Genomic DNA, 144,179 nt, shown 5'->3' on the forward strand with positions numbered 1-144,179 from the left:
GGTTGTCCTTTCTTGGACCACTTGTGGTAGATGCTAACCACTGCATACTGGAAACACCCCACAAGACCCGCTGTTCTGGAGATGCTCTGACAGTGTCAGACAGATGCTCTGTCGTATAGCCATCATCATTTGGCCCTTGTCAAAGTCGCTCAGATCCTTACACTTGCCCATTTGTCCTGCTTCCAACACATCAACTTTGAAAACTGACTGTTCACTTGCTGCTTAATATATCCCATCCCTTGACACGTGCTACTGTAACGAGATTATGTTATTCAATTTACCTCTCAGTGGTTTTATTGTTATGTCTAATCAATGTATATCAATTTAGTATCGCCAGGCATGTTTTTGGAAGGTGGGAGGAAACCCGTGAACCTGGGGAATACCCATGTGAACATGAGGAAAACACGTGAACCTCCACACAGACAGGAACCCCAGCTCAGGAACAAACCGGGGACCTACAACTATGAGGAAGCAATGCCACCATACTGCCCTTCTTTATGTTGCAGGATTGATATCTTCCGGTTCATATTTCTATACAGTCACATTTGAAGATATCCACATATACAGTTTTAATCTTATGAATGCCAATAATTTGTATTAATGGGAAATATTTAAGTTAGCATTATTTCAGGTGCCTTTGTTCTGATTCATCATGTAGTTTGCAGCTTCATCCAGAGAACCAAAAACCTCTGTATCATCCATTAGGAAATGTTTCTCCAGGATGTTCTGTTATTTCTAAAAAACCCTCACAAACGTGGTAAAATGATTTTGCTTTTCAGTATGACACATTTTCCACAAATCAATAATGAAAATAAAACTTGCTCGTGTGCTGCTTTTCAAACAGTAAGAATATATATATATAGACAGACACTCAAAAGATTGGACACTCATCCATATGTATATGTTTGTTTAATAAAACCTAATTGTTTGGTGCATAAGCATAAGCATTACTGAGTTACTGATAAATCTCCTGCATTTACAATTAAATTCACCTCTGTGGTGATGTACAACTGTAGTAGTTTTTTCAGACTAAACATTTTGCATATAAGGAAACGGTAATAGTTGATCTCACATGCTTTTACTCTCATGTTAACCAGAAAGCGTACTAAACAACTCTAGTAACTCCATTATTAAAAATAATTTCAGAAACCCCAATCAGGAACATGAGAGGCTCGTACTAAAATATAGATCGTAAGCTTCAATATCATGTAAACTGTAAACATGACTCGGATATAGGTCAACTCAGAAATAGGCCTATTTGCATGTACTGAAGCTCTGTTACACTTATGCAAAGTTGCCTTGTTGTTTTTTCACTTTGGCACCAGCACTGCAACAAAATTAGCTGCCACTGCTACTGTACATTTTGCAGCTAAGTGAATTTCTGTCACTACTAGGGCCACCAAACAGCATCTTTTTCGTGCCTCAATCTTAGATAATGAAAATTCCCTTTTGTTGTCACCGTCAGTCGCTCAACACTGAATAGGACACACCAAGTCTGTGTATTAATGAACTAATTTACATGAAACATTTGAAGGTGACACACCAGGAAATGCAGGTCATTTAGATATGCACATTTTCCAATTAAGAGAAAATTGTAATAAAACAATACAATAAAAGAGAGGATGATAATGTGCTATGTTTTTGCTTATCATCAAACAAGAATATTTTTTAAATACTGATGCTTTGCCTCTTCATTTTTTGATTATCTAAACCAGTTAAATTGATGGTTTTATTTGATACTGCAAAGGAATGAATTTGGGATAACATGCAAATAAAACAACATAATATAATATTAATGTTAATATGTGTTAATATGTGAATTTAAGGTTTTCCATTACAGCGTAAATCAATTTTATCAATGTTCCAGTCTATTAAATTGTGTATTGGAAAAACAATTCTGTTTTCAGTATATTTTAAGTATTTTAGATTTCACTATTTGACAAGGCTTGGTAATTTTGCATATCTAGCATATTTAACCAGTCTGTGTTTTCCAAAAAAACATGTATTCTGTCAATTGTCCATGTGCATTCTGAAAGTATTTACATAATTAAAAATTTATAGAATTTAAGGTCTTGTCGCTCCAGGCAAGAGACTTTCTCTTGGCAAGTTCCATCCAAGTCGGCTGAGCTCTGTCTGATGGAGGCTGCTGATCAGGCTCTGTTTGGTTGTTACTTTTGGCTCCAAGTTTTGATTGTCCCTGCAATATAAAAGAGAAAAAATTAAATGTAAGCTAAAAATTGGTTATTTGCACCAAATCTGACAGGCAGACATGACAGACAGAGGTAGGCTGTTACATAACTTTGGACCAGCAATTACAAGTGTGCGGTCACCTCTCAGCTTTAATCTTGATCTGGGAAAGGACAGGGTATTCTGATCAGCAGATCGTAGACATCTGATAGGCTTATTTAAGCTTAACAGATCCGACAGACAGGGAGGCGCCAGGCCATTTAATTACTTAAATACAAACAATAATACCTTAAAATCAATTCTATAACACACTGGCAATCAATTTAAAGAATGTAAAATCGCAGTGATATGACCACGTTTACGCACCCCAGTTTAAAGTCTAGCGGCACCGTTTTGGACCATTTGAAGCCGTGAGATAGAAGACTGGGATATTCCGGTATATATAGAGAATTACAGTAATCCAAGCGAGACAAAATGAAAACATGGATAACTCTCTCAAGGTCTCTAAAAGAAAAGAAGTACTTAACTTTGGCCAGAAGTTTCAGATGAAAAAAACTTGACTTAACTACTGAACTAATATGTTGGTCAAACTTGAGGGAAGAATCAAAAACCAAATTTTTGTCAGCCGGTTTAATGTAAGATGTAAGATTGACAAGATTAAGGTTTGTATTTCCTTTAACCGCAGTGGGCCCAAACACAATAACTTCTGTCTTGCTCTAATCTCAGCCAGACATGCAAGCAGGGTTTCTAGGCCTTTCTTGTCATGTTGTTTCATTGGCAGATAAATTTGGGTGTCATCCGCATAAAAATGGAAAGCCACTCAATGCTTCCTTAAAATTGACCCTAGTGGGAGCATATAAAGGGAGAAAAGGGTGGGAGCAAGAATGGAGCCTTGAGGGACACCACAGGTAAGGGGAGCTACAGAAGAAATGGAAAGGTAGGATAGGATATGAAGCAACAAAGGGCACTGCCTCAGATGCTCACATAATAAGCAACATAAATATACATATATGTAAAAACCAAATAAAGTTAATTAAAAAAAAAATAGCTTTGCAAACGCTAAAGCATTCAGTGGTGTCTGGTAGAAAAATCAATTTTTTAAATATTATTTGGAAAGATTATAAATATAGTTTAGCGATAGATAGAAAGAATGACAAATACATCTAGAAAGCAGAACGATGATATGCGGTAATGGTTTCAAGTGAATTGGAGAAATTCAGATTAACTTTTTATGTTCCCTTTATACTTCTTAAAAACTCCTTATACTCCTTAACCTGATTGTCCATAAGTGTGGAAAATTGGAACAGAAATGAAATTGTTAATATAATATAGAAGACAGAGAATTGCTTACAGTGCACTAAACATTGTAATCGGAGTACAATTTTGATAATCTCTTATAAGTTTTAAGCTCTTGCCTTTTAGTTTGTTATGCATACGACTATGGGTACTATCAGGCAGCTGTGGCTCAGGTGGTAGAGTGGGTTGTCCGCTAATTGACTCCGCATGCCGAAGTGTCCTTGGGCAAGACATTGAACCCCATGTTGCTCCCGATGGCAACCTAGCACCTTGCATGGCAGCTCTGCTACCACTGGTGTGTGAGTGTGTGTGTGAATGAGAAACAGTGTAAAGCGCTTTGTAGAACCGCTAAGGTTAAAAAAAAGCTGTATGTAAGTGCAGACCATTTACTTACTGCATGAATATTTATTACAATGCATTTATTACAATACATTTATATACACCATAATAAATGCATTCACAACATACTATCTTTCGTGTAAGTGCTTTTCTATCTCACCTTAAAATCCAATAATTCATCTCTGTGTGTTGACTGGCTCACAGAACTCTGTTCTTCTCTCTGACTGGACATGGCCCTTCTTTCCATTGCCCTAGGAGCTATTTTAGGTGGAATTTGCTGTGTTGATTGGTTGACTGCTTGGGGTTTGCTGGTGGGTGGTAAGAGTGGTTTAGGCTGCAGGGATGGTTTTGAAATTGGTTGAGTGGAGCAGGATTGAGGTGTAGATAAAGATGTTGAATCTGGTGGTGGAGCTAGCTGAGGAGATGTTTTAGTGGAAAAGGACTGGTGGACTCTAGTCTTTTCTTGGGTGAGACTCCTCCATGTTGGTTCAGGTTTGCTGTCTGTTTCACTGCCTAATAAGCAAAAAAATGATCAAGTCATTCATTTTCCACAAAATAATGACGGCAAATTAAACAAATCCTTGATTGTCACAAATGAGTGCACAATAACTGCACACTGATGCTTATTATTCAAATCGAAATTAATCATAAAACAATATAAATAAATTCTACCATCAGTTTCCTTATTTACTAATTTCATCTTTGGTACACCTGTACAATCATGTACATTTCTGGTTGGAGCGCATGTAAATTTGTGTGTAATAACTTAATAATAATCTTTAACAACCTGAAAAATACTTGCAATAAACCAAATCATTATCAGTTTCATCAGTTGTTACAGCAAGTACAGTAAGTAGAGTAGTATAAGCAATAACAAAAAAAAGGGACAAAAAGAAGCAAATAGTGTTAATCATAACTGCACATGCGTTACATTGGACTAAATTATAGGTGATTTGGTTTACCGTCAACATGTAGGATCAGCTGTAAATGTGAATGTTGATCAGGTCATTTCTACCCAACTTTATGAATGAAGGCCATTTTCACAACTTATTCTGAATTTTTACACAGTGTGAGTTACTCTCAGAAGTAATGCCAGAATGTACCTTTGTCTAAAGTTGGATCTCGTTGTGAATCCAAGCTCTGTGGTGCAGGATTTGTCAGAACATTTGCTTTTCTTTCACTACCGACTGCTTCCACGTCACTGGAAACTGGTTCCTTTACTGCTTGAACACGATGGCCTTCCAGACTATGTCGCTTCATTTCGGCCTCTAATTTGGGTAGCTCAGAGCGATACTTTAGAGACAGAGATGTGCTTCGCAGCTTAACCCCAAAAAGACCTTTTCTGTCCTCGGATTCCTCAGCTTTGTCGCTTTGTACAATTTCTGTGTTCTGTGAGCATCCCTCAGACTTTTCAGGATTGTCACCAACTCCTGTCTTGGAGATATTTTGGCCTATTACTTCCCTCCACAAACTACTTCTTTTATCTGGAGCTGAGGGAGTATTTCTGCAAACCTCAGTGGATTTTGTGTTTTCCACTTTTTCCATTTGTACTGCCAGGTTTTGGTTGTAGGCTTGGCTCTTCTGTGTGTTACCAGAGTTTTCTTCATCCTGCTTAGCCACCGTCTCGTCACTTGTCTTGGAGCGATATTTTGCAGACGCAATGTTAAAACGAAACGAGGACGGTCTTAGTGGTTTATCGAATTCTCTTGGTGATTCAGCCAGGCCTGAAGATGATGCAATCTCCTTTTCAACCTCATGAGGTTTCCCACTTGATACTTTATCCAGAGGGCTGTTATTTAAGTTTGATAAGGTTGGTTTTTTGTTGCGTGGTGCAGGAACAGGATGGGGCCTAGTTATGCTTTCTGGTGGTTTAGAAACATTCACATCTATAGTTGTTTCCAATGACTCCATTTGATCTGTGCTACTTGCAGCCAAGCTATCATCAGTTCCTTCTTTTATTTTATAATAACCTGGTATATCCTCTGGACAAATGGACAGTGGTATCAAAGAAGTACTGACCTGATGCACTTCATTATCATTAATCTTATTTGTGTACTGGTTATCATTTGAAAGTTCTTTTGCCAGAGGTTCTCTGGTGCCGTTTGAGGCATGCGGGTCATCAGAGGACACAAATGACGTGGTGTTGGTTCTGTCCTCATGTTGGAACGGCTCTGTGGTTTCGTTATTGCTGTTTAATGGACTCCATGGGCGGCCATCCAATGATGTCAGTTTCTCTGGTTCTTTCTGTAAGTGTGGACTGGAGGGAAGTGAAACAGGTTCCTCAGCTTGGGTTGAATCTTCAGAGGCGTAGGAGTACTGGTGCATGATCTGCGCAGGTGTGACACTTTGCTGTGTCTGTTTGTTCTCTGAAAGCGTCTGATCCAGGCTGTTTGTGCTGCTGGACCGAGGATGGTACAGATTCTGGGAAAGAAGTTAAGATGAAGAAATGAACAACAGACAGGCAACTAAAGCAAAAGAATATGTAAAGGTGACTGATTTGTGAAAAAACTTGTGTCTTCAAAGCTGTTCTTAGACTAGTATTGCATATGATTATCCTTACAGGTGGTTTTTTCCCTTTGGTGCTAGCTCGTTGATTCCTGGGCTTGACATACATGCGATGACGAGCGGCTGAATTGTCTAACGTGGGAACATACTGGGCGGGGCTTGTGAAATCCACACCAACAGAGGGTGATTCTGCTGGCGACAGTTGAGGGACTGGAGAAAGTGGTCTTGATGAGGGTTGTGATAAACCACCCTGAGATGCAAGAGAAATGTATTAATGAAGGATGTCTACACAGCGACAATGAAACACTCCCAACTTCACCAGTGCTAAAAACAGAGTACTCTTCTATACATGTAGTATTTTAGTATTATGTTGTCATTACCTGCTCTTCCTCTTCACTGCCTGTTCCTGCTAAACTTAACCAGCTGTGGTTTTTAGCCTGAGGATACTGTGATGGACAAAAAAAAACCCAATGGTTTTACTCACAATGAAGGAATGCGACCAAACTTCATATTTACTTCTTATCAATTTGTGCCGTTTCATTTACCTTAGAGGCTCCTCTTCGCATGGCTACCTCTTGGAAGGACATTTCAGGTGGACTACAAGGTAAGCCATCATCCTCAGAAGTTGTTCCAGAGTCTTCCATTCGCTTTCCAGGAATCAACAATGGAGGAGCCAGTCGCATGTTCTGTTGCTGTAGCTTCAACTGTTCAGAGTTACAAACAACTGCTATCCTTTAGATACTGCTTTTAAATTAAACATCCACTCTAGAAACCTGCTTTGTAATTTTTCTCTAGTGAACAGACCCAAATGTTGATGTTTCTGTAATTGAAAAAATGTCTGTTCATTAGTAATAAGGCCTAATACTAACATTAATGATAAGAAGATACTATAAAGTCTTGCTGTGATGGACTATTAGCTGACCTGCAGAGCTTTAATATTGCTGTGAACATTCTCCTGCGAGAGAACCCGCGCTGGCTGTGAGGACTGGATCTGATCAGCCAGGAAGATGCTGTCATGAGACAATGCCCTGGAGCTTAATGTCGTCTCTGGATAGCTGCAACATCAGATTAAACAGACACGAGAAAGACTTGACCTCAGTTAGAGTACAGCAGCACGTGCTTTCACATAAGAACCATCGTTCAAAAAATAAACACAAAGCCTAATACTGGAGCACATTTTCAAAGCAAGCTTACACCAGCTGGACTGGTATTTGATTGAATGGTAAATCTTTTACTCACTGACAGTCGTCCTCTGAGTCATCCTCGCCTCTCCCTTCCTCCTGTGCAGTAACATCACCAGCAGACTGGCTCTGCTTCATCCGTCCTCCAGACTCCTTTTTCTTCAGACGCCCAAAAAGACGGACTTTGAGGAACTTGAATCTTGACTTCTTCCTCCCTGATAAGCATAGATAATAGAGACTATTTTTAAGTGATAATATTTAAGTTAATGGGGTTCCATGAACTCATGTTGACAAATTCCCTAATGTCTCAATTTCATAAATGAATCCATTCGTTTTGGGATAGGAAACTGATATAATGTGATACAATGTTTGTTTTTAAGTATGATTAAAAAAAATTGTGTAAATTGTAATTTCTCACAATATTTATATACCAGTACAGTTGAAAAAAAGAAAGAAAGAAAGAACTCTCTAACCTGTGACATCCTCTGTGTTTCCACTCACTTCTCCTGGGGTGGAATCCATCACTGTATCTTCTAACCTATATTATAAAACATAAGATATTATATGCTAAATTTACATTAATGTTTCAGTGGTGCCTTGCTTTTGCAATTGTGGCATGACCTACACAAGATATCACATTCATCTACAGCACCCTGCACCCTGGATTACCCTGGGTTCAAGGTTCATCATTATGAGCATCAAACTACATGCTTTGAATGACTCTGATGTAGTCTTAGCCTGTAGTATACTTAGGCAACACTGATGAAATTTTACCTGAAAGATTTTCAATATGCACTATCTTGAGAAAACAGAACTTTAAGTGAAATTACAGTTTCATTAGTTTAATAAACAACCTTGGTCAATGACCTCATACATTTATGTATTTTGTTTTCCCTGCAACTTAGTGTTTCAGTGCTATACACTGATCAGCCATAACATTAAAACCCCCTGCCTATTATTGTGTAGGTCCCTCTTGTGCCACCAAAACAACTCTGAGCCATTGAGCTATGGACTCCACAAGACCTCTGAAGGTGTGCTGTGGTATCTGGCACCAAGACATTAGCAGCAGATCCTTTAAGTCCTGTAAGTTTTGAGGTGGGGCCTCCATGGATCAGACTTGTTTGTCCACCAGATTTCACAGATGTTCAATCGGACTGAGATCTGGGGAATTTGGAGGCCAAGTCACCATGAACGCCTTGTCATGTTCCTCAAACCATTCCTGAACAATGTTTGCAGTGTGGCAGGATGCATTATCCTACTGAAAGAGGCCACTGCTATTAGGGAATACCGTTGCCATGAAGAGGTGTACGTGGTCTGCAACAATGTTTAGGTAGGTGGTATGTGTCAAAGTAACATCCACATGAATACCAGGAGCCAAGGTTTCCGAGCACAACATTGCCCAGAGCATAACACTGCCTCCGCTGGCTGGCTTTCTTCCCATAGTGCATCCTGGTGCCATCTCTTCTCCAGGTAAGCGTTGCACATGCACCCGGCCATCAACATGATGTAAAAGATGGGCACTCTGACTGGTCTGTGGCTATACTCCAATAACTACACAGCAGCCCCATACACAGCAGTCCAGACACCTTTCTATCATTAACTTTTTCAGCAATTTGTGCTACAGTAGCTCTTCTGTGCAACTGGACCAGATAAGCTAGCATTGTCTCCCCACATGCATCCATGAGCCTTGGGAGCCCTTGACTCGGTCACCAATTCACCGGTTGTCCATCCTTGGACCACTTTTAGGTAGGTACAAACCATTGCAGACCAGGAACAGCAGACAAGACCTGCTGTTTTGGAGATGCTCAGACCAAGTCTTCTAGCCATCACAATTTGGCCCTTGTCAAAGTCGCTCAGATCCTTACACTTGCCCATTTTTCCTGCTTCCAACACATCAACTTTGAGAACTGAGTGTTCAGTTGCTGCCTAATTCACCCACCTCTTGACAGTTGCCATTGTAACGAGATAATCAATGTTATTCACTTCAAATGTCAGTGGTTTTAATGTTATATCTGATCGGTGTATATCAAATTGTCAACAAGAGTGACATTTTTGATATCTTGGATAATGATCTAGCTAGAAAGTAGTCAGTTTGCTGGATGGCCTTCTCTAGCCATATTCCTTCCATTTTTTAATAATGGATTTAACAGTGCTCTAATGGATGTTCAATATTTGGGATATATATATATATATTTTTTTATAACCAAACCTTGACTGATACTTTTCCAGAACTTTGTCCTAGATTTGTTAGCTCTCTGGTCTTCAAATTCTTTCCCGTATCTTCTCTATCAAACTCTGAGGACTTCCAGAAACAGGTGTATTTATATATGAGATCACATTAAACTTTAATTGCACACAGGCGAACTCCATTCAATAAAGCATGTGACTTCTCATGGCAACTGCTTAGGCAGCAATACCCAAATTGTACCTTTTTAACTTGTAAAGAATTTTGCAAACTATATTGAATCTGTATAGATTCATGACATATAATCCCAAGCTCTGTTCAGTTCCAGGTTATAACACTACAAAATGTGGAAAGGTTCAATGGGTGAATACTTACGCAGGGCATTGTACACATTGTTTAGAAATACATTACATGGTTATAAAATATAAAAACAGTACGGAGTGCTTGATTTATGTGTTTTTCTTTTCAATTTGTATGACAGATCAGAAGCTTTCAAGAACACAATTAGGTTTCTGGGATGAAAGGTTGTTTAACTGAGACAGAACCACCTGATGCAGGTGTGGAGTTGACTTTGGCCTGGGCTGAGACACTAGTTGCCTAGCAATCTACACCGCATGGATGGCATGGTATTATATTAAATCTCGTGCTCAGAATTACAATCAGGGAAACACAGACTTTGCCTATACTCACTTACGCATTAGTCACAGATATACATAGCATGGAAAATGGAATTACATTTAGAAAAGGTTAAAGCTATTAACACAGAATGTCTACCTTTGTGACCTTTTTATTGGGACGATATGAAAGAGCAACAAATGGCTTTTTATCAGGAAACATTATCCCAAACGGGAGGTTGTCAAACAGCCACTTATTGTGTATGTTTTTTTCTTTCCCTATTTGTGCACTCTATTGAACGAAGCAATGAACTCCGCTGTATCAGGTCTCGGAAACAAGGTTCGCTATCCTGCCTGTAACAGGTCCCTTTGGGTTATTGTGTTCTTGTGTTCTGCACTATACGTTCTTTCTTTGTATCGCAATAGCATTCAGCTTGTGAATGGCAAAACAAAGTCAAATGGCAAGATGAGACACAGCTGACTGAATAACACACAGCTGAAAGGAAGATTGTATATTGATCCCACTTTCTTCTTCAGAAATCTCATAATAAGTATCATATGTATTTATACGCGGCTGTACATATCGCTTATTCGTATAAAGTAAACTTACCAGCAGGGTGACGTGAAGTCTCAGTGATCCCTACTTTCACTCTATACTGTGGTTTCCTTTTTGTCCCTTGTTTGCTTCCGTCTCTCTGGGACGAAGGCTGTGCCCACACATACACTAACAGCCACCATCCGTTGCCATTACATCACTGACATCTGCAAACGAAAGAGAGGCGGGACAAAAGGTGCATGTGAATTTGTTAGTGGAAACAACAGAGGGGGTAAGATCAAAATCAGAGTGAGTGCTTGCACTCCTTAGGTGCAGCAACGGAAAAATAAAACACTGTCACAATTACAATTATTACGTTTCCTTTTTTGTGCCTTCAACTGTAGAAAAACAAACTACAAACTCTAACTTTGTTCACAACAAACGCTCGCTTTAATTATAACAAACTCTCGCTTTTTTTTTTTAATTAAACTGAATGTACCTTAAGTTCCAGACCTTAACTCCTGCACAAAGTCACGAATCCTGAATATATATATATTTTTTTTTAAAGAACATCATTAATGCAATAATTTTGCAATCTGTCTTCTTGCGTGTTCTCTCCCCCACTTCATTTATACCCAGTCACCCTGCTGCATTTTAATGAGCCTGACTCGGCACAAGTCGTATGTAGCGTGACAGCTTCTAAGTAATTAGTTACTATTCTGCTCGGGTTAAAGCAATCTCTGATAAACACGGCTGAAGAGAATGCAGCAAGGGGTTACAATCCTCCCTATTCACTGAACCAGGTCAATCAAAAGAGCAATGCTTAAAAATTAAACTCCAAAGGGGGGTACATTTCTGCACAGCTCTGCCAATGAGAGGCGACTTTTCAGCATTCTGGTAGCGTACTGACTCTGAACAGAGGTAGACTACTGAGTATGAAGCCACTGAACTGATAATTAATATTCAATCATCTATCTTGCTGCCAAAACCTCCTGGATCCTCTTCTTCACATGATACATTTATTTTCATATCTAATCTATATTGTGGCATTAAGTCTCCTCATGAAGGCAAGATCTTTCCCTGTTTACTAAGGCATACTCTTTTCACTGACACATCAATAAAGGGCTGATTGTTTTAACTAGCAGGTCTTTCGCTCTTTTCCCGTTGCACATGTTTGCATGTTTTCAACTTCTGCCCGTCGGCTTCTCTATATTTAGTTCATTAATGGCTATGCAAATTCCTTGTACTGTGTAGTTGGAGGCTCCCCAAAGATAAGCAGGTGTGCTGCTGAGCTTTCCATGAGGAGATCTACCAGCTGGGGTTTGCTTTCTTTCTACACGATCCTTTCATTAAAACAAATGTATGACTCATGTATGGTGGCTCATACATGGGGAAATCAAAGCCACACTATTTATATGAACCATTCAACAAATGTTTAATTTTGTATTTTTTTTTAAACTCCATACATCTTAAAATCCACTGAAATATGAATTACCTATATTAATCTGAGTGAACATTTTGAAATCAATGTTACTATTTTACAGATATAACCTGATGTTACCTTGATTTGCTCACTTTTCTAGATGCAATCATGGGGCAGCGTGCTCAGCACCTCATTTAAATCCACAGTGCTATTATTCCACCTAGCAGTCAAAAACAGGATCTGCAACAGGCCATAATACAGGCCCACTGGGGCAGGAGTCATGTTGCCTCATGCTTGCTCCATGAACATTTTCAGTGGAGGAGGAGTAGTGAACAGGACAGTTAATTACAGGGTTGCCCAACTCATGGTTTTTACACCAAACTGGGCTAGTGTAAAGATTCTCTGTTTCTCCAACACTAACATAATGCTTTATGACCACTTACACAGTTCTATTTTTTTTCTTAGAGGTTTAATTTGACTATTTATAGTTTGTATAAATATGTATGTTGTTACAGTGACAACAGAGTTATATAATTTTTCTCCATTCTTTGACATGTCATACAGCACCTCATCATCCTCCTAAGAAAACGAGGAGTACACTGAGGTACAAAATCATGGTTTTCTAAAATAAATCAACCTGGAACATGTCACAAAACCACCTTCTGTAAACAAAAATCTGCGTCTTGACTCGGGTGTTATGCCAACTTCACAAAAAATGGACTTTATGACAGCCGACATGTCAGGCAAACTCCTACTGCCACAGAGGACTCCATTTCCTAGAACACACAGTGGTCTACAAATATGGCCGGCATGGACTACACTTCCCAACAACGGACTCTGTCACGTTCACATTCGTCTAGTAATTCGATTAGTAATCACCCGCAACCGAGATCAATCACACCTCAGAATATATAAGTGCCTCTGATACACATTCTCACAGCGAAGCAATGCTTGTGTTTGTAGCTGTTTTATTATTTATTGCTATTGTGGTTTTGATCATTGCTCTCTCCCTGGTTTTTGTGTTCTGGCTGTGCCCTGGCTGCATGGTTTGCACATCGCATGAACTTTGCCTGTTTTTGATTTACAGCCTTGCCTACCGATTTGGAAATGTTTGCCTGTGTTTCTTTAATAAACTTTCTCTCTCTCTGCATTGGCATCCGTATCCGCTGTACCTATTGTGACATAATGCTTATAGGAATATGCTCTTATAGGTGTTTCTGTAGATTTTTGTCAGTAGGCCTTATGGGTATTATGAAGCTTTGTTAATGCTGCCCTTATGTAAAGTGGTTTTTGTGGGAATTTTACATAAAAATAACCTAAAATAAAAGGCACACTAATTGTCATAGTTAAATAGCATTAGAACAGATATCTTCTGGTACGAGTGATAAATGGTTCAACTTGGAAGGAGCTTAAATACAGTTATTGCAGATGATACTATAATTTAGAACAGCTTCTTCACTAGTCTTGGCCAATCACGCGTTCTCACATTGTTCAGGTGTTTATTGTATAGGGAAACTCCTCTCTGACTCATCAAATAAACATTAACAGAACAGCTTAGATTTTTGCTGATTACACATCACATGACATTTGTGGTATTTACTTTATGGACTATGAGCAAAGCTCTTCAAATACTTCAAAAGAACTGCAACCTACCTGTTAAGAAGAAACTTTAATGTGGCTGTTATTGCGAAACTGCAATGCCGTTCGAAATGTTCTGTCTTGATTACGGGCCATTCTGTTCTTTTCAGACCCTTCCTCTCCACCCCTCTTCTGGCCCTAACTCTTCTGAATGCTCCAATTCATTGGTGCTGTGTTACACTCAGGTAATATTATCTGTATAGGGAGGAAACTTTAGTCCATTTATTCACTAAGAAAAGACCACGTAGGAAGAATTCACTCTTACACACGGTCATGTGATCCAACTGTGTATGACAATAATGCTGTATAAAAAAAATTATTCTAGGGTTGCTTTGTGTTATAATGTGGAATACACCACAACAGGGAGTGCTGTCGTAGGAAAATGCGATGTGGCCCGGTGCGAAGAGGAGTTAATTTTACCACCCCAAATTGAATTCTTTTCCAAATAACAGCACATCACACAGCACTCAGCAATGTGCACGTTCCAACAATGCTAAATAAACATATCTTCCAGAAAACATTAATTTTACATTGTTTACATTAGAGCGTCCACCATCCAATCAGCCAATCATGGGGCAGCAGTGCAATGCAATAAAATCATGCCAATACAGGTCACGAGCTTCAGTTAATGTTCAAATCAAACATCATAATGGAGAAAAAATGTGATCTCAGGCACTTTAGCCATGGCATGGTTGTTGGTGTCAATCAGAAACTGATGATCTCCTGGGATTTTTACACACAACTCTCTAGAGTTTACACAGAATGGTGTGAAAAACAATAAAAGAAAAAACATCCAGTGAGCGGTAGGTCTGTGGGCAGAAACGCCTTGTTGATGAGAGAGGTCAGAGGAGAATGGCCAGACTGGTCTGAGCTGACAGAAAGGACATGGTAACTCAAATAATCACTCTTTACAACTGTGGTGAGCAGAAATGCATCTTCGAACACACAATCCTTGAGGGAAAATAGGCTACAACAGCAGAAGACCATATCAGGTTTTACTCCTGTCAGTAAAGAAGAAGAATCTGAGGCTAAAGTTGTCCAAACTGGTCAGGAATGAACCTTAGAAATATTTAAATATAGATTGGTTTTCCCCACTAGTTCATATCTTATATTCTTCCCATGCAGAAGGATAGAGCAATAAAAATAATATTTTATGGATCTGGCAGTTAATTAATGTCCCCAAGTGTGGAGAACATCTCAGTGGCAACCACACTATATCTACTTTGTACAAACACACACCTAGTATAAGTTATGTAATTTATAGCAAACAGAATAGAACTGAACAGGTTAAGGTTCTCATGTGAGACTTACATGGAAGATAACTTAGTTATAGTCCAGTAGTGTAGTCCGTGTGGCTCTCTGTTTTAAAGTTCTTCTCCCAAAAACTTGTAAATAAAATATTCAATATTAATATTGTTCAACAAACTACGCAAATAAAGTTCTGTGCCACATGAGCTCAGACAGCTGCTTGATCATTAACGGTGTTATTACAGACACACACACTGTTCCTTAGCAATCCAGTAAAGTATTCCGTCTTGCTAACTGACCTTTGGATAGCTATTATCTGTGATCTATCTCAGTCTGCTCTCTCTCTCTCTCTCTCTCTCGCTCTCTCAGCTCACTTTCTTATTATGTAAGTGTAATAAGTTATCCTTTATTTGCTCACTTCAGCTTCTTCTTAAAAGAAACACTTTAGCTCAAAGGGTGGAGTGATCACTTAGCATGTGCGTTCTCCGGCTCAGGCTTTTAGGCCATGGTTAAGATTGTATCCTATTGCCTGGCAGGTACTGAGTTGAAATCCTGACTGCCTCTGTTGGGACCTTAAACTGTATTCTGCCTCCCTTGCTTAAGTTGCATTGGCTACAATGCAAATATACTTTTGTAGATGGAAAAAACATCTGAACAAATACACATTTGTAAGAAAGTGTACAATAACAGTATAAAGATCTCAAAGTATAAAAATCATTCACTGTATATCAAACATTTTACATTTACATTGCATCAAACACAACAAATGAGGAAATACAAGCAAACATCCCAAGGAATATCATTTAAATACCTCAATCCATCCATCTTCTATACCGCTTATCCTTCAGGGCCGCCTATCCCAGGGAGCATGGGGCACAAGGCGGGGTACACCGTGGACAAGGTGCCAATCCATCGCAGGGCACAATCACATACACACGCCCATTCATACACTACGGACACTTTGCATATACCAATCAGCCTACCATGCATGTCTCAGTTGCCCAAACAAACAGGTCTTAACATGCGATACTGACTTTGTACACTGCTCATTTAATGTTCATGATCTTGCTCCAGCCACCCTTACAATGTAAACATTTGTCTCTTAACTGTAGTAATGAGAAGTAAGGAACGCTTTAAGCCAACTAAAAAGCAATCTTTGATGAAGAATGGGTAAGGAGACAAAGGGGCTCTGATATATAATCTAAATAAATGAATGAATGAATGAATGAATGAATAAATAAATAATATTTATGAATAAACATACAAATATAGACAAAAATGTTCTTCATCTAAAAGTTATGGGTATCTACACATACATTATATTTGGTTCACATCAATACAGTAATTGAATATTTTCAGATACAAGACAAAATTCAAATGACTTGGTTATTGGAGTTAAAATCAGAATAGTTTATTAAACGTGATCCATATGTAATGGCTTAAATACTTTTCCTGTTCAACACATTAAGCATTGGGTGTTCAGAAATTGTCTCCTTACATTTATCTGTTTTGCAAATACTGTATTATTATCCAGGGCACAACACAAGCAGTTAAAGGTTAAAAGACTTTGCTCAAAGTCCCAACACTGGCGCACTGATCATCATGGGAGTTGATGACAAAGTGAGTTTTGGATGAGAGTTGCGTTTCGGAATGAACCATTACATGAGATCTTGATATTGAAATCAAAAGTGTGGGATCAATAAAAGCATTATGGTTATGGGGGGGATATAGGATATATTGAAATGTAATTGCAGTTGCAATGCAAAATGTGAAGTTGTAGTCTACAACTTCAATGATCTTCAGCCCAGGACCTCATCATAAGTCAAGCTCATATTCATGTTCAGTGTCTTCTGATTATTAATAACACTCTCCTGTATGCAAACACATGACTCCTTGTAAATAACCGAGACACTTAAAAACTCGGCCGATTCCTTATCTGCCTGTCTTGATTAGAGTTTTTACCATAACGTTCCACATTTCCTGATTTAGGGGCCGTTTACACGAAACGACAATGTTTTCAACTAAAAATGCAAAACTATTTTACGCGGTTTGGCTGTTCGTTTACATGACAGCGGTGTTTTGGGGCCTGAAAATGCAAATTTTTCAAAATGGGTTTCAAAGTTCAAGTTTTTGAAAATGATGCCGTTATCGTCTCCATGTAAACATACAAAAATGAGAATTTGTGAAAACGATGATGTCATGTGCGCCAACGAAGGGTATTCAAAATCTTATATTTTATCTTTATAATCGTCTGTTTTGGAGTACATCTGTGTCCTTTTGTTGCTAATAGAAAGCAGACTGACTGCCAGTGTTTCACTATTTGATCTGTATTTGCCGATTTTGTTTTTTTGTTTTTTAATAAAAATTTTCATTAGATTCCAGTTGACATTATTTATAATGTACAATAAGTTAAGCACTGGGTTACAAGGACTCCTGGGAGACACGATGTTGAGTAAAATGGAACTAAAAGACCTCATTCATGTCCACTGTTTGGAAAGCTAGGGGTGAGGGAGTCATAACCCATCAAACAGCCGAGATACACCTTCACATCAGTGCTCTCCACATGGTCATGGAATTGCCCCACTGTGCTCAGTTTACCTCTGCTCCACTGTCACAACATAAGAATCTCATGGACTGAGAGCAATTGCAACTTCATGAGTTGCAAACAAGAAGATGACACAGGAGTACAATATACACTATTTGGCCAAAGGTATGTGGACACATGACCATCACACCCATATGTAGTTCTTCCCCAAACTGTTGCCATAAAGTTGGAAGCACACAATTTGTATTGAATGTCTTTGTATACTGTATCTTTACGATTCCCCTTTACTGGAACTAAGAAGCCCAAACCTGTTACAGCATGACAATGCCCCTGTGCACAAAGCGACGTAGATGAAGACATGGTGTGTCAAGGCTGGAGTTGAAGAACACCTTTGGGATGAACTGGGACACTGACTGCACCCATGCCTGCTTGCCTGGCCTCACTAATGCTCTTGTTGCTGAATGAGCACAAATCCCCATGGCCACACTCTGAAATCTAGTGGAAAGCCTTCCCTGAAGAGTGGAGCTTATTATAACAGCAAAGGAGGGCCTTAACCTGGAATGGGATGTTCAGCAAGCACATATGGGTGTGATGGTCAGGTGTCCACAAACCTTTGGCCATTCAGTGTACTTGAACTACTGGCTCATATAATCAGAGCATAATCTGATTCTGCACTACATATCTGCTATCTTTGTCAGAAACAGTAAAGAGCACTTTCAAGCTAATTAAAATGTCATTTACATGTATTCAGTTGGCAAACACCTTTATTCAAAGTGACCTACTAATAAGACGGTATGTAGTCTGAGCATACAGCAGGATCTTATAAAGAAAACAGTGGTTCCCTGGCAGTGGCTCCTTGGCAGTCCTGCAATGTGAACCTCACAGCCCTGAGCACAGATCTGTGGAGCTCCTACTGTTACTACAAAAGGCCTTTCATTCAAAAGCTAAAGCAAAAAGATCAGCCAAGTTTAATGAACGTCTGGGTTTTGATATAAGATCACAGGTCTAAAAAAAAGGCCCATCGGTTTTTCTCACTCTTTTAAATACATAGCCTTTACTATTAGTCTCAGCTGTAGTTACTGAATAATATATCTGTGACTGATTAATATGCTTAAGATGTTTAATAAGCCAGATTACCTCTATAATGGGCAAGAACATGAAAACACTAAATTAAATAAATTCCTTACTGTTTTATAACGTACCACAATTTTTGCAATTTGTTTCAAAATATGACATTTATTTTCAACTATACAACAGTTTGTATCTCCAAGGATACATTGTTCTTTAGGGTATCTCTCTCTCTCTCTTTTTTATATATATATATATATATATATATATATATATATATATATATATATATATATATATAAACTTAATATTTTCTGCACTACTTTTTAAAGGTCTGGAGACTGTATTAAAACCTGAAAATGGAGAAAAATATTAATCTAAGGTGAAAGTCTAAGGTGATTGTGGACACCAAGACATCACACAGGTAAACCGTTTTTTGTTGCTGTTGTTGTTGTTTTAAATTCAAAGCATCACAGCGCCTGTTGGCCAGACATCTCTTGCATGCTAATGTGCCCTCCCCAATGCAATATTGAAAAAGCAAGAGGGTATGTGTCACAGGAAGCCTGATGTTGGTTTGCAGCACACTACAGAATATACATTTTTAAATTTATAACTATATCCCTAATGAGCAAGCCAGAGGCGACGGTGGCAAGGAAAATCTCCCTGAGACTATATGAGGAAGAAACCTTGACAGGAACCGGACTCACAAGGGAACCCGTCCTCATCTGGGTGACCATGCAAATCCATTCACATTAAAAGATTTGAAGCCGATCAGCCAAAGTTTACATTAGGTAGTAAATTTGTGTGTAAATTTACACACACACACACACACACACACACACACACACACACATATATAGGAGCACAAGTAAGATACAAACGATTTACGAAGAAATCCCTTCATATCCATAACCTATGTGGCACTGTATGTGTTGATGCCCGGGTGCTGATATCAAGTCATATGACTTGAGAACATGAGCCTGCCCACTCTTCAATGTTTCCCACTGAAATTAGGCCCACCCAGTCACTGCTCCTCCCCAGGGCCTGACAAATGTTCATATCTCCCAGGAAACATAACCCATTTAAGGGTTACCGTGTAGCACTCGTTTCATTTAACTCTGAAACCTTTCTACGTGCAACGAATATAATTACGTGGAGTGTACCAAGTCTAGTAATACAAGTACACTACTACAAACACACAGAAATGTAAACATGCAATAACCCGGGGTTGTACCGTACATACTGTACCTAAACATAATACTTAAAGCACAAATAGTGCTTAATTTTAGAAAAATTACTTCACAGTCTTTCAAACTTATTCAAAAATACCAGGGTGTGGTTAAAAAAAAAAAAAAAAAAAAAACCATTCACAATCTCTCTATTACAGATTAACTTTACATTCTACTAAGCTTGCAAAAGAGCTCTTCGTTATCTTCGCCAACAAACTAAAAGTGTTCTCTATTTCCGAGTCCCATATGATATTTTGGGACAAAGAGTTCTGGCTGCAACGCTGTACTAAAAACATTGAGGACAAAGTGATACGTTTTTGATAAACTTTGATAAACGCAAAGTACTCAGTCTTACCGAACAATCTCTCCCTCTCTTTACCTCCCTCTCCCGCTCTCCTTCTGTCGAGCCACACATGATTTTATGGAGATGCCAGTGATCCTGAGCCTTTCTGCACTCTGGACCTGCCTGATCCGTTCGAATGCCCTACCTCTGGATGGGACTCTCATCAATCGGACGCTACAGCCTGGAGATTGCTGAGGACGGTACCGCTTGAAGTACCATGGAAATGGTTTTGGACCTCAATTCCACATGGACATTCTCACTGTGGTTGCTGGGACGACGGTTGCTACTATGGCCTTGGGACTGCAATTACCACATGCAGATTTGCACTCGGGTCTCCTTTAGTGAACAGTGGATTAGTTCAACAAACAGACTTCATATAAAACCATAATGAACTTTCTTTTACTTTCACACTATCTGCTGTTACCCAGATGAGGACGGGTTCCCTTCTGAGTCTGGTTCCTCTCAAGGTTTCTTCCTCAGATCATCTTAGGGAGTTTTTCCCCTCTCGCCACCGTCTCGCTCAATAGGGATAAATTCACACACTTAAAATCTGTATCCTGTGTTTATATGTTTCTGTAAAGCTGCTTTGAGACAATGTCCATTGTAAAAAGCGCTATACAAATAAAATTGAATTGTATAAATTAAAATGAATCCTATACCATATCAGTGCAATACAACGCAAGATCAAGTATATATACTTTTATAGAGCTGCATCTTACATTGTCACCTGAATTAATTTTAAAAAAGGTCAACTTTCATACAATATTGGACCATTGTAAAAAAAACATAAATAAATAATGAATGTGATTTTTATCTTTTCAAATCTCTCTCCCTGGTCCTAAATTCTTTTTACTTTTTTGTATTCATACATTCTGAATGACAGGAAAAATTATTAGTTAAAGCCTCATGTCACATAAGATCACATAATCAGCACACACTACACCCGAAGACTAAGAAGGAAGAAATCTCAAAACGGGGGGAAATAAGGTACATTTTACTTCTTAGGAAATTTCTGCTTTTTCTCATCTTCACTCCTTCTGAATTTTTACTCCTCAAATTTTATTCTCATCTCAGTATCACCGAATGACACTGTGCCTTTACTCATTTACGCTCCAAATCTGAAAAACAACACCTTAAGGAATATTTCTTATTAATATCCTATTATTGTTCAATTTCAGATTTGATGTATATTTCCAAAGTGGTAATCTCTTGAGCCCAAACATAGCTAGCAAGAGTATATACACAATAAATAAAATATCTCTCACATGGAAATGACAGTAATAAACTGATTCAGAGCAAGTCACACTACAGTCATTTACAGCTAGCTTATGGATATATGTTAGGAAAAGGAAAACGTTTACTGTAGGAATGTATCTTTGTAAATCTTTTCTCCATGGTAACAATTTTGATTATTATTGATGTACTGAACATTTAAGAAAGTAATGCTTAAGAGAAAAGACCCAAGACCAAAAACATTGATCAGTTCTTGATAAACAGCAGAAACAATACCAGTTTCCTCACTGTACTTTTTAAACGCGTTCATTTCAGACTCATGTAAGAGGGTAGAAAGTTCATTTCAGTAAACATTTACTATATTCTTATTTATATTATTTGTAATCTTCTTCATATAGATTCACACTGACCAGGTGTATAGAAATCTTTTTTTTTTTTTTTTTAATTAACACCTTTAGCCTATAATAGCCGTCATTTCCTTTCTACATAACTTAAACATGTACTTTCGTGATTTGACAAGAAACATTTTTGAATTACAAGAACAAAATCTGAGTACAGTTTGTAGCAAGAAAGGATAAAGTATAACGACCATCTTACCTGAAGCGGCGCAGCGCGCGACCGACCATCACGCACCTGCAGGTGTTTAGAACGCTGTGAAATGCCTGTCACACGATGCTAAACCACGCCTCCTCCATCTGTCTCAAACAATCATTGGTCAAAATGTCTGCCCTACAACGCAACGTCACATGTCTCCGCCCAGAGAGCCTTGTACCCCTGTAAGGCTCTAAGAGTGGGCTATCAGTATAACCTCAAAAGTAGGAGTATTTATTTGACTGTTTATTTAGTGTAAAAAAGCAAACCACACCCCAAACAAATGTAAATTATTTAATTTACGTTGAAGTGAAGAGCATATAAAAGTTTGAAGCTGTTTTGTCAATTGGAAGTAACCATGACAATAAGTAACTATACGCAGAAACAAACATTTTGTTTGTTGGATAAACTGCATTTATAACATGCCTTCTCCTAAACTTCAGCAATAAAAAAAATATCAAAAACCCAACAGAAAATGTATTTTTCACTTCTTTGTGCACGTTTGTCCACCACACTTTTGTCCATCTTAAATTTAGCAAGAGTTTAAGCTCTGCTACTTTATGAGTCGTTATGACGTAAAGTATGTCAGTTTCCTCTATAAAACATGTAAACCACACTAGAGTGGAAATGCATTAAACCACATTGTATATTTACGATGAATTGTTTTAAAATGAGTTATTTCTATGTTCAGAACCAACAATCACTAATCTCTAATCTCCCCAATTAGACGGATATTACAAAGGAATTTCCCAGAATGTTGATAATAGTTGGATTTACATTCGATTTTATACTGAAATGTGACATTTTTCTTTATAACGGCCCATGGGTTGGTCTTGGTTAAACGATAAAGAAACGATTTTCCAACTAAGTTTTCAGATGGAGAGCGTCTTCACGGTGAAATAAACATTTTAACTCATCCAGAGTGCACATGTTTGGGTTTGTTAAGTATGCAAATTTTACACATATTTAATAATGAATAATTATAAATATATAAAAATACATCATCATTCATTTTATAGAATCAGCATTACTACAGCTTTAATGCAAGACAAGAGACAAAGATGCATTCCAAATTTTAATACATGAATCATAAAAATGTGTAAAAATGTAGCACCACTGAATCAAAACAATGTCATCATTCATATATCACTTACCATTAGATATTCAGTGCTATTATGGCTCCAAGAGTGATTCACATAAACCTGATTCAAATATAAAATGCTTTATTTAATAAAGAAGGCACGTAGTGGTGTCACAGTAAAACTGATGTGCTTCCAAAGCTGCCCAGTCCATGTCTGCTTAGTCATATAGCTCTCTGAAAGTCACACTCCTGTAAAATATTGATTTATTAACACTAAGCTAAGTCACACATGTATGATAAATAATAACCAGTGTTAAATGCAGTTATTGTTCATAAAAATTTTGGATCTATGAACAGCAGTCTGGAGTGCATCTATTATATTTGCATCTAAATTGAAGGAGAGCTCTCCACTGTGTGAAGGTGCACAGAGCACATGGGTGCATTTCCATTGAGTTTTAATGGCATTGTGAGCTACACAGACCTGTCAGTTGAGCGTCTCAGTGGCAGGTGGTCAGGAGTGGCGTGATGTGAACGCTCAGGTGAATAGGATGTGTGAGGGCTGAGGGATCGACGGACAGGGGAGGGAGGAGTGCGCAGTGTGGAGGACAAGATCGGAGAGCAAAGGGGTGAGGAGAGTCCGAGTCTGCGCAGCTCCTTCACTGCGTGTTCCCTGAGAGACAAAGTAAGAAAAGGGAAGACAAAGACACAAAGCAGAACAGAGAAGAGAAGATGAAAGAGATAAAGATGTCCATGAAGTCATCAGGTAATTTTGAATGTCTAATCAAATAGGCATGAGTTAATGAACTGCCTCAGAACACAGATTATCTTAATGTTTTAATGTTTAAGCATGGCAGCATTGCACTGTGGTGTTCATTCTTCTTGTACTTACGGTGCTATTGTTCTATTATACCTTGTAAATTTAATGCTTTATAAGTGAAAATAATGAAATAGACTGAAATGATCAAGAGGTTTGGTCACCTTAACCTCTTACTAATAAACCAGGGTGCATTAATGTCAACTCAAACCACAGCACAGTTAAATTCTTCAATTAGATATGGTGATGTTTTCTGTTACAAGATCTTTATTTAGCATTTATGGAGTCTCGAGTGTCAGCGCTTTGTAATCGTCAGTAATTTTCAGATACGTGAGAGTCTTTAGGACAGATGAATCTGCACAACTGCGATTTTTTGATACAGTAATATGACAGGCTACTTCAACTATTCAACAATTAACTTCAAGAGAGAGACAAAAGAGGGACTGGTAAAGGAAAGACTGTTTCTAGATGTTATAATGGGATAAGTGATAACATGAGCATGTCTCAGGGATGTTCCACAACATTATATGTAACTATAAACGGTTAAAATGTATGACATGTCATTCAATAATAAATAAACAATTGTAATTGTTGGCAAATCCCTGTGATGTAAGAGGAATAAAACATTTTGAGCCATTCTGTTACAGGAAGATAATTCACATCAGGGTGGTGCCAGTAACTCCACCATCATGGATTAATTTCCTATGACAGCATGTCCTGTTGTGTTTTATTCCATAATTAAATGACAGGTGCTGGACAGAGAATTAAAGTTAAAAATATGATCAAAACATTATTTATTTTAATGGAACCGTACCATTTTTAAGGCATAAAAAAAAAACCATTCCTCACATTCATCACAGTCATAATTTGCACCATGCAAAAAAGAGTCAACAGTGTGGCGCTTAAGGAAGCACTGTTACCTTTCATCACGCTCTGTGTTCAGCTGCCTCCTGGTGGCCTCGAGATCAGCCTCTAACAGTGCTGACCGAGTCCTTAGCTGAGCCATTTCTCTGCTTTGAGTGCTCCTGAGACAACAGCAAACAAAAGAGTACAACAGAAGAGAATATAAATGAATGGAACAGACTCCAGTTTATTATTAGTAACCTCAAACATTTAAGAGGTACTCGTAAAACAGGTGACTTTTGTCACTGGGTTGAATATACTGTAGATCCTTCAGAAGGGATGGTGGAGAGGAGAGTAATGTCTACTAATACAGTGGGCAGTGGTGGCTCAGCAGTTAAGACGTTGTGCTACTGATCACAAGGTCATGAGTTCAGATCCCAGTATCACCAAGCTCCCACTGTTGGGTCCTTGAGCAAGGCCCTTAACCCTCAATAGCTCAGCTGTATGAAAGAGATAAATCTAACTCACTGGATAAGGGTGTCTGGTGAATGTAATCTAAATGATTCTGATAAGCAATGTGGACAACATATAGATTTTTATGTTCCATATACCACAAGTTACATTACAAATACTCTGCAAACTCTGGAAACTACACAATACATCATGCATTTCGGTTTGTGATTAATAGCATTTTTGTAGCTAATCCTGATTAAAACATTTGTTCATTTGCCACTGTGCTAGTTTTGCAACGTTTAGAATTGCACAATTCAGTATAGTGCTATTTACTCTTGGAGTATGGTCAGAGCAGGTTCAATTCAATTTCAATTCCGTGTTTATTTGTATAGTGCTTTCACCAATAGACATAGTCAACAAGCCGCGTTATCGAAATCCAGATGTAGATTTAAATCCCTAAGGAGCAAACCTGAGGTGACAGTGGCAAGGAAAAAAACTCTGAGACATCATGAGGAAGAAACCTTGGGAGGAACCAGACTCAAAATTGAACCCACTGCCTTCTGGGTGATCCCCAATGGGTATTTTATGCTGGTGAATTTGTATTATTTGTAGCGTGTGTGTATGGTTGTGTGTGTATGAGCTTGTACTCACGCCTTGCTGTCAGCTACAGTGAGTTTGTCCCTGAGGAGCTGGATCTCGACAAGCCTCTCCTGAGAGCTGAGTTGTCTGTGTAATTCTTTCTCTCGCTCTACTGCTAGCTGCTTCCTCAGGAGCTCCAGCTCAGAGCGACACGACTCCAGCTCCTGCTGGACCTGACGATCACACACACACACACACACACATAAAGATTACCTTAATGCAGTGGTTTTCAAAGTGGGGGCCGCCAGGGAGTGCCCGGGGGGCCTCAACAATTTGGTGTGAAAAATAAATAAATACATGATTTTCTCTTTCTCACTCTCAGACAACCACACACACACAATCAATTCCTAATCTAATGCAATGTAAAGATGCAAGATGTAATTATTAATTTTAAAAAAAGGGGGATATATTCAGAAGTCTGTATCTTTAATGTTTTTTAAAGACATCTTGCAAAAGGGGGGCCTCGGTCAAATGTTAATGCCATTTGGGGGGCCTTGCCCTGGAAAAGTTTGGGAACTACTGCCTTAATGCACCAGGTAAATTATACAGTATTACTGTGACCAATATTGCCAAAATGTTGGATAGTATTTGTGGCAGTTACTTTTTCATTATTGACCTCCTTGGCTTTCTGTTTTAACTTCACACTGTAAATCAGTCCCTCCGAGATTTTGTGCAAAATCAAGCAAACTCCGCAACATTTGAGGAACTTTTCAGCAATTTTTCAAAATTACTGCAGATTTTCCACAGATTTGGGCCAAGGCGCGTCATGTGACGTCATCACGACACGCATTCAGCCGAAGCCCTCTTCGATTTACGTGTGTCGAACATGAGTGCAGCTAAAAGGTCCCATTTACCAACAAACAACACTGTCACAACAAACAATTTTGTGGAATTGCACTTTTGCCAATTCAAGTAGTTTTCTGAAAGAAAAAAAAAAGCACAGAAAACTCTGCACCACAAATTTTGCAAGCACTTTTGGCCTTAACAATCCTGTAAACTATAGAAATCCTGTACAGACTGGTAAATCATGTGAACTATACCTACATTATATATTCCTATATTAATATATTACTGTTACTGTATAATAGTTCACTTTATATTATTCAGAGCTCTATGTAAATGTATAAATACTAAAGAAACGAAGCGGCGCTATGGAAAACCATACAGACAGTGTTCTGGTGTGTTTTATAAGATTGACAGTGTTCTGACAGTGACACTATGCACCGTTTCTCTGCCAGCGTCCAGTTTGACGCAGAGATCGCGGGTCTTCTCCAAGTCGTGGTGTGTGTGTAAGTGCTTGCTCTGAACTTGCAGCAGCTCTTCCTCCTGTTTCTCTAGTGTGGACTTCAGCTGTTTGAGCACAGCACTGCAGCTCTGCTCAGCACTGAGAGCCTGCCAGAGAAAGAATAAGAGACCGCCGTATTGCAATTAAGTATATCCCTATTTTAATGATCTGTTCACTACCCAGCAAATGCTTATACCATTCACCCAGACCTATATACGACAGTGACATTTATTTTACAAACATACAATATGTCTTTATGTTCATCCTAATTATTAGCAAAGTAAATATTATCTATATAAAGATACACAAAACCCATTCACAATGTTGGGGATAACCAACACAAATAGTAGCACACAAAAATCTGTGTTCATAGTTTGTTACAAAGCACTGACGCTGGAGACTCCTTCCACAAATGTTAACATCTCCTAACAGAAACCCTCGCCACATACAATAAATGATTTGGTTTGTTACTTGACTTAGATTATGTGGAGCATGCCAGAGAATTAGCTGTTACTATAGGAATGAGAACATATCAGAACGAGCACATTAATACAAACCTGCGATTAGTCAAACTATCATTATACAAAATAATCCACCTTCTCACCAATCAGATTTGAGAATTCCTCTGTATTATGGTATAAACCATGTTAAAAACATTAGTCATTTATAATGGAATGAAAAATGTAATATAGACACATTTTGAGTGTATTTTTCTCCCACCTCTTTCAGACTGCTCTCCAGACTTTCTACTCTCTCTCTGAGCCTGCGCTTCTCTGAATCTGAGGTTCTCAGCGCCACTCGACACTCCTGCAGCGCCCTACAGTCTCGTTCCTGCTCAAAAACAATGTCACAGTCAAGACAAATCGCAGTGATATACTCTAGACCACAATCCCTATGAATACTTTTGGCTCACGATGGCTTTTCCCAAAGTGATGGGATGCACAAATATATTTTGGACATGAAATAATACAACTATAAAGCCTAAAATGGTCTTAACCCTTGTAACAAGATGTGTTTAATTAACCTTGGAGGACAATAGGTCTTCGATACTGGAGATGTCAGACGCATAGTTTTGCATTTTCCTTTCCAAGACCTCAATCTCACGAGCGGCCTCATCTACTTTGAACTGCAATGCCTGAAACAGAGCGAACGCCAATGGGGTTACATAATATCCTAAACCAAATGAGTTAATATTCATTCATTCATTCATCTTCAATAACTACTTTATTCTGGTCAGGGTCATGGTGGATCCAAACTCTATCTTGGAAACACTGGGTGTGAGGTGGGTATACACCCTGGATTTTTTTTTTGTATTAATTAAAGAACAATACATACATTTATCCATTTCTAAGAATGTCAGTGAAGTTAGTTCCAGTTATCACTTATGTTACAACAGCTATAAACCATCCTTCCCTCACCAGACTCTCTCTCTCTTATAGTTAGACTCATTTTCGATGAGGCCCTTGAGTGTTGGAAATGACACAGCTTTACCCCTGACAGTTACAAAGTGCTGACACTGGAGACTCCTTCCAAAAATGCTAAATAAACATTTCCTCACAGGAAGCTTCAAAAGTGATTCTCTGACCTTGTTGTCTAGACGCACTCGGTCCATCTCGTCTCTGAGCTGTGTGTTATCTCTCACTGTAGCATCTTTGAGCTTCAGTACAGCATTCAGCTCATCTCCTGAATCCAACAGCTTTCTCCTCATCACGTCCAGTTCTCGATCCCTGCTGCTTACTGTCTCTTTCGCAGCTCTGGAGATGTAATTCATGTAATATAGTATGAAGTCACTGTAATATTGCTTTGTGAAATTATAGCATTGACATGAACCGACAATACACACAGACACACATACGCCAATTCACCAGTATTATATTAACTCTACACTAAGCTTAAGACAATCTTTCTGTGTATATGAAAAACTCTTACTGTACTAATAAGAGATGTTTATGGAAGGAAGACAGACCTTCCTTTTAGGATATAATGAATCATGGTAATATTTACATATTTACGTCCTATATTTACATTATATATAAGATAGTAGGGTCCTTTAGGTTCCAGGTTGTGATTCAGGAACAAAATCAGAGCAGGTACAAAAAATACTGTGGTATAAGATTATGAAATCAAAATAAAAATCAAAGATCACTAGCTTTTTAAATGTTAAGAAATATGGAGTAGTTACTCACTCTAGAGTAGTTTCCAGATCTTCAATATGTAGGTTCATATTGTGGATGGAGTTTTCCTGAAAGCAGTGGAATAGTAGTGAATATATGTAAGAAAGGCAAACCCTGACCTGGTAAATGTATTTGACCAGTGTGTGTGTGTTTACATGTTCTCATCTGTTGTAGTGAAGCATGAGAGAGTGTTGTTGTTGGTCAAGTTGGCTGTGTAAAGTATGTGTGATTAGACCAAGAAAATAATCAATGACCGGGTGGTGTGACATGAAACAGAAGATGATTGGTCAATAACAGAACTTCCCAAAGTGTTTTTCTATTACCGCAATGATTTGCCAATACTAACAATTTTACTTATTTAAGAAGGACATGTTGTACACCTCTGGAGGCAGCATGTTTGCCTCGCACCTCTGGGGTTTGGGGTTCGAACCTCGCCCCATGTGCACAGAGCTTGCATGTTCTTCATGTGCTTCAGGGGTTTCTTCTGGGTACTCCGGTTTCCTCCGCAAGTCCAAAAACATGCATGATAGACTTATTGGCATTTCCAAATTGTCTGTAGTGTGTGACTGGGTGTGTGAATGTGTGTGTGATTGTGCCCTGCAATGGGCTGGCACCCATCCAGGGTGTCCCCTACATTGTGCCCCTAGTTTCCTGTGATAGGCTCCAGGCTCCCCCAAGACCCTGTGTAGGATAAGTGTTATGGAAAATGGATGGATGGATGGATGTTATACTCCCCCATCCTGAAGACTTTCATGTGGTGGAAAACCTAAAGTTACAGTTTTATCACTGACAGTTACAAAACACTAACCCTGCAGCCTCCTTAGAAAAACGCTAAATACAAGGATCCTTGTAGAAATCGTCACCATATCAACAATTAAACATGCTTTTAATCCGTTCATGTGATTAATTCACACAAGTCCTTCTGAATTATCTGTTACTATGGAAACGATAAGAACAAGAACATTAATATGAACCTGTGATATGAATTATAGCCGCTATTATTGTCAGAGCTGTCCACTTATAGGAAATTAATCAACACCTTCTGATCAATCAGTCCATTCAGGATTTTGAGGAATTTTTTCTGTAACTGTTGCGGCCAAAAATGCTTTTTTCAAAACTTGCGACGCAATTTGTGCACTTTTTTGTGCTGTTATGTGAAAAACAACTTGAATTGGCGAAATTGCAATCGCACGAAATAGTTTTGCAGTGATGTTTGCTGGAAAATGAGACCTTTTAGCTGTACTCATGTTTGACGCCCATGAATCGAAGGGCGTCTTTGGCTGAATGCTCGCTGTGAGCACGTCACATGATGTGTTGTGATGACGTCACACGCCATGTCTTGACCCAAATCTGCGGAAAATCTGCTATAATTTTGAAAAATTGCAAGCGCCTGCGAATATTGCAGAGTTTCTTTGATTTTGTGTTAATTTCTGCGATCGCAAAATCACAAAAATCCTGGAGGGACTGACCAATCAGGACTGAGAATTCAACAGTGCAGTATATAGTATACAGAATAATAACACTTCTGAATTAACGCTGGCATTTCTAAGAACATAACCTCATAGTTATTCTGTTATTGAATTCCATAAGTGTGTATATACATACATGCATATTACTACAACAGGTTCTGTTAAGTGTGTGTTTATGTGTGTGTGTATGTGTATGCAGTGATGTGTGGTTACCTTGTCATCCAGATTTTTGTTAGTGGAGTAGAGCAGGGCATTCTTTCTCTCCAGCTGTTCCTGTAGAGTATCTCTGTGCTGGTGCAGTTCGGAAACAGTGTTCTGCAGCACATTCAGTTCCTCTTTGAGAACCGTTACCTCCTTCAGCAAAGACTCTACACATATATACACACACTGTGAGTAACATACACACCACTGTGTGATAAAAAATAAAAAAGTTCAAATCATACCAGAATGCCACCCACCTTAATTCAAGGGTTTTTACATCTACACAGGAATCACTATCATGTTTTCTACATATTTGTGCAATTTCAGGGGACAGAAGAATTACAAATCAGTTAACAAAAGGCTGAGAGCTGAGTCTACAGGGTGTCCCAAAAGTCTCCATACATTATATATATATATATATATATATATATATATATATATATATATATATATATATATATATATATAATACATATTTTCAGATAGACTTTACGAATGCGATGGATGAGATGGACTTTAACAGGAAACATGGCGAGCCCAACACACAGGACACTGTTACCAAACTTATTAACAAATTCAAAAAGACTGGTAGTGTTGCGGACCGACCGAGACGAAGATCCAGCGACGAAGGTCCAACCGACGTGGTGCTGGCACACATAGTCCCCTACTGTATGGAGACTTTTGGGACACCCTGTAGCTCGGATGCATATATGCATCTGGACTTGCTATTATAGATAAACATGTGGACATACTGTAAGTTCATGAGAAACCACTGATGAGAAGCACTGGTGAACCAAGGAAGACCACAGTAATGGAAAACCCAAGAACTTTTTCTAAAATGTAAACCTAATATTTCCGGGTCTGCCATAATGAACTTGTTGGAATAATTTTGTTGTGATTAGACTTAAAATGTTGTATCAGGTGAATCAGAACATTGGGCAAGTGTCACCTCCTCATAATCGTCGTAACTAAAGCAAGTGTCAAATAAGTGTCGCACTAAAGCAGTTGTTCTACAATATTTTAACTTCAGAATGGGTTTGTATAGAAAGAGTGAATTGTTATAAATATTTAGGCAGATAGATTGATGAATAATTGGGTTTTAACGCACATATTGAGAATCTTTTTAAAATACTTAGACCAAAATTAGGCTTCCTTTTTCATTTAAAGAAATGTTTTTCTTTTGCAGCGAGAAAGAGAATTGTGCAAAGGTCTTTTCTTTCAGTGTTGGATTACGGTGATATGATTTATACGCATGCGACTTTATCCTCACTAAAAACTTGGATTGTGTATACCATGAGTATACCAGAGTATTATAATGCTGGAAATACACCCATCTTTCAATATTTAAAAAAATCTTTACAGACCAACCTGAAGGAAACATGTACTTGTTTTAAGTAATCTTTGACCTGTGGTCATGTGAGTGTTGGATATAATTCTATTTATGCGTTATTTGTTTTATGTGTTGCATTTTGCATTGCGTGTTGCATTGTTTACATTTTTTATGTGAATAAAAAGGAAGAAGAGATTTTATATCTCAATGGGACTATCCTGGTAAAATAAAGGATAAATAAATAAATAAATAAAATGCCATGCAATTATAAAACCCTTACCGTTCCTTTCATCCAGCTGTTCATTCTTTGTCTGCACTCGCTGCAGATCTCCAACCCTGTTAATCAGCCGCTTCTGAGTCTCACTAAGAGTATTCTCTGTTTGAGCGTTAGAAAGCCTGCCAAAGTTACAGGAACAGAGCGAGCTCATTCACTGCTGCAATAAATCAAATCAAATCACAAAATCTAGCCATGACAAAAACTACTTGGTAACTGATGTGGATGAATTCCTAGCCTGGGGGCCAAGCAGGTTCCATGTTCTGGATATTAGTTGTTTTTATTCATAGTTGCCCCTGTATAGGCTAATATACAAAATTTAAATGGCCAATTTAATGGAAACGTTAACAATGTAAAGGTACGTTCTATGTACTACGAAGTTTTATGTACAGTGTACTATAACGTTGCCAGTAAGTGTTCGTTGCCATTGTGGCCATCTATCTGCGGCAAAAGTGAAAGCGCCGGAGTGTCTGGGTCCACAAAACATTTTGCACTTGCAGACAGCATGGCAGATCACGGATCACATGCGCTCTACTGTCCTCACTCTCATTGGTAATCACTGCACCAAGCCACTCCAATTTGCATAAAGTTCTTTTATAAAGTTTTTTTCTCAACTTTGTCACGTTGCTGGGCACGACTAGATCTAGTAACCAACGGTCGATCAACTACAATTAATACTACTACAACTACTATTACTTCTACTACTAATACTACTATTACAACTATGGTTACTACTACTATTACTACTACTACTATTAAAACTACTACTACCACTATTGCTAGTACTATTACTATTACTACTACTATTACCACTTTTACTATTATTACTGCTACTATTACAACTACCATTACTACTACTTTTACTATTACTACTACTATTACAACTATTACAATTACTACTATTTTTACTATTACTACCACCTTTACTATGCTACCACTACAATTTCTATTACTATTACTACTACCACTATTACTAGTACTACTACTATTACTACTACTATTACAACTACTATTATTACTTCTACACAATCTGACACTTCTGAAACAATCAACCAATCACAACACTAGTGTCAGGTGCAACTACTTTTATAAATATTTTTAGAGTAAAGAAATAAATAGTGTAAATAGTGGTGTGGGCTAACCTGAGCGTGCTGCATTCATTCTTGAGGCAGCTGAGTTCAACATCAGTAGCAGCAAGCTTTCTGCCCAGCGTTTTCACCTCCTCCTCCAGACCCATCATAGACTCCTTCATCTGCACCTGTCTGCTCTTATGCTCAGCTCGTTCCTGCTCCAGCTGTGTACATACATCATGGTTTAACACAAGTAGAACTACCCAGGAATTTTCCAATAAACCAAAGTATGTCTGTAAATATGAGCTGTATCCTGACAACAGTACGGTAATTTTTTTTATGTGTTTGACTTTTCTTTAACCATTACATAAGTCTTAAGTTTAAGAGTTAAGACCTCTGCATGCTTGATGCACATATGATGTGTGCGCCTCCGCAAGCTTACAAGCTTGCATATAAACCATGATTTTGTATTGGCTGTCACACACAATTGCTTTCTAACAATTTTATTTACAGGTCCTAAGGACTGATCTCAAGTCAGTCATGAAACTTCTCTAGTTAAACTCATGCCCTGACCTGAACTCAGCTAAGAGTGTGTAAAGATTTCAGTGTTTAAACACTTCTTACTGCCAGTAAGGCATTCTGCAGGTCCTCCACCCTCTGCTCCAAGTGAGCTCTCTCACTAATTGCTGTCTCCTGAGAGATCTGAGAAAATACACAGGACATTGTTCCATGTTGGAAACACTACATAGGCACAAACACACAAACACACAGACTGGAAACAACCTACACATACACGTACACAACTACCAATTTTCCATTTATACATTCTCAACATGTGGGACACGGTGGCCTCCGGTGTTGGGGGTTTGAATCTCGCCTCCGAAACATGCAGAGTTTGCATGTTCTCCCTGTCCTAATTCCTCTGGGATCTCCGGTGACCTCACCCAGTCCAAAGACAGAGGGTCACAGGGGAGCCTTGGGCCCATCCTAGGGAACATGGGGCACAAGGTGGGGGACACCCTGTACGGTGTGCCAACCCATTGCACGGCACAATCACACACACATTCGCACAATTTGGACATGCCAATAACCCTACAACTCATGTCTACGGACTGGGGGAGGAATCTCCCAAAGCAACATGGCACACACAAGGCAGAGGAGGGATTCAAACCCCCAACCCCAGAGGTGTGAGACAAGCATGCTAACCACCATGCCCCCCCCACCACCACCACAAATAGCCAATGACTAAAATTTTAATGAAGACAAGACTGACTTGAACCACCTCTATGCTTCACACTTGACCAAAGCTGCCCAAATCTTGATGACTGTGTCTCAAGACTGTTCTCTCTTTGTCAAGTTGCTGTCCTTTCATTGGCCGTCTTGGAGTCTTACTTTCTATGCCCTTTACCCTTAGACTTTCTGGCTACTATTCTCTTTGCTCTTCTTTGAATCTCTTTCTTTTTCTTTCCCATTCTTCAGCTGTCTTCTACAAAATATGGTAAATGGTCTGCACTTATAGTTTGTTTCTCATTCACCCATTCACACACACACACACACACACACACACACACACACACACACACACACACACACAAACCAATGGCAGCAGAGCTACCAAGCAAGGTGCTAGCTTGCCATTGGGAGCAACTTAGGGTTCAGTGTCTTGCCCAAGGACACTTTGGCATGTGGGCCGGGAATTGAACCATCAACCCTGCGATTAGTAGACAAACCGCTCTACCACCTGAGCCACAGCCGCCCCCAAAATATACCACCTTGAGTCTCTCTCTCAGGCTGTCTCTCTCTGTGCTCATGCGGTGAAGGTCGGACATCGCCTCATCTCTCTCTCCCTCCAGGCGTTTCAGTATACTCTGAGCCGTCATGCTGTATTTGGATCTCCGGGACGCCTTTGATTTTAACACCTCACGACGGAGGTCTGCTATCTCTTCCTGAGCCTGCACATAGCAGGAAGAACAGAGAGTCCAAATGTCAGGACATTTCTGTTTTCACTTTAATCTGTTGAAATATGTATTAATTCATTCATTCATTCATCTTCAATAACCACTTTCTTCTCACAGGGTCAGAGCCTATCCCAGTTCCTTTATTTAATTTCATCAGCAAAGCAAGCAACAGGCTAACAATGCATCTCAAAATGTATCCAGGTTTCTATGAGGAAGCTTGAATGATCATGTCTACAATAAAACTAAACCAGTGCATGCTGGAGCTTGAGTTCAGTTCAGTGCGCCCTACCTGCTGATAGTGCATTCTGGTCTTGTCCCGCTCGGCCGTAAGTACCCGAACGTTGGCTTGGATCTCAGACAGGTGGCGCTCGTACTTAACCAGCATACACTGCATCTCGTCCCTCTCTCTCATCACTCTCATCAGCTCTGAGTCGTATGTGCCTCCCTTATAACGCACACAGAAAGCAAAACCATGGATAAAGCAAGGCTTTTACCCTAATATTGCTATCATTATTTATTTTCAAGAAATACAACACACTGCTGGATCCTGCTGCATTCGACATAACCCTGCAATTCAAAATCAACATAACACTTCACTAAATCGTCCTGCTTTATCGTTCGACTGCTGTATCAAGTCAGGTTACCTTCACAGGGGGCTGCCGAATCGGGCTAGTTGATCTTCGGGACTTCAGTGCGCTCTTCATTCTTTCAGCTTCCTCTAAACTGCGCACGGAACTGTTACGACAAGTGTTGTCCGTAAACTGACCTCTTTCTGAAGGGGAGTAGTAAGTGTACTATGTTTGCATACAGATGACAGATATACAGATAAACAGCACTAATTACAAAAATTTCTCTATTCCGGGAAGATGAGGTGAGCATAAGGTGGGAATGCACCCTTGATAGGATGCAAGTCCATTGAAGGATACCATTCTCACACACGCACACACACACACACACATTCCCACCTGGAAGCAATGTTCACCAATCCACCTAACAGCAAGAGGTAGAACAAAACCAGAGAACCCAGAGGAAACCAACGCAGGTACAAGCAGAACATGCAAAACTCCACACAGAAAGTAACTTGGTTTCAGTGGGGAACCTGGAGTGTAACCTCAAGCCCTGCTTCCACACTCTCAGTTCTCAGTAAAACATTTAGCTGTTTAACCTAACCTAAGTACAGGTTGTGATGCTTGTCTGCCAGATTTTTCACCAAGCTGCTTGTGCTGGCTTCTTTTTTTATTATTATTATTTTGCATTGGAAAGTTTAATAACTCCTTTTGCATTCTGGTCATGTTGTATGTTTGCTGCAAGATGGAGACATGAAAGTTGTTTTCATGATTACAGAAACCATGTAGATGCATCTGAGTCTCATGCCGAGTAAAATTAGCTCCCACAATCTGATTCATACATATATAGGCAGAATACAGTGTCAGATTATAGTCGGTCTATTGAAGCATCAAAAGTATTGAACAATATATAATTAAATAACACTGTCTGAGAAAAACACATCTCCACTGTTACTCAGTTGAACCAGTGAGTTACAAGCCAGGACCATATCCAAATAAATATTGAAAGAAAGAAAAAAACCACGGCCGAGCAAAGCAGCGAAGGGACGTACCTGTGAGACCCAGATGCTCCACCTGTGTTAGCAGATCCCTCTGTTCACTCTGCAGCTGCTTGAGCAGAGTCTGGAGATCCTGCTTCTGATCCACCTTAGAACTCAGCTGGTCATCCTCATCCAGCTGTGGAGACTCGGTTCTTACGTTCTCCTTAGTCTGAGTGTGAAGAAAAAGATTATAAAGAGCACAGTTTATCCATCCATACTCCATACTGCTTATCCTACATAGGGTCACGGGGGAGCCTGGAGCCTGTCCCAGGGAACTCGAGGCACAAGGCAAGGGACACCCTGGACTGCATGCCAAGCAATCACAGGGCACAATCATACACTACGTACAATTTGGAACTGCCAATCAGCCTACAGCACATTTCTTTGGAATGGAAATCATGGTACCTGGAGGAAACCCTCAAAGCACAGGGAGAACATGGGTGGAGGTGGGATTTGAACCCCCAACCCTGTAGGTGCAAGGCAAATGTGATACACACTAAGCCACCATACCTCCCTCAGGCAAATTGTAACTTAAAAAAAAAAAAAAGAAACGGAAAAAATGACCCAATTATAAACATGGCTGCTTTTAAAAATGTCCTGATGATGTGCTTACAGGAGACGGGATGATGACAGTATGGTTCTGTGACGTGATCTTCTGGTCTATATTCTCAGCAACACTCTGTAGAAGAGAAGAAGCAGGAGATTAAACGCGTTTTCACAACATATCTGAATGTGATGTTTTCACTGCAGGTGTTTTAAATTACATCATCAGCTCATCCATTCAATTAAAATTGGCCGATATTCAAATTTGGATAATAAATAAATATGTTCCTGTAAGTGTTAATTTAACTATGGATATTTGGACATAGGCCTAATACTAGAATCTAAACCTTAATCAGATGCATTTAAAAAAACAACAACAACAACAACAACAACATTAATACAGGAGTATATGTGTATACTGGTGAATTATGTCTCATAGGTCTACCATTAAGTAAGAATAAAGCATGACAGGGTGTGCAAAGTTGATTATTTTCCAATTACAGCATATCCAAAGCATTTTGTTCCTCTTATACCACAGCAATTTGCCACAGATTACAATGTTAAATGTATTAATCAATCACATCATCAGTTTTAAACATTTATAGTTACATTTGATTTGTGGAATGTCTACGAGACAAATTCATTCTTGTTTTCAGTTACACACACCATCCACTTTAATAGGAACACCTGTACACCTGCTCATTCATACAGTTAGCCAATGAGCCAATCATGTGGCAGAGGCACAGTGTGTGAAATCATGTAGATACAGGTCAAGAGCTTCAGTTAATGTACACATCAAACATCAGAATGGGGAAAAAATGTGATTTCTGTGACTTTAACCGTGGCATTGTTGTTGGTGCCAGATGGGCTGGTTTGAGTGTTTCAGAAACTGTTGATCTCCTGGGATTTTCACACACAACAGTCTGTAGAGTTTACATAGAAGGGTTGAAAAACAAATAAGAAATAGAGTGAGAGACAGTTCTGTGGGTGGAAACGCCTTGCTGATAAGAGAGGTCGGGGGGAAATGGCCAGATTGAAAGGATATAGTAACTCAAATAATCACTCTTTACAACCATGATGAGCAGAAAAGCATCTCAGCATGCACAAAACACCAAACCTTGAGGTGGATGAGCTAGAACAACAGAAGACCACATCAGGTCCCACTCCTTTCAGTCAAGAACAAGAATCTGAGGCAATCATGGGCACAGACTCAAAAACAAAACCCACCTGGCCTTTTCCCAGTCTTCAGCTGTCCAGTTTGGGTGAGTCTGTGCTCATGATAGCCTCAGATTGATATTCTTGGCTGACTCTTAGCTGACTCCTTTTGACATGATAATTATACATTGAAATGATAATAATGATAATGAGTCTTTATTGTTCACATATACATATGCACAGTGAAATTCTTTTCTTCGCATACCCCAGCATGTCAGGAAGTTGGGGTCTAATAAATTATTAGAACAAGCGCATTGATATAAACCATGGAGTCTGAACTTCTGTCAGCGCTGCTGATGTAGAAGGTTGCAGTGGTAGTGGTTAAGACATTGGACTTCTGACCAGAAGGTCATGAGTTCAAATCCCAGCACCACCAGGCTGCCACTGTCGGGCCCTTGAGCAAGGCCCTCAACCATCAACTGCTCAGTTGATGGTAAATGAGATATATGTAAGTCGCTCTGGATAAGGGTGTCAGCCAAATGCCATAAATGTAAATGTAAAGCTAATGAACACCTTCTGACCAATCAGGTTATAGAATTCAGCAATGCTGGTAACAATTAGTGATATCTATTGTAGAAGAGATTGTAGCACATCAATTCTTGCTTGTGTTTGTTTGCTTAAATGGCCAAGTTGAAAAAATTTGCATGTAGGTTAGTCAGTTCCCCAATCTGTAGACAACCTGCTCAGCCTTGTCGTGTTTCTCCAGTTGTGTTGGTTTGTAGTCTTTCAGCTCCCCCTGCTGACTTTCCTCTGCTCTCAACCCGTGCTTTAATGCTTCTTCATCAGCCTGCAAGAAAGCATGTAGCCATCAGATGCAGTAAACCAAAAGCTACAAGATACTACCTTTAGCTGGACTAGTGCCTATGTGAAAACTATTTCAGTCAAGTCAAAACTCTTTATTGTCATGTGCATAGATATTAACTAGCTTTATTTTATTGATCCAATTAAGTAAGTAAGTAAGTAAGTAAATAAAAAAAATAAATAAATAATGAATAAATGAATAAATGAATGAATGAACTGATCGAAGAAAGAAGCAACAAAACAAACAAACAAAATAAATAAATAAATGAGCATACATGGTAACTGCTGAAAACTTTACCTTAAAACAGCAATGTTGTGTTTTTTTTGTTAGTTAGATTTAAAGCGTAACGCAAGCACGGTTGTCATGGCAACATAAAATACATTTGCTGTTGCTTAGACACAATTTTAAAAACGTTTGAATGGATTAAATGATAATTACGTATATATCCATTACCGTTTTAAATAATTACATTTAATCACAAGCTAGTGTGTAAACTTATGCCTTAAATAAACATGGCATAAATCTGTGCCCTTATTCTCCTAGTTTTTTTTGTTTGTTTGTTTGTTTATAGCTATCTAACATACCAAAACAATATTTTGTAGATTTCTGTTGTAAATATAAATCGCATTACCTTTGTACTGCCGCTTGCACACCTAATAAACGCGTTAAGCGGTCACACATAATTCAGTCCGTGAGTATTAAACAGCTCTACTTTGTCAGATAAATCCTGACCAATCAGATGTAAGCATAAAACGACAGGAAATGGTGTCTTAAAGACCACGACCAATTAGAGAGCTCGTTCTTGTCAAAAGTGTATTTTTCGTTGCTTTGACGACGTAGCGTGCATCACTAGCAAAGTTTCATTTAGGTCCATGATTCAATTTTAAATGATACACACTCTTAAACATTACACCAATAATAAAGTCATAACTACTGCAAAATAATTCTTATCCACATAGAGAAAGAGCACACACCCGCTCCCATCACACTACACTTCTTCTTTTGTTTCTCTTTCTTTCTTTTTGTTTCTTTTTGACCAATTATTGTTTACACGAAAGTTAACTTTTACTTTAATATGCTTTAGTAGGCTTTATTAGGCCTAATGCTAATGTGTGTGTTTGTGTGTGTGTGTTGTTTTTTTTTTTTAAAAAAATAAACATAATATCCTTCCTACCTTTTCTTTGTCTTTGTTAGCCAATCCAGCCATAGAAACAGGCAAACTCACAATCTTTTTTGTTTGTTTTTGTTTCTGTGAACCTCACTTGATGTCTCTGCAAGGCGCAGGTACGTGATATGTCATCACATGAGTCGGCTCTTTGACTCGGTTCTTTTAGGTTAGTGCCGACTCGCATATACCTTATGAGCCTTTACTGTAGATATACACAATGCTGCTACTCTTGCAGTGCAATTTACTTTTTTAAAAAAATGGTGTATGTTTTGTACCTTTAGTATATAACTTTTATAGAACTTTTGCCTGTGGTGTACCTTTAATCAGCTTTAAGAGTAGTGGACTTAAAGGTCCAGTTAGATACCTTCATTTATTTCCCAGGCTTCTGAGTAGCATTAGAGTAAATAAACTAACCAGAAATTAACATTAAAGTGATAAATTAACCACAAACTAATATTAAAGTGATATATTTACAACAAACTAGCATTAAAGTAAACGGGAATACCACAAACTAACATTAAAGTGGTAAATTAACCACAAACTAGCACTTTTGTAAACAGATTATAGTTCAATTTACACATCTTTATGGTTCGACGACAAGAAGGTAAATCCAGCGACACCTGCAGATGGAGCACGCGAACCTAAATTACGACCAAAATGCCTCATATTTCCTCTAAAAGTCCACTACATAGGGTGTGAAACAATGTCCTGTGCTCCCTATGTGGGGCGCTGTGTGTTAAACAGGAAGCGATTCGGGATGGAACCCAGAACTTCCACAGCCGCAGGAGCAGGAGGGAGGAGGACGTGCAACACCGTGAACGCGCACTGGCAATCCGCTATATTATTAGTGCTCCAGTCCTGATGAACTGACTCTTCGGGCACATTTGCACTGGAATAAAAACCACAGCATCAGGGATGAACTAATTCACAGTGGATTTTATTTATTTATTTATGTATTTGTTTATTTATGAAATCTGTCCATGGATCCCTCTTTCACTTTGGAAGCTTTGGCGTGCTGTCGATAAGAGCGGATCAACACCAGCGTTTTCCTTTCCTTTCCTTTCCTTTCCCTTGGATTTACTTTAGATTGGGACTCTGTACAGATTTCTTTTCAAAACTGGTCGTGAACACCAGATGTGTGGTGTGTGACACCGCCAGGCTTCGTGCTTGAGCTTGTGTTTGTTTACACGGTCATGTTAATCAGCTCCGATGTAAATAAATGGGAGGGTGTTGATGTAGTTATCTGGCCAACTCAGACATTTTCTAGGAGTAAGTAATCTTTGTAAGAATGACTTAAAAGTGACCTCTAGTCAATCCACAATGCCCATGCGATAGTGTAACCCCACCTGAACAATAGCAAATGCACTAGTAGGTGCGTCTACGAGACCTTTTCCACGGACAAATATCAACTCTTCTATCGGTCAACTAAACACTTTGTTGCCACCATGGCTTTCTTCAATTTTCGGAAAATCTTCAAGCTTGGTCCGGAGAGGAAGAAAAAGCAGTACGAACACGTCCACAGAGACGTGAATCCGGAGGAAAGCTGGGAAATTGTCGGGGAATTAGGAGACGGAGCTTTTGGGAAGGTGTACAAGGTAAACAACATAATTGCGACACTTTTATTACACGGTTATACCTGTAAAAAAAAAAAAACCTGTAGAATAAGTGCGGTATCATGTCACATGCTGTGTAGAAACCTTTTTAATATATAGGCGCAGAGTTGTTTCTGTTTTTAGAGAGGATGTCACGTGATTTACTGTCTGGTAATGAAGGACCGCAAAGTGCGCATGCGTCACAACAAAACACTCAGGTGCTCAGGTGTTCACGTTCTCTCCAGTGTGGACTGGCACCCCATTACACTCCACTACTCTCAGTAAGGGTACATCTTTGTACATCAACCTGTTAAAGTGTATTTATTTTCTAATTAAAGGTACATCAGTGGTTTTTAAAGTCCCCATGAAATAAACTGACGTTGTGTGGCTTTTAGTATGAATAGCCTTAAGGTCATCTTTAAAATAAAGACACAATTCGCATTTAGAAGATATATGCGTTCAAAATGTACAGTCTCTCGCTGATGCAGTATGGATCAACAATTTTGATGACGTCTTTCTGCACGTCTCGTCAGATTTTCTGTCCAATCAAATGCTCTCTAGAATCTTTTAGTACTAAAAGTATTGAGACAGTCTTCAGGGACGGGTAAGTAGGAGGCGGGAACCGGCTGAACCTAAACATAAGTAAGGAATAATTGATGACGGGCTGTTGAGTTTATTAAAAAATAATGCACACCACGAGGTGGTAATGTTATCGGAGTCAATTATTCTGCTTCTACCACAGTTAAATCATTTCAGTAAATGTTTCAGTAAATTTCTGTCAGCCAATCAGAATCGAGCATTCAACAGAGCTGTGGTATAAAGTTTAATAATACACATAACTCAAACATAACAGAAAACACACAAATGAAACACAAAGCACACGTGTCTCTCTTTCCCTCTGGTGCTTCCAGCCACTCCTTTATCGCTCTCTCCCACTGATTAGACAACTCAATGCCAGGCATGTGTCCTCATAGCCTGGCCCCTTCCTCCTTGTCACACTCCTCCGCGGCCAGATTCAGGCCGCCTGCCTGACGTACACCCCCTCCCACCCTTTCGGGAGGGTGGTGCTGCCCTTCCAGCTACGACCTTTGGCCGGCTGGCCCCGCATCCTGTGAGCAAAAGGAAGGGGAGGAAGAGGGGAGAGAGATGAAGTGAGCAGGAGAGATCGCAAGAGGAAGAGAGAGGAGAGAGAGAAAAAACACTGGTTCTCCAGTGCCCAGACACGCTGTCATCTGGTCCTCAGACAGCTGGGAAGCAAACCCCATAACATCAGGCGATTGCACTGGACTTCCTGGCGGACAGGTATAGCTCCTCTCCTCCCCTTTTCAGGCGGATGGCAGCAACTCCTCCGTCTTCCCCAGCATCCGCTCCAGCACCACCGCCACACTCTCCGTAAAGGTTACATTGGTGCCGAAACCCAGGAAAGTGGAGGGACGCCCTGTTAGCGAGCCCTCGCCGCTGTGGGAGGATCACGGCGCAGAGCGCTTGCCAACAGTGCGTCCCTCCACTTTCCCGGGTTTCGGCACCAATGTAACAATCTTTACGGATGGGAAAGGAGGAGGCGGGAATGGCTGAACATAAATATAAAGTTTAATAATAAACACAACTCAAAGATAACAAAAAACACACAAATGAAACACAAAGCGCACATGCGTCTCTCTCTCCCTCTGGCGCTTCCAGCCGCTCCTTTATCCCTCTCTCTGATTAGACAACTCAGTGCCAGGTGTGGGTCCTCACAGCCTGGCCCCTCCCTCCTCCTCGTCAGAAGTATGTACTCTTTTTGTGAAGAAAAAGTACATACTTTTGAGTGTGTATTAAAAGAGTATGCAAGTACTGGGATATACTAACACATCGTTTAACGAAAGAGAAAGTTCTTGCCCGGAAGAGAACACTGTCACCGTAAACACACTCCTTGTTGCATTTCAGCTTTTCTTCATTCATTATTCCTTATATAATTTATACAATATCATTTAATTTATCACTCCCTTTAATTATTTTTCCATATTTCATTTACACCTCTCTAAAATGCATCCTTGAATCCCTAACTTTTGGATACTCATTTCAACGTACTACAATTTGGGACACACGAAATTCTCATCTCAGATACTACATGGTATTAACTGTCAAGTACTATTGTCAACGCTCTTGGCTATTTAAAAAGGGGGCAGAGCCACTCGATATGTCCCGCCCTGACTTCCTGTTTTGGTGGAAATTATGGCAACACATCAAACACGCGTTTTAGCGCACTTCACGGTGACTTTAAGGTCAAATTGTTTTTAAAGGTATACTACACTCACATTAAAAAGCAAAAGCTACACACAATGTATCAGTGATGAGGTTACAGCACCAGTAGTAGGAAAGGAAAGGTAGAGTTTAATACTTTTTCTCACCAAAAGACCACTTCTGATCAAATATCTTGGTGATGGACCATTCTCAGCACAAGCGTCTATACTCACTAGGTAGAGAAGTTGTAATATGTGTTTGGTGGGATTTTGGGAGTCTGTTAGACATATACAAGATGGAGTATACAGTTTTGCAAAGGGATTCAGTATGACTGTCTTTTGAGGCAGAATAGTTAGGTATTAAAAGAGAGAACACTGCTTAAAGAACCGTCATGTGCCAGCAGCAGGAATAGGTGGAAGACAGAGGAAATTCTTTTCTGCTGTGAGGAAATACTACAGGATTTCCGTACTACAGGAGGAGGATGGATTTTGCTTAAAGCAAAAGAGAGAAAGAGTTCCTGGTGTCCAGTTCAGTTTATTTTCAAAGCTGGTTTGCCTCAGCAGTGATGCCATTGTATGCAGACTCACCAGTACAGGGGGGAAACTGAACATCTGTCCTAAACCCTGGCATCATGCACACCAGACTTGCTTGTAAGTAATGAGTGCAACTTGTCCAGAGTTCCTAAAAAGGGAGCTCTACAGGGTGTCCCAAAAGTCTGCATACATTGCCAGCACCATGTTAGTTGTGCCTTCGTCAGTAGATGTTCGTGGGCGTCCATTCTCAGTTTGTCCACGACACTTCCAGTATTTTTTTAATTAGTTAATAATTTGGCAACAGTATTGTGCGTGATATGTTTGCCATGTTTCCTGTTAAAGTCCATCGCAACCTTGCGACAGCTTCCCAATCCAGCCATGAGAACGATTTCAATACGTTCTTTGTTTGTCAAAGGCATTCTTAAAGGCTGTCATCTCAAAAAATTGAATATCGTGGAAAAGTTCATTTTTTTTGTAATTTAATTCAAAAAGTGGAACCTTCATATACTGTAGATTCATTACACATAAAGTGAAATATTTCAAGCCTTTTTTTTGTTTTAATCTTGATGATTACAGCTCATGGAACTCAAAAATCCAGAATTTCAAAACATTAGTAACAGAAACGTCAATAATTCAGCATTTTTTATAATACAGCATTTTTTAGTTCTGAATAGAGAAACATAACATTGAAAGATAAATAGTTAAACACAAATTAATTAACACACTAATCAGTGTGAAAATTCAACCCAGTCTCTTGTTGCTTATTTCCAGCACATTGGATAAGATGAATATCAACATTCTGTCACAAACGTATACCTTGCGTGTCACCCGAATGCTCTGCTTCAGTGTAGTTTAACCAAGCCCACCTCTACCACTCGGTTATTTAAATAGAATCGATATGTCATGCCTAGGTTTGTGCTTTTCACGACATATGATTAGATTTACCAGACTCCTGTAATAAGCCTAAATTCTCCTCTTTTCTGTAAACACAGTTAGGCTCGCAAGTCATGTGGTGATGCAACACAGTAATGTTTTCAACATGTGGGAAGTCTCTGTATCCCAAAGAATTTCCAGCCTTAATATATTCTTTGTTTTGAAAATACCCACGTTACTGTGCCACCACAGCATTTGAAACATTGTTTGCTCTCTAATGCAATGCTTCATTAAGTCCAGATTCATTAAGAGTCAGGACTGAACATTAACATTTTGAGTAAGTAGCATTGGTGCTAGATCTTTTGCAGATATTCGACAATTTCTACAATTTTCAGTAAGAGCCGGCGATTTCCGGTGACATGAGCGACCATTGACGACTAGAAGTGGGCGTGTCCAGCGACGCGACAAAGTTGAGAAAAGTTGAACTTTTTGCAAATTTGGATTGACTTGGTGCAGCAACTACCAAAGGGAGTGAAGACAGTAGAGTGCATGCTGTGATCCGCCATGCTGTCTGCGAGTCCGAATTGTTTTGTGGACCCAGACAGTCCGGTGCTTTCGCCACATATATGATGCATTAGTGAATTTTATATACAAACACTCTCCCTCAGGAATGATTAGTTTTAGCGGCAAGAAAACTGGTTTGTTTTCAAAATTGGAATGCTAGTTGCGCCTCCCACTGATAAATGTTACTATGGCAACCAGTTGACTTCATAGTACAGCAACTGGTGACATGCAGCGATAAAATCACTGTATGTGTAAGCGCACCTTAAAGAGTTGTTAATGAGACTAATTAACTAAGTTAAATGCTTTTCCGTACATGTACACAGTTTTGTTCACCTGCTTCCTGCATGTTTTATTGATTTCAGTCCGAATAAACATAATAAGATGTAATAAACAAAATGAAAAAAACTTCCAAAAGAATAAAAAATAAACAAACAATAATTCCTTCTTACATTATATTGTACTTATCAAAGGTACATTGTGGACAATAAATACTTGACCGTGACATGTAAATATTGCAGTTTATTTCTTATCGACTTTGTCAATATTTGCCATGTTGTGTGCCAAGCTTAACAGTTTCGATGTAATCTTGCAAACACACCTTTATGCCTGCTTGTGATGTTTTACTTTTTTTGTATAAACCTCAAATAAAATGATTAATTTTCTCTCTCAGGCTCAGAACAAGCATTCGGGCATTTTGGCTGCGGCGAAGGTGATTGACACTAAGACGGAAGAAGAGCTGGAGGATTACATGGTGGAGATTGAGATACTGGCATCTTGTAATCATGACAACATTGTCAAGCTTTTGGATGCCTTCTATTATGAGAGCAAACTCTGGGTGAGCACATATAATGTAGTATTATAGTCATTTTAATGCTAATTTGGTCCCATTCCCATACAGAATATTTTATGCCAAACCTTTTATAGCCTCATATTCATTTATCTAAATTAAAGAACATTGCACATTATATCAATTACCAAAAAATAAAATAAAATAAAATAAAATTCCATTAGTATTCAATCTTTTGTGGTTTATACACTGCTCTTCAAACATTTTTGAACCTTATATTTTAACATTTTTGTTTAAATTGCTTCATTTTAAGTACATACCCTAATATATGCAAGGACTAGGTGTAAGTGAATTGTTTGTGTGAAGTTTTTATAAAATGTTTATCAAACTGAGAAATTTTAGAAATGATGTTTATTTGGAATAATCTAGATCTATTCTAAACCGAAATGGCCACTCTAATTAGGCACTTGTAGCACACCATATAATTATGTTTAATAGTTAATACAGTTTACATTTACATTGTTTAGGTCTCTCTTTTTTTGTTGCTTCATCTTGTCGTTTGAAAATATTTTCATAATAATATTGTTAATTATGCTAACATTCATAAATAAAAATAGAAAATTTTATATTATTTATATCATAACTAATCTCTAATTTAAGTAACTGAACTACAACTTGATATTTCATTACAAATCAACATAAGTAATATTACTATTAGAACTTAAATGCCTTTTTTAGTTAACAGTTAATTAGGTAAATTAACAGGTAACTAAGTAAAATTGGTGTTTTGGATTATATTATAATAATAATTATTATTATCTAACATAATTAGCCCCTTCTGGTGATTATATAACTACATGTTGCATTTAAATGACAAATTGGTGTTTTATTTCAAATATTTTCTATATAAACTTAGATATAAACGTTGTTTGTATAAAGTGAACTAACTTTAGATCAGGTAAACTGACAGGTAACTAAAATTAGTTTCAGTTCAATAACTTAGTTCAAATAACCAACTAAGATTATTTTATTAAAAACCTAATTATGTGAGTACAGCATGCTTATTTGATGAAACTCTAGTCAGGTGGACCTTTCAGGGCCTGAAGTATTAAACCTGGATTTTCAAGAATTTTAAGAGGTGAATTCACAATATATTACTTAAAATTTTAATTATGCATATAAAACTTGCATAAACATATTATATACTCACACAATTCAATTTTACATATAACGCATAAAGTTACGTAAACAATTGAACCTAAACTATGACACCAGTTTTAGTTAACAGTTAATTAACTTTATATTAACATTTGCTGCTAACTAAAAAGTGGTGTTTCATTTCATATTAGCCAGCATAACTTTATTTAAATCTATTACGTTTCTAACTTCATAGGTTGACATATAAAATGCTCCATTTCTCCTACTTCAGCCTACTAATTGTTATGATTGCCTACTAGCTGGATTTGTAAACCTGAATTTAGTAGCACAAATCACTGAAAAAAATTAATGCTGGCTATGATAGAACGGCATTAGAACACACAGTGCATCACAGCCTGCTGTGTACGGGGCTGCATTGAGAGTGCCCATGCTGACCCCTGTCCACTACCGAAACCACCTACAATGGGTTCAGTGGGTTCACAATGGCAAGCCTTCAGAGGCAGAGTGATGCTCTGGGTAATGTTCTGCTGGGAAATCTTTGTCCTGGCATTCATGTGGATGTTAATTTGACACGTACCACCTACCTAAACATTGCAGACCAAGTACACCCCTTCATAGCAACGGTATTCCCTAATGGCAGTGGCGTCTTTAAGCAGGATAATGCGCCCTGCCACACTGCAAACATTGTTCAGGAATGGGCTGAGGAATATAAAGAGTTCAAGGTGTTGACTTGTCCTCCAAATTCCCCAGATCTCAATCCAATTGAGCATCTGTGGGATGTGCTGGACAAACAAGTCTGATCCATGGAAGCCCCACCACACAACTTACAGGACTTAAAGGATCTGCTGTTGACGTCTTGGTGCCAGATACCACAGCACACCTTCAGAGGTCTTGTACAGTCCATGCCTCGATAGGTCAGAGTTGTTTTGGCGGCACAAGAGGACCTACACAGTATTAGGCAGGTGGTTTTAATGTTATGGCTGATCAGTGTCTATATCAGTTAGCCTGATTTAACTCCATACCAAGTGGCAGTGTATTCTGACTGAAAAATCTGCTCCCCATTAATCCTTCTTACACTTGTGCTGCAAGTGGCCAGTTGTATTATGTATAACGTATATACATCATTTAAGGCAAGAGGTGAGGTCAATGAATGTGTGTTAAAAAGCAAATTGGAGTGTGGAAGAGGCCTTTTACAGTAAATATGAAGACAATGGAAAGCTAAATTAGGGAGACAGCAAGCCGTGTTACATCACAGTGTTCCCAATTTATTTCCTTCCTGTGGAAGAGAAGTTTGAAAATAGGACAGGCTCCAAACTTGACTGGCTGCCTTTATCTTACTTACTGTATAAAATCAGGTCCTGGGTGGATATTATTTGCATTTATCGGGGAAACAGGTATTCAGTTGCTCTGTACTCAGGGAAATCCCGAGTAGGCAGTGTGCTATTGTATGTAGACTATTGTCCGAAGAGGCCATTCATAATTACTTGGTTGTTATATTACTGCCCTACCTGTCCCTCGCCAGCTCCCTTTCATTTCATTGTGCACTGACAGATGGGTGTGTCGTATCTATGGAAGCATGCAGATTTCGATCAGGCTCAGAGGTTCAGGAAATAGACTCTGCCAGCTTCCTTATGATGCTGTAAATGCAGGCCTGCGCTGTGAATGGAGGGGATTATATATTAGCAATTGTAGTAGGGTTCAAAAGTCTGAGTGCATTACCAATTGTTATTACTCAGAAGTGCACAATGTATGAGTTATCAGTGTGATCAGTCAATCATATACTTTTTAGAGTATACAGTATAGGAATGATGCAATATAATGCGTCAAATTTGGATCTAACTTCGTGTTTATTATGTGTGGTGATAGCTAAAGATAGCACAATTAACTTGCTCAGTGTTTAATTTAGATTTTAGAAGCAGTTAATCATTATCACATTTTAAATCAATAGAGCATTTTATGTTGTACTTATATAATATAACTGTGTCCACCTTAGTGTATCCTCCTACAAAGATATTTTAGACTTCTGATTATTTAGCTGGCTAGTTTGTTTTCATTTTACCAGTTAATGGACCTGGAGATTGGCAATTTAGTATTAAGGTTTATTTAAGAGATAAGAGAGAAGTAATTTATTGTTTTATTCAGTAACTATTGATGTTTGTGAATAATACCTGAAAATTATGTTAGCTACTGACTTTGGATAGTTAAATTGTTTGCTGCAATAATTATACAGTTTCTATGCTAATATTAGAGTTAGACTGGCTAGTCTGGTCCACTAGCAAGAGCTAGATTAGCTGAAAATGCAGCTAGGTAAGTTGGCTAAGTAGCTATGCTGCTAATTTAGCATCAACAGTTATTGGCTTCATCTGAATATCTTTACTACTCTACTATACAGTAGGTGAAAAGCAGTATGCCAAGGAGTAGCACGTCTGAATTCTCAGTATTCATAAAACAGTAGGTGAGAAATACCCGAATGACCTACTGCTTCCACTGTGATTCTGCAGTAGGGACCCAGTGGATATTGCGCTATCCCATAAGGCAACAGGACTGGCGTGAAAGAGCTGTCAGAATCAAAAATGGTGGAAGGCAACACATCAGCTCTTTTTAATTTGTAGGTCACATGACAATGCCAACATGGCGGATTGTATTCATAGTACACACATATACTTATCGGTACGTACTGTCTCAACGGCCAAGCAGTAGGTACTGAATCGAATGCAGGTACTGTCATAGTACGCAATTTCGGATGCAGAAATTAGCAAATAGTAGAATTAACGCTTTTACTAGAGTTGTCAAATTCTCTTAAAAGTTGTTACTTAATTAAACAACAGAAAACATTAGCTGCAGGTCTACACTGTGAATTTGTATTGCAAGAAAGTACCAAAATAGTGTCAATAATTAATTAAAGATTAAGGTTTCAGATTTATAATGTTTCCTTTTTGCACATCTTTTTCATCTTTATTTAAAAATCCACCATCCATCGTCGACACATATTTTTTGCAGGAATACATTACACAAGCTGTGTAAACTATCTTCCTGTTCACTACATGTGCTGACTGCATAGGATATACTGTAACTTCTTACCTTTTACCTTAACTTTTAAACTTTTTTAGTTGCACAAAGCTGTCTGAAATGCAAACCATTTTATTTGAATACACTGGTTCACACCATGCTGAGTCCCTGTTAATAGCAGGGTCGCCTCCTTTTGTGCTGTAAAATAAAGCTGAAACTGATTACATGACCTCATTACCATGATTTTTGTAAGTATGTGTGTATAGTTCATAACCCCAGGCAGTAGATTCAATTACACATTAACAGGATGTAATGTAATGGCCCAGTGGCTCCTCAGAGGCCTTTCCTCTAGATAGGAAACCTAAAGCCTATGCTATGACTGTGTGAGTGTGTGAATGGTCCGTGTGGGGTGCTGTATTATTGTGTGCAGCGTAAACAAAGCCTCACCCACTGTGAAATAACAGAAGGTGCTGCAGTGGATAGGATTGATCTGAAAATGTGTGAGCTGTTACCATCGAAATAAAAACATATTCAAGCAAGCGCATTAATATAAATCTGTGATTTGTTTAGTAATTAATGACTATCTATTCTTTAACTAGCAAAGAATAAATAGTAAAAAGAGATCTGCTTTACTGGCTTTGTAGAAGCTCCATTGTTATAAATTGTTGTTTAGTCACAGTTGAGGCTGCTATTGTTCACCAGTGACTGTTGGTGTGTGTGTGTGTGAAATCTCTAATCCCATTAAAGAAAAAAAGGCTAAGATTTGGCTTTGTGTCTCAGCATGAAATATTTCAATTTGCATTTATACAGACACATGCATGCATGCCCCCTACCAGCCCATCAGCTTGGTGTCCCATGATCCTCAGCCTGCCATGTCATCACAAAATCGTCAGTAAAGCACTTATCCTCATTCACTATTTCACTAATGACACTAATGTGACACTAGTGACACTAATGACACTAATATTTGCAATCACACTACTTTCCTTAAATAACCCTCTCCAGTATTGTGTCTGTGACGAGTTCAAGATATTGTTATCTGCCTGTTTTGGTTAGTATTCTGACCACGTTTCCTGATTTAGTCCTGTCTAGTTTATTCCTGTTTGCTGATCACCTGTCTGTTAGCTTGCCTCATGTTTCTGAGTATTGCCTAGCCGCTTTGTTTGTTCACCATATTGGTTTTAATAAAACCAGGAAACCTGAACTGATTTTTTACTCTTTTTTTTTTAATACACACTTTTGGTTTGGTTTCCAACTGCACATAATTAAAAGAGCAAATAGAAATCTCTAAGGGTGGTGTGGGGCTAAAAACTTTAAGCTTGTAAAACTATTTTATTCAATGGTCTGAAATACGAAATAAGAAAGAACACAAAGCAAATATCTAGTTGAAAACAGATTGCATATTGCATCCAGCATTTTTTTACTCTTTTTGTTAGTTGGTCCAAATATCCAGACCATATTTCATTTCTGCAGCACTATAGCTCTTCTCTTTGACTCAGATTGCGCCTTGTAGTTCACAGTTCCAAAAAAAATACTGCCCAGAAACCAAAATACACGCTGTGGTTGGTTCACTTCCTGCAGTTGGGTTGATCCAGAGTTGAATCTCTTTCTCACTACAAAACTGGGATTAAGGGTGCTTACTGATAGTTGTGTTCCAGATGATGTACTATGCACTTACTCTATGCACTATGTTCTCTACCATCTAGTATATGAATTTTAGAAGGGTAGTATCATCTCAGATGGAGCACTAACGCTTTTTTGCTAACCGGAAGTATACGCCGTTTATGGCAAATGATGTCACACGCACGTAATGCGACACCCCTAGCTTTAGCGGAATAACCAACGAAATGTCAATGAAAATGAATTTCTTAATTTTACAGTTTTTGTCAATGTGACTTTTTATACCCAACTGGACATTTTTTGATTCAAGCAAATTTTGAGCCAGAATCAGCACTTGGTAGCCCTTCCCCATTTTCCGCTACGTTAGCAAAGCTGTGACCATTGTGTGCATGAAGTGTCCAACATTCCACACAGTGCACTTGTTCTCATTGGAATGATCAGTGTTAACAAACTACTCACATTATTTATACTACAAAACGACACAGAATTGTGCATAAGTATGCGATTTGGGGCGCACCTGATAAGTTTGTCATGTGTGCTGTTTGGTTTGGTTTGGTTTCGCACTGCACATAATTAAACAAATCCAAAATAACCCAGAATACATGCTACGTTTTGTTCAACCCCTGCAGTTGAGTTGATTCAGAGTCGTGTCACTTTCTCTCTTAAATCGTACTGCTACTACAGAGTTCAGGTGTAATGAGACTGAGACTCAAATCATGCACAAGGTCTAGGTCCGGTTGTTTTGCTCCACAACTGTGTGATTGCATTTTTTTTTTTTCTTGTTACACAACAGGGTTCGATTCAAACGGACTAAGCACTGCATATTTGAGGGATCCTGAGAATCATACACATCTATTGTTATCATAATTTTATAATCTTGGACCTATACCAGACTAATGTTAGCTGGATGAAGCTCTCAGTATCTGTCTCAGTGTTCAGTATGTTAGTGTGATCAGTGTGTGTGATACTGTAACTCCTATACTGTAGGTGATGTGTTATGATCGTTTGTCTGCAGATTCTGATTGAGTTTTGTGCTGGAGGTGCTGTGGATGCAGTGATGCTTGGTGAGTAAAACACACACAAACAGTTCACAGAAGGAAAAAATATTGAGTAATTTCATATATTAATGTCAATAATGTAAAAAAGAAATACTAACAGTAATTGCACTGTGTTTTCCAATTGAGTACTAAGTATTCTTTAAACTTTTTCTTTTTTCTACCTCAGCTTTCAAATAAAGCTGAACCAGGCATGTAGTATTCTAGTTTAGTACAGGTGTACAGGTGCAGAAATGTAGACTGTTCAGAAGCTGTTGATGGAAATTTTAAAAACGTCAGAATGTAGTTTGTCTGTAAATGTTTCCGGACAATAGGCTATTGTACATGCTGCGAGTTCAGCCGGATTAGTACAACCGGTCACAGTGAGTCAGTCCACTTTGGTTTCAAAGCTTATTGTAAGGAGATGTGTTCACAGAGGATTTCAGTCTACGCCGATTTGGCATCATAGAAATGTACAAACGAAATGTGGCCACATACAACCCTGTAAATGTTCCGAGTGCATTCGGACCTGTATTTGGCGCTGTCCACTTTCGACCCTATTACCCAAGGCTGATTTTAACAAATGACCCGCCAACCATTTTTTCCCTGATTAAAACAGCAGATAAGCCAACATGAATCTGGAATAACTGACAGTTGCATAGTTGTTTTGTGCTCTCTGATATTAGCTGACCTCTTGGAAGCCCCGCCCCCTTCCCCTAATCTTGTCTGTTCACAATTTTCTCACTTGAAAGATATAGTACTCTTGTGTTCTGTGAAGGTGAATGGAGAATGTGTGAAATAAACTCTATCAATGTATGTTTAACTTATTTAACATTAGACAATTATACTATATATATATATATATATATATATATATATATATATATATATATACTGTTGTATATACAGTTAACTATAATTACTATGGATACCACCAAAAATGTTCATCTGGTAATAAAAACAAATTGCCGATAGAGAAGAAAAAAGATTAAAGAGACCTATAATAAAAATAATACTTTGGAAAATTCTTTTTAATGCTAATGATAATTAGAAAGTGAAACAAGTAAAAACAATGTTTGCTCTAGTTAAGAAAAGTTTATATGCACCCTTTATAATTAATTGCTGTACATTACATCTTTTTCCTAGACTAGGAAGAAAGAAAGTAAAGTCAACTGTCTACTTTTCTGCATGGAAACTTTAGTATTTACATCTTAATTAAAAACAGATAAGCGGCCTCCAAGCTCCTGGTGGTTACCGTAAACCATGTATATATGTGCTACTTTTTCTACCTTGGACAAGTGATTTTTGAAGAAAATGTTTTTTGTATTGTGTTTGTACCCACACCCTAGACCACAGAGTCTTTATGATTACATCAGTTCTTAGTTACAAGTCTATAGTATCCAGGTTCTTCTCACACCACCTACTTCTCCATCTACATCAAAAACTACAGCCAAATCCTTTTTTTTTTTTTTTACTTAGTGTGTTACACCTTTAACACTCCCATTGCTGTTCTGTTCTGTTTTGTTTTAATATCTCAAGTCTCCCAACAAATCTATATCGGGGCCCATAGTGGTGTGCTAGTTCCTTTTAAATATACTTAAAATCATGTTTGTTGTTGATTTTTTTTCTCACACAGCTGTTTTGTTGTTTGAAGAATGCGGATGGTTTTAGAGTTTAACACTTTTGTTGTGTGTATGTGTTTATGCATGTATGTATGTATGTATGTATGCGTGTGTAGAGTTGGAGAGGCCACTGACTGAGCCACAGATCAGGGTGGTGTGTAAGCAGACTCTCGATGCGCTGCTCTACCTGCATGAGAACAAAGTCATCCACCGAGACCTGAAGGCTGGAAACATCCTGCTCACACTTGATGGTCAAGTCAAACTTGGTGTGTATCTCAGTGAAATCATCGAGTTCATGTCGTCACTTCATTAATCGCTGACCTCTCTAGCTACTCTCTGGTCTGATGAGATACCTTCAGCTTAATAAATGCATATGTTTTAACAGAGGATCTGCTACAGAAGTAACAATAATTCATGTTTAGGAAACTATTGTTGTTGAAATACATTTTTGTTCATACATTGATCGACTCTGCGACAGTATTTTGAAAACTCCCAAACAGCACTCCTAATCTCTGTCTTTTTTTTATTGTTCTTTGTAAGTAGTTTATGTCGATGTTACTGGTGTTACAACTTTTTTATTGTTATTGGCCCCATATAAAAGTTGTACTGTGTAGAGGAAATAAGCTATTTCCATCTGTAGTGAATCATAATAGCAAGTATTCTCATTGTTTGTATTTCATACACAGACTTAACTTCTATCTATCTTTTAGGTACAAACACCTTTCAGCAGTATTACTGGCTAGACACACATACTCTGGAACTGTAGTGTTGTTTCAGGCAGCATGTAATGAGTGAGTTACTCTCAGCTGTGACGGCACGCACTAACAGCCAAAGAAAGAGAGACTATTTGCAAGTCAATGTTAGGACGCCACTAAGAGGTTTAAACAAATCAGAACAGATGCTTTTTGCTGCTACTGAGTCGTGGTGTTGGTTTTTGCAAGGCAGTAAAATAAGGTATAATTTGATGCATGAGTGACATTCAGTGATACTTTTGAAATACTATTGACATTGTATTAAAATGCAATGAAAATATGAAATCAAAATGGGTGTTATAGACACCAGTATGATAGTATACCTAGCAAATCTTTTCTAGACAGATTCTCTCATAGTCTTGTATTCATCCAAGGGTCAGTCCATCTCAAAAGGTCCAAAAATTGTAAAGTTGGTTGCTTCTAAGGAATAAGAATGTGCAATATATATATATATATGTGTGTGTGTGTGTGTGTGTGTGTATATATATATATATATATGTCCATGTACCTTGTAATGTGCTCTAGAGATCGGGTTTTGTTCCAAGTAACTAGGACCATCCTGAGCCAAGATACTGAAGTTTTCGTAAACCGCCGTATAACCATTGACAATTTAGTTGCAATGCCAATACATATAGGTAATCACTCATAAAAAAATTTGGAAAATTAAAATGGTCAAGCAACCTGTATTGGATCACTTGAGATGGAATGACCCCTAATTAAATGCTCTCTAGAACGTATAAGTCTTGCCCATGGGGGTGAGTGTTGCTCTATGTTAGCAGCTTGTTAAAAGGAAAAATGGTTTGTCTGTGTATTTTTGGCTGTGCGTCTTCCCACACACTAATCCAACTAACCCTTGGTTGAAAAAAAAATGATTGGAGTGTATTTGCTGGTGGAACTTTTTGGCTAGTTTGCTAAGATACTGTATGGTTTGCTTAGATTGGGCATAGGTGTGAAGTATCTTGAATGGCCGGACTCCGGGTTTCAGAAGGGAATCATATCATGGCTTTCAAGACATTTCATGGCGGTGTAAACATTGTGTCCAACAGCATTGTGATGCATTGTAATGTAGGACAGTTTATTATTTCTCCAAGACATTGACCTAAAATGTTTAGAACAGACACGTGGCAGACTAAATTTAGTCTGTCACTGGAACACAGACCTAAGGACATTTTTTTTTCTCTCCAGCGGATTTCGGGGTGTCTGCCAAAAACACAAAAACACTCCAGAGACGAGACTCCTTCATTGGAACCCCATACTGGTGAGCCAGTAAAAAAATTACAGGTTGTAAACATCAGTTTTCAGTCTGTACAGTATTATTAAAACGTTTCCGTTCCTTTCTTTGCCTTTCATTCTGGAACTTTCCCATACACCCAAACACATACTCAGGATGGCACCAGAGGTGGTGATGTGCGAGACTTCGAAGGACAGGCCATATGACTTCAAGGCAGATATCTGGTCCCTCGGCGTCACCCTGATTGAGATGGCCCAGATCGAGCCACCCAATCATGAGATGAACCCCATGAGGGTGCTCCTAAAAATTGCCAAGGCCGACCCGCCCACACTTATGCAGCCCTCCAAATGGTGAGACAAAATGAAAGACAGTGGGCATATCCAGTAAATACTGCAACAAATGGAAACATCCACAGCGGTGGAAATCACAACGCACCACTATGAAATTTACATGTATTATTGAGTTCTTCCAGTTTTTACCCGTCTTGACTGATCGCTTGAACTGAATAGGTTTAATTGATACCTTTATAACTGAAAAACAAGTAGACTTAATAATATCAACTTGGACCTCATGTGTTCTGTCAGTGGAAAGTCCAGGAATAACATGCAGATAATATCTAACTTTGTGCCTTTAGTATTATATATATTGAACTCTTCTTGGCTAAAATGAAGCCCCAGAGAGCTAAACATCTCTTAAGAGTTGGAAATTACGGATACAAACTTAACTAGAAGAATTTTAGAACTAAAGCCTAGTCATGTTTTTTAGAGCAGAGTATTAACATTGTTAATTTAGAGTAGAGGAGGTAAAACATTCATGACCAACTGTTGTTATTGTTTCAGCAGTAAGGATATGCAGTATTGTTCAATTTCATTTCCCAAATCTCTCTTCACTAATAAAGTGAAAATGAGTGTTTGTGTACAGGACACAGTAGGGAACATAAAGAACTTAGGATAGTGATCCATTGTTGCAGTAAACTAATGCCTTGTTTGATGGATTATTTTTTAGAAGCAGAAATGTTTTTTCCGTCTATACAGAGTTGCTGAAACACTTTTGCCTAAGTCTAATTTTTATTGAATATTGTTAAAAGGTATTTGTTTGGGAAGAGTTGGCTCTATGCAAATGATATATAAAGATATATACAGTCTTTATCAACAAATGTCTTTCCCAGGTCTCCAGAGTTCAGTGACTTTCTGAGACATGCTCTGGATAAGAATCTAGACAACAGATGGAGCGCAACACAGCTCCTTCGGGTGAGTTGCCCTGTTCTGCCGCTCTATAATGTGATATGCGGCGTGTCCCAAATGCCAGTTATTTCTAACTACACATTAATTAAGTAAATATTTTGGGATTTGCCCCTAGAGGTCAGCTGATAGTGGATTTTACCAATACCGATAACTAAGTTAAGCAGTACCTGCTGTTAACCGATTAATAAACCTATAGTTTTTAAAATTGATAGAAATGTATATAAAATCATATAAATATTACTGAACTTTATTACAAAAATACATAGTACTGACTGTACCATGAAAATGTACTTTTGTAAAAAATAAATGTATTAATATTAATATATTTTAACTATTAATATTGGTTATACAGGTAGATGTTGACCTGCTATGGCATTAATCAAATAAATAAAAGATATACATCCAAACTGGACCAAAAGTAACACTCCAAATAAGAAATAAAATGGAGACATCCAAAATGAATCAAAAAAACACTTCAAATAACACAACAAAATTTGTCAGTGATAGTTTTTATTTTGCCCCCAGAGGCTGCTCTGGTACTGTATAACGACAGCAGACCCTTCTCAGTCGCTTCCATTCCATTTACTATCAGTGTGGATTTTTGCCGATAACAGATAGCTCCAACAATCGGTTATTGGTGCTAATTAATCTGCAAAACTGATCAATCGGTTGATCTCTATTCAATTCAGTTCAATTCAGTTTTATTTGTATAGCGCTTTTAAAAATGGACATTGTCTCAAAGCAGCTTTACAGAAACATATAAATGACCTCTACATGCCACTAATCTGTAACAAACTGTTGTACTATTGTTAGAGCAATCAAAAACTGTTCTCAGATCAGTTTAAGGTGTCCATGTCCTTTTGTCGCTGGTATCAGCCACCTGAAGGACTATGGTTTTAAGGAGGCTAGTAGATGAACAAGTTCCCTCACACATGTGTAGACATAAACACAAACTACATGGCAGCTGTGTGATTGTATATTTTGAGCAGGATGAATGGAGCTGAAAATGCAGTGTTTTTATTACAATATCAAAGAAGTTCACTAGATGCTACTGGAACTTTGAGTGGAACCAGGTTCTGTGGTCTGGAACTTTTGTTTGTCAAAACAATGTAGCATTGGTGAAGAAGAAGGATGGTTATATACTGTAAACAAAAAACACCTAATCCACACTGTTCAGTGTGGTGGAGGTTCTGTGATGTTGTGGGGGTTTTTTTTCCTCCAACCTTGTTAGTATACATGGAATCATGAACTCCATGAAGTACCAGTAGATCTGACCACAGTGTTTGAAATGGCCATCCCAGTCCCCTGACATAAACTCCACTGGAAACCTGTAGAGTGAGTTTACAGTAACTGTATTCACTGATAGTAATGCATGTGTTGTCTTTTTGTGTGTTCAGCACCCATTTGTGAGCAGTGTTACTGATAATAAACCACTACGAGAGCTGATAGCAGAAGCCAAAGCTGAAGTCACAGAGGAGATAGAGGAGTCGAAGGAGGACGATGAGGAGGATGATCACGAGGGACAGCTGGTGAGAGAATTGCAAAAACGATAAATATTCTTTGCATATTATTTATTTTCTTAACTGATCTAGATGTCCATTTTAGTTATTTTAGTAGTTTAAATTCCAGAAACTGTTCACTCAGCATGTAGAACAAATGTCATGGTACAGTGGTTTTGGAAACTAGGCCCAATTGAGCTTTTTCAGATGTCAACCATATTGTTTGTGCTCAAAATATATTATGCTCAGGGCAGGAGGAGGGCAAGTGGTCAGCTAGCAATATGGAAAATGGCCCAAAATTTATATTCCTCACATAATGACTGACAGGGGCACCAACATTTATGGTTTAGCTGCAGTATTAACCGTAGCATTAGCCGTAGCCACCTGAAAGCTACAAAGCTACCTGAAAGTTTCTGTTTTCTCAGCTAAAGCAGTAGTGAGACCAAATGTGAATAAAATTCACTTGGCTGAAAGGCAGTTAATTCATTGATGGGGAAGGGATGCGTGATTATTTTTATTATTAGCTGACTTTATCTCAGTGAACTTTGACCTGTGAATTCACAAAAAGCCGTGGTTTTGTAAGCCAGTAGGAACCAAGTGGACAGGACTGTTGTCTCTTTGGACAGGAAAAAATGGTGTATCTAAGTATTATTAAAGTAGCGTTTACCCCAAACATATGCCTCTCTTTTGGCTTACTCTTGCTTGAGGCACATCTGGAAAAAATACAATCTTGCCCACTGACACTCAGTAGGGATTTTGTGGCTGCCTGCTCGGATTTTCTTGTTAGAAATGTTGCCACGTGTATCGAGAAACTTGGGTAAAACACACCAACAACACCTTAAAGGGGACACAGCAACTGGATTTAAATTTACACACAAAATCCTGAGTACATTACATTGGAAATCAGACTTTACTATTTCCCTTAAATTATACATGAGCAAATCAACTACACTTACATAACATACAGAGAACAAGCTACAGCCAAATGTATTTCTAAATACACTGTTTCATGGTTTAGAAATGCTGATTGTAGCTAATTTAATATTCACTGGACCAGATGAAAAGTGCATGAAGTGGATGACTTTGTAAGATTCATGTTCCACAAATTTGACAAGGCTAAAATGACTGTTGAAAGAGACAATGACTACGTTTAGTTTTGAGTCGTGTAAACGTTGGAATCTAATTGCCCAATCCAGATTAAGACAATATTCTGATTCCCCAAATTCTGATTCCCACAACTGGAATATGCCTGTTTTCACTGGAAATTTGTTGCATGTAAACACCTTCTTCAGAAAATCCACTGAAAGGAGATATATGTGCATGCTCATTCTGCCAGGAATTGTGGGTAGCAACGGCAGCATCTTGAATATCCTGGGAAATAACAGTGAGAAAGGAAAAGCACATGTGTAGATTTGCATACTTACAACAACCATGTATACAGGAATATTCCGATGCCTGTACGCATATAGCCATCGTATTCGGAATATGGCGGCAACCCGAATAGAAACCTTAAACAGAATTTGATGTGCATGTAAACGTAGTCAACGTTTAATTTTTGAATGTTGTGTTCATCAACATTGTGGATGGAAACTTCAGCTCATGTACAGTATCCTCCTCATAGTGTCCTCAGAGGTATTTTATCCATGTCTTAATGTTTTTGATTCTTTTCTGTTTCTGTTCGACCTCATCCCACCATGGCCAGCCTGTGAATATGGATAATTATGATGTTTGTGGCAATTTCATTATTGGTGGTCTTATGTTATATTGCTTCCCTTCATGTAGCTGATTCCTGGACACAAGCGTGCTTCATCTGACATCAGTATTGGAAGCTCTGAGGATGAGAAGCTTTCTCAGTCACCTTCTACCTTGGAAGCGGTTCCAGAAAAAAATGAGGAATTTGGTGTTCCTAAGAGCCCAGTTATGAATCTTAGTAATGACCAGACGGCTGAACCTGAAATTTCCAATTCCATCCCGAATGTACCAGAACCATCTACTGAAGAACCTGCAGAGGAATCAGTTTCCAACATGAAACCTCAGGATCAAGAAGATGAGAAGAACATTGTAGAAATCAAGCCAGATGTACCTTCTACTCCACTAAATATACTGGAGTCACCAGAGGAGATGAAAAATATGGGAGATATGGTGGGCCCAGCTGTTGATAATGTGACAGTAATCAAGAACATGGATGCAGCGGTGAAGGACGAGCTCACACCTGAGAATTCCATCAAGCAGGTTGATGGACTTGTTGCAGTGCCCGAAGAGAAACCTATGCCTCTGACTTCTCCTGTGAAAGAACAGGATAAAGGTGAAGCGCCTTCTCCAGAGAATGAAAGTCCTCCGAAGCCCAGATTTCAAAAGAAAGCCTCTGGAAGTGGGTCAGCAGCAGATAACAGCAGCATCGACCTAAACCTGTCCATCTCCAGCTTCATAAACAAATCCAAAGAGGCAGGATCGATTTCTGTACAGGTACGAATTTTAATTGAAGGAGTTTTGGTATATTATTAAGGATATTAAGGAAATATTGATTCAGTTGTAATGGTTGTTAAAATACGCACCTCAGCCAAGCCAGTTTCATGTTTCAATAGGAAAGGAAGCGTCAGAAGAAGACCCTGAAAAAAACCCGCAAGTTCATCGTGGATGGAGTGGAAGTTAGCGTAACGACGTCCAAGATTGTCACGGATAATGACACCAAAAACGAGGAGATGAGATTCCTAAGGTGAACTACTCTGAACTACTCCTCCTTCTGAACTACTCTGAAATTGTGGCACCTGGCAAATCTAGCTTCAAGATTGTTCATTAGTTTTAGACCCTAAATGATTTAAATCATACTAGGTGATTTTGCTAGTGATTTTAATGTTAGTTATGAGAGTAAACTGTCAAGTCGACAGTGTAGGTTTCCACCTAAAGCCTGTTAAAACTTTGCACAAACATGCATTAAAGCATGCTTGTGTATTAGTTTTGGGTTTATGGGTAAGCATAGAGCACAGAGGCGTATTCATGAGCTGATGGACACCTACAAAATCCTAACTGTGTGATTATATGTATCTATGATACTAACTGGTTGAGATGGGGAGATACAGTGCCCTCCATTAATATTGGCACCCTTGGTAAATATGAGCAAAGAAGGCTGTGAAAAATTGTCTTTATTGTTTAACCTTTTGATAGTTTGTTCAAAAAATTCACAAAAATACTCTGTTCTCATGGATATCAAACAATTGCAAACACAACACAGGTTTATCAAAAAAAAAAAACTCTTAATAAATCTTGTTAACTATAGGTGTGCGACAATTATTGGCACCCTTTTAGTCAATACTTTGTGCTACCTCCCTTTGCCAAGATAACAGCTATGAGTCTTCTCCTATAATGCCTGATGAGGTTGGAGAATACATGGCAAGGGATCTTAGAACATTCCTCCATACGGAATTTCTCCAGATCCTTCAAATTTCGAGGTGCACGCTGGTGGACTCCTCTTCAGTTCACCCCACAGGTTTTCTATGGGTTTCAAGTCAGGGGACTGGGATGGCCATGGCAGGACCTTGATTTTGTGGTCAGTAAACCAGTCAGGTTTTCATTTAATATCTGTTGATATTTGATAGAGTCCATGATGCCATGTATCCTAACAACATGTCCAGGTCCTCTGGCAGGAAAACAGCCCCAAAACATTAATGAGCCACCTCCATATTTAACCGTGGGCATGAGGTACTTTTTCATATGGCTACCTCTATGTGTTTACTACTGTTTATGGCAAGCTTTTTGAATATTTGATTACATCCTGTACATGAAATCAAAGTGAACTTTGAAATCTTAGGGCAGAGAAAGCATAAATAATTCATTTTGCAATTTGGGGGGAATTACAAAAGACACAGTGTTTTGAAGGATGCACATCAACAATGAAATGCTGATGTTTGAATGGCCTCAGGAAAGAAAAGGCAGGAAGAATGCTTCTGTCAGCTATCACTTCCTGTCTGTGTTGGTGCATATCCTGTTAGGCAGACTAGGATGTCCTTTTGGTGCTGATTCAAGGCAAATTTCACACATAATTGCACACAAAGTTGTGAAACTTCTTTTTTCTCCCCAGTTATTCTAGTACTGACACTGTGTGTATATGTGTTTGTGTGTGTATGTGTGTGTGGACAGACGTCAAGAGCTACGAGAGCTGAGGTTGTTGCAGAAAGAGGAGCAGAGAGCCCAACAGCAGCTCAGCAACAAACTACAGCAGCAGAGGGAGCAGATCTCCAGACGTTTCGAGCAGGAGACCGCTGTCAGTGTTTGTTCTGTAATATTGAAAAACAGCACAGACATTCTCAGCTCACATATCACTGTGACATTAATGGTGCACACGCTATTGTTTTGTTCACCTCCCACAGCTGGGTTGAGTCAGGGTTGAATTACATTCCAACTGCATTAGAGTTCACTTGGAAATGAAATGAGACCTTATGTAAGTTGTTATTAGAGAAACAATAATGTGTTAAAACGAGTGAATTAATATTAACCTTGCATTCGACCTACTGTTCTAGCCGTGCTGTTGGAGAAATTAATCAACAGCTTCTGACCAATCAGAATCAAGAACTGAACTGCGCTGTGGTATAATGTGAATAATCTGATTATTAAGCTTTTGGTGTTCTATTTTCTCATCTCTCAGATCAAGAAGCGTCAGTACGATACAGAGGTGGAGAACATGGAGCGGCAGCAGAAGCAGACTGTTGAGCGACTCGAGCAAGAGCACACCAACCACCTCCGCGATGAGGCCAAGAGGATCAAAGGCGAGCAGGACAAGGAGCTGTCAAAGTTTCAAAACATGCTAAAGAACCGCAAGAAAGAGGTATGAACCTGGCAGCCTGGGGGAAGGATAAGGGGAAATTAGAGAATGTGGTACAAGACAGATTTACATATTTGTGCCACATTTCATTCAAAATCGATTATTAAGTGGTTAAAATTATAATCATTCACTGTATGGCCAAAAGTATGAGAACACTGAACCATCACTCCCATACGAACTTGTTGACCATCCCATTCCAAAATCATGGGCATCAGTACAGAGTTGGTCCTTCTTTGCTGCTGTAACAGCCTCCACTCTTCTGGGAAGGCTTACCACCAGATTTTATAATATACCCATGTGATGTTGTGCCCATTCAGCCACAAGAGCATTAGTGAGGTCATATACTTGAGTTTTTCTACTCCATCCTTGGTATTTCGTTATGGAGCTCGCTTTGTGCACAGGGGCATTGTCATGCTGGAATAGGTTTGGGCTCAACCCATTAGTCCCACTGAAGGATCATCTTAATTTTATAGCATACAGTGACATTTTAGACACTTCTGGGCGTCCAACTTTGTGGCAACGGTTTTAGGAAAGTCGACATACTGTACGGGTGCGATGGTCCACATACATTTGGCCATATAGTGTATATCATACAGTCATGTGAAAAAATAAATACACCCCATGGAAATTGTTGGCTTTTTTGACATATTTGGACAAGTAAACATCTGATCATCTTTGAAACAGTGCCTATTAATAAAGTTGATATAATTGAATAAAACCACAAGAAAAGTTGCTTTTTCAGTCATTTGTTCAACAGAAATAGATGTGATATTTTTCTGTGGAAAAAGTATTTGGATTTCTTCTGTTTTTGTGTATATCTCATACTAAATAGTTTTAGATCTTCAAACGAAAAATATAACATAAAACAAAGGCAACCTGAGTAAAGACACAATACAGCTTTTATTTTTTATTTTTTTTATTGAAGCAAAAAAAGTTACCCAACACCTATCACCAATGTGAAAAATTAATTGCCCCCTTAAACATTAAATCTGGTTATGCCAACTTTAGCAGCAATAACTGCAACCAAATGCTTCTGATAACTGGAGATCAGTCTTTCACTTACTTCTAGGACTTACTCCTATGCTTTGAATCATTGTCTTGCTGCATAATCCAGTTGCGCTTGAATTTCAACTTACGGACTGAAGACCGGACATTCTCCTTTAGGATTTTCTGGTGAAGAGCAGAATTCGCGTTTCTCTCAATTATTGCAATTTGCCCGGTCTCTGAAGCAGCAAAGCATCCCCACACCATCACACTTCCACCACCATGCTTGACCGTATGCTGTGTTTATGTACCGTATGCATATGCTGTTCTTTTTGTGGAATTCTGTGTTTGGTTTACGCCAGATGTAACGGGACACCTGTCTTCCAAACAATTCCACTTTCGACTCAATCCACTGAAGATTCTCCCAAAAGGTTTGAGGATCATCAAGGTGTGTTTTGGCAAAATTCAGACAAGCCTTAATGTTCTTCTGGGTTAGCAGTGGTTTTCACCTCGCCACTCTTCCATGGATGCCATTTTTGTCCAGTGTCTTTCTGATAGTGGAGTCATGAACAGTGACCTTTATTGATGCAAGAGAGGCCTGTAGTTCCGTTGATGTTGTCCTTGGCTCTTTTGTGACTTGCTGGATGAGTAGTTGCTGTGCTCTGGGAGGAATTTTGGAAGGTCGGCCACTTCTGGGAAGGTTCACTACTGTGCCATGTTTTTCCATTTGGAGATAATGGATAATGGATTCCTGATCGTTTCTGGAATTTCTTTCAATTTTGGCATGGTGTGTTACTGGGTAAGACCTTTTAACCAACTTCATGCTGTTGAAAAAGTTCTATTTAAGTGCTCAATTGATTGAACAGGGTTTGCAGTAATCAGGCCTGGTTGTGTCTAGTCCAGCTGAACCCCATTATGAATGCAGTTTTATAGATTTGGGGAATTAGTAACTACGGGGCAAATACATTTTCACACAGGCCAGTTGGTATTGGATAATAGTATTGCTTCAATAAATAACATTATCATTTAAAAACTGTATTTTGTGTTTATTCAGGTTTCCTTTGTTTTATCTTAGATTTTGTTTTAATTTCTGAAACAATTCAGTATGAGATATACACAAAAACAGAAGAAATCAGTAGTGGGGCAAATACTTTTTGCACAATACTGTACATTGTGCTGCCCGCCACATGACTGAATGATTGGATAACTGCATAAATGAACAGGTGTATAGGTGTTCCTATTAAAGTGGATGGTGATTGTATATTGGCATACATTTCAGCAGATTTTTTGTTGGGGGTATATTTACCTAGTTTACAGGTGAAAGCCTGGAGTGCTATGTTTAATCCATGCAGGAGTATGCAAAATTAAAATACACAGTAATTTAGATGCTTACTGAATACCTTCTATAGAAGTCTAAGTATGTATGTAGTGTTTGTAGTGGTATATTTTAAACATATATAACAGCTGCTCATAGGCTTCCGTTATAAAGTACAAAGTTAAGTGAGCTTTCCATTCCTTTCTCAGTACAGGAAAGTGTTTTAAAATCTGTGTCACTGGTAATGCTACAGATGTGCTGGATAGAGATTAGGTTAAAATCTCTATTATTAAAAGTATTCCTTTGAATTCAGCCAGATGTGTCAGCGAATACAATTCTGTCTTGGTTCTGTAGTGCTGTGGTAAATTTGTGTACAACAAATGCAAATGTTCATTTAATGTTAAATTGAATATCTGTGCTAGAACAAGTCATGAGTGCAAATAGTGAATCCTCAGGGTTTTTGTTTGAACATTTAATGGATAAAAATATGCTCATATTTGAAATATGGAATGTATGGCAAGTGCAATGTGCTAGCAGTTTCCAGCTTTTGCTTTACTGTCTTATAAAAGTGTTTGACTTCTTCATTGTGTCATTTCTCTTTCTCGCTAAGGAGCAGGAGTTCTTGCAGAAACAGCAGCAGGAACTAGATGGCGCTCTGAAGAAGATTATCCAGCAACACAAGTGTGAGGTGGCCACCGTGGAAAGAGGCTGCCTCAACCACAAACAGCAGCTACTCCGAGGTGAGGCTTAATGTTTTCGAGCCTTATAAAGCGGTTAATGCCAGTCATGTGCCATTCACACATTGCTACCTTTGTTCTCATGAATGTACTATCGTGAGTTGCAGAGGCAATAGGTAGTCATGTGATCCGAAGAAAGCAAAATAAGAGGTTATAGCTAATGCTAGCTCTGTATATAACTCTATGGTCTAATTCTCCTGATTTGTCTACAGCACGGGAGGTAGCAATGTGGGAGCTAGAAGAGCGCCATCTACAGGAGAAACACCAACTATTTAAGCAGCAACTCAAGGACCAGTATTTCATGCAGAGACACCAGCTACTCAAAAGACATGAGAAGGTCCGACTGCTCCTTTTAAATCAGTGATCTCGTTCTGCATGCATGAAGACTATGAAATGATCTGTTACCCAAAGATAGCTGTGAATATAAAAACTTTGAGAGAATCAAATACAGTTCAAATAGGATCTTTTTAGTATATAATTAGTTCAGGGCTTCAGTTTTATTTCCTGTTCGTTTATATTACTGAAATAAAACATTAACCAGTCTGTGGTGTATAAGGAAGTTATTGATTTAACCTGCAAATTCTCCAGGGCGGCATGGTAATAGTAATCTTGTTTATTTTCTCTTAACTTTGGAACCAATTAAAGCCGTAAGTAAGTAACTACTTAAAAATGTAAGTATGTAAGTACTTTTAGGTATGGAAGTAAATAATGAATTAAAAATAAGTCAGACTATGTGAATAAATATATTTGTAATATGTTATATGTAAGTTTATACATTTAAGTGAGAGAAGGTAAGTACACAAGTAAAAGTATGCATGCATGCATGTATATATGTAAATAGGTAAGTGAAAATAAGTAGGCAAGTACATACTTAAGTAAAATAAAATAAACATTAAAAGTATGACTGTAACTAAATGTAGTAAGTAAGCAAGTATGTATGAAAATGGGTGAAATTATATGCAAGCATGTGTGACTGTGGTTAAGTGAAGGTAAGAATGTATGTAAATAAGTAATTAAATAAAGTAATTAAATTAGATACAAGTAAGTATGTATAAAAGTATGTACAGTCATGTGAAAAACTAAGTACACCCCATGGAAATTGTTCCAACAAGCCGATGTCAGAGACTGGTGGACAATTATGCAAAACACCTACAAGAAGTTATTTCTGCTAAAGGGGGCAGTACTAGGGTATACTTACTTTTTCCACAGAAGACCTTGTGGTTTTGTTCAAGTATATCAACTTTCTTAATAGTCACTGTTTCAAAGATGCTCAAATGTTTGCTTGTCCAAATATGTCAAAAAAGCCACGAATTTCCGTGGGGTGTACTTATTTGTTCACATGACTGTACATAATGTACTTGTAACTTACCTTTACTGAATTATGTACTTTTACTTGACTACATACCTACTTTTACTTATTTATGTACGTATTTGCATACATAAACACAATTTCATATTTACTTATATACAGAATGTATGTATGTATGTATGTATGTATGTGTGTAAATAATTAAGTGTGTAAAAAAGTAAGTAGCACGCCAGGCAAGACACTTAAATATTATGAGCAGTGCACGTATTAATGCCCTAGTAAAAAAAAAAAAACTTCACTTCTAAGTTCATTAGTTGAATATGTCTGATTGAAGAAGCTTAACAACATGAGCCCTAATTCGTTTGTATTTGTATTTCTCTAAAGGAAATGGAGCAGATGCACCGATACAACCAGCGACTGGTGGAGGACATGAAGACAAAGCAAACCCAGGAGAGGACCAGACTTCCCAAGATCCAGCGCAGTGAAGCAAAGACACGCATGGCCATGTTTAAAAAGAGCCTGCGCATCGCCTCCCCCGGGCTCACCCCCGAACAGGAGAGGGAAAAGATCAAACAGGTCAGAGGTCAAATCGAACCTGTTTCAGTTTTAGTCTGAAGGGTGTTTAATGAATGAGAATTTAAGAGTCACTCAAATCAACATGAATGCAAAAAGTGTCAAGTATGCCTTTTAAGACTGTTTGTGTTTGTGTGTGTGTGTGTGTGTGTGTGTGTGTTTTTGTGTGTGTGTGGTGCAGTTTTCAGCACAGGAGGAGAAGAGGCAGAAGAATGAGAGACTCCATCAGCATCAGAAACATGAGAACCAGATGAGGGACTTGCAGTTGCAGCGTGATGCCAATGTTAGAGAGCTGCAGCAGTTACAGGTACACACACACTCACACACACACTCACACACACACACACACACACACACACTCTTGCCCATCACTTTACAAGCTTTATATATGTGTGTGTGTGTGTGTGTGTGTGTGTGTGCAAATAACTTACTCGGACTTGTCCTTTGATCAGAATGAGAAGTGCCATCTGCTTATTGAACATGAGACACAGAAGTTAAAGGAGCTGGACGAGGAGCACAGCGCCGAGCTGAAGGACTGGAGAGAGAAACTGCGGCCCAGGAAAAAGGTGCTTTTTACTTAATTAGGATTATATGTCACAAATCTACGCAAAATTATTTACAAATAAAACAGTGAAAGTTGAAATTGCATAAGTATTTACACCTTAAATTAGTTCTATTGTAACCAGTTGCCATCAGAATTTTAGTTGAATAGAGTCCACCTGTGTGCACTATGTGGTCTGACTATAAATACACCTGTTTCTGAAAGAGTTTGTTCAAGAACATACCTAAACAAACAGCATCGTTAAGACCAAAGAGCTCTCAAAACAAATCCGAGACAAATACTGGAGCAGCATCAGTCAGAGTTTTTGGTTACACAAAAACATCCCAAAACTTTGAACATCCCATGGAGGACCATTAAATCCATTATTAAAAATGCCTGTGAGTCTGACTAGAGGAGGTCATTTACAAAATGTCAGCGACTGAGTAAAGAGGGCAAAGAAACAAGTTGCTGGAGAGATCCACAACTCAGATGAGAGAGGCTGTTCACAGGAAAGCCTAACCCAGATACTTCACAAAGCTAGGCTTTTTGAATTCATGATGAGAAGAAAGCCATTGATAGAGACTCAGCAAGCGTGTGGGGGAAAAAAAGGTCTCTTGTTTGATTGAATGTTTTGGCCTTGGCACAAAGCGCACCATTTGGCAGAAACCCAACACTACTCATCACCCTGAGAACATCATCCTCACAGTGAAGCATGGTGGTGGTAGCAGTGTGTTGTGGGGATGCATTTCATTAGCAGGAACTGGGAAACTGGACAAGATTGAGGGGAAGAAAGGTGGAGCCTAATTTTGTACAATCCTAGAAGAAAATCTGTTCCAGTTTGAAGGGTTCCCAAGAACCAAATGTGTTAGAATGGTCTTGACAAAACTAAGACCTCAATGAGATTGATAATCGGTAGCAAGACTTGAAAATGGCTGTTCACCAATATCCTCCTTCCTAACAGAGTTTGAGCAATATTTCCAAGAAAAATAGGCAAAAATATCAGGATCCAGATGTGCAAAGGGAATAGAGATAGAGACATCCCTGACGATTTGCAAACGTCAACACTACAAAATGTATAAAAGTTCAAGGGGGTGACTATTTATCCAACGCACTGTATATTGTGTTACCCTGACACACCAGGGACATGGTCTTTAGTATGTGAGGAATATAATATTTGTAATAAAAAGGGCCAGATATGTGTGTGTGCTTTCTGTATGTTAAAACCACTGTTGGTTATAAGATATCATATTGCTTGTTAATTTGCTTTGTAGCTCTAGCAGGAAACATATCTTGACTTGACATTCTAAATTGGAGACGTATTTATGTCAAATCTACTATCATGTGCTTTCTTTTTCCATAAATAGTCCATTGTTTATATGCTATATATGAAGATGCAGATATAAAATTTAACAATTAATAATTACAATATAGTTTCAGGTGTGATGCATTTATTCATTTATGAGTGTGATAATGAGTCATGTTTTCCGTAAACTGTCACTCATACCACATGATTTGTTTGTGTGTATGTTTAGACACTAGAGGAGGAGTTTGCACGGAAGGTTCAAGAACAGGAAATCTTCTTCAAGATGAGCGGAGAGTCCGAGTGCCTTAACCCATCAACTCAGAGTCGCATCTCCAAGTTCTACCCTGTCCCCACTGTCCACTCCACCGGGTTTTAACACACACACACACACATGTACAGATATACACACTACACATGTTCCTACATAAACTCACATACTGTATGTATTACTCAAGTAAAACTCTTATATAAAGGCATTATACAACTACAAACTACATTCTACACATTAATGGCTTTTAGGATATGCACCTACCTATATGTTGTGAATGAACATTTAGCTGCCATGACCCTCTTGAATGAGATCATACAGGATCAAATGCAGGGGATCACTTAATGTAAAGGGGTTTTGCAGATAATATTTCTGTGGATGGACGGATGTATTCACACGTGAAGGTTCACATTTTACAATAATCAGGCAGCTTCTCTATGTTTTCTATTATATTCATGCTTAGCTAAGACATAGGCCAAGCATTGATGACATTGGTTAATGTTTCAATTCTAGTTAGTTAAGTATTAATTCAGTGGTTTTAGCACCAAGATAATTTGACTGAAAGCTGAAATTTAAATAAATGAACCCCCTTGCCATTTGCACAAAATTATTAAAGAACACTAGAAGCAAGTTGGTTAAAAGAAGAATTGCTACAACACATTAGAATGTAATGCCTATAATGAAGGAAGTGACTTAAATGACATGTGATCATGTGGTCTGATTTCTAAAATGCAATGTGTCCAAATGAAGGAACAAACGTCTGCTGAAGACTTACATTTCTGCCTCACACGACTATAAGTGTATTTTTAACATTTTTTTGGTTGTTTTGTTTCATTTGCCATATATTCATAGTGTCAGTCGTACTGTTTTCTACACATATCAGATCAAGTTTACTCAAACTCAAAGCTGTTGTGTATGCGGTGGTAGGAAAAAGTGTGTAATGCACTTTTGAAGAAGAATATGCAATATGAAATTTTAACTTTGACACATTTTGAAACATATCAGACCTTTTGCTTTCTTTTCTTTAGGTGCACTTTAGCACCAAATTCAGTATTTGATTTTAAGTCAGATCGCATGTTTTTAGAGACTCTTTGCTGTTAATTATCACTATAAACCATATTCTTTGTAGTTTAATTACATTTTACATTTTTATAAACTACAGTAACCTTCTTTTTTTTTTTTTTTAGCTTTATCATGCCATCTATGCTTTAACACAGGGGCTCCCAAACTTTTCCAGGGCAAGGCCCCCCAAATGGCATTAACATTTGACCGAGGCCCCCCATTTGCAAGATGTCTTTAAAACACATTAAAAATACAGACACCTGAATATATCCCCCTTTTTTATTAATGATAACATCTTACATCTTTACATTACATTACATTAGGAATTGAGTGTGTGTGTGTGTGTGTGTGTGTGTGTGTCTGAGAGTGAGAAAGAGAAAACATACCAGTGGGAGGGACGGGCTGACCAAATTGTTGAGGCCCCCCGGGCACCCCCTGGTGGCCTCCAAAGGGGCTGCGGCCCCCCACATTGAAAACCACTGCTTTAACAGACCAAACATGAATTCTCACTGAATTCATCATTAAAATGTGGCAGTTGAGGAGGGGGTGATACACTGACATTTAAATACAAAACAAAACTTATTTAAGTCAGTGCTTATTTTCTGTAGCAAATCACAAATTAACTTCATGAGCATGCATTTTCCACAAACTGATGACAAACTGGTAAGACCTATTTTAATTAGATATACATTTAAACACTTTTGTAGTTGGGTGGAATGAGGGAAGATGTCCTGCCCTTTATACTATTAATTATAAATTTCACTGTCTAGCTAGAGTTAGCGTTGCTAGCTAGAAACTCTGGCAAATTGGCCACTAGGTTACTAGAAGGAGCCATATAACTGTAGCAAGGTAAGTAGAGAACATATCCTGATATAAAAATGAAAAAAACATGAAAGAAATCTACTAGGCTTATTGTAATCATTCTAACCTAAGCTCAGGAATTCTAAATAGTGAAGGTGATTTTGTTGAATTTCATGGAAACTTTTCCAATTACGTTATACGTTCTGTAGAAGGCTTTACACATTGTGTTGAATGTACTTCTTTCCCTGTATAATATTTTGATTATTATTACAAAAATAAAATGCACATTCTTAAAGGATGAGGCTTTCTCCATTCTCCCTTACTATAATATGGAAAGTTTCTTTCCAAGTATGCATCTAATTCAGACTACATTTGTCTGATAATATTTCTTTTTATTGTGACCCTGCTGGCTGTGGCTCAGGTGGTAGAGCGGGTTGTCCACTAATCGTAGGGTTGGCGGTTTGATTCCCGGCCCACGTGACTCCACATGCCGAAGTGTCCTTGGGCAAGACACTGAACCCCAAGTTGCTCCTGATGGCAAGTTAGCGCCTTGCACGGCAGCTCTGCTACCATTGGTGTGTGAGTGTGTGTGTGAATGGGTGAATGAGACACAGTGTAAAGCGCTTTGAATAAAAGCGCTATATAAGTGCACCATTTACCATTTTACCATTTTTATGTGCATTTTTTAGTGTATAATGTACTCATGTCAATGTTTGTGAATTAAAATAAATACTGCTAATTTGCAGTAATGGACTGCTAATTAAATCACTTTTTCAATTCTTAATACCAGTGTTGAGGTCTGTCTTATTCTCTGACAACATTTCATATGCTTTCCATCCAAATAACCAAAATATTATGGAGGTTTACTAGAAATTTTTGCAGTACAGGAATTCACATCTGCCTCTATTTAGTAGTAATAAGCTCTTGTGTTTGAGTAGCCGAGAAAAAATTGTAAAAGTAAAGTTAGGTTCAAAAGGATATAGGTTAAAATTGTTGTACTAAGCTCACATTCAAAACATGTGGTTTTTGTGTGTTATTTAAAAAAAAAAAAAAAAAAAAAAATTATTTTTCACTTTCATATAGAAAACCATTTTCATGTATTCATTCAACAGTCACTTTCATCCAAAGTCACTTTCCAAGCATAAAGCAGAGCATTTAAGGGTTAAAGGCCTTGCATAAGGATGCAATGGTGGATCTCTGGCAGTTTTGTAATCTGAAATCACAAATGTCTGGTCACTAGTATAGAGCCTTTACTGCTGAGCTGCAACTGCCACATTTTGGCATTAGTATTCACATCAATTACAAAAAAAACAAAAAAACAAACAAAAACCTCAATGCCCTCCAAGATGCATATTTATGAAATATGTTCTCTTATGATCTTTACTCTCTAGTTCATTAGCATAATTAGTAAATTAAGTAAATTATGTTAAAAATAAAAGTATGAATCTGTTCACAGTACATGGAATACAAATATGAAAATATAAGGACACTAGACTCCAATGTCAGAGCTTTTCTGTGTGAAAGTACAAACAAGACCAAACAAAAATGTTAAAAGGTTGTAGTTAAAAAATAGTTCTAAAAAAATTCATAGTAAAAAAAAAGTAAACCTGATTAAGAAATCTGATGAAATACTACATTTGAGCCTAACTTTGACTACGCGTTTCTATCGTAGGATTACAAAACGAATGATATATGTACATACAGTTTGTCATGTCGAGAAGTTTGACATCCTGACTGTCAGCAAGTCACCACAATCATGTGTGTACTTTCATTTCTGCATTTCTGCAAGTATGGTTTTGTCATGGACTTCCCAATCCAATGGTTTGGCTATTACTAAAAGTTGCAAACAACAAAAAGCTACAAAAATTATTAAATTTATGGGGAAAAAAAAAAATCTGTGTCAGGCTAAACACCTGTACTTCTCTTTCCTCTGTGATTTATGTAGGCATCTTCTCCTGAAGAAAATAAATAAATAAATAAACATGTCTTATCAACAATTAATTTCATTACATTGTTGAACAGTGCTTTATGAAAAATATGCCATACATATTCAGGCTATACCTTTTTCTCCTTTTTGTCCTCTTGGTCCATCATTGCCAGGAAGTCCTGGTAGACCAGGGATGCCTTGCTCACCTCTAGGACCTGAATATGCCAATTAATACAGTGGTTCAACAAATTGGTACAGAACAATAGAAAAAAGGTCCACAATAATGTACCTTGAAACATTATTTAAATTGTGTATATTCAGGATGTAACTGCACACAGTAACATTATTCAGAATGAACAGGTAATGTATTAAAAATGTATACAAATACGGATATAAATAGGAGGAGTACTATTTATTTATTTATTTTGCTTGTTTTGTTTTGTGAAAGGTCCACAGGGCATCTGGTTGAGATTAGAGGTGTGTATCAGGACTAGGATCCTGCAGGACACAACAAAATACTCGTAAAACAGTCTTCAATTTCATACATTTTATTTCATACAATGTTCATTAATATGACTGTCCAGCACTGATGCAATGCATTTACAGCATCCTTAGTAATTGCTGGGTCAGGGTTGCGATGATTTTAATTAGGCTACTAGTTTGTTTTGATTTTTGGGAAATAGAACCATCCATTTTCTGTACCGCTTATCCTACACAGGGTCATCGGGAGCATGGAGCCAGTTGCATTACACTTCCACTATACACATATCTAAAATCGGTTCTTTCCATTTATCATAACCATTTGGCACATTCATGCACTCTAAACTGTATGAATGTACCAAATGTAAGTAGCTTTAGTTACAAGCAAGGGAGGCAGAATCCAATCCAAGAAAATAGCTAAGCAATTGAAGGTAAAAGGAATTGAACTCACAGCCCTCTGGACCTTTGGTCCAATCACTGAACCTTAATTCTTGAGCTCAACCTAAATTATTAACTTGTGAACTTGTTAAATTACTAACCTCTTGGTCCTCTGGGACCAGTATATCCTATTTCTCCTTTCTGCCCAGGTTTTCCTGGTGGTCCAACCATGCCATGGTCTAGAAAAGTGACACAAGTGGGTCGTTTAGGTTGCAGAACAAATGATCAAGTATGTACTTTGACAGTATATACTTTGGAGTAGCATATACAGCATAAATTGGTTACAGTTCACACCAAGTTTTGTATTATAAAGGGTTATTAATAGTAAAAAATCATTTATTCCCAACCTCTAATAATTTTAAGTATCTCAGTCATGTTGTTATAAGTACTGTATGAATGGCTGATTCCAGGACGTCCAGGTGGTCCAGGAGGACCCGGCGGCCCTTGGATATCTTTGAGATCCCGCAACAACAAACCACGGGCTGGAAAAAAACCCAGATACAAATTATTTAGAGGTATTGGCTATGTAGCACCATTAACAGCTCAACATCCATAATGAAGAGATGTATACAAAGACTAAAGACAAAGATATGATGGGTTTTTACACGATTAATCATGACTCTCATATGAGCATTTTAACCAAAACTAGAGAAACATTTGTGGAAGTATGGAGCACTGGAACTATCCTGAATGGGGAATACATTCTGTAGAACCTGAACAACTTCCTATTTAGCACTTCTACCACACTATGACCATTTATTCATTCATTCTCAGTAACTGCTTTATCCCAGGCAGGGTCACGGTGGATCTGGATGCTATCCCAGGAACACTGGGTATGTGACGGAAATACACCCAATGGGACACCAGTCCTTCACAGAGCATCATGCAACACACATTCAAACACTCCTTCACTCACTAGGGCAACAATATCTGTAGCCACTATCTGCCTACCCAAGCTCAGGATCAAACTGGCCCCTAGAGTGGAGCTGTGAGGTGGCAACACTGCACACTAAGCCATAACTATGACCATTAAATGCAATTACAGAAGTGGCGTAAAATGCATGACATTACATCATTTTGGCATGTGGCAAAAATATAACACTCTAAAGCAAGAAACCAAAATGCTTCCTGGAACTGCAACCCAAGAACTAAAACTGGCCTATTTGTCTCCTATGGAAACACACTTAGCCCATTGACAATTTTTTGTAACTTACACTTGATGTAGTTCACTACTTGTTCTGCAATAGTGGGGTAGTCCAAACTCTCAATAGACTTTGTAAAGCTATGGCTTGGCTCTTCATGGAACACCCTGCCACCTGCAAGAAAAATTATGGCAAAGTAAGGAAGCTGTTGAGGCAACTTAAATTAGATTCAGGGTTAGGGTTAGGGCTAGGGCTCCTGTGTGGTGCAATAGAAAAAACAGTCACCCTATCCTTGAGAAATTGCAATTTAGATTCCCAACTATGCCATAGCCATCTTTGGCCAAGGGTCCAAGAGATCAAAATTGGCTGTTCTCTCTGGGTGATAGGGATGGTTTCTGAGAGCCGGTGTATGTGGAAGATGGCAGTGTTTTGACTGACACTGAGACCGACAGTGAGTTATGTTCTACAGCTTGAGATTTAACTGTTTGTGATTGATAATTGAGAATACTATAGTATTGGAATGCAGTGTTCTAGCACCAAGAAGCAACTAGTACACCCACAGCATGTCCAAAATATTATAAAGTTCTATCAGGGTTAAGTATAAATCAAGGATACCGTATCACACTAAAGTCACAATGTCAGATGCGTTAAAATTCTTCAAGACCAAACAAATTGTTGGCATTGTTTCAGCAATTTCTGTTTGCCTATCTGAGGACAGACAACTAACCATTGAGTCCCTGCTCTTTTCCAGATTATTCAAGTATACTCTGCATACTCACTCTTTAGATATTCTTGCAGTTCAGCACGGATTGGCTCTTGGTGTGCATTCTCAGCATATGACACCAGGCTTCCTGTGATTCCAGGAGAGCCCTGAGGTCCAGGAGGCCCCGGTGGTCCAGGTGGTCCTTTAAAACCAACATCTGCAAGTAAAGTGAAATTATAAATTATGAAATTCCATTTCAATTTCCTGCAAAGTCCAAGAAATTATGTTTCCTGAATACAGATTAGGCCTAGTGTGAACTGCACTTGATGACTCTGAATGGTAATGAAAAATTTTTTATTTATTCAGTATTTCTTACACAGAGAAATTAAAAGCATTTTAGACATCGTCAGCAATCACTTAAATTACCACTCGTCTTTCTCAAAATTTTTTCATACTGTACCAACCTCTTCAACAAAGTTTTTAGACTGATGGTACTCTAAGTCCCTGGCTTAGTGAACTAGCATAAGGATTTAGTTTTGATAGAGATCTACATAGTAGACTTTTGTAAGTTGCTCTGGATAAGGATGTCTGCCAAATACCATAAATGTAAATGTAAACGTATTGTATAACTGGCCTGGATACTAAACACTAAATAACTCCTATATTAAGATGAGCCTTTAGTGTCAGTGGGGAAGTTTGACCGTAGTTACCCTAGTCTAGTAATATGCCTGTCTATTGTTTGTTCAGGTCATAATGACCATTATGGTTTACATTGAATAGCCCGGGCAACAGGAAGTAGTACACAAAACATAATGACTAATGTTTGTCAGGAAACCCAATTTTTAAAAAAATATTGCTTACTCTCTAGGTATTTCTGAATATCCTCCAGGCCAAATGTGCCTGTGAAAGGAACAGGGCCTGGGGGTCCATGAGGTCCTGGGATGCCAGGAGACCCAGGAGGGCCTGGGGGTCCCGGTAGCCCGATCAGACTTCTATACTCTGAGTCTTTAAAGAAGAATAGTTTGTCAAACTCAGTTTGATGTATTTATAGACCAAGGTTTATATTGGGCAAAATGTACAATTTCTGAGGATGAATAATACTAATGGGCTCTTACTTTGTAGGAGAAGTGGGAGATTACTGTAGGTTGCTCCAGGAAGTCCTGGAGGGCCAGGTGGGCCTGGGGGTCCGGATTGCGTCAACATACCCTGCTCTGAAAACAGGCACAGAAATAGAGGAAATTTTATTTTTTTAAGTGTATGTGTGTAGATTTTTGTATTTATATTTGAACATGTTGTTAAGGTACAAAATGGCAAGAAATTTAGAAGCAAATAAAAACAAGCTATGTTCACAAGTAAGTTTTGTTAACAATTTTGGGGAAAAAATGCAATAAGATCGATATAAGGTGATACTAACATTGTGCAAGGCATAACAAAAATCCTCGGATTCTTTATTCTTTCTTTACTTCACTTTCTTGACAAACTTGTATGTAGTACTTAAATATGCTTTACTACATTTTAGTTAAGAAAACCTACCATTCATCAGATTGAGGACTCTTCCAGCTACTTCCTGAGGGTTGAGGCCTGGAATACCTGGAGCTCCAGGTGGTCCTGGAGGACCAACCAGATACTGCCTCACCTCCTCTCCTGCATCACACCGAAAAGAAGGTTTATAATTGTGTGACAGACTAAATATACTTCATAAAAGTCTACTCTAGAATGATATAATTTACTGAATGATCGATTATAAAGGCTCACTTTTGATGTAACTGATTACACGATTAGCCAAATCAGCATCAGATACACTTCCAGGTGGTCCAGGAAGCCCAGGAGGACCAACGAAGTATTGCCTAATGCCATCACCTTCAACAAATAAAGCAATCCAAGATCAGTACCTGATATTATTCAATGATTAAAAGGCACATAGTTAACAAATCTAGACATAAAACTGCTGATTATAGAAATTTCTCCAATCACAAATGATCAAAACTAAGCAAATAGGTTATGACCCCAACAGAACAACTAATATAAAGATGTATTGGCAGAAAACAGCTAACAAATGACTAAAGATGCTCACTTCTAATAAGGTCACTAAGCTGCTGAGCAATGTCAGGAGAGCCAGAGGCATCACCATGAGGTCCAGGAGGCCCTGGAGGTCCAGGTGGACCTGGTGGTCCAGGTGAACTTCTGGCTGCACCTTATAATTGAGATGCAGAGAGATACACCGTAAATAGTACATCAACCAAGTAAGAGTTCAAATATAGTTTCATGTATTCAGCATAGTAATTCCAACCTACCATTAGAATATCCTGGGATGCCAGGGGCCCCTGGGACACCAGCATCACCTACAACCAGTAAATTATGGAACAATGATTACTTATCTGAAGATCTATTATATGTGGGCATAAAAACTTTTGGCTAGCATGTGATTAATTCTACGCCAAGTTTTATATGGCATGGCCTTCATTTTACCTTTTGAACCTGGTGGTCCTTGAGGGCCTGGTAAGCCTTCAGGACCTGGGGGTCCACTTGGGCCCACAGGCCCTGGAAAACCTTGTTTAAAATAGAAGAAAAAATTTTTTTTAAAGTATTACTAATATCTTCACAAGTTAATATAGTGCATCTGGTTGCATACAAGTTGGAAATGTAGATGTTAGATTGCTTACCAAGTCCGGGTTCTCCTGGTAGTCCAGGATGACCTGGCTCGCCTATAACAGAAACAAAAGTACAAAATGGAATTTATACATAATAAAAAATTATACACAGTATAATTCCCAATTCATAGTTTTTATATGAATTGTAGAATCCACAATTCATAGATTCTATTTTCTTATTTCTAAGTATATAAAAATAAGAAAATAATAGGCATTAAAAAAACTAAAAAAACTAAATAAAATACTGACAAAAATAAATATTACAAGCTTCTTATTTATTCCAGTTTACAACAAAGTCTATATATAACAAAAAAAAGTCAGAATTATATATGTATATATATATATATATATATATATATATATATATATATATATATATATATATAATATTTATATATGAAAAATTTCTGTAATTTAACTTTTTATGTGTTCAAAACATGGGCATGAGTTACACTGATTCAGAGGTATATTTATGTATATAGTGCAAAGGTTAATAGATTTTGGAAACTATATTTTACCTTGAGGTCCAGGAGATCCAGGAGTTCCAGGAGGCCCAGGAGGTCCAGCAAAAAAGGTTTCTGTTAGAATGATAGAAATGTACATCAGTGTACTGTTTGGCCCTAGATTAAGGTCAAATGCAACGTCATGCACAGTATAAGAATAACTCATTTACCTGAGGTGGGTACAAAGCGTCCTGGTTCACCTTTGTCACCAGGTGGACCAGGGAGACCAATACCTGAGAATAAAAAAATGTAACAAACATCAGTAAGAAAAATAAATTAGAAAATGAAGGTACAGTCCATAAGGGGGGAAAAAAGGAAAATTAACCCAAGCCACTCTCCACTGCTACTCTAACACTGAACTGTACTCAAGGCTGAGCTGTAAAATGATCATTGTTAAATCAATTTGTAACTTGCCTGGCTCTCCAGGTGGACCTGGGGATCCTGGTAGGCCAGTTTTGCCCTCACCTGCAAAAATGTAATTAAATTACAATATGTTAATTTATAATATACATAATATATAATATACTATATGTATAATATAAAAAGGACAAATTTACCAGGTTTCCCTGGTTCTCCAGGGGGTCCAGGGGGTCCAGAGGGGCCAGGAGGACCAGGTAGACCAGCAGCAGCTATTCAGTCAGATTGAAATTAGTTTTTAAATGATTTTGAAGTATTTCTAGCATAGAATTAGTACATAATTGAGAAAAGTGATGCCTTACGCTCAAACCTGACTCTTTCAACAGATTTTGCAGAAATGCCAGGTTCACCATCATCACCCTTTTCACCCCTTTCTCCCTTGGGTCCTGTAAGAACAACTTGCATGTCAGTGCAAAGAAACCATGTAAACGACTGGTATAACTTTGGCGTAATGCTAGTTTGATTGGATATCAGCCATTTTATTTTCCTGTTTCTTCACAGTTGCTCTTCTTATGCTCTTTATCAGTGTACTGTTTGTGTTGAGGGTAAAAAATAATTTGCCATACCAACAAACACCAGTGCAATGATCTTGTGTTTTATTATTGATTGCATTATGATTGAGGTCAATAATAATCACTGCAACTGGCACTTTAGAGTACTGAAACATCTGAACTTTTAAAAGAACGTCAGTATATTTAACCATACAACAGGCTATTTATCTATCACTGTTAGTAAACTCAACACTTTTATGGACTAAATTCCAGTTCTTTAAATGGATGAAAACATCTTACCAGCTGGGCCAGGAAGACCAGCAGGGCCAATGGGACCTGAGAAGAAATAAATTTTTTCATAATCTTGAATTAGTTATGGAATTAGAAATAAATTTGTAAAAGCCCTTACCTGACAGTCCAGGAGCTCCGGCAGGCCCAGCAGGTCCAGCAGGTCCAGGGGGTCCAGGAATACCCACAGTGTTGGAAGCAGAGCCTGCAGAGAAGGAGAGAAAGAATTGATGAAATAGTTTAACAATAGGTAACTGATTAACAATAGGTAATCACTAGGTAATAATTAAACCTCAATTAAGGTTAAATGGTGGAGAATCAACGCTGGAGAAGTTCTCACCTGCAGTGACAACTCTTCCAGGTTCACCTGCTTCACCTGAAAAAAAACAATGAATATGCAAGGGACTTTTTCAAGGCATTGCACTAGAGTGCTGACATTTCACATTACTCTACATTACTAACACAGTGCAAAAGTATTATGTAGTGCAGAAAATATACATGGATGATACCTTTAGATCCAGGCTGACCTGGTGTTCCTGGCAAACCTACAAACAAGAGTCAAAGTAAAAATATCTCTCAGATTTTTGTTCAGAAATTGCTGGCAACATAACAGATCCTGCACTTTTGAAGTGGTCAAAATATATGATTTGCTTTTAACTACTTTATAAAACGTTTAACTACTTAATTAATTATAAAATATGTAATTATAAAGTAAAACCTACCTGGTGGTCCCTGAAGGCCTGGAGTTCCTGATAATATGGACACAAATTAGTCAATCAGTACCAACATAACCATGATTTTTAAAATAGTTAATGCTGATAGAAGCTAACCAAGCTGACCAAACTTGCTAACCAAGCTGATAGAAGTACCTGGCACGCCTGCATCTCCTGGAGGTCCAGCTGGTCCACGTGGACCTGGCAACCCAGTTGGTCCTTGGCCCCCTTAAATTTAAGTGGAAGAATGTATGACATTGGCAATTCAGGCAAAAAAAAGTTCTAAGATATTCATGGATCTTGAACATACCACGATTTCCCTTCGCACCATCTGATCCAGGAGCACCTGTGAAATTAAGGATGTTGATAATGAGGAAAAATAAATACTGTCATCAAGTTAGTGCTATAGTCACGGTACAAAAACTATAGAACAATATCATGATTTATTTTAAAAATGGAATATGCCTAGATCCTGTGTTCTAAAAATGTGTTCAGTAAATGCCTAAATTAAAACGCTGTTAAATTTTCAATTCTGATTGTATCAGAAGGTGTTGATAAATTTTCTTTTACAGCACACTATCACATACACTGTCAGTTGTATATTTCTCCTAGGACCTACCTGCTGATCCTTTGGGTCCTTTCTCTCCTGATGGACCGATAGGTCCTGGCTGCCCTGGTTCTCCTGAAAAAGTAGATTATAAGATAATACCATGACCAAAGCATGATATACACAATTTCCAGTGATTTGCTCTTTTCAAATGAAGCCCATTTTACCTACCAGTAACACCACGGGGCCCTTTCTCCCCTTGATCACCTGTTGTGGGGGACAATAGAGTTATTATGTGGGAACATTGCTTGACTAAATCTTTAAAATCTGTTAATCAGCTTTGGATTAACCTTTAGCTCCAGGAGGTCCTGCAGGTCCTCTCTCTCCTGTAAAAAGAAAAGATGTTTAACAAAAGCCTAGAAAAAAAATGACAAAACATAGAAAAGCTTTTTGTATGTTCAAAACTCATAGACACCTTTCGGTCCAGGATCACCAGTATCCCCACGGAAGCCTTGAGGACCAGGAGCCCCTGGAAGACCCGCAGTACCTAGAGCACCCACTTCACCTGTTCAATGTAGATGAATTCAAATGTATATTTTTACATATAGGATTCTTACATATGAGCAGAATACAATCAAATCTTACAGTTCTTAAGGTAACAGTGACCCAAGGACTGTTTCCACTAAGTAAAAAGAAACAGGTCAGGGTTTTTTGCAAAAAACAAAAAAACAAAACAAAACCATACTCTCAGACTGAGCTCATTATCAATCAATATTTTCAAGCTTGATGGCTGTACCTCTGAGTCCCATAGGTCCAGGTGGTCCTGCAGGCCCAGGAGGTCCAGGATCTCCAGATGTTCCTGGAACAACAAAGAAACATAAGTCACATGACCTCCACACCTCTTACAAATTTGTAGTTAATTTATACAGATCTGTACTGTGTTAAAGCCACTAGGAAGGAGTGACAGAGAGGTGATAATACTGAGGTACCATGAAAACAAAAACAGCTGTAAGGTCTTTTGTAAACACATGTAGGATCTGTTGTGTAGTAGCCACGACAGAAGATGTAATAGCCACGACAGAAGATGTGGTAGGCATGACAGAAGATGTAGTAGCCACGACAGAAGATGCACAAAGATAAAAGTAGTGATGGCCAAACCTTGGTAAATAAAATTGTTTAGCCAAAAGATTGAGTTGTTACAAAGATAAATGTAGGAGTAAATAGGATGTAGGATTAGGATGATATGGGATGGGTATATAGTATAATAAGTATAGTATAGTATAATAGAGTATAGTATAGTATAGTATAGGATAGGATAGGATAGGATAGGATAGATAAGATAAGATAGGATAGGATAGAATCCCGGACAAGCCCAGGTTTTGGGTGGTGGAAGCTCAGTGGTTACAGCATTGGACTACTGATTGGAAGGTTGTGAGTTCAAATCCCAACACTAGCAAGCTGCTACTGCTGGGCCCTTGAGCAAAGCCCTTAACCCTCAACTGCTTAGTTGTATAAAGGAGAAAAATGTAAGTCGCGCTGGATAAGCGCGTCTGTCCAGTGCCATAAATGCAAATTTAACTGTAGGACAGGAGAGGATAGGAAAGGAATGGATGGGACAGGATTGGATGGGATGGGATGCGATACGATGGAATGCAATGGAAAGGATAAGGATTGTCTTCATGATCCATAACAGTCCTTGTTTTAACCTTTAATCTCTTCTCCAGTAGCTCAAGTGTTTTTAAATTGCAAAGCCAAATCATCAGTTCGTCAGTAAAATGGTAATAGACCAAGACATCCTTGCTGAACTCAACATGGGTGGAATCAATTCTACTAAGTTGTAATGCTCTTACCTTTTTCTCCTTTCTCACCAACTCCAGGAGGGCCTGGTTCTCCTCTGGGTCCTGTTGGCCCCTCACGGCCCCTCTGTCCAGGTGGGCCATCATGTCCTGGCTCACCTGATTGCAACACAATTATAGTACATCTGACTTAACCCTGAATGACTTCCAATCTTTATTACTGTTTGTATGTTTTGGCAAAATTCCTACACTGAACAAAAAAAGAAAAAGAAAAAAAGTCCAAAAGCATTTTACAAAATGACATTTCTGAGTGAAACAGGCCTTGTGGGTTGCTTGTTAGAACAGGGCAAGGGGAGGTGAAATCTGACATTTATTATTGGTTAATAATATATTAAATAATTTCAATATTATTTTACATTATTATTCAACTATTTTCCCCACCTGCACATAAAAGGTTGTGTCAAATATCATAACTTTTTTAGAGCCAGGAAAATTCATTAAGGCCTAAGGATCAGGGAAGAACAAGAATCTTTTATCTCAGTTATTGGCCACAAGCATGATCAACTACCAATGTACAAAAAAAAAGGTTTGGGCTCAGATTGAATTATTGTGCAATTTTATTTAGCAAAGCTGTTTTAGCTGCACCTTACCAGCACTTCCTTTAGGTCCTCTTGTACCTTCTTGTCCTGGATGACCAGCAGAACCAGGAGGACCTGATGGATGGAAAGGCATTTATCTGTATTTATATGTTTTGAAAAAAATAATGTTTGTGTAAGTGGAAATGACAGTTATCTTACCTGGCACTCCAGGAAATCCTGCATCACCTGAAAAACAATGTGTTCAAATATAACCATAGTGTGATCAAACATTAATATACAGTACTTGCAGTACTGCCATAGGCAATTTTAAACTTAATCTACTGTAGTAAAATGACTAGATATGCACAAAAACAACATACAATTTAATCTTGTCAGCCCAGTAAAAATAATAGAATACCTTGTTTTCTTTTTAAATTGTAACCCAACAAGAAGCATCCAATACAACATTCTACCTAATAATCTAAAGCCATCAACCATTGACTTGGGTGGAGCCTGATTTCCAGTATTTTTCTTCCAAGTGCCATTGAACACAAATGGTTTAAATAGGATACATTACAGATTAATAACATGTATTTCATGTTTTCCTGAATTGTGCAACAAACAAGTAAAAATATGGATTATGAGAACAAGGTTATTTCCGTGTGTATAAGAAGGATTATGAGCGCTACTAGTTAGGTGACTAGTTGGAACTTGATTCTGAGGGTGTGCAGAAATTTTGGGAGATGTTTCTAGACCTTTATTTAAATTTTGAAAAGAAAAATATTTAGTTTTCAATAGTTTTTTTATTATTATTATTTCTGCAAAGTCAAATGACAGATATCCAACAGTTTTTAAAAAGAACAAAAAAACTAACAAAATTGCTATGAAGAATTATTAAACATTGATGAATTGGAAAAAAACCCTACCTTTAATCCCAGGAGCTCCCTGATCACCTGAGAAAAAAATGGAACATATTTATTTTGCAGTGTTTTTTTTTCCAGCCTATTTTCATGATGTCTCAATTTGAAAGTTATTTCAATATGAAAGGAGTCTGACCTTTGAGCCCAGGCTCCCCTCTCTCTCCTTTCAGTGAATATGCCAGTGTAGCTACATGGACAATAAACATTAATAAATTACTTGTGAATATCTATCAAATATGCAAATAAATGGCCATATTAATCCTGGTACCTCTGATGCTCTCTGACTGTAATTCAGACTGAACGAGTTGTTTTATGGTCCTCTGCAGTGTGGCTGGGTCAGGCTGCATTGAGTCAGGTCCTAGTTGTATATTGTTTTCTGTTCGTGCTATGTGGGTGCGTTCATATTGTACAGAATCCAGTGGATCTAAAATGTTAACTGAGGATGGTGCTGATAGGCGGCTAGTGTGAGCAGAGGCTATGGTGTTCCCACCGGCTTCCAGACGTTCCACACGAGCCTTTAGGCTCTTTACTTCCTCAGCTGGAGCCACACACACACACACACACACACACACACACACACACACACTGAATCAAAACAGGTTACTGACTGTCATTGCCACTCAAGCCATGAACATCTAGAAGCCTGAATTTTTTTTCAGAAAACGTCTTTTGCTAAACTGTCTTACCCAGAGCGATGAGTCCACAGAGAAGACCCAGCAGCAAGAGCAGTCCCAACAGCAATCCAAGCAGCCATTTCCACCACGTACAGCAGGAGCAGAATCCCATCCCACCTCCTCCAGATTCATCTTTCCGAATCTCTACAGTAACACAAGAATAAATGCTAATTAATTATCTCTAATTACCTGCATATAGCGCTAAAAATTCCGTTGATCTTTTAAATGATAAATTTTAAACTATTAATTATTGTTATAACGCAGACAATCTGTAAAATAATGGAACCAAAAGCATGTGGCACATATGTACATGAAGTGGCACAGAAGTCAGAATCATTGTGGGAAGAGGGGTGAAAACCTTGGCACTCAGCTGTGTATGTTACTAAAATGTTACTCATTTTGTTAAACTGTAACATAAGGCTATATTATTGTCTCATGTTACAGTTAACACAATTAATAAATTTTTGCAACATGTACACAGCTGAGTGCATAAGTTTGCACCCCCCATGCTTTCTATATATAACAAAAGGGAAAATGTACTTTTATATATATATATATATATATATATATATATATATATATATATATATATATATATATATATATTCAAAGAATATATAAACACAACTGGACTGATGTATTTTGACATTTTTACTGTTAATATTCTCACTCACTCACTTTCAGTAACTGCTTTATCTTGGTCAGGGTCTAACATGTCTAAAAATATAACTTGGCAGCTGATGTGAATCATATACCTGCATATGTGGCTTTGTCCTTTGTAGAAACAACTTTGACACCTGTAAAAGCAAAAGTTAATTTATCTTGTGAAGTCAATGTTAAATGGATTTTGTAGAGAAACATATAATGACGTACTGACCATTTGCCACTGTGGCTGTTTCTGTGGTTCCAGAGAACATCGTTTTTTCCCTTTTCAGCGAGTCATCTGAAAATGTGGCTGCTATGATAGAAATGGAAAATGTAGTCAGAAGCTTCTCTGAGGCTGACTCTAAAGGCTCAAATGGGTTGCCTAACAGACCTTCCAGGACCAGAAAGGTCCCAGGAAGGAATGAATGGTCTGCAGATAGGCCTCAGCCGACTGACACCACACATAAACCTCGATGTTAGAGGATGTTGCCCCACAGAGGCTCCATCAATAGGGGCGTGGCTGGCCGAAATGGCAGCCACATAGACCCTAATTGTAGAAGGAGCCAACCCTGCTGAGAAACGTCCCTGTAAGAACTCCAGAACTGTAGCTATTATGCAGTTTTCTGGGTCTGACGTTCCTCACGCCACGAGACAAAAAGTTGCTACTTGAACAAATACAATTTTCTCATGGATGGTGTTCTAGTGTTTAACATCGTCTATACAACCTCGGTTGAGAGACCGGAATCTATGAGCTGGTGCTCCTCAGAAGCAAGGCCCATAGTTTCCATAGTTCCGGCCGAGGGTGATAAATCAACCCTCTGGCTTGAGACAATAGATCCCTGCGAATGGGAACCTCCCAGGGAGTGGCATCTAGCAAAAATATTATCTCCATATCCATAATATAACCATATTCATGCTGGCCAATAAGGTGCTATTAGCAGCAGACGTAGACGGTCTTGGCGAACTCTCGTTAGAACTTGTGGGAGCAGAGCAATCAGGGAAAGGCGTACAGACGTGATCTCGCCCACATGTGTGCCATGGCATCCAGCCCTAATGGTGAAGTGTAAGGGCAAACCACAGTGGGCAGTGTGCTTTCTCTTCGGAGGCGAACACATCCACATCCACTTGGCCGAACCTCCGCCATATGGACTCCACCACTTGTGGATGGAGCCTCCAATCCCTGGGCCTCAGTCCCTGCCTCGACAAGAGGTCTGCCCCCCACATCCGGTTGCCCAGAATGTACATTGCACTCACTGACAAAAACTTTCCCTCCGCCCAGAGAAGAATTAGTTGTGCCTGCCAGAACAGGGGGTGCGAACGTAACCCTCCCTGGTGGTTGATATATGAGACCACTGCTGTATTGTCTGTCACAACTAACACATGGTGACCGCTCAACTGAGTAAGTAAGAATTTCAGTACTAGGAATACGACCCACATTTCTAGGCAATTTATATGCAAATGGTAAATAGTCTGCACTTATATAGTGCTTTTTAACCTTAGCAGACCTACAGAGCACTTTACACTGTTTCTCATTCACCCATTCTCACACACACACACACACACACACACACACACACCAATGGCAACAGAGATATCATGCAAGGCACTAGCTTGCCATTGGGATCAACATGGGATTCAGTGTCTTGCTTAAGGACACTTCGGCAAATGGAGTTATGTGGGCCAGGACAACCTGCTCTACCACCTGAGCCACAGCCGCCCCATATGCCACTCTAGATGAGGGCCATTCCAGAGACTCATGATGAGCTGCACGGCCATCTAAGACTACGCCCTAGCCCATGAGGGAGGCATCTGTCAATAGCGTCTTACAATAAAGAGATGCCCCTAGACTGTGATCTGAGGTTAGAAACCAGGGACACCTCCAGATTCTCAGAGCATGTAGGCATCACCGCTCATGATTACTCTCAGGTGTTTCGTCTTTTCAGCCACCACTGAAATGGTCTCATGTGCAATAGGCCCAACAGTATGACATTGGCTGCTGCTCTCATAAGCCCCAACAATCTCGGGGAGATGCCCAGACCTAACTTTATCTTGCTCAAGGTTGATAGGATTGACCCTACATGTGTTGGGGATAGATACGCCCTCACTGTAGCAGTAGAATCCCATATAACCCCAAGCAAAGTTGTTCTCTTAACTGGAGAAAACATACTTTTCTCGAGGTTCAACCTGAGCCCCAAGTTCCTTACTGTATGTGGGTGAGAACAGCATCTCGATGTTGAATTTTCTTCTTTGAATATTAGGATAAATTGGATATTTACCCCAAAATATAATGAATATTTACCCCCAATATTCAGCTCAGATCTAGTATGTAATTTGTAAAGGGATGCACAGTGGTAATATAATAATATCTATATTGTTTGCTCCTTACATAGTCCACCAGTGGAAGTGGTGGAAGTGAATGTTTTGCCCGTGTCTTTCGACTTAATCAGCCTCTCGCTTTCTTTCTTCGCTTGAACGTTTTCTTTCTCCAGCAGCATGAACTTGTAATCCTTAACAAACACGTCATCATTGGTGACAGAGGTCCTGGGGACAGCTAAAAATGAATGAAAGAGGATGAGTAGGCAGAAAGTGATTTCATTTTAGTTACTTTGCATTCTTGAAAAATATCTTGTTTTACCTGCAGCAGTTGTGGAGGCTGTAGTGCTAACAATGTTCTTATGCACTCCATATACTGCAAAAAGGCAAGGGACATACAGACCAACATAGTTAGTCAGCACTAAATATTTCAAACAAATTATAGTAATAACTTTGACTAATGGTATTCTGGTATTCTTTTTTAACCTAGTGACTATATCTTAAACATCTTAAAGATATATTAAAGATTTATTAAACGATTGAATTGTCCAACTTTAGGTAGTTGTTAATGTTAGGGTTGTTGCACACGGAGGCTACTTGTGGGTTTTCCTACTTTTAAAAATCAAATTTCCTTATTGAATCCCATAAAACATAAATCCTGTATAATGATGCATTGTCATTTCCCAAAGACCGCTTAAGGATTCTAGATTGAAAACTTTTTTGGGCTATGGTGGGTTTTAAGAAGCATACAGTGTGTATATTCTTCTACACATTGTTCATTTAGACTTTATATCAAGACTTTTGATATACTGCTACTACTATCTATCCATCCACTTTCTGTACAGATTATCCTATACAGAGTTGCAGGGGAGCCTGGAGCCTATCCCAGGGAATTCAGGGCACAACGGGGGAGGGGGGGGACACCCTGGACGGTGTGGCAGGGCACAATCACACACCCATTCACACACAGTTTGGGAATGTCAGTCAGCCTACAATGCATGTCTGGACTGGGGGAGGAAACTGGAGTACCTGGAGGAAACCCCTGAAGCACAGGGAGAACATTGCTGCTACTTCTACTATTACTACTATTTATAATAACAATAATAATAAAAATTATATTAGTAATAGAAGAGTACTACTAGTATTACCACTCAGTAACAGCAGTGACAGCCTGGCTTTTACTCCCACATTTTGTTATCATGTTTTGTTGCTATATTTTTCATTTTCCACAGCCTATTCAAACATTTTTTTTGTTTCCATATTACCCCTTTCTGAACATAGTTCATACAACTATTCAAATGGAAGAGTGTAGATTAGTAGCTAGTTACCATTAGCTAGCAGCTAGGTTACCATTAAAGTTACCCTTCAATTTTTCCTCATTGACTTTAAATACCTCACTAATGATCAAAAAGACCTAACTAATGACACTAAATAAACCTTTGAGTGTTTCTGTTCATCCCCAAGTCCTTCCCTTGAAGGGAAATTAGATCTTAAGCTTCCAAAGAAAACTAATAACTAAAATCTTTAACCGGCTCTCAACTAAGCATGTAGAAAAAAGACTGAAATGCAATGCAACACATGTGAGTTATGCTTATGAGTAATATTAGTGTTTTACTTTTTACTCACCTGGAGCAACACTGATCCCATTTGCAGTAACTGCCACACCGCCACCACTGGCCAAATTATTCTGCATCCCATACACTGAAAATGACAAAAACAACATTGTGAATGTTAATGAATAAGCAACAATTATTAATAAATTCATTCAGTATGAATTCAGCAGTATGAATCATGTAAATTATTCAGCATGAGTAAAGTTTCTCTGTTCTCTGATTGAGCACACATCTTTTTCTCCTTACACAAGGTATTTGGATCGTTCCAAAAAGTTTAATGAATCATAATTACTCAGTTATAATAAAGCATCACATCTATATCTAAAGTATTTAAAGTCTCAGGGCTTATTGCATAACAAATTATGACCCAATAACCCATGGCACGTTTAGTCTACATAATCTACTTAGTCTACATTTAGTATTTTGTCCATTCCAGTGAATTTAGTGCTAGTATTTAGTGTAAAACTATTAAATGTGTGGCTGATATTAAAAAAATATGTTTCTCACAGATACCTGCATGTCCAGCAGAAAGGCCACTGCTCATGGCTGAGGAGTTCAAGGTCAGGTTGTTCTGCAGGCCCACTACAAACACCAATAAGTGAACACAAAATGAACACAAAACCTTCAGAATACAGCAGCACAAATAAACACTTACTATGGAACAAAAAGTTAAAAAAAAAAAAAAAAAACACACACACACACACAAAAAAAAACAACAATGTTGCAAATTATATAAACAACTTGAAATTATGCCCATTTAATTCATATTCTTTCTTATAGAGCATGTTTGATTTAGTTTACCCTTACATGTTAGTTAATACATTAACTAATAAAAACATTTACTAACATGTACTTAAGGTGGTTATTCACGCATGAATTCACAAGACTCATATTGTAGTTAAGGTTAGCTCTTCATTAGTTCATGATTAGTACATGCCTTAATTAATCATTCATTCATATTTAAGTAAGCATTAATTCAGGTATTAGTGCATGATTATTCATGTACTGTTATTGTTAAGTGTTAGAGAAAAAAGTAAAATGTCTTCACATCAAAAAAAACAACAACAACCAAACATACACCTTTCATTTAAGAAATTCAGTAAACACAAATACACATGTTCATCATCACAGCTACACACTCTCACCATTGTGCTGTAGTGTGGAGTGGGGGCTAAGGTTGTTGGGGTTGGTGTGATAGCCATATCCACTATATGCAGACTCCAGGATAGAGCTGTCATAACCTGAAAAAATATATTAGAGACAAGTCAAAAGTTACAGATGTGACATAGGAACTCATGTTGATGCATTGAGTGAAAGTCTCATTGCACATGCTTAATATCAATATCTGATCAAGTGATCAGCAAGAACACAAATTAAGATGCGTTTATTGTGTTATAGGTACTGTATATAGTTTATCATCAGCATTATGGGTGTGGCATGCCAATAATATGTTAATATGTATACGAATGAAAAACACTGAGAATTAAACTGTACATGTTAGTGAATGTAAATGTTATACATTACCAGCGAAACTCTAACATTACAGATGTGAGTTATGATATGGATATGGATATGATATGAGCAAACAATCCTTTTGCTCAGTTAATCTGGTATGAAACAAAAATAATAGCTAACAATAACTGAACGTTGAATTTAGAAGTCAATTTAATTATTGAATTAATGTATGGTTTTCTTTCTCTGCTCACTAGTTCATTTTCAGTGCAATGCTGATCTTTGAATCTACCAAAGTGTGTGTGTGTGTGTGTGTGTGTGTGTGTGTGTGTGTGTGTGTGTTACCTGAGTGGCTCTCTTTGCGTGTGTCCACACTTGCTTTTTTAGGTATGGGTAGTGTATTGGTGGGAGAGCGTGGAGGACTGCTGCTACTGGAGCGACTTCCTTTAAGAAGTTTCTTCACATCATCCAGCTCAGTCCCTAATTATAATGTCATCAGGATTAGTTGCAGTAATGTGTTCAGCATGAACACATCATAATCTGCCAGCACCACAAAGTTTAGGTCAAGGAGGTGACGTTACTGTTGACAGCTGTTCTTATGACGTAATTGATATAAAATTTATATATATATATATATATATATATATATATATATATATATATATATATATATATATATATAACTATTATGTGAAATGTGGTTAGCATAATCAAAACATTTCAAACTTCTTTACAAGGCATATACTGACATCTAGTGGATGGAGAGGCACTCTGCAGTCTGGCTCTGATTTCACTCTCTGAAAATATGAGGAGATTCAAATTATTTATTTATTACTTTAGTTACTTTCACATTATTCATTATTCATTGATTATTAACTTTCAATTCTACAACTGCAGTTGCATATAGTTATAAACAGTTGTATAACAAGTTTTTTACCTCTTGTCTGGGTGCGTCCTCTGGTGGCTGCACTTGCTGCTGCTGCTGCTGTAGAAAAAGAAAAAGAAAAAGAAAAAAAAAATGAAACTGCACTAATCTAGTCTATGAATTGTCACAGATTTTTTTTTTTTTTACATATTAAAATGCTTTAAAAGTATTATTATTATTATTACTATTATTATTATTATTATTATTATTATTATTATTATTATTGTTGTTATTGTTGTAGTTTTTGAACTATTTTTAATATGTATTTACTTATTATTTACACTTCACTTATTTGTTCACTTATGTACTTTTTTGTTTGGAAAAAAAACTTATCAATGTTTAAATATTTGCTTAGAATGTTTAAAACAAATGTATTATTATTATTATTATTATTATTTATTTTTTAAAAAGTTATTATTATTATTATTATTATTATTATTATTATTATTGTTGTTGTTGTTGTTATTATTATTATTATGATTATTGTTGTTAAGTATGAAAACACACTGACCATACTCTTTCCTAGTATATTCAGGGGAGGAGTTGCCACTGGAGCTTCCTAATAAAAAAAATAGTTAATAGTTAAAAGACTTAAAAAGATAAATATGCAGTATAATTAAATAATAGAGTTAAATACATTATATATAGGCTACATTTTTGCTTGTATAAAATTATGATGAAGTTGATGCACATTTAATCACAATTATGTCTCTCACTCTCACAATGGATAGTTTTATACAGTACAATAAAGTTCAAAATTTAAAGGTTAAAGGTCACAAGCTGTAAGTCACCTTCATATCCTGCAGTGCGCAGGGTCAGGCTGCTTCTCCTCTGTGTGACCGGTGAGTAGCTAGCATTCTTCACGGCACTTGTTGTGGCAGAGGAGGTGTATTTGGTAGAGCCACCTCCCATTGATATAACAGTAGATGAAGCTCCTCCTCCAGAAGACATGGTTGATGAGTAAGCCCCACCCCCTGACAGATTCATCGTACCAAGTGAACGGCTCCCTAAGTGCCCAGAAGAGCTGGACAGAAACTGAGAAGATGAGCGGGACTCAAAAGTGCTTGCAGAACCACTGCCTCCTCCTGAAGAATCTCCGACTGCAATGATGGAGGAGGTTATGCCAGAAGCCCCCAAACCTCCAGCAGCTCCACTTGAAGATGTTCCCAGAGAAGATGAAGTCACAGATGAACCACCACTCACACCACCAGTCACAACTTGCACCGCACTGCTACTTGAGCCACCTACTGAAGATGATGACGGACAAACACAAAAACAGACAAATATAATCAAGTCAATTTATGGAAGGACCGTCACTAGGGTTACTGATGTTGAACAAGTCTTTAAAGAGTTAAAATATTATACTAGTTGTCTTGTTAGGGATGTTATGTTACAAAGACTAAAATCTCATGAATATAGTGAACAGTTGTTTACATACAGTATAATGAAAGCGTACTGCTCATTTGTCTAAATCACTGGTGCATCCTTGCCCACTTGCCAATCCAGGCTACAATCCAGGACATCATAGTGCACTGAAAAATAATCCCTGCACAGAAATTTGTGGGAGAAGTCAGTTCTGTTTATTTTGTATCTATAAATGAATCAGCTGAAATTTATGTCTGCTGTTGAGTGTCTTTTTTATTTTATTTTTCATTGATTCATTGATGGTGGCACAGTCGCTTAGTGGTTAGCACGTCTGCTGTGCACGTCTAGGGTTGGAGTGTGAATCCCACCTCCGGTCCTGTGTGCATGGAGCTTGGATATTCTCCCCATGCTACGTGGGTTTCCTCCAGCTACTCTGGCAAGTCCTAAGACGTGCGTTGTAGGCCGATTGGCATTTCCAAATTGTCTGTAGTGTGTGAATATGTGTGTGTGATTGTGTCCAGTAATGGGTTGGCACCCTGTCCAAGGTGTCCCCCGCCCTGTGCCCCAAGTCCCCTAGGATAGGCTCCAGGCTCCCCGTGACCCTGTGTAGGATAAACGGTCTGGAAAATAGATGGATGCATGATGCATTCATTCATTTTTCCTTCCCTTTTAACTACTAAAAGAGCAAAATAGGTAAACATAGAGCTGTATGAAAGATTTGCTTTGCTGTGGAAATTGACATTATATATACATACACACACACACACACACACACATACACACACACACACACACACACACACACATATATATATATATATATATATATATATATATATAAACCCGGTGTAGTCTTCTGCTGTTGTGGCCCATCCACCTCACGATTTGAAGTGTTTTGTGCTCTGAGATGCCATTCAGCTTTTTCATGTGAAATTTAACTCAAGCTCTTGACTTGCTAAAATCAGTATGATTTTATGCATTGTGCGGCTGTCACATGATTGGTTGATTAAACAACCATGTTTAATTATTTAATTTCAATAACTTGATGTTATCGAGTGAAGTGGTGCTTACAGGATATGACATTACTGCTGCCGCCTCCTCCTCCTCCTCCTCCTCCTCCTCCTCCGCTGCTCTGAGTGATGATCCTCCTCTCCACCAGCACTGTTCCTCCAGAAGCAGAGCTAGAACCTGAACTAGAGCTAGAGGTAGATGTGAGCACCCGCTGTGTGCTCACTGAACTACTGCCCTCTGGAGTTTTACACACACACGCACACGAACACACACACACACACATACACAGAATAACATGTTGAAATGTGGTATGAACAAGCTACTTTCTAAAACGTGCAACACTGTTACAAACACGTTCATCAACTCACCCTAATAAACACACAGAACTGGATCCTTACAATCAGTACTTGGACTGAAAAGTTTGCGAAACGCTGTACGTAAAGAATCATTTGACTTGCTAATAAGCTTGTATCCAAACTAGCTGGTTTGCTAACTAACAAATACAGTGAAGGAAAAAACATTCAGTTTCCTTGGCTTGCTAACTATTAGTTAGCACGCTAATTTGGTAGTTTGCTAGTAGAAGGAGTAATAAAGTAAAACTGTTACATCAGCTTTTATGTACAAATTGAGTAGTTTGGACATGAAAAATGAAATGATATTTAAGAAATATTTGAATGCTTATAAATTCAATTTCAGTCAAAAACATGTTTTAAAAAAATTTTTATCTTAACTTTTCTTTTCACAGTTTTGTTCCCACTCTACAGTCATTTTGACTCTTTAAAGCTATTAAAGTATTGTAACAGCACATATGATAAAGACAGAAATTCCCGCAGGGCAGCCAGTAAGATAAATCTTATGACAGTGTGGTGAGAACAGTGTAAGAAGACAGCCTTAGAGATAAAGATTTTTTACTAATACTTTACACTCACTTGGAGGAAGGGATGTCAGTCTGGTTGTGGTGGTCACACTCTCTGTAACTGTGTAGGATAATACAAGTTATTAACCAAAATGGATTTTGCCTAGTGATTATGAACAGTAAAAAAAAGGAACAAAACAAAACAAAACAAAAAAAGGCACCTAGCTTATTTAGAGGAATAAGCACTCATTAAAAAAAACAAAAAACAAAAAAAAACAACAACATTATATTATTCAAATATTGAACTCATCAGTCTGAGATAAAATTCCAACTTAAAGGAAACATCTTCAAAATCCTCCTTTTGTTACAGTCAAAGACCACACAGTTATAAGATGTTATAAGCTAGTTCTATGGTTCTTACAGTATAAGAGCATGTACACTGTTCATATCAATTTACGGTAAAAAGCTCTTTATATATAAACAATTAAACCTTGTTTTTTCCCTTACCTTTCCCTGAAACACCTGATCCTCCCTCTGCATTCACAGTCTTGGTTGTGATTAAATTGTCCATTCCATGTTCACTATTTAAAAGCAAAACAAGACAGAATATGATCGGGGAAATGTTTTTTGAACAGTTTGAATTTGATTTAGATGCAGGTGGTGGAATTTAGGATAAAAAAAAATGTGAGACAGAATTATGAAGTTTATGCACCATAGAGTAAAAAGAAAATACATAAATGTTATGTAATAAATGTTTGTACTATTTACTGATATAATGGTTCCTCCGAAATATTTTTTTAAATTCCGTTTTAATATAGCACTAAACAAATTTGCTAACGTTTTTGCAAATGCTCAACCCTACACTACACTATGGTTAGTAAAGTAATAATAAATCACATAGCACATGTACAAAGTCACATTAATAATCAATGTAGTTTATAAGTATACACTTACCACTCTCAGTAGAGCCAAACTCCATCCTGGAGAGCTCTGCCCTACCAGAGCTACACTTGATAAGTAAAGAAATGAAAGCCTAACACACCCTATGAAGAAATTTTAGCTATGGCATCAATCGTCCTTGATATGCGTTTCAATACTGCAGGTTTCAACATGATTTCTCTCCTCAAGGCAGCATCTCTATGAAAACTTATATATGAATGCTCTTTTTTTTTTTATCCATAAGGTCTAAACTCAATTTAAACTAGATATTCCACTCAATAAACTCAAACAACAAACTCTAAAACAGAATACATTTTTGTCACAGAAAAAAAATCACGCACTGATTTGGATGGTGCCAGTTTTTATTTTTAAAACTGCAAACCTATTCTTAAATATTTTAATTCTGAAAATGAAAAATGTATGTCTTTGTTCAGGTGGTAATTTTGTTTAAAAAAAATTTGTCACTGCGAAGGAACGACGGAGAATCACAAATGTGTGTGTGTGTGTGTGGGGGGGGGGTAATCCCATCATAGGGTGTGCAAATGTACCTTTTGCATTCCCTATAAATCACAAAATGCAGTTTTGGAACGTCTCATTCTTGTCTTGTTCTTTCCTTAAATGCCTTTCTCTCAAAACCCTTCATGTTGAGCACATTACTCTAACTAATCCTAATAACTCAGAAAGCATATAAATAGAATTATCACTGCACATTTCCAGACATTACAACTGTGTGTGTGTGTGTGTGTGTGTGTGTGTGTGTGTGTGTGTGTGTGTGTGAGTGTGTGTGTGTGTGTGTGTGCGCGCACACCTGTGTATCCCAAGGCTAGTTATTATGTGATGTTCCACAGCCTTTGAAATTGTTACTAATATCATCATACAATAGCACAATAGCAGTGATTAATGTCTCATGACCACAAATAACAGTAATGTAGTGAATCCTAACATAAATCTCTACTGTTGTGTAAACGTTGTGTAAATTGCTTCTCGGCTTCACTTTGGCACACAGATTAGTCATCCTAGGCCAGTATTGATAGCTGGCAAATGTTACACCTTACACCTTATTGCAACTAATCACACTTTTCCTTATTAATATATTGTGGAAAAATTGGCATTCTCTTAAGTCTTCTGAATTGTTTGGATGGTTAATAGTTTAACTTTCTAAACTTACTTTTCTACTTGTAGCTTTTTTTCTGAATGGGAAACTCTTGGTTGTACATGCTCAAAAGCAAAAAAGAGGTATTTGAAAGGTGCTTTGGGTTTTAGTCTATAATCTGTGATCCCTTTTTGATAGGGATTCCCATTTAAAGTTTCCTCAATAGGGACAACAACAAGAAAAAAACACTTAAAAGTTCTATATTTTACCAATTTGACCAAAGCGTGAGGTTCAACATAGATCATTTAAGGGTTTCCCCAAGTGGAATCCTTGCTAAATTAAGTCTTTCCCCCCTAAAAGTATGCCTAAATAATTACGTATTATCACAAAATTCCAATCTCACCACTTTTATATCATAATACCATAATGGAAACTCCATTAAATGATTAAATATGGTGCTGAAAACCTTACTACAACAAATTTTATATATACTCCAGGGCCTAGAGTATAGTCTAGGCTATTGTTAGAGTACCTACACAGTAAAATCCCTAGTCTTGAATTAACACCCAGAGTGTTTACATGAGTCCACTGGACTTATATAAACACTGTAGGGTGTGAATTCAACACTGTGGGTGTTAAAACAACACTGGTGATTTTGCTGTGTATAGCTACTGTTCATACACTGTTAAAAATAAAGGTGCCAGAAAAGTTTCTTTAGATCATCGGTTCACAAAGTGAGGTCTGAAGAACCCACGGTGATTTTCTAATGTAGTTACAGTAGTGCAAATCACAAGCCATTATTTTCAAAGTTATTAGTCTGTTTGACTGGCCACTTGAATTGATTTGATTTAATCCAAACCTTAACAGCTCAAAACCGAGTATGCCTATAAATCTAATTAATAGATGTAATAAATTGACTGTATTATTGTACACATTTAAATAATATTTATGAAATTAATGAAATTGGGTCAATGAATTTATTAGTTAAAAGGGTCCTTGGCCCATGAACCTATAAATAATTCTTATAAGCACAATAGCAGAATTTATTCGAAAATATGATAGTAGAATGTTATCATGGCAATATTAAATGTGTCATAATTTAAAATGTACAAGGACAAGCACAAGTAGGAGTAATAACAAATGGAGCCTATCTAAAGCCCTGCTTGGACTTGATATTTCTGCAGCATTGCAAAATAAGTAAATTAATTAATTAATATAGTTTTTTAAATTATTATTATTATTTGACTTATTAAGTAATTTTATTTAGGCTAAGCTCACTTAAGTTCTATTGCACGCATGTTAGAGTTTTATATATGTATGTATGTGTGTGTGTGTGTGTGTATTTATTTATAAATGTATAACATTATATATAACATTATTACATTATATAATTATTGCATTGTTACATTATATCATCATTGTAAACCTTTAAAACAAATTAAACACTAAACAAAAAAGTAGCCTATGGAGTGCTGAAAGACTCACCTGTTGCCTCTGACTGGTGAAATGTCTCACCCTGTGTTCTCACACGCTGGTGCGTATGAACTGTCAGCACCGAAAACGCGTATTATACTCGCAACATGGTTCTGGTCGTACCCGGTGACACAGAGCCCAGGTATGTGGAACCTTACTGCAGAGAGCTTATCACTGACTCATGCACAACTGTACAAGTTTGAACAAGATGAGGGGTAAACATGTTCAAGAGAGCGAAAGACCCTTGAGGCAGTGTAATTTCAGTTCTGAATTTTATTTTTACTCCTACAGGTAAAGTAGTCATAATCACTATCCAAAACTCTATTCTAATAGTATTAGTGAAGAGAGAATGTTTGCGTATGTTTTGGTATTGGCAGTATTTTTTTTTAAAGACCGGACAATCACAGTTTAAATTTAGTAGGAATTCCAAAACATATACTAATACCAAAAATCTTGAAAAAATATATATGGAGGTGTGTTTGAATAAATATGGAGGTATTTTTCAGTGTCAAGAGTTTGTCTGGGTGATATTCAACATTATAGAAGCATATAGAAGGACCATGTTTTTGCACCTCATATGACAGATGGAATGTTATGAAACATTCACAGTATGATAATCACATAACCTAGTATCATGATTTTTCTTTTTGGGTATACGTCATCATATTTTGTCCTCCTGGGATTCCTCCAGGTTCTCTGTTTTCCTCCAATCTCCCAAAAACATGCCCATAGTAGAACTGGCTACGGCATATTGCCCTATTTGTGAATACGTGTGTGCATGGTGCCCTGCGATGGACTGGTTTCCCATCCAGCATGTATCCCTGCACTGTAAAACCGGATAAGTTCATTTAACTCAAAAAATTTGAGGAAACTAATTACCTCAAAATTTTTAAGTTGGATAAATCAATTTCTTTAAGCCAAATACATTTAAATATAACAAATTTGAGTTAAACTTTTGTTATATTTAAGTGTATTTGGCTTAAAGAAATTGATTTATCAATTTAAAAATTTTGAGGTAATTAGTTTCCTCAAATTTTTTGAGTTAAATGAACTTGTGCGGTTTTACAGTATGCCTTGTACCAAATGTTCCTGGGATAGGCTGTGACCCACTGTGACCCACTGTGACCCTGACCAGGATAAAGTGTTTACTGAAGTTGTATGAATGAATGAATGAACGAATGAACAAATAAATGAATGAATGAATATTTTCAAAAGAGGTTACATTCAAATCCATATACTAAATGATTTCAGGAAAATGCTAAAATATGCATTTTATGCATATTATACTGGTTAACAGGATCACTCTTATGATAATGTATTAAAAGAAAAAAAAAATCCTATAATGTATTTATTATAAATCTGGCTTCCGTGTAACATATTACAATGTCATTATCTACAACCAAAAAGCAGAATGTTAACTATAGAACTATTTCTCTTTTTTTTTTTAACCTGGTGTTCATTATTATACTGTAGAGAAGTTTATAAGAAAAAATATTGCAGAAGTTGAACAATTTTGTGTATAGATGTGGTCATCGTTATGATATCATACATACATCTTTATTTCGTGGGCTCTTCAGTGGGTTCTTTGTATAGTTATAGTTATTATTTATTTATTTATTTTTGTAAAGCTATAGGTTTCTAGCTTCTTAAAGAACTCCTTAAGGGTTCCCCCAGCAGAACAACTGAAGATCATATAAAGGTTTCTAAATTTAACACTTTCTCTAAAAGTGTAGTTTTTTGGCAGCGCTTGTGGGAAATAGTTTTTATTCTCAGCCATATAAAAAATCATGTTGTCCCTTGAAATTCCTCATACATCATCCAAAATATGATACAAACCCTTAGCATCACCAGAAAGGTATTTGAGGTTAGAGGTGTATTTCACTGAATAAATATAGATCACAATGCTCAAATACTCCTCAGTATTAAATAATAATTAGTTTATAGTATTACATTTATGCCCAATAAGATTTAAAGGTGCTAATTGTAACATTTCGGCAGAATGTTTATGTAATTGATAGGATAATACTGTAGATTTAACAACGTCCTGTTCTGATGCCATGACAAGCTCTCTGTAAGAAAAGATCTAACAACATGTGTTACAATAATGCACAACAGGATGAATGCAAAATGTTATTTAGTGTAGCTTTAATTGCCACTTGTTAGTCCCTTAAACTCAAGGCTTATTATTCAGTGAATCTAAAAGAATAATATTCAGTACCAACAATGGATTATTTAGTAACAGTTACAGTGGATTTGTTAGAAAATATATGTAGTTGCAATGATGAGGAGTGTAATTCTGGCCCCTTTAACAGGTCGAAACAGTTATCGGAAGAGTTTGGTTGCAGTTATTGCTGCAAAAGGTGGCACAACCAGATGTAAGTTTAAGGGGGCAATTAGTTTATCACATGGGTGATAGATGTTGGAAAACTTTTTTTTAATTCAATAAAATAAATAAATAAATAAAAACAGTATTGTGCGTTTCCCATAAACGTGGAGAATTTGACATGCAAGTACCCATGTTACTATAATTAGAACTAGCACATTAATCAAACCCTGTGGTGTTATAGAAATTTAGTCTGCACTTACTGACCAATCAGGATGAGAATTCAACAGCGCTGTTCCATTCAGCTACACTTCATAAACCTCACTAACATTTAGATGCAGATTTGGGCTATGAAAGATCTTGTACTTTGGGTCCTGGCATTCATGTTGCAGTTATTTTGACACATACCACCTACCTAAACATTGTACAAACCAAAGTACACTCCTTCATAGCAGTAGTAGTAGTTAGTAGTGTTACCCTTTAATATGCTTTATTCGGCACACCAACTATAACTCATGCCATGCACTTTTATATTTAATGTTCAGGGCATTAAACATTAGTAAAATGATAGGTATGTTATAAACCTGAAATCCCCTTTGGCCTGAGGGAAAAAAATATTATGCTTCAGCAGTCAAGTTAAGGCAGCATACTACACACATGCACTGTCGTATTTTAAGAGCAGTTTTTAAAAAATGAGTGATAAACGGTGTGCTGCAAAGAACAGAAACACACACATAAAACAGAAACTCCTTAGAGCAAAATACTCTTCCATCATGTCATTTGCCTCCACATAAGCCAACAAGTTTAGCTTTGAGGGATGATGAGATGAAATACCGTCAGTGCAGTAACAGTATGAGAAAAACCTACCCCACTCGGAAGAATTAGGGCTACACTGAAAGGGAATGAATTGCATATTGCCTGCAGTCTTATCTCTTGCCCTGATTCTCTATGAGAAGTTCTGTAGTAAGTGGAAGCTTGTTCTTAAATGTAGAAAAAAACAAAATAAAACAGACATAGATAGATAGATTGATAGATAGATATATTTAGTTGTAGTTGTAGAATCTGTACAATTACTATTATTGTAAATGAAAATTTACAATAATAAGTTGTATTATAAATTGCATACACTGATCAGCCATAACATTAAAACCACCTGCCTAATATTGTGTAGGTCCCCCTTGTGCTACCAAAACAGCTCTGACCCTTTGAGGTATGGACTCCACAAGACCTCTGAAGTTTTGCTGTGGTATCTGGCACCAAGACGTTAGCAGCAGATCCTTTAAGTTCTGTAAGTTGTGAGGTGGGGCCTCCATGGATCAGACTTGTTTGTCCAGCACATCCCACAGATGCTCAATCGGATTGAGATCTGGGGAATTTGGAGGTCAAGTCAACACCTTGAACTCTTTGTCATGTTCCTCAAACCGTACAGTAGCTCTTCTGTAGGATCGGACCAGACAGGCTAGCCTTTGCTCCCTACATGCATCAATGAGCCTTGGCTGCCCATGACCCTGTCGCGGGGTCACCAGTTGTCCTTCCTTGGAGCACTTTTGGTAGGTACTGGGAACACCCCACAAGACCTACCATTTTTGAGATGCTCTGACCAAGTCGTCTAGCCATCACAATTTGGATCTAGTCAAAGTTGCTCGGATCTTTACGCCTACACAAATCTACTCTGCTAAGAAAACGAAGGACAGGGAAGCATATCTAAAAGCTTTTGTGTAAATTAGCAAAAAGCTCATTACTTCCTACCATAAACATGAACATTTCCAAGTTGTAAATTCCAATAACAGCTTTACAACAATATACTAATATTGGTAACTTGTGGTCTCTGAATATTTTCCCCCTATTGATTATATGTTTTAAACATTCTTATGAATTCATACTTAAAACAGACATCGTGTGTGTAAATTTAAGTGGACATACGCACTGGGTGTATAATAAATAACAAAAGCAAAAGTGTCTGAATACATTCCTTCACCTTTCCTTCGTCTTGTCTGTGGGCTTTGTTATTAAGTAAAATATTGGAATGGTGCTTCCTATTAGTTTTGCAAATAGTTCAGCTGAATTCAATCACATTTCCTATTTAAAAGCAGTAGATACAGTAAGTATATGTCCCAAAAGGTAAAATGGCATGGACACTTCATAGATGATTTTTCAAAAATTTATGAATGTACTGTACCTAAAGACAAAATAATGTTTTTGACATACTTTGTGGTTTGCATACCACATATTTATTATGTGCCTAGATTACAAAACAGACCACTAATGCCAGGTAAGTCAGCATGTCCCAACCTCCCAAAGCTTCTTTCTTTAGGCGGCCTTCTCCAAGCCAAATTTTAGCGCAGGTGTTGATGTTTGGTGCCTGCCAAAAGTTGTAAAAAAAAACCACAAGGATAATGAAACATGTGTATTAGAAAGAACCTGAGGCCCTGAATATTTCTTTCTTTCTTTCTTTTTTCCTTATCTTTATTCTTTTTTGGCTCTTACCAGGGATATGGATCTCATGAGAGAGTCTAGCATAAAACATGTTTACTTCAGCTTTGTAGGAGAAACATCTGTAAAGAAAACAATAAAGCTTTAGTTTTAAGTCAGCGTGTTTATTATGGCAGGAAAGTCAAGAACTAATCCTAGATTAGATCCAAAATATTTCAACCCAAAAGGGTATATAATGATAGACTGTTAAAGAATTAACAGTGATAATAAATATATACATTTTTGAGCGTATGTAGGGTGGACAAAAAGTGGTCAGATTACTTCTTTGTGGCTTCATTGTGGATGCACCTGGAAAACAGACAGAATCACAGGCTACACATATTTTCATGCATACAGACATGTTGTTGATTGATCATTGTGATTTATGGAGAATTTATTTCTACTGTAATTTAGATGACATTTCCTTGGAAATAAGAAAAGAAAAGGTAAAAGTTCACCAGTCTTGTACTTTTTAATTTAAATGCTCCAATTCTGAAATGATGTATACTATACTTCATAATTTAAACTAAAATTTGAATTATTCATTAATGCCAGGTAATGCCATAAAAATGTAATCAACTGTCACTAGAGTTCTGTCCCATATGTAAGACAAATCAGTCAGCATGCAAAAATACAGTATAATGTCTGATAATGAACTTGATTCCCTGTAATCATTCCTGGTGTGAGATCATGTTATAGCTCTTCCATGTACCCATACTAAACTTCTTAACTGGTACCTTATATTTATATAAAACTCAAGAAAACATGCCTGTATATGTTTAGACTTGATATGAACGGATTATATGCAGCTGTACAGAGACAGTGTGGCTATAGGTGTATAAATCTCCCTGACAGGGGGATCATTACTTTAAAGTGTACTCACAACCATGCACCATCCGGCCATCTCTCTCTCTCTCTCTCTCTCTCTCTCTCTCTGTATATATATATATATATATATATATATATATATATATATATATATATATATATATATATTGGCACCCTTGGTAAATATGAGCAAAGAAGGCTGTGAAAAATTGTTTATTTTTTTACCCTTTGCTCAAAAAAATTCACAAAAATTCTCTGCTCTCATGGATATCAAACAATTGCAAACAGAACACAGGTTTATCTAAAAAGAAAAATCTTTGTTAAATATAGGTGTGCAACAATTATTAGCACCCTTTTAGTCAATAATTTGTGCTACCTCCCTTTACCAAGATAACAGCTCTGAGTCTTCTCCTATAATGCCTGATGAGATTGGAGACTACATGGCAAAGGATCTGAGACCATTCCTCCATACAGAATCTCTCTAGAGCCTTCAAATTTCAAGTTTAACACTGCTGGACTCTCCTCTTCAGTTCCCCCACAGGTGAACAGGTGAACATTTTCTCTGGGGTTCAAGTCAGGGGACTGGGATGGTCATGGCAGGACCTTGATTTTGTGGTCAGTAAACCATTTCTGTGTTGATTTTGATGTATGTTTTGTATCATTGTCCTGCTGGAAGATCCAACCACGGCCCATTTTATGCTTTCTGGCAAAAGCAGTCAGGTTTTCATTTAATATCTGTTGATATTTGATAGAGTCCATGATCCAATGTATCCTAACAAAATCTCCAAATCCTCTGGCAGAAAAACAGCCCCAAAACATTAAAGAGCCACCACCATATTTAAATTAGTAAGGCTGCTATGCCATTTTATCACTAATTGGTTTATGCATAGAAAACAACTTACTTAATATAAAAGTGTGGCATTAGCCTATTTCATTTTATTTGTGGTCAACTGCAGCTTCTATACAATTCTGAAAAAATGTCACAAAAGGTCTCCTGACTTTCTTTTTTAGATGTGAGGTAGATGTACATGTTGGTGACATAATTGCTATGACCAGATTTGCATGACAGTACAGCAATATTAAATAATGTACTTCCATTGAATAGTTGATTCAAGTTGTTCTTATTGGATATTAATGAGTTTTGGGTTGAGTTATGTTTTACATTTTGAATGATCCTACCTTAACTGCATATCTAAAATGCTGATTACTGCAAACCCTGTTCAATCAAATCAACACTTAAATGTAACTTCTTCAACAGCATGAAGTTGGTTAAAAGGTCTTACCCAGTAATAGACTATGCCAAAGTTGAAAGATATTTTAAAAATTATGAAGAAGACGATGACTGAAATACATCAATCTGGGAAGGGTTACAAAGCTATTTACAGGCTCTGGGACTCCAAAGAACCACAGTGAGAGCCATCATCTGCAAATGGAAAAACTCAGCACAGTAGGGAACCTTCCCAGAAGTGGACGACCTTCAATGAGCAACTACTCATCCAGCACGTCACAAAAGAGCCAAGGACAGCATCAAAGGACCTACAGGCCTCTCTTGCATCAGTAAAGATCACTATTCATGACTCCATTATCAGAAAGACACTGGGCAAAAATGGCATCCATGGCAGAGTGGCGAGGTGCAAATCATTTTAAGTATGCATATTTAAAAAACAAGTATGCATACTAGAATTTTAAGTATGCATGCCAAAAATTTTAATATACCTGCTAAAAATAAGTTTGCAAAATAAATATATTCACAAAATCCAGTTTGTTTTTGTTTCAAAACATTTGATCTACATCTGTAATTCTTAGGGATAAAAGTAATATTTAGGACATAGGGAAGCTCTACTTCTTTCATGGCTGCCAAGAATGTGGGGAACAGTACTGTTAACTGCATGTTTTAATAAATGCACATCTTCACACTGATATCATGGAAATGTGATTAAAATTATTTCATTGCACATGTTTCTGTTCCAAGGGTTTCATCCAAAAACTAGTTATTGCTTAGGTTCATTGGTGAAAGCTTAGATGTTTACTATTCCTTATATGTCAGTTTGAGCATCAGAATCATGCTGAAACAATTCATTCAATCATCTACATATTTGTCCTGGTCAGAGTCACAGTAGTCTCACAAGTCAGACTTTTATCTAAACCATTAAGTGGCATGTTTTCAAGAAGTGGGAGAAAACTGTGGAACCTGTAGGAAACCCACACAGGCCCAGGAGGAACCATGAAACTGCAAAAGTGACCACAGTTCAGCATCAAAGTAGCAATCCTTGGAACATGAACTCATAACACTAGCCATTATGCCAACTCCCATTATCCAATTAATTTATTCATCGTGGTCAGACTTGCAGGAGCCAGCTAAAGTTTAACTAGCTTACCCTATGGATTAATTTACTAAGCAATGTTGACCTAGTTTACTAATACATAGAAGTCTTTAAGCAAAGGAATATGAAAGTACAAATCAGTAAAAAAAATATGTACCAATACTAAACAGTAAGTATGCAAAATATGTACTGTATGCTTTTTTTTTTTCAAAGTTGTGCACAAATTAAGTATGGACACAACGTTTATATGCATTCTTGAAAAATAAGCATGCATATTTAAATTTCTAGTATACATACTTATTTTTTAATTATGTCTACTTAAATAAATAAGTGTGCATACTGGAATTTTAAGTATGCATGCCATGAATATGAATCTGAATCAGCAGTCATAAATAACCTTTCAGATCTGAATGAACTATGCAGTGCACCATGTGATCTCATTCAGCTTGACCAAATGACAGAGGGTTTAAGTAGATCCCTAAGAGCTACCTTGGGTAGAGCTACCTTACATTTTTCTCATATAAGGACAAGATTTTTGAAAGATTCAGTCCATGGTACAGTGAAAGATTACTGGTCTTCAAGCAAATCCCCGACAGTGTGAGCATAGATATATAAAAATAAGCAGGAGGTCTTCCAAATAGCATGGAGAGACTCCTTTAACCTTGTCTTATGTATTTAATTATATAAGGACTTATTTAACACAGTATCTAAATTAAAAATAATATCAGCCATCTATGGTTCTTGCTATGACTCATGCCTGCAAACAGTGGGAGCACACTACATGAAAAGGTGTTTTGAAATCAAACTCTATGGAAAAATTCAACACTTTTTACAAATACATATATATATATATATATATATATATATATATATATATATATATATATATATAGTATCTCACAAAAGTGAGTACCCCCCTCACATTTTTGTAAATATTTGATTATATCTTTTCATGTGACAACACTGAAGAAATGACACTTTGCTACAATGTAAAGTAGTGAGTGTACAGCTTGTGTAACAGTGTAAATTTGCTGTCCCCTCAAAATAACTCAACACACAGCCATTAATGTCTAAACCGCTGGCAACAAAAGTGGGTACACCCCTAAGTGATGGTGTATATATATACATATATATTTATTTTTATTTTATTTTTACACATATCAAATAAACAAGGATCTGTAGGCATCCCTATGTGTGTATGCTGCCTACAGATCCTTGTTTATTTGATATGTGTAAAAAATAAATAAATAAATAAATAATTTTTAATTTTTTTTTTTACAAATTTTCACAACTGTAATTTACATAATTTACAGTTTAATTATACATATGCATTATATCCACAATATGAAAATTACACACCTATATTTTATAAATTATATTCACAATATGCAAATTAAGAATCTTTGATATAGATTACGTTTACATTATTTATAATGCCCAAGGATATTTGTTTTTTGTTCTTTTGTCTATTGTCTTTTGTCTTTTTAATTCTCTTACTATTTGGTTGAAAACCGTCTCAGCAGGGATATTGCATTAATTGATAATAATTTTACACCTTGTTTTCGAGATTTTATAATTTGTGATGCATATTACAAGCCAGTACAAATCTTTTGTACTTTTTTAAAAGCTTTTTTCAATTATCCAACCATTCACACCTTCAGTCAAAGCTAAGCACAGCTTAACCCCAAAACAACAATTGTCAACATCTCCATACATGCAATAATTAGTTGATTGAGCCAATTAACACCAGGTGCAGAGCACACCTAATCACACCATAACTACACTGTGCGGTCTCATCTAGATGCTATAAATAGGCTAAGTTTGGTGTTAACGGTATGCTTGGAGGTCTTTTAGATTTGTGAAAAAATGTTATTGAAAGCTGTGTTACTCTTGGTGGCGTGGACTTGCATGGTGAGTCCTTATCCTTCTATGCCTGATGAAGCTGCACCTGATGACTCATGGCCTGATCTGGAGGAATCCTCGCCAAAATACAAGGCTCAGACTCCAGTAAACCCAACTCTTCATACTCCGTGTCCACCCTTGAAATTACCACAATTTCAGCAAATCAGCTCTTCAGATGTCCATAAGCTTATCTTTAAGCCTGCAAAAAACCTTAGACCAGTACCTGCTTTAATGAAGTCTATATTACTGCCATCACCTACTCCTGCAACAGCAACTCCCTTGCCTTCTAAACCAAGCAGTATAGAGCTTTTGTGCCACATTGACCGGATTTATGTGAGGGTTCAGAAGAGTTTCTTTACCAATCCAGATGCTGGGAAATATCTCAAAGTGGGAACATGTAGTGTGAATAAGGATTCACCTGAGTATTACTACTTCCTATATCTCATCAACAGCTGCAACGTACAACGTCATGTATGTATTTCTAATTGGCTGAGTTTGGGAATTAATTTGCATTCTATATTGGGCTCAAAGTAGATTTCTTAAGACTTGTCTTATCTTCCACAATTTCTCAATTTATTTGTCTTTACAGGAAAATGAAAACTATGTTCTCTACTCAAACGTGTTGTCCTATGAGCCTCTGACCGATGAACCAGTTATTCGTGAGCTACCATTTTCTGTGCCACTGGAGTGTCGTTACAACAAGTTAGAACTTTATTCATTTTGTTTTTCCTCTCTTGACATGCCCAATTGATTGGGCTGCTTCTTGTAAGGCTTAATGCTTGCTTTTATAGGCATTTCCGCTCCTACAATATTGGCTATCATCCTCAAGTGGAAGCAGGGACTGTTTTCTTGAGCTTACAAGGTGGAGTTTCCCTCACACCTGTAGATGGTAAGTACTCAACCTTCCTTACATGTAAGACCAAATCTCACAAGCCTAGTAAATATTTGTGTTGGGCAGTACTGTCTTTGGGTTCATGCAAAATGTGTTTATTTTTTATATAAACTAGTTCAACTTTCACTTTCCATGTCACTTAGTTGAACTGTGAATCTGCTGTCAGTGCAATGAGCTGAGCCTAAACTAGTAGGCTTGGTTTAACAGTGTTAATGTGATTAGAAACATTAGCCTTGTTAGCAAAGCCTGACTGTTGTTTCCCACACTTCCATTCTGGAAAGCTACTGGTCCTCTGTGAATGAACATTATTCAATCCCAGTAAGCTAACTACAGTATCCCTTTTTGAAGAAATAGCAATTGACCATGTTGGGTGGTGAACCAGGTGTCTGCCTAATTTTTGTAAGAGGCCATTTTGTCTTATGGTAATCAGAAAACCAGAGTACATTAAATGAGCTGTCTTGTGGAACAACTGATGCTTTAGGGGAGGTGTGCTTTGTTCTAAAGATGAACTCTTTTCTTTTTAATAGAGAATTGGGAACCTCTTGCTAGTTGGCAGACCTTCATGATTGGCCAGCCCATGTACTTTGAGGCCATGACTCCCCATGGTCATGCTGGAATGAGGCTGTACTTAAGCAAGTGCTACATCACTGCTTCTCAGAACCCTGACACTACACCTAAATACACTGTGATGGATAACTATGGGTAAGGGATTTGCTAGTGGTAGCCTCTGCTTTAATATGTAGTGCCACATAGTGTATTTTGGCAGCTTTGAATCCTTCTGTGCAGATGCATGGTGGACAGTAAGAATACTCCTCAAAGCAAGTTTTACCCTAGTGAGGACAAGGCCACATTAAGGTTCTCTGTGGGAGCCCTTATGTTTAAGGACATGGTCTCTGATCCTACTGAAAAGAAGGTAACTGCAACATGTGAAGCTGACCCTGTCTGTCAACATCCTGGTAGGGAATCTAAATAACCTGTTTGCTTGCCTGCATGGATGTTTCAGCACATGCTACAGAATAGTAATGCTAATGCAACTTAATTTTCTGCGAAGACCTTGTACAGTTTTGACTTGTGACTTTCTTTCCCCCCCCCCAGGAAATGTTCATTCATTGTGAAATGTATCTGGGACCAGAAATCCCAACTTCAAGCACAAAATCATGTTCCTATGTGGCAGATGCCCAAGGGTGAGGTTTATGGCCCTTCCATAATGCAACAAACTTTCTTTGATTTACACATGTATGAAATGACTTGTTGCTGTGCCTCTAGGTGGTCAGAGTTGTATGGAAATGACTTGGTTTGTGCTTGCTGTGACACCTCCTGTCCTGCCCCAGATCCCTCAGGTTGGTCATTATCCCACTTTTGTCCTTTTCCCTGCTTAAATGGGGATGAAATTTGTGTAAGCAATTGAACCTTATTTTTTTTTTTCTGCTGTTCCTATTTTTGCATGAGGGCTAAATTTGAATGTTCATTTGATGTAGTGAGTATGGAGACAATCTCCAGCAGTGCCTGGGAGGTTAAGCGTGACCAACCCACACACTAATCAAGGAAGGAAGTCCTGAATTATGCAGAGTTGGAGCTTTTCTGGTACAAAGCTGATGAAACAAGGGCTAAAAGAATGCTTGATCTGTACCGGTTGCCACACAGTGCATAATAAAGTCTGACTGTTCCAAAAAAATGGGTTTCTTGTCATACTAAAAGTACTGGGATTGGGGTGGGAGTAGTGGAAATGCCAGCCTTTCATGTGAAGAAATGTACAGCAAGCACACAACCTTTTATTTGAACATGTGCCATGGAACCCTTTGTATTTAAAGGGGCCATGTCAATATATTCCCTTGAAGCTGATCTTGGAAAAATTCTTGTATGCGTCTGTGGACTGGGTAGCACATGCTTAATTTAATTTGAAAATATAAAAATTGAAAGCTAATGGAGGAATTAAAACATGCTCCCAGACAACTATAAAGGTATAACTCACAAATTCCTGCAGGTGTTAGACAGCTCACCTGTAAAATAATGCCATCTGAATTTAGTGACAGAAATACTCACTTTTCAGTTATCTGCTACCTTAATTCTATACACAAGTGTTGATACAGGGTGTAGTGTTTATGATAACCTCAGTCAGTTGCTCTAGGCAGAGGAAGAATACAGACCACTGGAAATTCAATTGAATCCACTGAATGAATAGGAGCAGAACATGTCCCTCTGGGCCACAGAGGAAGCATGTCTGAGCTAAAGGAGAGAACCTGAGTTTTTGAGCTATAAAGCTACATCCTTTGAATTTGGCCCCCGGATGCAGGAGTAGCATGTACAGCTTGTACTGAAGCAGAATTGCTTGTGATCATTGATTTGGCCTGAACATCAGCAGCCTCTGTGTGGCAAGTGTCATTGCAGTCTCCAGTGTCAATTTAAATTCCACTAATCTTTTATAAATGTGGGGGTTAGCAATGTGTTCAACTAGCTGGTCATGCAGCATATCCTCTAGATTATCAGCAAATTCCCAAGCAGTAGGCAAATCTCTCAATGCAGCAATGTAGTGCATCTGTGTTTTGTGAAGGCATGTCTTTCCACTATCACATTTCTTTTAGGAGTCAAATGCCCTTCCAGAGCTTTAATAGCATCTGCCAGATTGTCACCAGTATTGGGAAAGGTATAAAATGGTCTCTGACCTTCTGTTCTGTGATGGTGAAGGAGCAAAGCACGGCTTCTGGCCAGGAATCTCCAGTTTCATTGGTCACTAATCTATAGTTCTGAAACATTTTCATCCATGTGACAGGTGGTATTGCAGACTCACTGGGACAAGGCAAAAAAGGGGCTTGGAAAGGAAGCACTTATTGATGCCATCCTCTTTAAAAAAAAAAAATAAAGATTGGTCCTAGTCACCAGTTTATGACAAACACAAAAAGGATATTCCTTCAGGAAACTTGAATAAAAATGCTTGGAACCAACAAGATAAACAAGCACATGTGCAGTGTTCTCTGATGGAGTGCCATGTAGTGATGTATAAATGTAAGGACATATGTGTAAATAAATGAACATAAACACATTCAACAACTGAGACATGATCTGAACAAGTTTCACAGACATCTGATGAACAGAAATGGAATGAGTCTCTGAACAAAGGGGGAGGCAATATTAAAAGTAACAGTCAGTATCTGGTGGCCACCAGCTGCTTTAAGAACTACTGTACATCTCATCCTCATGAACTGCACCAGATTTGTCAGTTCTTGCTGTGAGATGTTACTCCACTCTTCCACAAAGGCCTTTGCAAGTTCTCGATCACGTCTGGGGGAACACGTGGTTACATGTAATTTTCCACTGCAAGGACGATCTCCCTGTAGCACTGTCTTAGGCGTCTTACATTAAGGACATTGCAGTTTATTACAATGTCACATTACAGTTTATTATCTGAACACATCTTTAGTACTCCTGCCTCCCTGAAGCTGGCCTATGGCATGTTCACGTAGGTGAGCAGGAACCCTAGGCATCTTTCTTCTGGTGTTTCTTCTGGAGTCAGAACAAAGGTCTCTTTAGTGTCCTAAATTATTGTAAGTGAGACCTTAATTGCCTACCGCCTGTAAACTGTTCATGTCTAAAGTACTGTTCCACAGGTGCATATGCAATAATTGTTTATGGTTCATTGAACAAGCATGAAAAACATTGTTTAAATTAGAGATGCACCGATGTATTGGCCGATAAAGGCTATTATTCATGCTATTGGCCATCGACCGATAGTTTAAAAACATCCGATGGTCTGGGCCCATAATATCCTGTCAAACAAAAGAGGGCGGGAAAACACATGCTGTGTGTAAAGATCATGTCTCTTGTGTGGAGTGATGACAAAACTGCAGTTTGTAAGCTCTGCACTGCGCTCTGCACATATGTTTCAGCGTCGAGTCAATCAGCCCTCCCCCGGCCCCTGGCCCCGCACTGCCCGCTCACCCTCGCACTGAATTAAAGGGCAAGTATACCGTTTAAAGATTTAAATGAAGATAACTGACATGTCTCAGCAAACCAGTGACTACATTTCCCATCCTGCACTGCAGCCTACAAACCTTCACTCTTTGTGAAGTATTATGCTCAGTTGCCATGGTCTCTGTCATGTACCAAGTCTTTATTCATAGCTTTATGTTTCATGGTTTTGATCTGGTTCTCATCCTTGTTAATTGAGTCTTGTCTTAGTCTAGTTTATCCTGTTTGCTGATTGCCTGACCATTTGCCTGTTTTGACTACGCTATTGTTTAATGATTTGGATTTGTCTGCCTATATATCCTATAATAAAACTCATCTGAATGTGCATCCGTTTTCAACCTCCTTACATGACAGAATACTTCGGCTATAACATGGAAGCAGCAGGAAAGTGGAGGAGATGTCACAATAGGGAAACCAAGCAAACAGTCCCAGCTGTGGATTCGATCCAGTTTCCTCAGTGGACAGTCGTAGATCTTCCAGAGCAATATGATGGGTTATCAGGCTACCCTGAATATTTTCTTGTTGGCTGCCAGATCTATTTTGCAAGCCTAGTGCTGCCCAAGCCCGGTGAGGTACAATGGCTAAGAATCATGTTGTCCCATTTTTTTTGGCTCAGCCCGCCAGTTGGCACAGCATCTAGAGGCCATAGGATCCAGGGGACTTGAGAATGTAACTCAGTTTGTGGAACGATTCGTGATGGTGTTCGGCAGTTCAGAATCCAGGGCCATCCTGGAGGATCTTTTGGGGGAGGCCTGCTTCACAGAAAAACCTGATTTTCCATTCACCACCTATTATGAGCAGGCAAACTAGGTGACCTCCTCCCCAAAGCTCCTGCCTAAGACTATGTGGTCTCCTCTGCAGCGCCCCAGCTGGAGGTCAATGTGGCGACCTCCTCCCCAGAGCTCCAACTTGAGACCCACAAGGGGTCTCACCTGCCGAGCTCCAGTTAGAGGTCAACGTGGTGACCTCATCTCCAGATCCCTAGTAGGAGGTGAATGTGGCGACAACCTCCCCATCGATCCAACCTGAGACCCATGAGGTGGTCTCACCTGACGAGCTCCTTTTGGAGGTCAACATGGCGACCTCCTCCTCAGAGCTCCAACCTGAGGCCCTCAAAGTAGTCTCAGCTCCAGATCCCCAGTTGGAGGTCAATGTGGCAACCTCCCCCCCCACAGGTGACCTCCCATGCCAAGTTCCAGTCTGAGATCGACGATGTGACCTTCCACGCCAAGTTCCAGTCTGAAACTGACGTCACGACCAACCAAGTTATGCTCACACCAAAGTATGTTGACACGACCACCTAAGTTCTCCTCATGCCAGAGTCTGTTGACATGACCAACTGAGTGCTCCTCATGCCTGAAACCAACGTCACGACCATCCATGTTATGCTCAGCCTGAAGCCAATGTCACAACCAACCTTGTTCTGCTCACGCCTGAAGCCGACGTCATGACCAACCAAGCTCTTCTCACGCCTGAAGCCGACATCACAACCAACCAGGTTGTGATGTCAGGTTCTGATCATGTCCGAGTCTGCTGACATGGACAAGCAGGGTCTGATCACGCCTGAGTCTGTTGACACGGACAACCAAGTTCAGCCTGCAGAGGAGGAGACGTCACACTAGGGAAACCAAGCAAACAGTCCCAGCTGTGGATTCGATCCAGTTTCCTCAGTGGATGGTCGTAGATCTTCCAGAGCCATATGATGGGTTATCAGGCTACCCTGGATATTTTCTTGTTGACTGCCAGATCTATTTTGAAAGCCTAGAGGGCCCCAAGCCTGGCAAGAGGCAATGGCTAAGGTTCATGTTCTCCCGGTTTTTTGGCCCAGCCCACCAGTTGGCACAGCGTCTAGAGGCCATGGGATCCAGTGGACTTGAGAATGTAACTCAGTTTGTGGAACTATTCATGATGGTGTTCGGCAGTTCAGAATCCAGGGCCGTCCTGGAGGATCTTTTGGGGGAGGCCTGCCTCACAGATAAACCTGACTTGACGTGCACCACCTATTATGAGCAGGCAAACTAGGTGACCTCCTCCCCAAAGCTCCTGCCTAAGACCCACTATGTGGGTCTCTGCAGAACCCCAACTGGAGGTCAATGTGTTGAGCTCCAACCTGAGACCCACAAGGTTGTCTCATCTCCAGAGCTCCAGCATAAATTCAAGTTCCTGCTAGAGTTCAACAAGGTGATTTCCCATGCTATGTTCCCGTCTGAGGTCAACGAGGTGACCTCCCACTCCACGCTCCCCTTCAGAGGTCGATGAGGTGACCTCCCACGCCACATTCTTGTCCGAGGTGAACAAAGCGACCTCCCAAGCCATGTTCCTGTCTGAGGTCGAAGAGACGACCTCTCAAGCCATGTTCCTGTCTGAGGTCTAAGGGACGACCTCTCAAGCCAAGTTCCTGTCTGAGGTCGAAGAGACGACCTCTCAAGCCAAGTTCCTGTCTGAGGTCGAAGAGACGACCTCTCAAGCCAAGTTCCTGTTCGAGGTCAAAGAGACGACCTCTCAAGCCAAGTTCCTGTCCGAGGTTGAAGAGACGACCTCTCAAGCCAAGTTCCTGTCCGAGGTCGAAGAGGCGACCACTCAAGCCAAGTTCCTGTTTGAGGTCGAACAAAGGGCCTCTAAAGTCAAGTTTCTGTCCGAGGTTGAAAAGACGGCCGCTCACACCAAGTTCCTGTCTGAGGTCGAAAAGACAACCTCTCAAGACATTTTCCAGTCTGTGGTCAACAAGGCGACCTCCCACACCAAGTTTCTCTCTGAGGTCGACAAGGCGACCTACCACATCAAGTTCCAGTCTGAGATTGATGATGTGACCTTCCACGCCAAGTTCCAGTCTGAAACCGACATCACGACCAGCCAAGTTATGCTCACGACAGAGTCAGTTGACATGACCAACCAAGTGCTTCTCATGCCTGAAGCCAACATCACGACCAACCAGGTTCTGCTCACACCTGAAGCTGACGACAAAACCAACCAAATTATGCTCACGCCGGTCTGTTAACACAAGCAACCAAGTTATGCTCACGACAGAGTCAGTTGACACGACCAACCAAGTGCTCCTCATGCCTGAAACTGACATCACGACCACCCAGGTTCTGCTCATGCCTGAAGCCAACATCACGACCAACCAGGTTCTGCTCATGCCTGAAGTCGACGTCACGACCAAGCAGGTTCTGCTCACGCCTGAAACCGACATCACGAATAACAAGGTTCTACTCATGCCTGAAGCTGACGTCACGACCAACCAAGATTTGCTCGCGCCCGAGTCTGCTGACACGGACAACCAGGTTCTGATCACGCCCGAATCTGCTGACACAGACATCCAGGTTCTGATCACGCCCAAGTCTGCTGAAATGGACATCCAGGTTCTGATCACATCCAAGTCTGCTGACACGGACAACCAGGTTCTGTTCACACCCGAGTCTGCTGACACAGACAACCAGGTTCTGATCCCTCCCAAGTCTGCTGACACAGACCACCAAGTTCAGCCTGCAGAGTCGATGGAGGACGATGCTCCACCTTCCTGCACCGCTGAGAAGGTCATTCCATACTTAAGAAAGGCAGACAAGATGGCCCACCAAGTCAAGCACCTGTCTAAAGCTGACGACATAACTTCCCAAGCCTGGGTCTTGCTTAATGACCCTGGCGAACCAGCCCCAGCCTCATGTCTGCTCCTCGGCTCCTCGAGGAACCTGTTACTTATCGCACAATACCTGCATTGAAACCTGAGGCGCTGTGAAGACATTTTGCCCTGAGGGCCAGTACTGGGCCAATACTGGTGGGGGGGTTCTGTCATCACAGCAAACCAGTGACTATATTTTCCATCCTGCACTGCGGCCTACAAACATGGCCGCCATGGACTGCAATTCCCAGAACATTCATTCATTCTAATCATGCACACCTGCATCCAATCTCACACACAATATCACACCACAGTTTAAAAGGACTTTCTAGGCATTCACTCTTTGCCAAGTATTATAATCAGCTGCCATAGTCTCTGTCGTGTACCAAGCCAATATTCATAGCTTTATGTTTAATGGTTTTGATCTGTTTCTCGTCCTCGTTAATTGAGTCTTGTCTTAGTCTAGTTTATCCTGTTTGCTGATCGCCTGACCATTTGCTTGTTTTGACCACGCTATTGTTTAATGATTTGGATTTGTCTGCCTATATCTCCTATAATAAAACTCTTATCTGCATTTGCATCCATCCTCAACCTCCTTATGTGACAGTGAGTTGAAAAAAAAGTATATTTTGCACAGAAAAATATATTTTTAGAGTAGAGTATTTAATATCCAGTTAATGTTAATATATAAAAAAGTTTATATTATATATTACCAGTTTGATGTCACTGATAAAGTAGAAATGCTTTTGTTTGTGGTGAGTGAATGTGAAGCCTAACTGGAGGGTTTTTAGAATTCAGTCAATGTTAATAAAAATGAATAACATTTAATAAGTTAAGAAATCTTACTTTAATCTTCAGAATTTAGTTAATGTGCTAATTTGTGTAAAGTGTTTTCTGCTTATGAGACCAGTTAATGTGAAACAAATTGTTGAAATGGACAGAATAAAGTTTTTATTTGCATTTCTTTCAGAATTCTTTAAAATTAATTATTATTAATTTAAAAGAAGGCATAAAAGGCAGAACTATCGGTATTGGTTATCGGTATCGGTGACATCACTCTGAATAATCGGTTATCGGTATCGGCTGAGAAATTTAGTATTGTGAATTTCTAGTTTAAACCCTTTCCAATAAAGATCTGTAAAGCTTATTTGGATTTTACAAAATGATCTTTAAAATACAGTCTCGTGAAAAAGGGACGTTTCTTTTTTTGCTGAGTATATATATTCTAGAAGTAATCCTAGCTCTAGAAAATGTATGACTATAAGTGCACCCACCATTAATGCTGAGTTGGAGTGGTCACTGTGTCTTCGGTAGGTTTGGGGAACTTCCTGCTAAGACAAATCCTACATTCTGCAGTACATCTACTAGCAGCCATAATGTGAAATAAAAAGAAAACTTCTCTGTTTGCCTCAAAAATCTGTTGCTTTTACTGACAATATTGCTGTGATTATTCTTAGAAATCCCTCAAAGTGACTAAAGAAATAAATTATTTAATGGGCTTAAATACATTACTAAATAAAATCTATCTATCTATCTATCTATCTAGCTACAGTAAATAGTACAGAATATACTTCTATACAGCCCACTAGCAAGTTCCCCAGCAGGGGTCACACTTTGTATAGAATAAATAGTCCTTCTACAGCCAATCACATTTTGGTTGAGCCAATTAACTCCAGGTGCAGAGCACACCCAATCACACCATAACCACACCTCTGCCGCCTCATGAATTGCTATAAATAGGCTAAGTTTAATTTGAAAGGTATTCTTGGAAGTCTTTTAGATTTCATTTAGAGGTCTTTTAACAGTACAAAAAATGTTATTGAAAGCTGTGGTACTCTTGGTGGTGCTGATTTGCATGGTGAGTCCTTTTCCTTCTATGCTTGATGAAGCTGCATCTGATGACTCATGGCCTGATCTGGAGGAATCCTCGCCAAAATACAAGGCTCAGACTCCAGTAAACCCAACTCTTCATACTCCGTGTCCACCCTTGAAATTACCACAATTTCAGCAAATCAGCTCTTCAGATGTCCATAAGTTTATTTTTAAACCTGCAAGAAACCTTAGACCAGTACCTGCTTTGATGAAGTCTATATTGCTGCCATCACCTACTCCTGCAACAGCAGCTCCCTTGCCTTCTAAACCAAGAAGTATAGAGCTTTTGTGCCACATTGACCGGATTTATGTGAGGGTTCAGAAGAGTCTCTTTACCAGTCCAGATGCTGGGAAATATCTCAAAGTGGGAACATGTACCATGAATAAGGATACAGCTGAGTATTACTACTTCCTATATCCCATCAACAGCTGCAACGTACAACGTCATGTATGTATTTCTAATTGGCCGAGTTTGGGAATGAATTTGCATTCTATATTGGGCTCAAAGTAGACTTAAGAACTGTTGTGTATTTGCCACAGTTTTTCAATTTCTGTGTCATTACAGGAAAATGAGAACCGTGTCCTCTATTCAAATGTGTTGTCCTATGAGCCTCTGACCGATGAACCAGTTATTCGTGAGCTACCATTTTCTGTGCCACTGGAGTGTCGTTACAACAAGTTAGAACTCCTCATTCTCAACATGTACAATTGATTGGGCTGCTTCTAGTAAGGCTAAATGTTAATACTTGCTTTAAAGGCACTTCCGCTCCTATAATGTTGGCTATCATCCTCAAGTGGAAGCAGGGACTGTCTTCTTGAGCTTACAAGGTGGAGTCTCCCTCACACCTGTAGATGGTAAGTACTCAACCTTCCTTACATGTAAGGCCAAATGTCATAAGCCTAGTAATAATACTAAAATATTTCAGTGTTGGGCAGTGCTCACTTATCCTTTTGGGTTCATGCAAAAATGCTTTTTTTAAATAAGTTCAACTTTCATGTTGTTGCTTGGTTGTACTGTGAATCTGCTGTCAGTGCAATAATGAGCTGAGCCTAAACTAGTAGGATTGGTTTAAATGTTAATGTGACTAGAAACATTAGCCTTGTTAGCACTGCCTGACTGTCCTTTCCCACACTTCCATTCTGGAAAGCTACTGGTCCTCTGTGAATGAATATTATTCAATCCCAGTAAGCTAACTACAGTATCCCTTTTTGAAGAAATAGCAATTGACCATGTTGGGTGGTGAACCAGGTGTCTACTTAATTTTGTAAGAGGCCACTTTGTCTTATGGTCATCAGAAAACCAGAGTACATTAAATGAGCTGTTTTGTGGAACAACTGTTGCTTTAGGGGAGGTGTGCTTTCATGTAAAGATGAACTCTCTTACAGAGAATTGGAAGCCCCTTGCTAGTTGGCAGACCTTTATGATTGGCCAGCCCATGTACTTTGAGGCCGTGACTCCCCATGGTCATGCTGGAATGAGGCTCTACTTAAGCAAGTGCTACATCACTGCTTCTCAGAACCCTGACACTACACCTAAATACACTGTGATGGATAACTATGGGTAAGGAATTTGCTAGCCTTTGCTTTATGCATTTTGATATGGTGTATTTGGCAGCTTTAAATAATTCTTCTGTGCAGATGCATGGTGGATGGTAAGAACACTCCTCAAAGCAAGTTTTACCCTAGTGAGGACAAGGCCACATTAAGGTTCTCTGTGGGAGCCCTTATGTTTAAGGACATGGTCTCTGATCCTACTGAAAAGAAGGTAAATGCAACATGTGAAGCTGACCCTGTCTGTCAACATCCTGGTAGGGAATTTAACATGCTGTTTGCTTGCCTGCATAGAGATGTTTAGGCACATGCTAAAGAATACTAATGCTAATGCAGCTTAATTTGCTGCAAAAACCTTGTACAACATAGAATTTTGACCTGTGACTTTCTTTCTTCTGAACCGCTCCCAGGAAATGTTCATTCATTGTGAGATGTTCCTGGGGCCAGAATTACCAACTTCAGGAACAAAATCATGTTCCTACATGGCAGATGCACAAGGGTGAGGTTCATGGTATTGCATTATGGAAGCAAACTTTCTTTGACTTACACAAATATATAAAATGACTTGTTGCTGTGCTTCTAGGTGGTCAGAGTTGTATGGAAGTGACTTGGCTTGTGCTTGCTGTGACACTTCCTGTCCTGCCCCAGATCCCTCAGGTTGGTCATTGTGTGGGTTTTTTTTTTTTTGGGGGGGGGGGGGTACTCTTTTTTTTTTTTTTTTTTTTTTTTTTTTTTTTTTTTTTTGCATGAGTGCAAAATTTAAATGTTTTGACTCCTGATATAGTGACTCTGAAGATTATCTCCAGTGGTGCCTGGGGGGTTAAGGGTGACCAACCCACGCAATCAAGGGAGGAAGTCCTGAATTATCCAGAGTTGGAGCTCTTCTGGGACAAAGCTGATGAAAAAAGGGTTTAAAGAATGATTGATCTTTGCCTCTGTTGCTACACATTGCATAATAAAGTCTGACTGAAAAAAAATAAACAAATTAATAATTAGGTCTCTTGTAATTCTAAAGGTACTGGGATTGGGGTGGAAATGGTCGAAGTACCAGACTTTCAAGTAAAGAAATCTACAGCAATCATACAACCTTTTACATGTGCCGTAGAGCCTTTGTACTTAAAAGGGGCTGTGTAAATATATTCCAGCAACTGATCTTAGAAAAATTCTATTGCATGTGTTCATGGATTGGGCAGTGTATATGCTTAATTTAGTTTGAGATTACAGAAATTGAAAGCTAATGGAGGAATACTTATTGAAACATGCGCTGAGACACGTATAGGGGTATAATTCACCAAGTCCTGTGAGGGTTGGACAGCTCATCTGTAAAGTAACTCCATCTAAATATAGTGGCAGAAATATGAATTGGCTTTTCAGTTATCTACTCACTTAATTCTAAACAAGTGTTGCAACATCCACACTTGCCCAGGTTTGTTATAAGCCTGCTTGCCCTCATAATCATTAGTCTACTGTATATTATCTGAAGTGGCAGAGGCATGTGTAGTAGTTCTATAAAGAGTGGACCTCCATAAATCCCTGGCCATTAGAAATTGAACTGAGTGGTAGTGTTTTATCCACCCCCAAGTGGACAGTCATGAGGTTATAATCAGCAGTGTGGAAAAGCACAATTTTCTGTAGGACTGACACTTGTATCTCAATTTTTCCAGTTTGAGTATCAAAACTCACTCTGCCAACTTTGATTGAAGCAGCCTGACTTTCAGAGGGAGTGGCATGAGGAAAGAGGGAGGAAGCATATTTGGGGGGGGGGGTGAAGGCAGGAACTTGACTCGGTCAGGTGATTAAGTGCCACAGATCTGTCAAGGGCATTCAAAAATACACCAAAAGAGCATTCTTCTGTTTCTCTCTAATAAAATGGTGGCCAAGACAGTCGAGACATGAATCTGAAATGATGGATAGTGTAGTAGTTTTGAACCCTCCAATGTGATCTGACACTCAGTGTATACCCCTTCTGTCCAATCAGATTCAAGCATTCAACCACACTGTGATATAAAAAGGAACTTTTTTTTTAGTTTTGTAATGCAAAATTATGCCCCTGCCCTGAACTCTCTCCCCTACCCCCCATAAAAAAAAAAATAAATAAAAAATTAAAGGAAACTTTATTTAGGTTGGCTGGTTCTGCCACCCCCTAGTGTATATACTGGTCACTGCACCTACTGTAACTATGTATTCATGGATTAATGTTTCTTTTTTGAGGAACATTGAAGCCTGAAAGTTTGAAAATAAATGTTTAATTGATAGTTCAACAAAACCACCCAGGAGTTCCCAACCCATCTGGGCATACAACCACAAATTGCAATTATGAATTTCTCTGATCCTAAACCTTACATTTCACAATACACTACAATACAATTTAGGAACCACTGTAACATTTTAACATTTTATTTAGTTAGTAACACATGTGTAACATAAGTGACTTCAAGACTAAAGGAATATTCCTTGCACTGATTGACTAGTCTAGTGGAAGTGTGAACTTGAATGTAATGACACAGCTTTTTCCAAAAGTCAGCAGGTGTGTTTGAAAGGGTGCAGGTTTTTCTGCTGTCACATATAGCTTCAAACGATATATAAGGAATAAAACATGAGTGGCGTGTTCATATAGGAAAATAATCCATGCCAGAGTGATGATATGGCCTGATGCAAAGAGGGGCTGCACGAGGGGCTGCATGAGGGGCTGCTTCTGCACATGCAGAAGCAGCTCCTCATGCAGACTGAGTAGCTCTGTTTTTCTTTAAAACTTTCCACTGTCAGCTTGATTGTGCTTTCGGACGCATCACAACATGCATCTCAAGTCAAAAACTCTGACCGTACAAAAGTATTTACTAATCTAGAAAATCCAGAAGACTGATATGCAAAACAGACCTTTCGGTAGGTTTGAAGACTATATGAGAGATTTTTACAATTGAAACACTAACTGTTATAGAAAAGGCAGTTAGTGTTAGTACAGTGGTATAGAATAGTATACAAGTATGTGTTTTGAGACACAATGCTAGTTTGTTTAGCAGAGGTCAGTGGACAGGGAAATTTGTGCATTTAACAGCTGAGCTCCTATGATAGTGTTGCGTGCCAGGATAGTGACAAGACTAAACTAGCCTATACACTCTTCATTTGAATGTAGCTTGATTGAATGTAACATTTTCAAAATACATAAAAACAAAAGAGCAGATGCAACAGAGTCCAACAGAGCCATGTTGTCCTCTTTAGAGATTATAATTGTAATGTGTTTTCATTCTTGCACCACCACCACACAGTGTTTTCACTTGTAAAAGCTTTTAAGAAAGGTCTTTTAAAGAAGTGCTGTGGCTGTCAAGTACCTCAAAATATATACTCAGCAAAAAAAGAAACATCCTCTCACATTTTAACAACTGAGACATAAACTGAAGAAGTTTCACAGACATTTGATGAACAGAAATGAGACAATGACACCCTGAACAAATAGGGGGTCAATATTAAAAGTAACAGTCAGTATCTGGTGTCCACCAGCTTCTTTAAGTACTACAGAGCATCTCATCCTCATGGACTGTACCAGATTTGTCAGCTCTTGCTGTGAGATGTTACTCCACTCTTCCACCAAGGCATTTGCAAGTTCTCATCACGTCTGGGGGACACATGGTTACATGTAATTTTCCACTTCAACGACGATCAGCTGTCCGTCTTGTCTCCCTGTAGCACTGTCTTAGGCATCTTACATTACAGACATTGCAGTTTATTGCTCTGGCCACATCTGCAGTCCTCATACCTCCCTGCAGCAGGTCTATGGCATGTTCACGCAGGAACCCTAGCCAACTTTCTTCTGGTGTATTTCAGAGTCAGTACAAAGGTCTCTTTAGTGTCCTAACTTATTGTAACCGAGACCTTAATTGCCTACCGCCTGTAAACTGTTCGTGTCTTAAGGACTGTTCCACAGGTGCACATGTCTATTCTTTGGATTTTACAAAATTATATTTAAAATACAGTCTCCTGAAAACTTTTTTTGTTTCTTTTTTTGCTGAGTATATATATATTCTAGACATGATCTGTAAAGCTTATTTGGGTTTTACAAAATGATCTTTAAAATAGTCTCGTGAAAAAGGGACGTTTCTTTTTTTGCTGAGTATATATATTCTAGAAGTAATCCTAGCTCTAGAAAATGTATGACTATAAGTGCACCCACCATTAATGCTGAGTTGGAGTGGTCACTGTGTCTTCGGTAGGTTTGGGGAACTTCCTGCTAAGACAAATCCTACATCCTGCAGTACATCTACTAGCAGCCATAATGTGAAATAAAAAGAAAACTTCTCTGTTTGCCTCGAATCTGTTGCTTTTACTGACAATATTGCTGTGATTATTCTTAGAAATCCCTCAAAGTGACTAAAGAAATAAATTATTTAATGGGCTTAAATATATTACTACATAAAATCTATCTATCTATCTATCTACAGTAAATAGTACAGAATATACTGTATGTAAAGTTACACACACACACACACACACACACACACACACACACACACACACACACACACACACACACACACACACACACAGAGGACACTAGCAACTTCACCAGCAGAGGTCATACTTTGTATAGAATAAATAGTCCTTCTACAGCCAATCACAAGTTGGTTGAGCCAATTAACTCCAGGTGCAGGGCACACCCAATCACACCATAACCACACCTCTGCCGCCTCATGAACTGCTATAAATAAACTAAGTTTGGGTTGAAAAGTATTCTTGGAGGTCTTTTGGATTTGTGAAAAAATGTTATTGAAAGCTGTGGTACTCTTGGTGGTGCTGATTTGCATGGTGAGTCCTTTTCCTTCTATGCTTGATGAAGCTGCATCTGATGACTCATGGCCTGATCTGGAGGAATCCTCGCCAAAATACAAGGCTCAGACTCCAGTAAACCCAACTCTTCATACTCCGTGTCCACCCTTGAAATTACCACAATTTCAGCAAATCCGCTCTTCAGATGTCCATAAGCTTATTTTTAAACCTGCAAGAAACCTTAGACCAGTACCTGCTTTGATGAAGTCTATATTGCTGCCATCACCTACTCCTGCAACAGCAGCTCCCTTGCCTTCTAAATCAAGAAGTATAGAGCTTTTGTGCCACATTGACCGGATTTATGTGAGGGTTCAGAAGAGTCTCTTTACCAATCCAGATGCTGGGAAATATCTCAAAGTGGGAACATGTACCATGAATAAGGATACAGCTGAGTATTACTACTTCCTATATCCCATCAACAGCTGCAATGTACAACGTCATGTATGTATTTCTAATTGGCCGAGTTTGGGAATGAATTTGCATTCTATATTGGGCTCAAAGTAGACTTAAGAACTGTTGTGTATTTGCCACAGTTTTTCAATTTCTGTGTCATTACAGGAAAATGAGAACCGTGTCCTCTATTCAAATGTGTTGTCCTATGAGCCTCTGACCGATGAACCAGTTATTCGTGAGCTACCATTTTCTGTGCCACTGGAGTGTCGTTACAACAAGTTAGAACTCCTCATTCTCAACATGTACAATTGATTGGGCTGCTTCTAGTAAGGCTAAATGTTAATACTTGCTTTAAAGGCACTTCCGCTCCTATAATGTTGGCTATCATCCTCAAGTGGAAGCAGGGACTGTCTTCTTGAGCTTACAAGGTGGAGTCTCCCTCACACCTGTAGATGGTAAGTACTCAACCTTCCTTACATGTAAGGCCAGATTGTGTAATAAACGTACTTGAGTGTTGGACAGTGTTTATCCTTTTACATACAAAATGACACCTTGATTCTAAATCTGTGCTTTTCACTGACTCCATCTTGACCATACCAGTATTGCCAGATCTGAATTTTTGGCCCTTTGAAGAATTGGATGCTCTTAATATGCCTTTTAATTAAGCCATTGAGTATTAATGTGCCTCTGAACATTCATTATGCCATATTGGTAAGATGACCATCCATTTTTGAGGATGATTCAAATGACTACCCCTGTTCCTTACAGAGAATTGGGAACCTCTGGGTATGTTGCACAGTTATACAATTGGCCAGCCCATGTACTTTGAGGCCATGGCTCCCCATGGTCATGCTGGAACGAGGCTCTACTTAAGCAAGTGCTACATCACTGCTTCTCAGAACCCTGACACTACACCTAAATACACTGTGTTGGATAACTATGGGTAAGGAATTTGCTAATACTAGCCTTTGATTAAATTTACAGTTCCATGCAACTTTAATTCATCCTTCTGTGCAGATGCATGGTGGATAGTAAGAAGACCTCTCAAAGCAAGTTCTACCCTAGTGAGAATAAGGCCACATTAAGGTTCTCTGTGGGAGCCCTTCTGTTTAAGGACATGGTCTCCCAACCTGAAAACAAAACGGTAACTGTGTAAAAGCATGTAATAAGTTGACCCTGTCCAATATCCTGGTAAGGAATTTGAGTGAAATTGTTTTGCTTTGTTAGCATTAAAGCAGATTTGTCCTAACATGTCAATGTTCCCTTTCCCAGGAAATGTTCATTCATTGTGAAATGTATCTGGGACCAGAAATACCAACTTCAAACACAAAATCTTGTTCCTACAATGCAGATACACAAGGGTGAGGTTAAAGTTGTTGCACAACTGAAGCAAACTCTTTTGACTGAACAATATAAAATGCTCTTACTCCTGTGCTTTAGGTGGTCAGAGTTGTATGGAGATGATGCTGTCTGTGCTTGCTGTGATTCTTCCTGTCCTGCTCCAGAGCCCTCAAGTCAGTCATTATGCTATGAAATTGTACTTGTTCCCCATTTCATGGGAGAGGAAGTGTAGTTTTGTCATGTGATCAGTTGAAACTTATCAATTTGAAATGGCTTTAGTGAAGCAGTTCTTACTGTTATATTTCTATAGTAGCAGAGGTCTATTTTTATTTTTTTTTATTTATTTATAAATGTAGTGAGTACAAGGATCTCCAGCAATGCCTGGATGGTTGAGAAGAGCCAGAATGACCAGCCTGCAACAAAATCCAAAATGGAAGTAGTGGAAGAAGCCCTGTCTCGTGGAGGATTTGAGATGTTTTGGGATGTCTTTGATGAAGTGATCAATTAATGCATAGTAATCTTTATACTTGGGCTTTTGCTAAATGTTGCATAATAAAGTCTGACTGTTGAGAAACTGTCTCCTGCAGTATAAAAAGAACTGAAATGGTGGCAGGGTGGCATTACTGTTCTTTAATTTCTTTGTTTATTGAAACATGGCTATACAGTACATGGGGGGGATAATACTTAATTGGTCAGAACTGTAATAAGCACACAACTTCAGACATGCATATGGCTTAGAGCATTATAAATATTTTCCTTTAAAGTCTAACTTGGCTGGAAACATGTCAATATTTGCAGTGGTTGCTTATATTGCCAAATGCCAAGGTGCAGGCATTTGAGAAGCATTACTGTTTATCTAAATCGAGATGCACTGAAACTAAATTTTTCAGCCGATAACTGATTATTCAGGGTGATCTCAACTGAGGTTGATAGTGCTGTCTTTTATGCCGCCTTTAATAATTATGAAAAAAATGCAAATAATTTTATTCTGTTTCAACAAGTTGTTTCACAGTAACTGATCTCATAAACAGAAAACACATTACTTTCTAAAGATGAAGGTAAGATTTCTTAACTTAGTCCATGTTATTTCATAACATGGACTTCTTAAAAAAAAAAAAAAAAAAAAAAAAAAAAAAAAACCTGTTAAGCTCATTCACTCACCACAAACAAAAGCATTTCTACTTCATCACTGAACAAACTGGTGAAATACAAGCCTAATATAAACTTCTTATATTAACTGGATATGAAACTATACAAATATATTTTTCTGTGTATATATAGTTTAACCTCTCTTCATTTAAATCTTTCAACTGTGTACTGGTGCTTTAATGCAGCATTGGGGGGGTTAGACGCTAGGCCAAAACTCCTTCACCGCTGCTCAATTCTGGTGTAAAATTTTAGGGGTACAGAGCTTACAAATTGCAGTTTTGTAATCATTCCACACAAGAGACATCTTTTACACACAGCACGAAATTTTACACACCCTCTTTTGACTGAAGGGATATAATCGGCCCTGATCATTGGATGTTTTTAAATTATCAGCCAATGGCCGATAGTGTGGAAAAATAGCCTTTATCGGCCGATTCAACAAAAAAAGTTATATTTACTAGAGATGCGCTGATAATCAGTGACGTTGGTGCATCTCTAGTAAGTAATTAAACTTTATTTTTTATTTCTTCTGTAATCCTGAGCTTTTCATTGAGCCATACTCCTGGAAAAGTACAGGTGCATTTTTCACTAATTCCTGAAAATGGTGGACAGTTTTCAAGTAACATTCTTCATTCAAAACCATTGGCAGGAAAATATTGGTTGGCTTTGCCATTTGAAATTCCTTAGGAAGCCCAATGTCTTTAGAAACAAGAGAATTCCCAACTAAAGCATGGTGGAATACTTTTGCTTCAAGCCTCTGCTCAAGAAATGTTAGCATATCGTTCAGTCTGCCAGTAAGCTGCTCGTGTTTCCACTCTGTGGGCTTGCACATCAACAGATGTAGCAATGCAGACTTGAGGTGATGACTTGTAAGCCCACACTTCCCTGTTAAACTATTTTGCTGTTTGTGAAGAAAAGAGAGAATTTGGAGGCACTCAATATGGCATGAATTGTATGGAAGAATTCTGCTGAAGTACTGAAAGAGGGCATTTTCATAACTAGCGAAGGAAATGGGCCAGTGAATGTCTGAGATGTTTTGATTAGTGGAGAGATAAGACACTAAGTACACTTTTGAAGCTTTGACCTGGACCACAGGTGTAATATTGAACAGAACAATCTGCCCTGATCTGAATCGAACTCTCAAAGCCCCAGGAGCCATCTGGTTGCGAAATCCTAGCTCAAATTCATACTTATGACTGATTTCTCTCCATCCATTCATAATCATTGTTCTAAACCATATCACTACTTGTTTTTTAGAAAGATATGGTGTATTTTCCTGGCATAGTGGACCTCCAACAGCATTTATCATAACTTTGCTTGTCTCACTGTGCGGATGAAGAAGACATAACACGTCCTCATTATTGGAGTTCTCATCCATGCAAGGGCAACTATTTGAAGTATTTTCAGCCTTCACCATTTTGATCCTGCCAAACCTCAACAATGAAGCATCGTTCTCCTTCCAAAGTTCAACATCAAATCCATGTGACCTTGGTGCAGTTATAGGTACATACAAGTCACACACCATCGTCTTGCCTGTAGCCCAAAGCTCATATAAGCTCCCGACTCCGATAAAGTCCCCAATCTGCATGTCAGTTTCTTCACTGCTAGCTTCCCTTGCAGCTTCCAAAAGTTCATCCACAAAACCCTCCACAAAGTCGCGTAATCGGCCACATGTCCTAGGAGGGACTTGTACACACTGGTCATAAAAGCAACTCAGTACTTGGTGGTCAGGAATACATATTTTTGATAATATACCAGGAGATGTAGTCTTGTCTTTGATGGGAATTATTGTTCCTGAGCTTTGTGAGTTTTTGCTGATGAATTTCCTGAGAAGGCAGATCAATGATATCAGGGAAAGTAATTTCCATAAATACCAGTTGTAGGGGTTCTCTGTTGACTGTTGCCTTGAGGTAGTGGGGTTTTCCTCGGGTATCTCTTCTGATGGCATGTGGTTCCTCTCTCCCATCTGATCTAAATGGGAAGACTTCTTATCACTATCCTGTAACTCATTTAAAGGTGATTTTCCTTGAACTTCTTTTATTTGGTCTTCATTCAGTGTCTTCATTTTCTGATCATTGTGTGGCACTTCCTTCTTGTGCTCCAACATGTCATACTCTTGAAAGTTCTTAATTTCATTCTGAGAGGCTCTTACAATTTCTGGCTGTATCCCTTTTTCTGAGGCGAAATTGTCATCCACTATAGCTCCATCATGTAATGCTGATGGAACATTGTCATGAGTACGGGGAACTGCTTCATCCTGAATGTCCTTTATCAACAGATTCTGGTGCACGATATCCTGGTCTTCCCTGTGTGGCATTTCGTGTTCGTGTGGATTTTGTACTTTGACATTTGCCAGGCCTTGTTGAACATCTGAATCCTCCCCTTCCCCATTTGTCATTCTTTGATGACTTTGCGACACTTCCTGATTTGAATGTGGCAGCCCTGTGGTCACCTGGTGCACTTCCTGCTCTAGCTTTGCTGACTCCTTCTGCAGTAAATATTCCCGCTCTTGCATGTCCATGATAATGTTTTCCTCCTGCTCCTGAAAGACAGTGTGGTCCTTTATGTACAGCAGGCTGACCACTACTACACACACTCGCAGAAGCATTTCCTCCATCCTGTAAGCAAATAAGGAATTTATTCTGTCAGATCCATTATGTCCTTACATAAAACAAAATCAAACGAACTCAACATTTAGAGCGAAATAATGTGAATAAGGCCAAAATCATAGGATAGAAAAGTGATCCTAAATTACAATACAATTTCTACCAGGAAGTTTATTGTATAGTGTAGTAGACTAATTACTTCATTAGATTGCAAACATAGTTATGATGTATACTGTTCCTTTTATGTGTCATTTCATAATTGATTACTACATGAACTTTTCAGTAGCTTGTTTAACCAGTAAGATATTATAGTGTCTTATAGTGCACCATCTCATAGTACTGCTCAACTTCCTGCTTTGAAGAGAATGGGTAGCTTCCTTTTTTTCTTATGATGCATTTTCATCATTTTGGTCAAATACTGTTTTGTTTTTAATACAAATTAAACAGAATATTTCAATCCACCTACCTGTAATTATTGGTGTTTAGGGTCAAAAGTAATAGAACCTTTCAGCATCAATGTTTGAAATTCGGTTGCAGTTTACTACAGGGCTCTAAACCACCGCTTCTCTATCACATTGAGACATACTTGACAGCACACTTCCGCCCATGTGTGACTCCATCCTGTTTGAAATATGTTACACTGTACACAGACATGAGAGAGAATATGCTCAAGGTCACAGTGTTGTGCTGTAGCACAGTGGCCTAAATCAGTGGCTGTTACCAAAGATACCAAATACAGTGGTGCTTAAATATGACATAAAATATCATTGGATTTTCACACAAGTCCTAAAAGTAGATCGAGAGAACTCAAACAAATGAGACACAAAATAAAAATAATAATAATTATAAATAAATAAATAAAAATAATTCAGAATTCATTGTTCCATCAATGATGACAAGCTGTCCTGGCCCAGATGCAGCAAAACAGGCCCAAACCATGATACTACCACCACCATGTTTCACAGATGGGATACGGTTCTTATTCTGGAATGCAGAGTTTTTCCTTTCTCCAAACATAACACTTCCCATTTAAACCAAATGAGAAGTGAAAATGTTCTATTTTTGTCTCATCCATCCACAAAATATTTTTCAATAGCCTTCTGGCTTGTCCACGTGATCTTTAGCAAACTACAGATGAGCAGCAATTTTCTTTTTAGAGAGCAGGGGATTTATTCTTGTAACCCTGCCATGCACACCACTGTTGTTCCGTGTTCTCCTGATGGTGGACTCATGAACATTAACATTAGCCAATGTGAGAGAGGCCTTTAGTTGCTTAGAAGTTACCCTGGGTTCCTTTGTGGTCTCGCGGCCTATTACAGGTCTTGCTCTTGGAGTGATCTTTGTTGGTCTCCACTCCTGGAGAAGGTAACAGCGGTCTTGAATTTCCTCCATTTGTACACAATCTGTCTGACTGTGGATCGGTGGAGTCCAAACTCTTTAGAGATGGTTTTGTAACCTTTTCCAACCTGATGAGCAACAACTCTTTTTCTGAGATCCTCAGAAATTTCCTTTGTTCATGCCATGATACACTTCCACAAACAAGATCAGACTTTGATAGATCCTTGTTCTTTAAATAAAACAGGGTGCTCACTCACATCTGATTGTCAGCCCATTAGTTGAAAACACCTGACTCTAAAAGTGTGTCCCAAATGACATACTATGCCCTATACACTCTGCTGTCTAGTGTATGAATTTTATAAGGGTAGTATCATCTCAAATGGCACACTTTTGGTATTGTACTATCCGGAAGTTTATGTTGTTTCCCGGTCGAGGGCAAATAACGTTAACCGCACGTAATGCTATGGCGCTAGCATTAGCGAAATAGCCAAAAAGGTAACAAAAATTAATTGGTACATTTTACTGTTTATGTTAATGTTTCCTTTTATGCCTCAGTCACCATCAGACAGAGGCGTAATCGTCTCTGCAGGTGAATTTTGCTTGCACAATTTAAAATCAACTTAGTAAGTTGTGGTTGTGGCTGTGGCTGCTTGCAATGTAAACTCTTATTTTTTTCGTTCAGCATCTGAGCCTGATATAGCCCCTCCCCATGTACTACATGGAAAGCTGAGACTGTTGAGTGCATGAAGTGTCCATCATTCCACACATCGTTTTTTCGGTTGAATGAGTGCATCATTCGGGAACATACTGTAGAGTGCACTTGTTTTTTGGGGGTTTCAGTGTGAACACACTAATCACACTATTTATACTACAAAATGGCGTAGAATAGTGCATAACTGTGCGATTTGGGACGCACTACCTGTTCACATTCAAATTGCTAATCAAACTGCTAATCCTAGAGGTGCACATACTTTTGCCACTCACAGATAAGTAATATTAGATCATTTTTTTTAAAATAACTAAATGACCATGTATCTCATTTTTGTCTCATTTGTTTAACTGTGTTCTCTTTGTCTACTTTTAGGATATATAGAACATTCTAAAGGTTTATTTATAAAGTGTTATATTGTTGCAGCTAAAGTGAAGTGCTGATGGCTGCACAGTTCATATACTTTGATTACAAGCATACAAGTACAATAATTTAAGCAAAACACATTCTTTGAAGCAAGAAAAAGTATCATGGTAAAAAAAAATGAAACAAAAAAAACTAATCTTGCCAAAATAAGAAATTTTTTTACCACTGTTGTGAGAGCTTCATGTCACATTTTGTCTTTCATTACTATGTGTTTCCGTGATCATAGCTTCATACAGAATGACATGGCACTGTAAAATTTGAATAGGGTGAGGCAGTGACTTTGGCTAGGACCACACTGCCTGTCTGTGGTTATGTCAGGCTATGTAAATGAGAGGACTTTTCTAGGAAAAAAAAAGCACACAAAAAACAATCATATATCTAACATTTATATTTGTATTATATTTTAAACTTATTGTTTGATTTCAATTAATTACTGAGAAGTAATAATAATAGATACAGTAAATATGCTGTTTTCGATCACCTGAGTCTGCCAGATTACATCATAGGTCAACAGGTGAGAGAGAGAGAGAGAGAGAGAGAGAGAGTTTGTGTGGAGGGTGGAGCTGAAGTACATGTCTTTTTTCCGGTCCTGAAGACTGCGTCAACACTTCAGCTGTTCCACAAATTAATTTTACTCAGCATTTCTCACAAATTTAGAGTAATTACCCCCTGCTAAGTGAAAAATCTGTAAGTATGTCATACTCTGTTGTATTTTTAAACGTATTAGAATATCACATCTATCTATTTCTGTATACAACTGTATATGTGATCATAAGGAATCAGTCGGTTAGTAGTGATTGAATTAGTGCTTGATCACAGTTTACTGTGCTTAAATTTATCTTCTTTATGTTGGAATATGCATGACATTGCCTTAATTAAATAATTCACAGTATTCAAGTTTAAGTATTAAAATTTGAGTATTTTTTGTCTCTTAGACAGATTCATTTTTCAAGGAATCCACCTAACAAGCCAAAATGGATAAGTTTCGTATGATGTTCCAGTTTCTTCAGTCCAACCAAGAGTCGTTCATGCATGGTGTTTGTGGCCTTATGGCCCTGGCTAGTGCTCAACTTTACTCCGCTTTTGAGTTCAACTGCCCCTGCATGCCTGAATACAACTACTCCTATGGAATTGGTGTATTGGTAATTCCAGCTGTTTGGTTCTTTCTGCTCGGCTTTGTCCTGAACAATAACGTGTCTATACTTTCCGAGGAATGGAAACGACCTGCGGGTCACAGAGCCAAGGATCCTGCAATTTTGCGCTATATGCTTGTGTCTGTGTCACAGCGTTCCTTGATTGCCCCTGCAGTTTGGATTACAGTAACATTAATGGATGGGAAAAGCTTCCTTTGTGCATTTAGTGTGGACTTGGATGTGTCTGAGTTTGTTATTGGAAATTTTACTGGACATAACTTATCGGAGGACGAGATGTTAATGCTGCTTGCCAAAATTCCTTGCAAGCACATATTTGATGGACAGCATATTTTCTCTAGAGAAGCAGCCACCAGGTATATACGATGTGTGTCACAGGTATGAGAGTATGACCTTTTCATGTTTGGCTATAAATGATTCAGACTAGATTGTTAGTTTGAAAACCTTTCATTAAACCCTTTACATACAGTACTTGTTTATTATTTTGTGTTCTTTATTGTAACTCTTCATGCTTGTTGTCTTTGCACCTATCTCTCTAAATCCACAGGCATTCGGCTGGCTCTTCCTGTTAATCCTTACGCTAATTGCATTCACCGTCCGCGCCATGCGTCCCTGCTTCAGCCAAGCTGTGTTCCTCAAAACTAAATACTGGTCACACTATGCTGACCTCGAGCGCAAGATATTCGACGAGATCTGCGTGGAACATGCCAAGAGTTTTGCCAAAGTCTGCATCCATCAGTACTTTGAGAGTGCCAGTGGGGACATGCGCAGCTTACACGGCCAACACGGGGATGACAGTAAAGAGGATGATGATGAACAACCTAAAGAGGAAGATAAACTGCTAGGCATTCATGCCCAGGAGGACATGAATAAAGTTTTGTGGAACTGGCATATATCTAAGCCTCCATTAAGTCTGAGAAAGCCTGGAGCCGGTGATGATGCCAACAAGAAAGTAAATGGAAGCCAAAATGGAGTGAAAACTGGCTACGACAACGTTACATTTACCACAGATCAAAAGGACTATGAGGATGGACACATCACATCCAGAAATGGAAACAGCTACATGAATGGTAACGCTCCCATGAACCGGCACGCCTGGAATGACTCCCCATCCAGCGTTAAAAAGAAAGAGTGGGCTGTATATTACAGCAAGGTCTGACAATCTTAGTGGTGGAGCTGTTGCTAAATGATTCCAAAGCTGACAGAAATCAGCTACACTAAAGAAAAAGGCAAATTTAAGCCTGGGCAAAAGTTTTCAGAAGAACAAAAACCTACTATTTCTGTTTATTGCAGACCAAGCTGAGTTCTCATTTAAATAAAATTAGATTTAGACCTAACATCTATGGGAATATGGGAATATTCCTTGCTCAAACAGAACTGAATGAAGACCTTGCATTTGGTTTGCTTTCTGAATCCTTTGACTACGGCTTACGATTATTTACTGTTCAACCATAAACTGAACATCTATTGTAAGGGGATGTGTGTATTATGGGGTGTTGTCCAGTAAATGCTCTATAGAGCACTTTCATCTCATCAAACATTGTGAAGAGCAGCTAGCAATTCGTGAACTAGTGGCAACAAAACATCACAATATCTTGGAAATCGATCAAAGTAGTTTCTCTCTTGTTTATACGGTAGCCTGCAGACTGTGTGTCTGTTCTGGAAGCGAGTCCGAACGCATTTCGCTCACACCCGTCTCACTGACCCTCACCACCTCTTGCAAAGCAGGAAAGTGAGGCCATCGTGCAGCTTTGCATACTTATGAAGAAACAAAATCACCATTTGCATAAGTCTGCTTTTCTCAAACTTGTGATAGATGTTCCTTTAGAGAGATTTAAGATTCTTATCAGATTTTAGGTCTTCCTATTCAATTGATTTTTACTGTTCTTAATAGACAGTAAGCATATCACTATATTGCACAAACCCTGATTATATCATTATATGTATGTTTTACTTGTTTAACATGTTTGCCATAGATTACTCAAAGAAAATGTTAGTGTGCTATTCCTCTGGTCCCAGCAGAGGGCACAGTAAACTATATTCTGTCCACGTTCATAGTACAGACAATATGAATTAAATACTAATTATTAGTGGATGGACCTGGGACTATGCATATGTAATTTGATCATGTATGTGCTGCCATTCCGTGACCTGAATGATTTGTATGACAGCCCAAAGGCTGTTCTTGTTTATCCATACAACATAAACAATGAAATATGAATAATTATATTTACAACTGTGCTGTGATTCATTTTAATAACATTGAATTATTTTACCATATTTTTTTAAGATGGGTTAAATTTAAAAAAAAAAAGTAGTTTTAGGTACAGCTGGTGTTTCAGGTGCTCTGTTACTGATCAGAAAGTTGGGGGTTCAAACTATATCACTGCCAAGCTGCCACTGTTAGGCCCTTGAGCATGCCCTTAACCCTCTCTCTACTCCAGGGGTGCTGTATCATGGCTGGCTCTGACCCCATCTTCATAACAAGCTGGGATATGTGAAGTGAAGAATCTTGCTGTACTATAATGGTTATGAGACAAATAATGGCTTTCTTTCCTTGGTAAAGGAATAATCCAGCATTTCCCCACCTAATCTCTATCTAGCTCATCAGTAGTTTATGTGCACTTGTCACAGACAAGAATTTGGAAACTTTTCCCTGCACTTCAATAAAGGGAAACCCTTTGACTTCGAATTCTAAGTGCAGTTGTTGAACCATTAATAAATATTAAAAATAGGCAATTATATAGTGCAAATTCAAAATTAAAATCTTTGTACTCTAATAATAACGGCATATGAGACAGCCACAAAAGACTATTGAAATTCCCAACTCTGGAGCAATCTGGTTGTTTGTGTGGCAGCCTGGGGAAACCTTTACATCATCAAATTGAGAAAATTTCCACTAAACTTTAATGTGTCTGAAAATGGCAGGCTTTCCAGAACTGAAACGACCTTCTTTTTTGCACGTATCTCAACCAGAAGTAACGTTATAGTATTTTAAAATCTGGTTAAAATCCCAAAAGTGAAAAAGGAGAAAACCGCATTTGAAGATTTCATCTCAGTTCCACTGAAAGACAACCCGCCTAGCTCTACAATTTGAACCTAATCTACTTATGGAAAACAACATTACTGCCCAATTTTAAAGAATTATAAGTTTACAGTGGGAAATGAGCTATCAATTTGATTATCAGCATCATCCACATCAGTCACTCATTTAAACATGAGCCTCATCGTTGTCTCTTCAGGCAACTGATCTCTATCTACTCCTACATCGGTGGGGAAATAATCACTCGTTAATTCAGTCAGTTCTGAATTGTTGGCTAAATTTCTTTTTAATATTCTAATTAATATTAAATTAAATGATTCTTATTATGTTATCTTAGATTTAAATATTTTAAACACATCTGTTTTGCTGAGGCAGGTGAATCCTGGGCACTTTGAGAGTTGGTATTAGATTATATCCTTATATCCATTTCACTATGGCATGTAATTATCCAATAACGTGATCACATACTAACATTCATTGGGTCAGAGAAGCACACTTAACTAGCAATGATTAAGACATCTTTAGACAGACTGACTGCATTCATTGCTGTGTTTGTTAAACTGATTCTTTACCTGACATGATCTTTAGAGGCAAATAGCCAGGTCCATAAGTAATTGGACAGCTGCCTTTTTTTTATTATTATTTTTTATTATTATTTTTTTTTAACTTTTGCCTCTGTACACCACCACAATGCATTTTAAATTAATCAATCAAGATGTGATTGAAGTGTAGACTTTCAGCTTTAATTCAAGGGGTTTAACAAAAATATTGCATTAACCATTTAGGAATTACAGTCATTTGTTAAGAGTCCCTCCATTTTCAAAGGCTCAAAAGTAATTGGACAATTGACTAATAAGCAGTTTCATGGTCAGGTGTAGCATGTTTTCTCGTTATTTCATGACAAATTAAGGAGTTGATTCCAAGTGTTGAACTCTCAATATGAGGTCCAAAGAGGTGTCGATGCAAGTGAAGGAAGCCATCATTAGGATGAAAAAATGGAGGGATTGTATGTAAATGGATTAGCCTGTGAAAATGGAGGGACTCTGCACAAATAAATGGTTGTAATTCCTAAACGGTTAATGCAGTATTTTTGATAAACCCCTTGAATTAAAGTTGAACATCATCACTTCAATCACGTCTTGATTGCTTCATTCAAATCCATTATGATGGTGTACAGAGACAAAATTACAAAAATTGTGTCACTGTCCAAATACTTTTTCCCGAGTTCCAACGGGTTTCTGCCACACATTTATGCTTTCCCAAAGCTTTTGTGGTGTTATTGAGCTTCATGTCAATTGGTTTTGCTTTTCTTTAAGTCGCTTTGGATAAAATCTTCATCGTTCTTTTCCAGAGTAAAATTACACATAAATAAATTAGACATAACTGGAAAGACTAAATGCCTTTATAAGGGTTGGACACTGAGATCATCATCATCATCAGCTCTTTGGCCTAATGCTGTTAAAGCTACTAGTGTGCATTGTTTATACCATCTCTCCATCTGTAGAGATATTGATATTCATAAACAGGATCAAATCAAAGGCTTTTATCACATGAGCCATTTAGTAGGTCACACTAAACCACACACACAGCTGCTTAGTTTTCCATTGTATATACGTCTCTGCTGTCTGACAGAAAAGGGCCATCACACTGACTATCCATATTTTGCTTTCTCTGTGTTTCATCTGCAAATGTTGTTGTTCCTGCTGCAGTGCACATGCATCCTTATGTCTTTTGCATGTCTGCTGCAACCAAAGATAGAGAGAGAGAGGGAGAAAGAAAGAAAGAGAGAGAGGGAGGTCATCTTTTGACTGCAGTCACCTCTGAAAAAGGGAGACATTGAGAATGAGGAAGAGAGGAAGTAAGAGTGAGTGTGAGAGAGTGAGAGAGCTTGGAGGAGGGGAATAGCACACAGGACGGAGGGAGGGCGTGAGGAGGGAGGGTGCGAGTGGATGAGTTGCGAGGCAAACCGGGGATCACATGAGCAGAGATCTGTTTACAAACTGAAGCTGGGAGGCTGAGGCATTGAGAAACACAGCAGCTAACACTCTGGGACAACGATAGCCTTGCTTGAGACACACACACACACGTAGATAATGCTCCACCCTACACCCATTCCAGATAGAGCAAGGAATTCTGGATGAAATGTTATCAGCCATTGTAGGTTTTTTTCTCTCTCTCTTCAAGGACTGAGGAACCAGATGGTTTGAGGTGGCAAGAAAAACACTCCCCCATACAGGCTGCATATACAGTCATACATGCAACCACAAGGTCTACCTGTAGACAGATCAGTCTCTGCTTGAGGGTTTGTATGTACGTATGTATGGGGATGTCTTAGTTGTTCTTTTCTTCTTCTTCCTTTTGGAGGGGCCCTGCGTAAGGAATACCTTTGACGAATCAGCCATTTTTCCAAAGAGACAAAGAGGAGGACTTTCCCAGGAGAAGAAGAAGAATGACATCAGATGGACAAAGCTTGTCAAAATCTATCAAGAGGTCATTCAGGAGCAAGACCATTTTGCAGGATGTGTCTTTATAGATGAAGTGTGGCCTCAATCCGGATCTTTTCTTTTTGTTTTTGTGTGTGTGTCCCTCCTCCTCCAACACTTCTTGAAGGATCACAAGACCTTGTATGAGACTCTTTTAAGCTTATATGATTATATGAACTTCTTTTGTGTGCCATACTGAACGTGGTGTGAGATTTTCTTCAGTCTGTGTCACTTTAACACTCCAAATCGAGTCATTCTCCAAACACAGGAAACGTATATCAAGGACACGACATGATCCCTTTGTCTTTGTGGAGGCGCACAGGCGAAATCTTTTGTGTGGAGATTATCGACAACAGCCAACGATGACGACAAAAAACAAATAATTACCACATAAAAATTCAGGTCTCCTCTACGAGTTTCCAGACCAGCGACTCGGAAAACTCGGAGATTTAACACAAACGTACACGGAGTCCTAACTA

At 38.4% G+C, this 144,179-nt stretch overlaps 9 protein-coding genes across 21 annotated transcripts in view; 5 read left to right on the plus strand and 4 right to left on the minus strand.

The window, feature by feature from the left end:
• Positions 1–892: 892 nt before the first annotated feature.
• Positions 893–22,207, minus strand: cracdlb (cracd like b). Of its 10 annotated transcripts, none has more exons than XM_053615782.1 (12): positions 22,167–22,184; positions 13,919–14,098; positions 10,918–11,069; positions 7,982–8,046; positions 7,567–7,723; positions 7,250–7,382; positions 6,873–7,031; positions 6,708–6,773; positions 6,383–6,577; positions 4,926–6,243; positions 3,983–4,335; positions 3,389–3,831 (listed from the first exon to the last, which is right to left on the minus strand). In XM_053615782.1, exons 4-12 carry the CDS (start codon positions 8,028–8,030, stop codon positions 3,535–3,537), a joined length of 2,727 nt encoding a protein of 908 aa, XP_053471757.1. In that variant the 5' UTR covers positions 8,031–8,046; positions 10,918–11,069; positions 13,919–14,098; positions 22,167–22,184; the 3' UTR covers positions 3,389–3,534. The 10 variants fall into 10 exon arrangements, with proteins under 10 accessions (XP_053471760.1, XP_053471757.1, XP_053471759.1 ...); XM_053615784.1 differs by lacking the exons at positions 13,919–14,098; positions 22,167–22,184 and adding exons at positions 9,718–9,810; positions 20,349–20,850; XM_053615783.1 differs by lacking the exon at positions 22,167–22,184 and adding an exon at positions 15,215–17,322.
• Positions 22,208–23,366: 1,159 nt separating this feature from the next.
• On the minus strand, positions 23,367–41,222 carry tsga10 (testis specific, 10). Of its 3 annotated transcripts, none has more exons than XM_053615977.1 (20): positions 41,092–41,222; positions 39,795–39,902; positions 37,971–38,036; positions 37,370–37,526; positions 36,396–36,523; positions 36,041–36,196; positions 35,566–35,745; positions 34,418–34,495; positions 33,866–34,017; positions 32,730–32,845; positions 31,132–31,286; positions 29,462–29,517; positions 28,861–29,029; positions 28,300–28,410; positions 27,996–28,106; positions 27,215–27,382; positions 26,003–26,163; positions 24,976–25,080; positions 23,723–23,911; positions 23,367–23,490 (listed from the first exon to the last, which is right to left on the minus strand). In XM_053615977.1, exons 1-20 carry the CDS (start codon positions 41,122–41,124, stop codon positions 23,460–23,462), a joined length of 2,430 nt encoding a protein of 809 aa, XP_053471952.1. In that variant the 5' UTR covers positions 41,125–41,222; the 3' UTR covers positions 23,367–23,459. The 3 variants fall into 3 exon arrangements, with proteins under 3 accessions (XP_053471952.1, XP_053471951.1, XP_053471953.1); XM_053615976.1 differs by having other exon boundaries at positions 27,200–27,382; XM_053615978.1 differs by lacking the exon at positions 41,092–41,222 and adding an exon at positions 40,549–40,582 and having other exon boundaries at positions 27,200–27,382.
• A 649-nt stretch (positions 41,223–41,871) lies between these two features.
• slkb (STE20-like kinase b) lies at positions 41,872–75,322 on the plus strand. The gene is made up of 18 exons (XM_053615522.1): positions 41,872–42,680; positions 47,541–47,705; positions 54,460–54,508; positions 56,217–56,366; positions 58,038–58,110; positions 58,239–58,433; positions 59,252–59,333; positions 60,725–60,856; positions 62,609–63,292; positions 63,412–63,542; positions 64,964–65,087; positions 65,469–65,648; positions 68,555–68,684; positions 68,894–69,018; positions 70,375–70,566; positions 70,745–70,870; positions 71,016–71,129; positions 72,637–75,322. Exons 1-18 carry the CDS (start codon positions 42,531–42,533, stop codon positions 72,781–72,783), a joined length of 2,949 nt encoding a protein of 982 aa, XP_053471497.1. The 5' UTR covers positions 41,872–42,530; the 3' UTR covers positions 72,784–75,322.
• Positions 75,323–77,841: 2,519 nt separating this feature from the next.
• col17a1a (collagen, type XVII, alpha 1a) lies at positions 77,842–97,294 on the minus strand. Its single transcript, XM_053616167.1, is given in 43 exon segments — positions 77,842–78,665; positions 79,301–79,445; positions 80,762–80,872; positions 80,984–81,088; positions 81,303–81,422; positions 81,523–81,570; positions 81,698–81,778; positions 81,892–81,933; positions 82,398–82,457; positions 82,553–82,615; positions 82,940–83,011; positions 83,102–83,185; positions 83,591–83,626; positions 83,700–83,783; positions 83,919–83,954; positions 84,088–84,123; positions 84,301–84,327; positions 84,448–84,519; positions 84,602–84,637; positions 84,911–84,973; positions 85,070–85,105; positions 85,189–85,224; positions 85,314–85,403; positions 85,635–85,697; positions 86,689–86,793; positions 87,285–87,347; positions 87,432–87,458; positions 88,139–88,165; positions 88,269–88,319; positions 88,401–88,670; positions 88,819–88,950; positions 89,562–89,720; positions 89,723–89,764; positions 91,838–92,002; positions 92,087–92,140; positions 93,391–93,465; positions 93,912–93,959; positions 94,517–94,618; positions 95,175–95,309; positions 95,579–95,626; positions 95,767–95,798; positions 96,271–96,313; positions 96,546–97,294. Coding segments are annotated over 43 exon segments (3,432 nt in total). The 5' UTR covers positions 96,742–97,294; the 3' UTR covers positions 77,842–78,553.
• A 25,603-nt stretch (positions 97,295–122,897) lies between these two features.
• On the plus strand, positions 122,898–124,882 carry LOC128602401 (zona pellucida sperm-binding protein 3-like). The gene is made up of 6 exons (XM_053616168.1): positions 122,898–123,137; positions 123,255–123,367; positions 123,447–123,544; positions 124,076–124,250; positions 124,328–124,538; positions 124,651–124,882. Exons 1-6 carry the CDS (start codon positions 122,898–122,900, stop codon positions 124,741–124,743), a joined length of 930 nt encoding a protein of 309 aa, XP_053472143.1. The 3' UTR covers positions 124,744–124,882.
• A 4,551-nt stretch (positions 124,883–129,433) lies between these two features.
• LOC128602402 (zona pellucida sperm-binding protein 3-like) lies at positions 129,434–131,430 on the plus strand. Its single transcript, XM_053616169.1, has 5 exons — positions 129,434–129,497; positions 129,573–129,756; positions 130,254–130,397; positions 130,472–130,598; positions 130,727–131,430. The coding sequence occupies exons 1-5, from the start codon at positions 129,434–129,436 to the stop codon at positions 130,817–130,819; spliced, it is 612 nt and encodes a 203-aa protein (XP_053472144.1). The 3' UTR covers positions 130,820–131,430.
• A 471-nt stretch (positions 131,431–131,901) lies between these two features.
• On the minus strand, positions 131,902–135,599 carry LOC128602403 (inositol 1,4,5-trisphosphate receptor-interacting protein). Its single transcript, XM_053616170.1, has 2 exons — positions 135,017–135,599; positions 131,902–134,562 (listed from the first exon to the last, which is right to left on the minus strand). The coding sequence occupies exon 2, from the start codon at positions 134,559–134,561 to the stop codon at positions 132,465–132,467; it is 2,097 nt and encodes a 698-aa protein (XP_053472145.1). The 5' UTR covers position 134,562; positions 135,017–135,599; the 3' UTR covers positions 131,902–132,464.
• Positions 135,600–137,592: 1,993 nt separating this feature from the next.
• On the plus strand, positions 137,593–140,403 carry LOC128602206 (calcium homeostasis modulator protein 1). Its single transcript, XM_053615862.1, has 3 exons — positions 137,593–137,710; positions 137,959–138,552; positions 138,722–140,403. Exons 2-3 carry the CDS (start codon positions 137,998–138,000, stop codon positions 139,331–139,333), a joined length of 1,167 nt encoding a protein of 388 aa, XP_053471837.1. The 5' UTR covers positions 137,593–137,710; positions 137,959–137,997; the 3' UTR covers positions 139,334–140,403.
• Positions 140,404–143,072: 2,669 nt separating this feature from the next.
• Positions 143,073–144,179, plus strand: part of zgc:175214 (uncharacterized protein LOC557610 homolog) — a 6,836-nt gene continuing 5,729 nt past the window's right edge. The window contains exon 1 of one of the 2 annotated variants that reach the window (XM_053615201.1): positions 143,073–144,179. This exon is cut by the window's right edge and continues 130 nt beyond it. The gene's annotated coding sequence lies outside the window, so the exon portion shown is untranslated. The other variant, XM_053615200.1, reaches the window with a different exon arrangement.

Source organism: Ictalurus furcatus, chromosome 26, assembly GCF_023375685.1.
Source record: "Ictalurus furcatus strain D&B chromosome 26, Billie_1.0, whole genome shotgun sequence".
Classification (NCBI taxonomy): Eukaryota; Metazoa; Chordata; class Actinopteri; order Siluriformes; family Ictaluridae; genus Ictalurus; species Ictalurus furcatus.

What these genes read in the sequence shown, in the direction of transcription:
- cracdlb (XM_053615780.1), bottom strand. Translation starts at nt 8,030, where the DNA reads ATGGATTCCACCCCAGGAGAAGTGAGTGGAAACACAGAGGATGTCACA. An exon ending in GCAATATTAAAGCTCTGCAG is followed by an intron (nt 7,032 to 7,249) that starts GTCAGCTAATAG and finishes AACTCTGAACAG; the next exon opens with TTGAAGCTACAGCAACAGAA. An exon ending in AGATCCAACTTTAGACAAAG is followed by an intron (nt 4,336 to 4,925) that starts GTACATTCTGGC and finishes TTTGCTTATTAG; the next exon opens with GCAGTGAAACAGACAGCAAA.
- tsga10 (XM_053615976.1), bottom strand. Translation starts at nt 41,124, where the DNA reads ATGGCTGGATTGGCTAACAAAGACAAAGAAAAG. An exon ending in AACACGACAAGGCTGAGCAG is followed by an intron (nt 38,037 to 39,794) that starts GTTGTCTACAGA and finishes TCTCTTCTACAG; the next exon opens with AGTGTTGCTGAGAATATAGA. An exon ending in CTGAGACGCTCAACTGACAG is followed by an intron (nt 23,491 to 23,722) that starts GTCTGTGTAGCT and finishes AATATTTTACAG; the next exon opens with GAGTGTGACTTTCAGAGAGC.
- slkb (XM_053615522.1), top strand. Translation starts at nt 42,531, where the DNA reads ATGGCTTTCTTCAATTTTCGGAAAATCTTCAAGCTTGGTCCGGAGAGG. An exon ending in CTTATGCAGCCCTCCAAATG is followed by an intron (nt 58,434 to 59,251) that starts GTGAGACAAAAT and finishes TGTCTTTCCCAG; the next exon opens with GTCTCCAGAGTTCAGTGACT. An exon ending in GAGAGCTGCAGCAGTTACAG is followed by an intron (nt 70,871 to 71,015) that starts GTACACACACAC and finishes TCCTTTGATCAG; the next exon opens with AATGAGAAGTGCCATCTGCT.
- LOC128602401 (XM_053616168.1), top strand. Translation starts at nt 122,898, where the DNA reads ATGAAGTCTATATTGCTGCCATCACCTACTCCTGCAACAGCAGCTCCC. An exon ending in GCTGCAACGTACAACGTCAT is followed by an intron (nt 123,138 to 123,254) that starts GTATGTATTTCT and finishes GTGTCATTACAG; the next exon opens with GAAAATGAGAACCGTGTCCT. An exon ending in CTGGAGTGTCGTTACAACAA is followed by an intron (nt 123,368 to 123,446) that starts GTTAGAACTCCT and finishes CTTGCTTTAAAG; the next exon opens with GCACTTCCGCTCCTATAATG.
- LOC128602402 (XM_053616169.1), top strand. Translation starts at nt 129,434, where the DNA reads ATGAATAAGGATACAGCTGAGTATTACTACTTCCTATATCCCATCAAC. An exon ending in ACTGTGTTGGATAACTATGG is followed by an intron (nt 130,398 to 130,471) that starts GTAAGGAATTTG and finishes CCTTCTGTGCAG; the next exon opens with ATGCATGGTGGATAGTAAGA. An exon ending in CCCAACCTGAAAACAAAACG is followed by an intron (nt 130,599 to 130,726) that starts GTAACTGTGTAA and finishes TCCCTTTCCCAG; the next exon opens with GAAATGTTCATTCATTGTGA.
- LOC128602403 (XM_053616170.1), bottom strand. Translation starts at nt 134,561, where the DNA reads ATGGAGGAAATGCTTCTGCGAGTGTGTGTAGTAGTGGTCAGCCTGCTG.
- LOC128602206 (XM_053615862.1), top strand. Translation starts at nt 137,998, where the DNA reads ATGGATAAGTTTCGTATGATGTTCCAGTTTCTTCAGTCCAACCAAGAG. An exon ending in ATATACGATGTGTGTCACAG is followed by an intron (nt 138,553 to 138,721) that starts GTATGAGAGTAT and finishes CTAAATCCACAG; the next exon opens with GCATTCGGCTGGCTCTTCCT.